This window comes from Amblyomma americanum, chromosome 10 (assembly GCF_052857255.1).
Source record: "Amblyomma americanum isolate KBUSLIRL-KWMA chromosome 10, ASM5285725v1, whole genome shotgun sequence".
Classification (NCBI taxonomy): Eukaryota; Metazoa; Arthropoda; class Arachnida; order Ixodida; family Ixodidae; genus Amblyomma; species Amblyomma americanum.
The window spans coordinates 145,577,458-145,721,636 of record NC_135506.1 but is presented as its reverse complement, the minus strand read 5'-3'; positions in this window follow the sequence as shown (position 1 = coordinate 145,721,636).

Below are 144,179 nucleotides of genomic sequence, written 5' to 3'. Positions count from 1 at the left end.
AACTGCGCATTAGCTCATACGGAACACCACGTATACCATACAATGGAGAGAGGCGGGCTAGTTGGTGGCTAGTATTATAATGCATCTTGTAACCGCGCAAAATGACAGGGGACGAGGAAGAAATGAACAGGACCGAGTGCGTAATATCTGTAGCTGCATTCTATCGGAGGGCTCATCTTGGATTTTTGACAAATTTCCTTCTGCTACTTAGCAACTGCGCATTAGCTCATAAGCCACACCATGTATACCATACAATAGAGAGAGGCGGGCTAGTTGGTTGCTTGCAGTAGAATGCATCTTGTAACCGCGCAAAATAGAGAGGGGACGAGGAAGATATGAACAGGACCGAGTGCGGAATATCTGTAGCTGTATTCTATCGGAGGACACATCTTGGATTTTTGCAAAATTGCCTTCTGCTAATCAGAAACTTCGCATTAGCTCATAAACCACACCACGTATACCATACAGTAGAGGCGGGCTAGTTGGTGGCTAGTAGTAGAATGCATCTTGTAACCGCGCAAAAAAGACAGGGGACGATAAAGAAATGAACAGGACCGAGTGCGGAATATCTGTAGCTGCATTCTATCGGAGGACACATCTTGGAATTTTGCCAAATTGTCTTCTGCTAATCAGAAACTGCGCATTAGCTCATAAGCCACACCACGAATACCATATAATAGAGAGAGGCAGGCTAGTTGATGGCTAGTAGTCGAGTGCATCTTGTAGCCGCGCAAAAAGACAGGGGACGAGGAAGAAATGATCAGTAAAGAGCGCGGAATTTCTGTAGCTGCATTCTGTCGGCGGACACATATTGGATTTTTGCCAAGTTGCTTTCTGCTACCTAGTAACTGCGCATTAGCTCATAAGCCACACCACGTATACCATTCAATAGAGAGAGGCGGGCTAGTTGGTGGCTAGTAGTAGAATCCATCTTGTAACCGCGCAAAAAAGACAGGGGACGAGGAAGAAATGAACAGGACCGAGTGCGTAATATCTGTAGCTGCATTCTATCCGAGGACACAGCTTGGATTTTTGCCAAATTGCCTTCTGCTACTTAGTAACTGCGCATTAGCTCATACGCCACACCACGTATACCATACAATAGAGAGAGACGGGCTAGTTGGTGGCTAGTAGTAGAATGCATCTTGTAACCGCGCAAAAAAGACACGTGACGAGGAAGAAATGAGTAGGACCAAGTGCGGAATATCTGTTGCTGCATCCTATCTGAGGACACATCTTGCATTTTTGCCAAATTGCTTCCTGCTACCTAGTAACTGCGCATTAGCTCATACGCCACACCACGTATCTCATACAATAGAGAGATGCGGGCTAGTTGGTGGCTAGTAGCAGAATGCATCTTGTAACCACGCAAAAAAGACAGGGGATGAGAAAGAAATGAACAGGACCGAGTGCGGAATATCTGTAGCTGCATTCTATCGGAGGACACATCTTGGATTTTTGCCAAATTGCCTTCTGCTAATCAGTAACTGCGCATTAGCTAATAAGCCACACCACGTATACCATACAATAGAGAGAGGCGGGCTAGTTGGTGGCTTGTAGTAGAATGCATCTTGTAACCACGCCAAAAAGACAGGGCACGAGGAAGAAATGAGCAGGACAGTGTGCGGAATTTCAGTAGCTGCATTCTATCAGAGGACACATCTTGGATTTTTGCCAAATTGCCTTCTGCTAATCAGAAAGTGAGCATTAGCTCATAAGCCACACCACGAATACCATATAATAGAGAGAGGCGGGCTAGTTGGTGGCTAGGAATGGAATGCATCTTGTAACCGCGCAAAAAGACAGGGGACGAGAAAGAAATGAACAGGACCGAGTGCGGAATATCCGTAGCAGCATTCTATCGGAGGACACATCTTGGATTTTTGCGAAATTTCCTTCTGAACTGCGCATTAGCTAATAAGCCACACCACGTATACCATATAATAGAGAGAGGCAGGCTAGTTGATGGCTAGTAGTCGAGTGCATCTTGTAGCCGCGCAAAAAAACAGGGGACGAGAAAGAAACGATCAGGAAATAGCGCGGTATTTCTGTAGCTGCATTCTTTCGGAGGACACATATTGGATTTTTGCCAAGTTGCTTTCTGCTACCTAGTAACTGCGCATTAGCTCATAAGCCACACCACGTATACCATTCAATAGAGAGAGGCGGGCTAGTTGGTGGCTTGTAGTAGAATAAATCTTGTAACCGCGCAGAAAAGACAGGGGACGAGGAAGGAATGAACAGGACCGAGTGCGGTTATCTGTAGCTGCATTGTATCGGAGGACACATCTTCGATTTTTGATATATTGCCTTCTACTAATCAGAAACTGCGCATTAGCTCATAAGCATCACCACGAATACCATATAATAGAGAGAAGCGGGGCTTGTTGGTGGCTTGTAGTGGAATGCATCTTGAAACTGCGCAAAAAAGACAGGGGACGAGGAAGGAATGAACAGGACCGAGTGCGGAATATCTGTAGCGGCATTCTATCGGAGGACACATCTTGGATTTTTGCCAAATTGCCTTTAGCTACTTACTAACTGCGCATTAGTTCATACGCCACACCACGTATACCATACAATAGAGAGATGCGGGCTAGTTGGTGGCTTGTAGTAGAATGCATCTTGTTACCGCGCAAAATGACAGGGGACGAGGAAGAAATGAACAGGACCGAGTGCGGAATATCTGTAGCTGCATTCTATCGGGCGACACATCTTGGTTTTTTGCCAAATTGCCTTCTGCTAATCAGAAACTGCGCATTAGCTCATAAACCACACCACGTATACCATACAATAGAGCGTGGCGGGCTAGATGGTGGCTTGTAGTAGAATAAATCTTGTAACTGCGCAGAAAAGACAGGGGACGAGGAAGGAATGAACAGGACCGAGTGCGGTTATCTGTAGCTGCATTCTATCGAAGGACACATCTTGGATTTTTGCCAAATTGCCTTCTGCTAATCAAAAACTGCGCATTAGCTCATAAGCCACACCACGAATACCATACAATAGAGAGATGCGGGCTAGTTGGTGGCTTGTAGTAGAATGCATTTTTTTAACCGCGCAAAAAAGACAGGGGACGAGGAAGAAATGAACAGGACCGAGTGCGGAATATCTGTAGCTGCATTCTATCGGAGGACACATCCTGGAATTTTGCCAATTTGTCTTCTGCTAATCAGAAACCTGCGCATTAGCTCATAAGCCACACCACGTATACCATATAATAGAGAGAGGCGGGCTTGTTGGTGGCTAGTAGTAGAATGCATCTTTTAGCCGCGCAAAAAAGACAGGGGACGAGGAAGAAATGAACAGGACAGAGCGCGGAATTTCAGTAGCTGCATTCTATCGGAGGACACATCATAGATTTTTGACAAATTGCTTTCTGCTACTTACAAACTGCGCATTATCTCAAACGCCACACGACGTATAACATACAATAGAGAGAGGCGGGCTAGTTGTTGGCTAGTAATAGAATGTATCTTGTAACCGCTCAAAAAGACAGGGGACGAGGCAGAAATGAACAGGACCGAGTGCGGAATATCCGTAGCTGCATTCTATCGGAGGACACATCTTGGATTGTTGCGAAATTGCCTTCTGCTAATCAGTAACTGCGCATTAGCTAATAAGCCACACCACGTATACCATACAATAGAGAGAGGCGGGCTAGTTGGTGGCTACTAGTAGAATGCATCTTGTAACCGCGCAAAAAAGACAGGGGATGAGGAAGAAATGAACAGGGCCGAGTGCGGAATATCTGTAGCTGCATTCTATCGGAGGACACATCTTGGATTTTTGCCAAATTCTCTTCTGCTACTTAGTAACTGCGCATTAGCTCATACGCCACACCACGTATACCATACAATAGAGAGTGGCGGTCTAGTTGGTGGCTAGTAGTAGAATGCATCTTGTAACCACGCAAAAAAGACAGGGGACGAGGAAGAAATCAACAGGACCGAGTGCGTAATATCTGTAGCTGCATTCTATCGGAGGACACATCTTCGATTTTTGCCAAATTGCCTTCTGCTACTTAGTAACTGCGCAGTAGCTCATACGCTACACCACGTATACCATACAATAGAGAGAGGCGGGCTAGTTGGTGGCTAGTAGTAGAATGTATCTTGTAACCGCGCTAAAAAGACAGGGGACGAGGAAGAAATGAACAGGACCGAGTGCGGAATATCTGTAGCTGCATTCTATCGGAGGGCTCATCTTGGATTTTTGACAAATTTCCTTCTGCTACTTAGTAACTGCGCATTAGCTCATAAGCCACACCACGTATACCATACAATAGAGAGAGGCGGGCTAGTTGGTTGCTTGTAGTAGAATTCATCTTGTAACCGGGCAAAATAGAGAGGGGACGAGGAAGATATTGTCACCGGCGAAAATACAGAGAACAAAGCTGTTCACTCGGGCGAGGTTTGCCAACACCGCCGCGCTCGTTCTGGACAAAGAAGACGTTCGGCCACGCGCTCGGGAACACAGTTCGACCTCCAGGTGGCGCCGGCAGAAAGTCAGCAGCATGGCATTGCCCCTCCCATCTAAGAGGCATCGACTCGATGCCGCTCGCGAGGGGAAGAAAAAAAAAGGCGAAAGGTAATGGCGGGGTTGGGTCCGGGGCTAACGGGAATAAAACGGCTTCATTCGCGCCACGTGGACGACCTCGGGCGTCGGGTGTCGAGAGGACCGGGCAGTTCCTTGAGGGAGCACCTCGTAGGTCACCGCGCTGAGGCGGCGTAACACCTGGTACGGACCAAAGTAACGGCGAAGAAGCTTCTCGGAGCGTCCTCGCAAACGGATTGGGCTCCACACCCAGACTTGGTCACCGGGTGTGTAAACCCGGGTGTGTGTAAAGGTTGTAACGCTCGGCGTCGCGTTGTTGTTGGCACCGGATTCGCTGTCGAGCAACTTGGCGAGCAACTTCGGCGTCACGGACAAATTGGTCGGCATCGACGACAGAAGAGGGAGTAGGATCCGGAAGAAGCATGGCGTCCAGCATGGTCAAGGCTTCGCGACCGTGCACCAAATGGAAAGGAGTGAAGCGCGTCGTTTCGTGAAGCGCAGTGTTGTACGCGAACGTTATGTAAGGAAGTATCCGGTCCCAGTTCGCGTGGTCATCGTCGACATACAAGTTCAAGTTCAAGTTCAAGTTTATTTTCCTTTCTTACAAAGGAGGAGCCGGGACTAAAAGCTGTGGTAACAGCTTGACTGAAGGTCCCGACTCCTTGAGACAGTGGCAGTACAGAAGGAAGGCGAGGGTCACATCATTTACATCAATTAGTAATGTCATGGGTATCCGATGCAGATCCACATTTACGCGAAGCGCGAACACACATGCAAAACGAAAGTCGCAATACACACATGTACTCAAAGCAAATGTTTTACATCACTAAAATATACAAAAAAAGAAGAAAAAAATCATGTCTGCTTCTTTCACAGATTGAAATTGTTTCGGCAGTAGTCACGGATATTGTGTTTTGAATTTCTGGTAATATCAAAATTGTCATGGATTAGTTTGTTTAGCAAGAGGGGAAGGTTGTAACTTAAGGACTGGTTCATAGAGTAAGTTCTTGGTGTTGGAGTGATCCAAGTTTCTTTGTATCTAGTGTTACGGCAGCTGTTATTTTCTCTCAGTTGTCCAAGTACAATAAAGGGATTGTCACGTTGTTGCGAAGAGTATTTATAGCATAATAGAAGCCTGTAAAAGTATAACGCAAAGATTGGAAGGATATCATATTTTATAAAGATATTTCTTGTGGGGAAAAGGAATGGCACATTTGCTATGGATCGGACGGCTTTTTTCTGCAGCAAATGCAATCTATGAAGATTTGTTACCCCTGTTGTTCCCCAAACCAAGCTGCAGTATTGGATATGACTTAGTACTAACGCGTTGTAGAGCAACATCTTTACCCTTACTGGAAAAATATGTCCAAAGCGACCAAGTATACCTAGAGCTGTGGAAACTTTCGAACAAATGTGTTTGATGTGCGCATTCCAAGTTAGGTTGTGAGAAAAGATAATTCCCAGTGTTTTTACAGAAGTCACAAGCTCTATTGGTTGGCTGTTTAAGGCTATTTTGAGAGGCCTAGATATTTTCTTTCCCTTAGGGAGGTATAACAGAATTTGTGTTTTTGACGGATTTATGCGCAAGGAGTTTGCATCTGCCCATGAGTGCAGTTTATTAAGGGCTTCGCTTGTTTTGCTTTCAACCTCGGCCTCGGAAATACCTGTGACAAAAAAAGTTGTGTCATCTGCAAATGACACAACCTGAACATTACTAGCGCTGTAGACGGTGTCATTTATATAAACTAAAAATAGCAAAGGCCCAAGAATGCTTCCTTGGGGCACTCCGCATGTTATATGGAGGGTAGGAGAGGATGCTGTGTTTATATCTACATATTGGGTTCTGTGAGATAAGTAAGATTGTAATAGGGTTAGCGCTAGGCCCCGCACACCATACCTTTCCAATTTAAAAAGAAGAATATCATGATTTATGAGGTCAAAGGCCTTAGTAAAATCGATGTAAATACCCATGGTGAGCTTGTTTTCTCTGAATGCCTTAATTATAATTTCTTTTTGAGTTAGAAGTGCTGTCTCTGTAGATCTTTTCTTCCTGAATCCATGTTGAAAATCTAGAAATAAGCGATTTTTGTCAAAATAAGAAGTCACTCTGTGATGTATTATTTTCTCAATGCCCTTGGAAAACACAGGCAGTATAGAAATCGGTCGGTAGTTTGTGAATAGGTTCTTATCACCTTTTTTTAAAAATGGGTATCACTCGAGCAATTTGCATTCCTGTAGGGAAAACCCCAGTAGAGAGAATCAAATTATAAATATAGGTAATAATCGCGCACAGTATGTCAAGTACATATTTTACGGGCAATATCTGGAAGCCATTTACGTCCAGCGTTTTACTATTCTTCAAGTTATTGATGGAAGAGAAAACCTCAGCTGTTTCAGTCGGGGCCAAGAACAGCGAACTTATCCTATCGTTTCCTCGCACGTACTGAGCGTAGTCTCTAATGGTACTCCCATCGAGTTCATTATCTTTCGTTTGCTGAATAAAAAAGTGATTGAAAGCATCTGCCAATGGAACACCGGAGAGCTCTTTTTCCCCATGCCTGAAGGTGCCAAGTGTAAGCGTGGGAGTACCGGGACGCACCAAAGAGTTCAACTTGCGCCAGGCAATTGTCTTGTTAAGCCGCTCAGTCAGTCCGTTGGTTTGCGGATGGTACGCTGTTGTCTTTCGATGACTGGTGCCACTGAGTCGAAGTACCTCGTTCGTAAGTGCCGACGTAAACGGGGTTCTCCTGTCAGTTAATACGACCGTTGGAGCTCCGTGACGAAGCACAATGTTATGAATGAAAAAACTTGCGACTTCGGCGGCGGTACCACGGGGAAGAGCCTTGGTCTCACAGTAGCGGCTGAGATAGTCAGTGGCAACAGCAATGTACCGGTTACCCATGGAAGACGCCGGAAACGGACCGAGTAAGTCCATGCCGACCTGTTGAAATGGGAGGCGCGGGGGATCGATAGGCTGCAGGAGCCCGGCTGGTGTAGTCGGTGGCGTCTTCCGGCGCTGACATTCTCGGCAGGTTTGGATGTAACGGCGGACAACCGCAGCAAGCTTGGGCCAGTAGTACTTGGTGCGTATGCGCGCCAACGTGCGGGAAAACCCGAGATGGCCCGAAGAAAGGTCGTCGTGGCACGCGCGCAGAACTTCGTCACGAAGCGCAGCTGGCACTGCAAGTAGATAGACAGTGTCCGTTGGGCCGTAGTTCTTTTTGTAGAGTACCCCATCGCGCAAGCAAAACGATGACAGTCCGCGCTTGAAGAGCCGAGGTGGAGATGGGGCGATTCCTTCAAGGTATTCTATGGGGGGCAGCAGGTCAGAATCGGCCCTTTGTTGTTGGGCAAGGGTGGACGTGGTGAGAGCACCAAGAAAAGCGGAATCGTCGTTGGACTCGTCAGTGGGGCACAGGATTGGGGCGCGGGATAGACAGTCAGCATCGCTGTGTTTCTGGCCAGACTTGTGCTCGATGGTGACATCAAATTCTTGTAACCGAAGACTCCATCGAGCAAGCCGCCCCGAGGGATCCTTCAGGTTCGCCAACCAACAGAGTGAATGGTGGTCGCTCACGACCCGAAACGGGCGGCCATACTAGTACGGACGAAATTTCGTAACGGCCCACACCACAGCTAGACATTCCTTTTCCGTTGTGGAATAATTGACTTCTGAACGGGACAAAGTGCGACTGGCGTAAGCAGTCACGCGTTCTAGACCATCCTGCCGCTGAACAAGGACCGCGCCGAGGCCAACGTTACTAGCATCAGTGTGCAGTTCAGTGTCGGCCTCTTCGTCGAAGTGGCCAAGTACAGGCGTACACTGCAGACGGGACTTGAGTTCTGTGAAGACGCTGTCCTAGTCTTGGCCCCAGATGAAGGGTTCAGAATCCTTCGTCAGGCGGGTCAAAGGCTCTGCTAGCCGGGAGAAATTGGGAACAAACCGGCGATAGTACGCGCAGAGGCCCAAGAAACGACGCAGGCTCCGTTTGTCTGTTGGCTTAGGGAAGGCAGCTACGGCGGCCGTCTTTTCGGGATCTGGACTAACACCTCGTGCGCTGACAATGTGACCAAGAAACTTCAGCTCTTGAAATGCAAAGTGACATTTCTCTGGCTTGAGAGAGAGACCAGCGGAACGTATGGCCTCGAAAACAGCACGCAAGCGTTTCAGGTGCTCATCAAACGTGTCAGAGAAGATCACGACATCGTCAAGATATACGAGGCATGTCTGCCACTTCAGACCGGACAGCACGGTGTCCATCATTCGTTGGAACGTAGCAGGGGCCGAGCACAAGCCAAAAGGGAGTACCTTAAACTTGTATAAACCGTCTGGCGTAATAAAGGCGGTCTTCTCTCGGTCGCGTTCGTCGACCTCTATTTGCCAATACCCACTGCGGAGGTCAAGGGATGAAAAGAAGGTGGTATGGCGCAGGCGGTCTAGGGAATCATCAATGCGGGGCAGAGGGTACACATCTTTTTTCGTGACGGTATTCAGGCGCCTGTAATCGACGCAGAACCTGAGGGTGCCATCTTTCTTCGTGACGAGAACAACAGGCGATGCCCAGGGGCTCGTGGAAGGTTGGATGACGTCGTCCTGGAGCATCTGTGTAACTTGGCGGCGGATGGCATCGCGTTCTTTGGAAGACACGCGATAAGGGCGCTGGCAAATTGGTCTTTGGTCGTCAGCAACGACAATTCGATGCTTGGTAAGCGGCGTCTGTCGGACCTTGGAAGTTTCCGCAAAACAGTCGCGGAAGGAATAGATTAGGCTTTGCACGCAGTTTTTCTGACTGGCCGAGAGGTGCGGATTCACGTCAGTCGGAATGGCTGTAGCTGTCGCGTCGGCGAGGTCTGACGTGGTGGATAAAGAGCACTGCCTCGTACACTCTCCAAGCTCGTCAAAATAAGCGACGACTTCTGACTTCGTCAAATGTTGCGGTTCACGAGTAAAGTTCGTGAATAAGATTTTGGTACGACCATTGGCAAGGTCTACTAGGCCTCGGGCGACACAAACTTGCCGAGCGAGTAGCAGGGACATGTTCGCTTCAGCAATGCCAAGAGCGCCGGTGCTGTCAGTACACTCGACTGTGACGAACTTGCTGGCTCCCGCCGAGGGGACGTGCCTCTGAACTGACCGGAGGTTGAGGGCCGACTGGGCGTAGCAAAGCGCCTCGGGGATGGCGATCGCGACTGTCGCCGCTGTGAGGTCGGGGGCGGCACTTGAGAGTTCAGGTACTCCTCTATGTCCCGCGGTCTTTCACCATAGCGCGGTCGAGGCGCGTCCGGTGGGAATCCTCTCAGACCCATCCGCCAGTACGGGCAATTCCGCAGAACATGGCCGGGCTCCCCGCAGTGGTAGCAGAGCGGACGATCGTTGGACGTTCGCCACACGTACGCTTTGCGGAATGGGGGGCACGGGTCCTGCTGCTGCTCGATGGGACGCACGTAACGATGGGGTGGTGGTTGTTCGGCAACGGGGCGAAACGCTTGCGGCGCCGAGGCAGGTCGGCGCAGGGCATCGCTGTAGGACATTACGTGCGGCTCCGAAAGGGGTGCTGGGGGTGACTGCACCGCTCGTCGGATTTCGTCACGGAGAACATCGCCTGTCGAAGGTACGCTTTCTGACGGAGCACTCAAGTGGAGGAGTCGCAGTTCTTCGCGGACAATGCTCCGCACAAGCGCTCGCAGCGCCTCATCCCCGAGGCCTGGCAAGGACGTGCAGTACTGAGCGGCCGCTACATTTGCCTGACGGCCGTATTGGGCACTCCGTTCCTGCAAGGAACGTTCTATGGTCGTCGCTTCCTTGGCAAAGGCGGCGACAGTTCTCGGAGGGTCGCGCATGATGCCAGCGAACAGCTGCTCCTTTACCGCACGCATAAGGTGCCTCACCTTTGTAGCTTCGGGCATGGCTGGGTAGGCCCGATTGAAGAGGCGGGTCATGTCCTCAATAAACATGGCCACGCTCTCGTTGGACTGCTGTGACCTGGAGCGAAGGGCAAGTTCAGCATTCTCCTTTCGCTCGCTCGAACTGAACATGGCGAGCACCTCGCGGCGAAAAGCTGCCCAGTTAGAGAAGGACGCCTCGTGGTTCTCGAACCACGTTTTCGCCGAGTCTTGCAGTGCGAAGTACACGTTCAGCAGCTTTCGCTCGTCGTCCCATTGGTTGAACGCGGCCACACGGTCAAAACCGGTCAACCAATCTTCTACATCCTCGAACCGGTCGCCGTGGAAGGATGGTGGCGACCGAGGTGCAAGAAAGACGAACGGCGGGGCACTGCCGAAGGACTGACCTGTCTGGCTGCCAGTGGCGGAAGTCATGGCCCGAGCAGGAATCGTGAGTGGCTCAAATTCGGGTTGCAGGCCTCGCAGGCGACGGCTCGCTTTGTGGACAGGTGTGGCGTCTGCTCGTCGGGGAGAAGCGTCAGGGCTATCGTCCCGGTCAGCGTACATGGGATGATACCCAGCACGGCTCCACCAAAAATGTCACCGGCGAAAATACAGAGAACAAAGCTGTTCATTCGGGCGAGGTTTGCCAACACCGCCGCGCTCGTTCTGGACAAAGAAGACGTTCGGCCACGCGCTCGGGAACACAGTTCGACCTCCAGGTGGCGCCGGCAGAAAGTCAGCAGCGTGGCAATATGAACAGGACCGAGTGCGGAATATCTGTAGCTGCATTCTATCGGAGGACACATCTTGGAATTTTGCCAAATTGTCTTCTGCTAATCAGAAAACAGCGCATTAGCTCATAAGCCACACCACGAATACCATATAAAAGAGAGAGGCAGGCTAGTTGATGGCTAGTAGTCGAGTGCATCTTGTAGCCGCGCAAAAAAGACAGGGGACGAGGAAGAAATGATCAGGACCGAGTGCGGAATATCTGTAGCTGCATTCTATCGGAGGACTCATCTTGGATTTTTGCCAAATTGCCTTCTGCTACTTAGTAACTGCGCGTTAGCTCGTAAGCCACACCACGTATACATACAATAGAGAGAGGCGGGCTAGTTGGTGGCTAGTAGTAGAATGCATCTTGTAACCGCGCAAAAAAGACAGGGGACGAGGAAGAAATGAACAGGACCGAGTGCGTAATATCTGTAGCTGCATTCTATCCGAGGACACAGCTAGGATTTTTGCCAAATTGCCTTCTGCTACTTAGTAACTGCGCATTAGCTCATACGCCACACCACGTATACCATACAATAGAGAGAGACGGGCTAGTTGGTGGCTAGTAGTAGAATGCATCTTGTAACCGCGGAAAAAAGACAGGGGACGAGGAAGATAAGAACAGGACCGAGTGCGGAATATCTGTAGCTGCATTCTATCGGAGGACACGTCTTGGATTTTTGCCAAATTGCCCTCTGCTAATCAGAAACTGCGCATTAGCTCATAAACCACACCACGTATACCATACAACAGAGGCGGGTTAGTTGGTGGCTAGTAGTAGAATGCATCTTGTAACCGCGCAAAAAAGACACGTGACGAGGAAGAAATGAGTAGGACCAAGTGCGGAATATCTGTTGCTGCATTCTATCGGAGGACACATCTTGCATTTTTGCGAAATTGCTTTCTGCTACCTAGTAACTGCGCATTAGCTCATACGCCACACCACGTATCCCATACAATAGAGAGAGGCAGACTAGTTGATGGCTAGTAGTCGAGTGCATCTTGTAGCCGTGCAAAAAAGACAGGGAACGAGGAAGAAATGATTAGGACAGAGCGCGGAATTTCTGTAGCTGCATTGTATCGGAGGACACATATTGGAATTTTGCCAAGTTGCTTTCTGCTGAATAGTAACTGCGCATTAGCTCATAAGCCACACCACGTGTACCATTCAATAGAGAGAGGCGGGCTAGATGGTGGCTTGTAGTAGAATAAATCCTGTAACTGCGCAGAAAAGACAGGGGACGAGGAAGGAATGAACAGGACCGAGTGCGGTTATCTGTAGCTGCAATCTATCGGAGGACACATCTTCGATATTTGCTAAATTGCCTTCTACTAAACAGAAACTGCGCATTAGCTCATAAGCCACACCACGAATACCATATAATACAGAGAGCCGGGCTAGTTGGTGGCTTGTAGTGGAATGCATCTTGTAACCACGCAAAAAGACAGGGGACGAGGAAGGAATGAACAGGACCGAGTGCGGAATATCTGTAGCTGCATTCTATCGGAGGACACATCTTGGATTTTTGCAAATTACCTTTAGCTACTTACTAACTGCGCATTAGCTCCTACGCCACACCACGTATACCATACAATAGAGAGAGGCGGGCTAGTTGGTGGCTAGTAGTAGAATGCATCTTGTAACCGCGCAAAATGACAGGGGACGAGGAAGAAATGAACAGGACCGAGTGCGGAATATCTGTAGCTGCATTCTATCGGGCGACACATCTTGGTTTTTTGCCAAATTGCCTTCTGCTATTCAGAAACTGCGCACTAGCTCATAAACGACACCACGTACACCATACAATAGAGCGTGGCAGGCTAGTTGGTGGCTAGTAGTAGAATGCATCTTGTAACCGCGCAAAAAAGACAGGGGACGAGAAAGAAATGAACAGGACCGAGTGCGTAATATCTGTAGCTGCATTCTATCGGAGGACACATCTTGGATTTTTGCCAATTTGCCTTCTGCTACTTAGTAACTGCGCATAAGCTCATACGCCACACCACGTATAGCATACAATAAAGAGAGGCGGGTTAGTTGGTGGCTAGTAGTAGGATGCATCTTGTAACCGCGCAAAAAAGACAGGGGATGAGGAAGAAATGAGTAGGACAGAGTGCGGAATATCTGCAGCTGCATTCTATCGGAGGGCTCATCTTGGATTTTTGACAAATTTCCTTCTGCTACTTAGTAACTGCGCATTAGCTCATAAGCCACACCACGTATACCATACACTAGAGAGACGCGGGCTAGTTGGTTTCTTGTAGTAGAATGCATCTTGTAACCGCGCAAAATAGAGAGGGGACGAGGAAGATATGAACAGTACCGAGTGCGGAATATCTGTAGCTGTATTCTATCGGAGGACACATCTTGGATTTTTGCAAAATTGCCTTCTGCTAATCAGAAACTTCGCATTAGCTCATAAACCACACCACGTATACCATACAGTAGAGGCGGGCTAGTTGGTGGCTAGTAGTAGAATGCATCTTGTAACCGCGCAAAAAAGACAGTAGACGAGGAAGAAATGAGCAGCACCAAGTGCGGAATATCTGTAGCTGCATTCTATCGGAGGACACATCCTGGAATTTTGCCAAATTGTCTTCTGCTAATCAGAAACCTGCGCATTTGCTCATAAGCCACACCACGAATACCATATAAAAGAGAGAGGCAATCTAGTTGATGGCTAGTAGTCGAGTGCATCTTGTAGCCGCGCAAAAATGACAGGGGACGAGGAAGAAATGATCAGGACAGAGCGCGGAATTTCTGTAGCTGCATTCTATCGGAGGACACATATTGGATTTTTGCCAAGTTGCTTTCTGCTACCTAGTAACTGCGCATTAGCTCATAAGCCACACCACGTATACCATTCAATAGAGAGAGGCGGGCTAGATGGTGGCTTGTAGTAGAATAAATATTGTAACTGCGCAGAAAAGACAGGGGACGAGGAAGGAATGAACAGGACCGAGTGCGGTTATCTGTAGCTGCATTCTATCGGAGGACACATCTTCGATTTTTGCTAAATTGCCTTCTACTAAACAGAAACTGCGCATTAGCTCATAAGCCACACCACGAATACCATATAAAAGAGAGAGGCAATCTAGTTGATGGCTAGTAGTCGAGTGCATCTTGTATCCGCGCAAAAAAGACAGGGGACGAGGAAGAAATGATCAGGGCAGAGCGCGGAATTTCTGTAGCTGCATTCTATCGGAGGACACATCTTGGATTTTTGCAAATTACCTTTAGCTGCTTACTAACTGCGCATTAGCTCATACGCCACACCACGTATACCATACAATGGAGAGAGTCGGGCTAGTTGGTGGCTAGTAGTAGAATGCATCTTGTAACCGCGCAAAATGACAGGGGACGAGGAAGAAATGAACAGGACCGAGTGCGTAATATCTGTAGCTGCATTCTATCGGAGGACACATCTTGGATTTTTGCCAAATTGCCTTCTGCTACTTAGTAACTGCGCATTAGCTCATACGCCACACCACGAATACCATAAAATAGAGTAAGGCGGGCTAGTTGGTTGCTTGTAGTAGAATGCATCTTGTAACCGCGCAAAATAGAGAGGGGACGAGGAAGATATGAACAGGACCGAGTGCGGAATATCTGTAGCTGTATTCTATCGGAGGACACATCTTTGGATTTTTGCAAATTTGCCTTCTGCTAATCAGAAACTTCGCATTAGCTCATAAACCACACCACGTATACCATACAGTAGAGGCGGGCTAGTTGGTGGCTAGTAGTAGAATGCATCTTGTAACCGCGCAAAAAAGACAGTAGACGAGGAAGAAATGAACAGGACCAAGTGCGGAATATCTGTAGCTGCTTTCTATCGGAGGGCACATCTTGGATTGTTGCGAAATTGCCTTCTGCTAATCAGTAACTGCGCATTAGGTAATAAGCCACACCGCGTATACCATACAATAGAGAGAGGCGGGCTAGTTGGTGGCTACTAGTAGAATGCATCTTGTAACTGCGCAAAAAAGACAGGGGATGAGGAAGAAATGAACAGGACCGAGTGCGGAATATCTGTAGCTGCATTCTATCGGAGGACACGTATTGGATTTTTGCCAAATTCTCTTCTGCTACTTAGTAACTGCGCATTAGCTCATACGCCACACCACGTATACCATACAATAGAGAGTGGCGGTCTAGTTGGTGGCTAGTAGTAGAATGCATCTTGTAACCACGCAAAAAAGACAGGGGACGAGGAAGAAATCAACAGGACCGAGTGCGTAATATCTGTAGCTGCATCCTATCGGAGGACACATCTTCGATTTTTGCCAAATTGCCTTCTGCTACTTAGTAACTGCGCATTAGCTCATACGCTACACCACGTATACCATACAATAGAGAGAGGCGGGCTAGTTGGTGGCTAGTAGTAGAATGTATCTTGTAACCGCGCTAAAAAGACAGGGGACGAGGAAGAAATGAACAGGACCGAGTGCGGAATATCTGTAGCTGCATTCTATCGGAGGGCTCATCTTGGATTTTTGACAAATTGCCTTCTGCTACTTAGTAACTGCGCATTAGCTCATAAGCCACACCACGTATACCATACAATAGAGAGAGGCGGGCTAGTTGGTTGCTTGTAGTAGAATTCATCTTGTAACCGGGCAAAATAGAGAGGGGACGAGGAAGAAATGATCAGGACAGAGCGCGGAATTTCTGTAGCTGCATTCTATCGGAGGACACATATTGGATTTTTGCCAAGTTGCTTTCTGCTACCTAGTAGCTGCGCATTAACTCATAAGCCACACCACGTATACCATTCAATAGAGAGAGGCGGGCTAGTTGGTGGCTTGTAGTAGAATAAATCTTGTAACTGCGCAAAAAAGACAGGGCACGAGGAAGAAATGAACAGGACCGAGTGCGGAATATCTGTAGCTGCATTCTATCGGAGGACTCATCTTGGATTTTTGCCAAATTGCCTTCTGCTACTTAGTAACTGCGCGTTAGCTCGTAAGCCACACCACGTATACATACAATAGAGAGAGGCGGGCTAGTTGGTGGCTAGTAGTAGAATGCATCTTGTAACCGCGCAAAAAAGACAGGGACGAGGAAGAAATGAACAGGACCGAGTGCGTAATATCTGTAGCTGCATTCTATCCGAGGACACAGCTAGGATTTTTGCCAAATTGCCTTCTGCTACTTAGTAACTGCGCATTAGCTCATACGCCACACCACGAATACCATACAATAGAGTAAGGCGGGCTAGTTGGTTGCTTGTAGTAGAATGCATCTTGTAACCGCGCAAAATAGAGAGGGGACGAGGAAGATATGAACAGGACCGAGTGCGTAATATCTGTAGCTGCATTCTATCGGAGGACACATCTTCGATTTTTGCTAAATTGCCTTCTACTAAACAGAAACTGCGCATTAGCTCATAAGCCACACCACGAATACCATATAAAAGAGAGAGGCAATCTAGTTGATGGCTAGTAGTCGAGTGCATCTTGTAGCCGCGCAAAAATGACAGGGGACGAGGAAGAAATGATCAGGACAGAGCGCGGAATTTCTGTAGCTGCATTCTATCGGAGGACACATATTGGATTTTTGCCAAGTTGCTTTCTGCTACCTAGTAACTGCGCATTAGCTCATAAGCCACACCACGTATACCATTCAATAGAGAGAGGCGGGCTAGATGGTGGCTTGTAGTAGAATAAATATTGTAACTGCGCAGAAAAGACAGGGGACGAGGAAGGAATGAACAGGACCGAGTGCGGTTATCTGTAGCTGCATTCTATCGGAGGACACATCTTCGATTTTTGCTAAATTGCCTTCTACTAAACAGAAACTGCGCATTAGCTCATAAGCCACACCACGAATACCATATAAAAGAGAGAGGCAATCTAGTTGATGGCTAGTAGTCGAGTGCATCTTGTATCCGCGCAAAAAAGACAGGGGACGAGGAAGAAATGATCAGGGCAGAGCGCGGAATTTCTGTAGCTGCATTCTATCGGAGGACACATCTTGGATTTTTGCAAATTACCTTTAGCTGCTTACTAACTGCGCATTAGCTCATACGCCACACCACGTATACCATACAATGGAGAGAGTCGGGCTAGTTGGTGGCTAGTAGTAGAATGCATCTTGTAACCGCGCAAAATGACAGGGGACGAGGAAGAAATGAACAGGACCGAGTGCGTAATATCTGTAGCTGCATTCTATCGGAGGACACATCTTGGATTTTTGCCAAATTGCCTTCTGCTACTTAGTAACTGCGCATTAGCTCATACGCCACACCACGAATACCATAAAATAGAGTAAGGCGGGCTAGTTGGTTGCTTGTAGTAGAATGCATCTTGTAACCGCGCAAAATAGAGAGGGGACGAGGAAGATATGAACAGGACCGAGTGCGGAATATCTGTAGCTGTATTCTATCGGAGGACACATCTTTGGATTTTTGCAAATTTGCCTTCTGCTAATCAGAAACTTCGCATTAGCTCATAAACCACACCACGTATACCATACAGTAGAGGCGGGCTAGTTGGTGGCTAGTAGTAGAATGCATCTTGTAACCGCGCAAAAAAGACTGTAGACGAGGAAGAAATGAACAGGACCAAGTGCGGAATATCTGTAGCTGCTTTCTATCGGAGGGCACATCTTGGATTGTTGCGAAATTGCCTTCTGCTAATCAGTAACTGCGCATTAGGTAATAAGCCACACCGCGTATACCATACAATAGAGAGAGGCGGGCTAGTTGGTGGCTACTAGTAGAATGCATCTTGTAACTGCGCAAAAAAGACAGGGGATGAGGAAGAAATGAACAGGACCGAGTGCGGAATATCTGTAGCTGCATTCTATCAGAGGACACGTATTGGATTTTTGCCAAATTCTCTTCTGCTACTTAGTAACTGCGCATTAGCTCATACGCCACACCACGTATACCATACAATAGAGAGTGGCGGTCTAGTTGGTGGCTAGTAGTAGAATGCATCTTGTAACCACGCAAAAAAGACAGGGGACGAGGAAGAAATCAACAGGACCGAGTGCGTAATATCTGTAGCTGCATCCTATCGGAGGACACATCTTCGATTTTTGCCAAATTGCCTTCTGCTACTTAGTAACTGCGCATTAGCTCATACGCTACACCACGTATACCATACAATAGAGAGAGGCGGGCTAGTTGGTGGCTAGTAGTAGAATGTATCTTGTAACCGCGCTAAAAAGACAGGGGACGAGGAAGAAATGAACAGGACCGAGTGCGGAATATCTGTAGCTGCATTCTATCGGAGGGCTCATCTTGGATTTTTGACAAATTGCCTTCTGCTACTTAGTAACTGCGCATTAGCTCATAAGCCACACCACGTATACCATACAATAGACAGAGGCGGGCTAGTTGGTTGCTTGTAGTAGAATTCATCTTGTAACCGGGCAAAATAGAGAGGGGACGAGGAAGAAATGATCAGGACAGAGCGCGGAATTTCTGTAGCTGCATTCTATCGGAGGACACATATTGGATTTTTGCCAAGTTGCTTTCTGCTACCTAGTAGCTGCGCATTAACTCATAAGCCACACCACGTATACCATTCAATAGAGAGAGGCGGGCTAGTTGGTGGCTTGTAGTAGAATAAATCTTGTAACTGCGCAAAAAAGACAGGGCACGAGGAAGAAATGAACAGGACCGAGTGCGGAATATCTGTAGCTGCATTCTATCGGAGGACTCATCTTGGATTTTTGCCAAATTGCCTTCTGCTACTTAGTAACTGCGCGTTAGCTCGTAAGCCACACCACGTATACATACAATAGAGAGAGGCGGGCTAGTTGGTGGCTAGTAGTAGAATGCATCTTGTAACCGCGCAAAAAAGACAGGGACGAGGAAGAAATGAACAGGACCGAGTGCGTAATATCTGTAGCTGCATTCTATCCGAGGACACAGCTAGGATTTTTGCCAAATTGCCTTCTGCTACTTAGTAACTGCGCATTAGCTCATACGCCACACCACGTATACCATACAATAGAGAGAGACGGGCTAGTTGGTGGCTAGTAGTAGAATGCATCTTGTAACCGCGCAAAAAAGACAGGGGACGAGGAAGAAATGAACAGGACCGAGTGCGGAATATCTGCAGCTGCATTCTATCGGAGGGCTCATCTTGGATTTTTGCCAAATTGCATTCTGCTACTTAGTAACGGCGCATTAGCTCATAAGCCACACCACGTATACCATACAATAGAGAGAGGTGGGCTAGTTTGTTGCTTGTAGTAGAATTCATCTTGTAACCTCGCAAAATAGAGAGGGGACGAGGAAGATAACAACAGGACCGAGTGCGGAATATCTGTAGCTGCATTCTATCGGAGGACACGTCTTGGATTTTTGCCAAATTGCCTTCTGCTAATCAGAAACTGCGCATTAGCTCATAAACCACACCACGTTTACCATACAATAGAGGCGGGTTAGTTGGTGGTTAGTAGTAGAATGCATCTTGTAACCGCGCAAAAAAGACAGGTGACGAGGACGAAATGAGTAGGACCAAGTGCGGAATATCTGTTGCTGCATTCTATCGGAGGACACATCTTGCATTTTTGACAAATTGCTTTCTGCTACCTAGTAACTGCGCATTAGCTCATACGCCACACCACGTATCCCATACAATAGAGAGAGGCAGGCTAGTTGATGGCTAGTAGTCGAGTGCATCTTGTAGCCGCGCAAAAAAGACAGGGGACGAGGAAGAAATGATCAGGACAGAGCGCGGAATTTCAGTAGCTGCATTCTATCGGAGGACACATATTGGATTTTTGCCAAGTTGCTTTCTGCTACCTAGTAACTGCGCATTAGCTCATAAGCCACACCACGTATACCATTCAATAGAGAGAGGCGGGCTAGATGGTGGCTTCTAGTAGAATAAATCTTGTAACTGCGCAGAAAAGACAGGGGACGAGGAAGGAATGAACAGGACCGAGTGCGGTTATCTGTACCTGCAATCTATCGGAGGACACATCTTCGATATTTGCTAAATTGCCTTCTACTAAACAGGAACTGCGCATTAGCTCATAAGCCACACCACGAATACCATATAATAGAGAGAGCCGGGCTAGTTGGTGGCTTGAAGTGGAATGCATCTTGTAACCACGCAAAATGACAGGGGACGAGGAAGAAATGAACAGGACCGAGTGCGGAATATCTGTAGCTGCATTCTATCGGGCGACACATATTGGTTTTTTGCCAAATTGCCTTCTGCTAATCAGAAACTGCGCATTAGCTCATAAACCACACCACGTACACCATACAATAGAGCGTGGCAGGCTAGTTGGTGGCTAGTAGTAGAATGCATCTTGTAACCGCGCAAAAAAGACAGGGGACGAGGAAGAAATGAACAGGACCGAGAGCGTAATATCTGTAGCTGCATTCTATCGGAGGACACATCTTGGATTTTTGCCAAATTGCCTTCTGCTACTTAGTAACTGCGCATTAGCTCATACGCCACACCACGTATACCATACAATAAAGAGAGGCGGGTTAGTTGGTGGCTAGTAGTAGAATGCATCTTTCAACCGCGCAAAAAAGACAGGGGATGAGGAAGAAATGAGTAAGACAGAGTGCGGAATATCTGCAGCTGCATTCTATCGGAGGGCTCATCTTGGATTTTTGACAAATTTCCTTCTGCTACTTAGTAACTGCGCATTAGCTCATAAGCCACACCACGTATACCATACACTAGAGAGACGCGGGCTACTTGGTTTCTTGTAGTAGAATGCATCTTGTAACCGCGCAAAATAGAGAGGGGACGAGGAAGATATGAACAGGACCGAGTGCGGAATATCTGTAGCTGTATTCTATCGGAGGACACATCTTGGATTTTTGCAAAATTGCCTTCTGCTAATCAGAAACTTCGCATTAGCTCATAAACCACACCACGTATACCATACAGTAGAGGCGGGCTAGTTGGTGGCTAGTAGTAGAATGCATCTTGTAACCGCGCAAAAAAGACAGTAGACGAGGAAGAAATGAGCAGCACCAAGTGCGGAATATCTGTAGCTGCATTCTATCGGAGGACACATCTTCGATTTTTGCTAAATTGCCTTCTACAAAACTGAAACTGCGCATTAGCTCATAAGTCACACCACGAATAACATATAAAAGAGAGAGGCAATCTAGTTGATGGCTAGTAGTCGAGTGCATCTTGTAGCCGCGCAAAACAGACAGGGGACGAGGAAGAAATGATCAGGGCAGAGCGCGGAATTTCTGTAGCTGCATTCTATCGGAGGACACATCTTGGATATTTGCAAATTACCTTTAGCTGCTTACTAACTGCGCATTAGCTCATACGCCACACCACGTATACCATACAATGGAGAGAGGCGGGCTAGTTGGTGGCTAGTAGTAGAATGCATCTTGTAACCGCGCAAAATGACAGGGGACGAGGAAGAAATGAACAGGACCGAGTGCGTAATATCTGTAGCTGCATTCTATCGGAGGACACATCTTGGATTTTTGCAAAATTGCCTTCTGCTAATCAGAAACTTCGCATTAGCTCATAAACCACACCACGTATACCATACAGTAGAGGCGGGCTAGTTGGTGGCTAGTAGTAGAATGCATCTTGTAACCGCGCAAAAAAGACAGTAGACGATTAAGAAATGAACAGGACCAAGTGCGGAATATCTGTAGCTGCTTTCTATCGGAGGACACATCTTGGATTGTTGCGAAATTGCCTTCTGCTAATCAGTAACTGCGCATTAGGTAATAAGCCACACCGCGTATACCATACAATAGAGAGAGGCGGGCTAGTTGGTGGCTACTAGTAGAATGCATCTTGTAACTGCGCAAAAAAGACAGGGGATAAGGAAGAAATGAACAGGACCGAGTGCGGAATATCTGTAGCTGCATTCTATCGGAGGACACGTATTGGATTTTTGCCAAATTCTCTTCTGCTACTTAGTAACTGCGCATTAGCTCATACGCCACACCACGTATACCATACAATAGAGAGTGGCGGTCTAGTTGGTGGCTAGTAGTAGAATGCATCTTGTAACCACGCAAAAAAGACAGGGGACGAGGAAGAAATCAACAGGACCGAGTGCGTAATATCTGTAGCTGCATTCTATCGGAGGACACATCTTCGATTTTTGCCAAATTGCCTTCTGCTACTTAGTAACTGCGCATTAGCTCATACGCTACACCACGTATACCATACAATAGAGAGAGGCGGGCTAGTTGGTGGCTAGTAGTAGAATGTATCTTGTAACCGCGCTAAAAAGACAGGGGACGAGGAAGAAATGAACAGGACCGAGTGCGGAATATCTGTAGCTGCATTCTATCGGAGGGCTCATCTTGGATTTTTGACAAATTGCCTTCTGCTACTTAGTAACTGCGCATTAGCTCATAAGCCACACCACGTATACCATACAATAGAGAGAGGCGGGCTAGTTGGTTGCTTGTAGTAGAATTCATCTTGTAACCGGGCAAAATAGAGAGGGGACGAGGAAGATATGAACAGGACCGAGTGCGGAATATCTGTAGCTGCATTCTATCGGAGGACACATCTTGGAATTTTGCCAAATTGTCTTCTGCTAATCAGAAAACTGCGCATTAGCTCATAAGCCACACCACGAATACCTTATAAAAGAGAGAGGCAGGCTAGTTGATGGCTAGTAGTCGAGTGCATCTTGTAGCCGCGCAAAAAAGACAGGGGACGAGGAAGAAATGATCAGGACAGAGCGCGGAATTTCTGTAGCTGCATTCTATCGGAGGACACATATTGGATTTTTGCCAAGTTGCTTTCTGCTACCTAGTAGCTGCGCATTAACTCATAAGCCACACCACGTATACCATTCAATAGAGAGAGGCGGGCTAGTTGGTGGCTTGTAGTAGAATAAATCTTGTAACTGCGCAAAAAAGACAGGGCACGAGGAAGAAATGAACAGGACCGAGTGCGGAATATCTGTAGCTGCATTCTATCGGAGGACTCATCTTGGATTTTTTCCAAATTGCCTTCTGCTACTTAGTAACTGCGCGTTAGCTCGTAAGCCACACCACGTATACATACAATAGAGAGTGCCGGTCTAGTTGGTGGCTAGTAGTAGAATGCATCTTGTAACCACGCAAAAAAGACAGGGGACGAGGAAGAAATCAACAGGACCGAGTGCGTAATATCTGTAGCTGCATTCTATCGGAGGACACATCTTCGATTTTTGCTGAATTGCCTTCTACTAAACAGAAACTGCGCATTAGCTCATAAGCCACACCACGAATACCATATAAAAGAGAGAGGCAGGCTAGTTGATGGCTAGTAGTCGAGTGCATCTTGTAGCCGCGCAAAAAAGACAGGGGACGAGGAAGATAAGAACAGGACCGAGTGCGGAATATCTGTAGCTGCATTCTATCGGAGGACACGTCTTGGATTTTTGCCAAATTGCCCTCTGCTAATCAGAAACTGCGCATTAGCTCATAAACCACACCACGTATACCATACAACAGAGGCGGGTTAGTTGGTGGCTAGTAGTAGAATGCATCTTGTAACCGCGCAAAAAAGACACGTGACGAGGAAGAAATGAGTAGGACCAAGTGCGGAATATCTGTTGCTGCATTCTATCGGAGGACACATCTTGCATTTTTGCGAAATTGCTTTCTGCTACCTAGTAACTGCGCATTAGCTCATACGCCACACCACGTATCCCATACAATAGAGAGAGGCAGGCTAGTTGATGGCTAGTAGTCGAGTGCATCTTGTAGCCGTGCAAAAAAGACAGGGAACGAGGAAGAAATGATCAGGACAGAGCGCGGAATTTCTGTAGCTGCATTGTATCGGAGGACACATATTGGATTTTTGCCAAGTTGCTTTCTGCTGCCTAGTAACTGCGCATTAGCTCATAAGCCACACCACGTGTACCATTCAATAGAGAGAGGCGGGCTAGATGGTGGCTTGTAGTAGAATAAATCCTGTAACTGCGCAGAAAAGACAGGGGACGAGGAAGGAATGAACAGGACCGAGTGCGGTTATCTGTAGCTGCAATCTATCGGAGGACACATCTTCGATATTTGCTAAATTGCCTTCTACTGAACAGAAACTGCGCATTAGCTCATAAGCCACACCACGAATACCATATAATATAGAGAGCCGGGCTAGTTGGTGGCTTGTAGTGGAATGCATCTTGTAACCATGCAAAAAGACAGGGGACGAGGAAGGAATGAACAGGACCGAGTTCGGAATATCTGTAGCTGCATTCTATCGGAGGACACATCTTGGATTTTTGCAAATTACCTTTAGCTACTTACTAACTGCGCATTAGCTCCTACGCCACACCACGTATACCATACAATAGAGAGAGGCGGGCTAGTTGGTGGCTAGTAGTAGAATGCATCTTGTAACCGCGCAAAATGACAGGGGACGAGGAAGAAATGAACAGGACCGAGTGCGGAATATCTGTAGCTGCATTCTATCGGGCGACACATCTTGGTTTTTTGCCAAATTGCCTTCTGCTATTCAGAAACTGCGCACTAGCTCATAAACGACACCACGTACACCATACAATAGAGCGTGGCAGGCTAGTTGGTGGCTAGTAGTAGAATGCATCTTGTAACCGCGCAAAAAAGACAGGGGACGAGAAAGAAATGAACAGGACCGAGTGCGTAATATCTGTAGCTGCATTCTATCGGAGGACACATCTTGGATTTTTGCCAATTTGCCTTCTGCTACTTAGTAACTGCGCATTAGCTCATACGCCACACCACGTATAGCATACAATAAAGAGAGGCGGGTTAGTTGGTGGCTAGTAGTAGAATGCATCTTGTAACCGCGCAAAAAAGACAGGGGATGAGGAAGAAATGAGTAGGACAGAGTGCGGAATATCTGCAGCTGCATTCTATCGGAGGGCTCATCTTGGATTTTTGACAAATTTCCTTCTGCTACTTAGTAACTGCGCATTAGCTCATAAGCCACACCACGTATACCATACACTAGAGAGACGCGGGCTAGTTGGTTTCTTGTAGTAGAATGCATCTTGTAACCGCGCAAAATAGAGAGGGGACGAGGAAGATATGAACAGTACCGAGTGCGGAATATCTGTAGCTGTATTCTATCGGAGGACACATCTTGGATTTTTGCAAAATTGCCTTCTGCTAATCAGAAACTTCGCATTAGCTCATAAACCACACCACGTATACCATACAGTAGAGGCGGGCTAGTTGGTGGCTAGTAGTAGAATGCATCTTGTAACCGCGCAAAAAAGACAGTAGACGAGGAAGAAATGAGCAGCACCAAGTGCGGAATATCTGTAGCTGCATTCTATCGGAGGACACATCCTGGAATTTTGCCAAATTGTCTTCTGCTAATCAGAAACCTGCGCATTTGCTCATAAGCCACACCACGAATACCATATAAAAGAGAGAGGCAATCTAGTTGATGGCTAGTAGTCGAGTGCATCTTGTAGCCGCGCAAAAATGACAGGGGACGAGGAAGAAATGATCAGGACAGAGCGCGGAATTTCTGTAGCTGCATTCTATCGGAGGACACATATTGGATTTTTGCCAAGTTGCTTTCTGCTACCTAGTAACTGCGCATTAGCTCATAAGCCACACCACGTATACCATTCAATAGAGAGAGGCGGGCTAGATGGTGGCTTGTAGTAGAATAAATATTGTAACTGCGCAGAAAAGACAGGGGACGAGGAAGGAATGAACAGGACCGAGTGCGGTTATCTGTAGCTGCATTCTATCGGAGGACACATCTTCGATTTTTGCTAAATTGCCTTCTACTAAACAGAAACTGCGCATTAGCTCATAAGCCACACCACGAATACCATATAAAAGAGAGAGGCAATCTAGTTGATGGCTAGTAGTCGAGTGCATCTTGTATCCGCGCAAAAAAGACAGGGGACGAGGAAGAAATGATCAGGGCAGAGCGCGGAATTTCTGTAGCTGCATTCTATCGGAGGACACATCTTGGATTTTTGCAAATTACCTTTAGCTGCTTACTAACTGCGCATTAGCTCATACGCCACACCACGTATACCATACAATGGAGAGAGTCGGGCTAGTTGGTGGCTAGTAGTAGAATGCATCTTGTAACCGCGCAAAATGACAGGGGACGAGGAAGAAATGAACAGGACCGAGTGCGTAATATCTGTAGCTGCATTCTATCGGAGGACACATCTTGGATTTTTGCCAAATTGCCTTCTGCTACTTAGTAACTGCGCATTAGCTCATACGCCACACCACGAATACCATAAAATAGAGTAAGGCGGGCTAGTTGGTTGCTTGTAGTAGAATGCATCTTGTAACCGCGCAAAATAGAGAGGGGACGAGGAAGATATGAACAGGACCGAGTGCGGAATATCTGTAGCTGTATTCTATCGGAGGACACATCTTTGGATTTTTGCAAAATTGCCTTCTGCTAATCAGAAACTTCGCATTAGCTCATAAACCACACCACGTATACCATACAGTAGAGGCGGGCTAGTTGGTGGCTAGTAGTAGAATGCATCTTGTAACCGCGCAAAAAAGACTGTAGACGAGGAAGAAATGAACAGGACCAAGTGCGGAATATCTGTAGCTGCTTTCTATCGGAGGACACATCTTGGATTGTTGCGAAATTGCCTTCTGCTAATCAGTAACTGCGCATTAGATAATAAGCCACACCGCGTATACCATACAATAGAGAGAGGCGGGCTAGTTGGTGGCTACTAGTAGAATGCATCTTGTAACTGCGCAAAAAAGACAGGGGATGAGGAAGAAATGAACAGGACCGAGTGCGGAATATCTGTAGCTGCATTCTATCGGAGGACACGTATTGGATTTTTGCCAAATTCTCTTCTGCTACTTAGTAACTGCGCATTAGCTCATACGCCACACCACGTATACCATACAATAGAGAGTGGCGGTCTAGTTGGTGGCTAGTAGTAGAATGCATCTTGTAACCACGCAAAAAAGACAGGGGACGAGGAAGAAATCAACAGGACCGAGTGCGTAATATCTGTAGCTGCATCCTATCGGAGGACACATCTTCGATTTTTGCCAAATTGCCTTCTGCTACTTAGTAACTGCGCATTAGCTCATACGCTACACCACGTATACCATACAATAGAGAGAGGCGGGCTAGTTGGTGGCTAGTAGTAGAATGTATCTTGTAACCGCGCTAAAAAGACAGGGGACGAGGAAGAAATGAACAGGACCGAGTGCGGAATATCTGTAGCTGCATTCTATCGGAGGGCTCATCTTGGATTTTTGACAAATTGCCTTCTGCTACTTAGTAACTGCGCATTAGCTCATAAGCCACACCACGTATACCATACAATAGAGAGAGGCGGGCTAGTTGGTTGCTTGTAGTAGAATTCATCTTGTAACCGGGCAAAATAGAGAGGGGACGAGGAAGAAATGATCAGGACAGAGCGCGGAATTTCTGTAGCTGCATTCTATCGGAGGACACATATTGGATTTTTGCCAAGTTGCTTTCTGCTACCTAGTAGCTGCGCATTAACTCATAAGCCACACCACGTATACCATTCAATAGAGAGAGGCGGGCTAGTTGGTGGCTTGTAGTAGAATAAATCTTGTAACTGCGCAAAAAAGACAGGGCACGAGGAAGAAATGAACAGGACCGAGTGCGGAATATCTGTAGCTGCATTCTATCGGAGGACTCATCTTGGATTTTTGCCAAATTGCCTTCTGCTACTTAGTAACTGCGCGTTAGCTCGTAAGCCACACCACGTATACATACAATAGAGAGAGGCGGGCTAGTTGGTGGCTAGTAGTAGAATGCATCTTGTAACCGCGCAAAAAAGACAGGGACGAGGAAGAAATGAACAGGACCGAGTGCGTAATATCTGTAGCTGCATTCTATCCGAGGACACAGCTAGGATTTTTGCCAAATTGCCTTCTGCTACTTAGTAACTGCGCATTAGCTCATACGCCACACCACGAATACCATACAATAGAGTAAGGCGGGCTAGTTGGTTGCTTGTAGTAGAATGCATCTTGTAACCGCGCAAAATAGAGAGGGGACGAGGAAGATATGAACAGGACCGAGTGCGTAATATCTGTAGCTGCATTCTATCGGAGGACACATCTTCGATTTTTGCTAAATTGCCTTCTACTAAACAGAAACTGCGCATTAGCTCATAAGCCACACCACGAATACCATATAAAAGAGAGAGGCAATCTAGTTGATGGCTAGTAGTCGAGTGCATCTTGTAGCCGCGCAAAAATGACAGGGGACGAGGAAGAAATGATCAGGACAGAGCGCGGAATTTCTGTAGCTGCATTCTATCGGAGGACACATATTGGATTTTTGCCAAGTTGCTTTCTGCTACCTAGTAACTGCGCATTAGCTCATAAGCCACACCACGTATACCATTCAATAGAGAGAGGCGGGCTAGATGGTGGCTTGTAGTAGAATAAATATTGTAACTGCGCAGAAAAGACAGGGGACGAGGAAGGAATGAACAGGACCGAGTGCGGTTATCTGTAGCTGCATTCTATCGGAGGACACATCTTCGATTTTTGCTAAATTGCCTTCTACTAAACAGAAACTGCGCATTAGCTCATAAGCCACACCACGAATACCATATAAAAGAGAGAGGCAATCTAGTTGATGGCTAGTAGTCGAGTGCATCTTGTATCCGCGCAAAAAAGACAGGGGACGAGGAAGAAATGATCAGGGCAGAGCGCGGAATTTCTGTAGCTGCATTCTATCGGAGGACACATCTTGGAGTTTTGCAAATTACCTTTAGCTGCTTACTAACTGCGCATTAGCTCATACGCCACACCACGTATACCATACAATGGAGAGAGTCGGGCTAGTTGGTGGCTAGTAGTAGAATGCATCTTGTAACCGCGCAAAATGACAGGGGACGAGGAAGAAATGAACAGGACCGAGTGCGTAATATCTGTAGCTGCATTCTATCGGAGGACACATCTTGGATTTTTGCCAAATTGCCTTCTGCTACTTAGTAACTGCGCATTAGCTCATACGCCACACCACGAATACCATAAAATAGAGTAAGGCGGGCTAGTTGGTTGCTTGTAGTAGAATGCATCTTGTAACCGCGCAAAATAGAGAGGGGACGAGGAAGATATGAACAGGACCGAGTGCGGAATATCTGTAGCTGTATTCTATCGGAGGACACATCTTTGGATTTTTGCAAATTTGCCTTCTGCTAATCAGAAACTTCGCATTAGCTCATAAACCACACCACGTATACCATACAGTAGAGGCGGGCTAGTTGGTGGCTAGTAGTAGAATGCATCTTGTAACCGCGCAAAAAAGACTGTAGACGAGGAAGAAATGAACAGGACCAAGTGCGGAATATCTGTAGCTGCTTTCTATCGGAGGGCACATCTTGGATTGTTGCGAAATTGCCTTCTGCTAATCAGTAACTGCGCATTAGGTAATAAGCCACACCGCGTATACCATACAATAGAGAGAGGCGGGCTAGTTGGTGGCTACTAGTAGAATGCATCTTGTAACTGCGCAAAAAAGACAGGGGATGAGGAAGAAATGAACAGGACCGAGTGCGGAATATCTGTAGCTGCATTCTATCGGAGGACACGTATTGGATTTTTGCCAAATTCTCTTCTGCTACTTAGTAACTGCGCATTAGCTCATACGCCACACCACGTATACCATACAATAGAGAGTGGCGGTCTAGTTGGTGGCTAGTAGTAGAATGCATCTTGTAACCACGCAAAAAAGACAGGGGACGAGGAAGAAATCAACAGGACCGAGTGCGTAATATCTGTAGCTGCATCCTATCGGAGGACACATCTTCGATTTTTGCCAAATTGCCTTCTGCTACTTAGTAACTGCGCATTAGCTCATACGCTACACCACGTATACCATACAATAGAGAGAGGCGGGCTAGTTGGTGGCTAGTAGTAGAATGTATCTTGTAACCGCGCTAAAAAGACAGGGGACGAGGAAGAAATGAACAGGACCGAGTGCGGAATATCTGTAGCTGCATTCTATCGGAGGGCTCATCTTGGATTTTTGACAAATTGCCTTCTGCTACTTAGTAACTGCGCATTAGCTCATAAGCCACACCACGTATACCATACAATAGAGAGAGGCGGGCTAGTTGGTTGCTTGTAGTAGAATTCATCTTGTAACCGGGCAAAATAGAGAGGGGACGAGGAAGAAATGATCAGGACAGAGCGCGGAATTTCTGTAGCTGCATTCTATCGGAGGACACATATTGGATTTTTGCCAAGTTGCTTTCTGCTACCTAGTAGCTGCGCATTAACTCATAAGCCACACCACGTATACCATTCAATAGAGAGAGGCGGGCTAGTTGGTGGCTTGTAGTAGAATAAATCTTGTAACTGCGCAAAAAAGACAGGGCACGAGGAAGAAATGAACAGGACCGAGTGCGGAATATCTGTAGCTGCATTCTATCGGAGGACTCATCTTGGATTTTTGCCAAATTGCCTTCTGCTACTTAGTAACTGCGCGTTAGCTCGTAAGCCACACCACGTATACATACAATAGAGAGAGGCGGGCTAGTTGGTGGCTAGTAGTAGAATGCATCTTGTAACCGCGCAAAAAAGACAGGGACGAGGAAGAAATGAACAGGACCGAGTGCGTAATATCTGTAGCTGCATTCTATCCGAGGACACAGCTAGGATTTTTGCCAAATTGCCTTCTGCTACTTAGTAACTGCGCATTAGCTCATACGCCACACCACGTATACCATACAATAGAGAGAGACGGGCTAGTTGGTGGCTAGTAGTAGAATGCATCTTGTAACCGCGCAAAAAAGACAGGGGACGAGGAAGAAATGAACAGGACCGAGTGCGGAATATCTGCAGCTGCATTCTATCGGAGGGCTCATCTTGGATTTTTGCCAAATTGCATTCTGCTACTTAGTAACGGCGCATTAGCTCATAAGCCACACCACGTATACCATACAATAGAGAGAGGTGGGCTAGTTTGTTGCTTGTAGTAGAATTCATCTTGTAACCTCGCAAAATAGAGAGGGGACGAGGAAGATAACAACAGGACCGAGTGCGGAATATCTGTAGCTGCATTCTATCGGAGGACACGTCTTGGATTTTTGCCAAATTGCCTTCTGCTAATCAGAAACTGCGCATTAGCTCATAAACCACACCACGTTTACCATACAATAGAGGCGGGTTAGTTGGTGGTTAGTAGTAGAATGCATCTTGTAACCGCGCAAAAAAGACAGGTGACGAGGACGAAATGAGTAGGACCAAGTGCGGAATATCTGTTGCTGCATTCTATCGGAGGACACATCTTGCATTTTTGACAAATTGCTTTCTGCTACCTAGTAACTGCGCATTAGCTCATACGCCACACCACGTATCCCATACAATAGAGAGAGGCAGGCTAGTTGATGGCTAGTAGTCGAGTGCATCTTGTAGCCGCGCAAAAAAGACAGGGGACGAGGAAGAAATGATCAGGACAGAGCGCGGAATTTCAGTAGCTGCATTCTATCGGAGGACACATATTGGATTTTTGCCAAGTTGCTTTCTGCTACCTAGTAACTGCGCATTAGCTCATAAGCCACACCACGTATACCATTCAATAGAGAGAGGCGGGCTAGATGGTGGCTTCTAGTAGAATAAATCTTGTAACTGCGCAGAAAAGACAGGGGACGAGGAAGGAATGAACAGGACCGAGTGCGGTTATCTGTACCTGCAATCTATCGGAGGACACATCTTCGATATTTGCTAAATTGCCTTCTACTAAACAGGAACTGCGCATTAGCTCATAAGCCACACCACGAATACCATATAATAGAGAGAGCCGGGCTAGTTGGTGGCTTGAAGTGGAATGCATCTTGTAACCACGCAAAATGACAGGGGACGAGGAAGAAATGAACAGGACCGAGTGCGGAATATCTGTAGCTGCATTCTATCGGGCGACACATATTGGTTTTTTGCCAAATTGCCTTCTGCTAATCAGAAACTGCGCATTAGCTCATAAACCACACCACGTACACCATACAATAGAGCGTGGCAGGCTAGTTGGTGGCTAGTAGTAGAATGCATCTTGTAACCGCGCAAAAAAGACAGGGGACGAGGAAGAAATGAACAGGACCGAGAGCGTAATATCTGTAGCTGCATTCTATCGGAGGACACATCTTGGATTTTTGCCAAATTGCCTTCTGCTACTTAGTAACTGCGCATTAGCTCATACGCCACACCACGTATACCATACAATAAAGAGAGGCGGGTTAGTTGGTGGCTAGTAGTAGAATGCATCTTTTAACCGCGCAAAAAAGACAGGGGATGAGGAAGAAATGAGTAAGACAGAGTGCGGAATATCTGCAGCTGCATTCTATCGGAGGGCTCATCTTGGATTTTTGACAAATTTCCTTCTGCTACTTAGTAACTGCGCATTAGCTCATAAGCCACACCACGTATACCATACACTAGAGAGACGCGGGCTACTTGGTTTCTTGTAGTAGAATGCATCTTGTAACCGCGCAAAATAGAGAGGGGACGAGGAAGATATGAACAGGACCGAGTGCGGAATATCTGTAGCTGTATTCTATCGGAGGACACATCTTGGATTTTTGCAAAATTGCCTTCTGCTAATCAGAAACTTCGCATTAGCTCATAAACCACACCACGTATACCATACAGTAGAGGCGGGCTAGTTGGTGGCTAGTAGTAGAATGCATCTTGTAACCGCGCAAAAAAGACAGTAGACGAGGAAGAAATGAGCAGCACCAAGTGCGGAATATCTGTAGCTGCATTCTATCGGAGGACACATCTTCGATTTTTGCTAAATTGCCTTCTACAAAACTGAAACTGCGCATTAGCTCATAAGCCACACCACGAATAACATATAAAAGAGAGAGGCAATCTAGTTGATGGCTAGTAGTCGAGTGCATCTTGTAGCCGCGCAAAACAGACAGGGGACGAGGAAGAAATGATCAGGGCAGAGCGCGGAATTTCTGTAGCTGCATTCTATCGGAGGACACATCTTGGATATTTGCAAATTACCTTTAGCTGCTTACTAACTGCGCATTAGCTCATACGCCACACCACGTATACCATACAATGGAGAGAGGCGGGCTAGTTGGTGGCTAGTAGTAGAATGCATCTTGTAACCGCGCAAAATGACAGGGGACGAGGAAGAAATGAACAGGACCGAGTGCGTAATATCTGTAGCTGCATTCTATCGGAGGACACATCTTGGATTTTTGCAAAATTGCCTTCTGCTAATCAGAAACTTCGCATTAGCTCATAAACCACACCACGTATACCATACAGTAGAGGCGGGCTAGTTGGTGGCTAGTAGTAGAATGCATCTTGTAACCGCGCAAAAAAGACAGTAGACGATTAAGAAATGAACAGGACCAAGTGCGGAATATCTGTAGCTGCTTTCTATCGGAGGACACATCTTGGATTGTTGCGAAATTGCCTTCTGCTAATCAGTAACTGCGCATTAGGTAATAAGCCACACCGCGTATACCATACAATAGAGAGAGGCGGGCTAGTTGGTGGCTACTAGTAGAATGCATCTTGTAACTGCGCAAAAAAGACAGGGGATAAGGAAGAAATGAACAGGACCGAGTGCGGAATATCTGTAGCTGCATTCTATCGGAGGACACGTATTGGATTTTTGCCAAATTCTCTTCTGCTACTTAGTAACTGCGCATTAGCTCATACGCCACACCACGTATACCATACAATAGAGAGTGGCGGTCTAGTTGGTGGCTAGTAGTAGAATGCATCTTGTAACCACGCAAAAAAGACAGGGGACGAGGAAGAAATCAACAGGACCGAGTGCGTAATATCTGTAGCTGCATTCTATCGGAGGACACATCTTCGATTTTTGCCAAATTGCCTTCTGCTACTTAGTAACTGCGCATTAGCTCATACGCTACACCACGTATACCATACAATAGAGAGAGGCGGGCTAGTTGGTGGCTAGTAGTAGAATGTATCTTGTAACCGCGCTAAAAAGACAGGGGACGAGGAAGAAATGAACAGGACCGAGTGCGGAATATCTGTAGCTGCATTCTATCGGAGGGCTCATCTTGGATTTTTGACAAATTGCCTTCTGCTACTTAGTAACTGCGCATTAGCTCATAAGCCACACCACGTATACCATACAATAGAGAGAGGCGGGCTAGTTGGTTGCTTGTAGTAGAATTCATCTTGTAACCGGGCAAAATAGAGAGGGGACGAGGAAGATATGAACAGGACCGAGTGCGGAATATCTGTAGCTGCATTCTATCGGAGGACACATCTTGGAATTTTGCCAAATTGTCTTCTGCTAATCAGAAAACTGCGCATTAGCTCATAAGCCACACCACGAATACCTTATAAAAGAGAGAGGCAGGCTAGTTGATGGCTAGTAGTCGAGTGCATCTTGTAGCCGCGCAAAAAAGACAGGGGACGAGGAAGAAATGATCAGGACAGAGCGCGGAATTTCTGTAGCTGCATTCTATCGGAGGACACATATTGGATTTTTGCCAAGTTGCTTTCTGCTACCTAGTAGCTGCGCATTAACTCATAAGCCACACCACGTATACCATTCAATAGAGAGAGGCGGGCTAGTTGGTGGCTTGTAGTAGAATAAATCTTGTAACTGCGTGAAAAAGACAGGGCACGAGGAAGAAATGAACAGGACCGAGTGCGGAATATCTGTAGCTGCATTCTATCGGAGGACTCATCTTGGATTTTTTCCAAATTGCCTTCTGCTACTTAGTAACTGCGCGTTAGCTCGTAAGCCACACCACGTATACATACAATAGAGAGTGCCGGTCTAGTTGGTGGCTAGTAGTAGAATGCATCTTGTAACCACGCAAAAAAGACAGGGGACGAGGAAGAAATCAACAGGACCGAGTGCGTAATATCTGTAGCTGCATTCTATCGGAGGACACATCTTCGATTTTTGCTGAATTGCCTTCTACTAAACAGAAACTGCGCATTAGCTCATAAGCCACACCACGAATACCATATAAAAGAGAGAGGCAGGCTAGTTGATGGCTAGTAGTCGAGTGCATCTTGTAGCCGCGCAAAAAAGACAGGGGACGAGGAAGATAAGAACAGGACCGAGTGCGGAATATCTGTAGCTGCATTCTATCGGAGGACACGTCTTGGATTTTTGCCAAATTGCCCTCTGCTAATCAGAAACTGCGCATTAGCTCATAAACCACACCACGTATACCATACAACAGAGGCGGGTTAGTTGGTGGCTAGTAGTAGAATGCATCTTGTAACCGCGCAAAAAAGACACGTGACGAGGAAGAAATGAGTAGGACCAAGTGCGGAATATCTGTTGCTGCATTCTATCGGAGGACACATCTTGCATTTTTGCGAAATTGCTTTCTGCTACCTAGTAACTGCGCATTAGCTCATACGCCACACCACGTATCCCATACAATAGAGAGAGGCAGGCTAGTTGATGGCTAGTAGTCGAGTGCATCCTGTAGCCGTGCAAAAAAGACAGGGAACGAGGAAGAAATGATCAGGACAGAGCGCGGAATTTCTGTAGCTGCATTGTATCGGAGGACACGTATTGGATTTTTGCCAAGTTGCTTTCTGCTGCCTAGTAACTGCGCATTAGCTCATAAGCCACACCACGTGTACCATTCAATAGAGAGAGGCGGGCTAGATGGTGGCTTGTAGTAGAATAAATCCTGTAACTGCGCAGAAAAGACAGGGGACGAGGAAGGAATGAACAGGACCGAGTGCGGTTATCTGTAGCTGCAATCTATCGGAGGACACATCTTCGATATTTGCTAAATTGCCTTCTACTGAACAGAAACTGCGCATTAGCTCATAAGCCACACCACGAATACCATATAATATAGAGAGCCGGGCTAGTTGGTGGCTTGTAGTGGAATGCATCTTGTAACCATGCAAAAAGACAGGGGACGAGGAAGGAATGAACAGGACCGAGTTCGGAATATCTGTAGCTGCATTCTATCGGAGGACACATCTTGGATTTTTGCAAATTACCTTTAGCTACTTACTAACTGCGCATTAGCTCCTACGCCACACCACGTATACCATACAATAGAGAGAGGCGGGCTAGTTGGTGGCTAGTAGTAGAATGCATCTTGTAACCGCGCAAAATGACAGGGGACGAGGAAGAAATGAACAGGACCGAGTGCGGAATATCTGTAGCTGCATTCTATCGGGCGACACATCTTGGTTTTTTGCCAAATTGCCTTCTGCTATTCAGAAACTGCGCACTAGCTCATAAACGACACCACGTACACCATACAATAGAGCGTGGCAGGCTAGTTGGTGGCTAGTAGTAGAATGCATCTTGTAACCGCGCAAAAAAGACAGGGGACGAGAAAGAAATGAACAGGACCGAGTGCGTAATATCTGTAGCTGCATTCTATCGGAGGACACATCTTGGATTTTTGCCAATTTGCCTTCTGCTACTTAGTAACTGCGCATTAGCTCATACGCCACACCACGTATAGCATACAATAAAGAGAGGCGGGTTAGTTGGTGGCTAGTAGTAGAATGCATCTTGTAACCGCGCAAAAAAGACAGGGGATGAGGAAGAAATGAGTAGGACAGAGTGCGGAATATCTGCAGCTGCATTCTATCGGAGGGCTCATCTTGGATTTTTGACAAATTTCCTTCTGCTACTTAGTAACTGCGCATTAGCTCATAAGCCACACCACGTATACCATACACTAGAGAGACGCGGGCTAGTTGGTTTCTTGTAGTAGAATGCATCTTGTAACCGCGCAAAATAGAGAGGGGACGAGGAAGATATGAACAGTACCGAGTGCGGAATATCTGTAGCTGTATTCTATCGGAGGACACATCTTGGATTTTTGCAAAATTGCCTTCTGCTAATCAGAAACTTCGAATTAGCTCATAAACCACACCACGTATACCATACAGTAGAGGCGGGCTAGTTGGTGGCTAGTAGTAGAATGCATCTTGTAACCGCGCAAAAAAGACAGGAGAGAAGGAAGAAATGAGCAGCACCAAGTGCGGAATATCTGTAGCTGCATTCTATCGGAGGACACATCCTGGAATTTTGCCAAATTGTCTTCTGCTAATCAGAAACCTGCGCATTTGCTCATAAGCCACACCACGAATACCATATAAAAGAGAGAGGCAATCTAGTTGATGGCTAGTAGTCGAGTGCATCTTGTAGCCGCGCAAAAATGACAGGGGACGAGGAAGAAATGATCAGGACAGAGCGCGGAATTTCTGTAGCTGCATTCTATCGGAGGACACATATTGGATTTTTGCCAAGTTGCTTTCTGCTACCTAGTAACTGCGCATTAGCTCATTAGCCACACCACGTATACCATTCAATAGAGAGAGGCGGGCTAGATGGTGGCTTGTAGTAGAAAAAATATTGTAACTGCGCAGAAAAGACAGGGGACGAGGAAGGAATGAACAGGACCGAGTGCGGTTATCTGTAGCTGCATTCTATCGGAGGACACATCTTCGATTTTTGCTAAATTGCCTTCTACTAAACAGAAACTGCGCATTAGCTCATAAGCCACACCACGAATACCATATAAAAGAGAGAGGCAATCTAGTTGATGGCTAGTAGTCGAGTGCATCTTGTATCCGCGCAAAAAAGACAGGGGACGAGGAAGAAATGATCAGGGCAGAGCGCGGAATTTCTGTAGCTGCATTCTATCGGAGGACACATCTTGGATTTTTGCAAATTACCTTTAGCTGCTTACTAACTGCGCATTAGCTCATACGCCACACCACGTATACCATACAATGGAGAGAGTCGGGCTAGTTGGTGGCTAGTAGTAGAATGCATCTTGTAACCGCGCAAAATGACAGGGGACGAGGAAGAAATGAACAGGACCGAGTGCGTAATATCTGTAGCTGCATTCTATCGGAGGACACATCTTGGATTTTTGCCAAATTGCCTTCTGCTACTTAGTAACTGCGCATTAGCTCATACGCCACACCACGAATACCATAAAATAGAGTAAGGCGGGCTAGTTGGTTGCTTGTAGTAGAATGCATCTTGTAACCGCGCAAAATAGAGAGGGGACGAGGAAGATATGAACAGGACCGATTGCGGAAAATCTGTAGCTGTATTCTATCGGAGGACACATCTTGGATTTTTGCAAAATTGCCTTCTGCTAATCAGAAACTTCGCATTAGCTCATAAACCACACCACGTATACCATACAGTAGAGGCGGGCTAGTTGGTGGCTAGTAGTAGAATGCATCTTGTAACCGCGCAAAAAAGACTGTAGACGAGGAAGAAATGAACAGGACCAAGTGCGGAATATCTGTAGCTGCTTTCTATCGGAGGACACATCTTGGATTGTTGCGAAATTCTCTTCTGCTACTTAGTAACTGCGCATTAGCTCATACGCCACACCACGTATACCATACAATAGAGAGTGGCGGTCTAGTTGGTGGCTAGTAGTAGAATGCATCTTGTAACCACGCAAAAAAGACAGGGGACGAGGAAGAAATCAACAGGACCGAGTGCGTAATATCTGTAGCTGCATCCTATCGGAGGACACATCTTCGATTTTTGCCAAATTGCCTTCTGCTACTTATAACTGCGCATTAGCTCATACGCTACACCACGTATACCATACAATACAGAGAGGCGGGCTAGTTGGTGGCTAGTAGTAGAATTTATCTTGTAACCGCGCTAAAAAGACAGGGGACGAGGAAGAAATGAACAGGACCGAGTGCGGAATATCTGTAGCTGCATTCTATCGGAGGGCTCATCTTGGATTTTTGACAAATTGCCTTCTGCTACTTAGTAACTGCGCATTAGCTCATAAGCCACACCACGTATACCATACAATAGAGAGAGGCGGGCTAGTTGGTTGCTTGTAGTAGAATTCATCTTGTAACCGGGCAAAATAGAGAGGGGACGAGGAAGAAATGATCAGGACCGAGCGCGGAATTTCTGTAGCTGCATTCTATCGGAGGACACATATTGGATTTTTGCCAAGTTGCTTTCTGCTACCTAGTAGCTGCGCATTAACTCATAAGCCACACCACGTATACCATTCAATAGAGAGAGGCGGGCTAGTTGGTGGCTTGTAGTAGAATAAATCTTGTAACTGCGCAAAAAAGACAGGGCACGAGGAAGAAATGAACAGGACCGAGTGCGGAATATCTGTAGCTGCATTCTATCGGAGGACTCATCTTGGATTTTTGCCAAATTGCCTTCTGCTACTTAGTAACTGCGCGTTAGCTCGTAAGCCACACCACGTATACATACAATAGAGAGAGGCGGGCTAGTTGGTGGCTAGTAGTAGAATGCATCTTGTAACCGCGCAAAAAAGACAGGGACGAGGAAGAAATGAACAGGACCGTGTGCGTAATATCTGTAGCTGCATACTATCGAAAGACACATCTTGTATTTTTGCCACATTGCCTTCTGCTACTTAGTAACTGCGCATTAGCTCATACGACACACCACGTATACCATACAATAGAGAGAGGCGGGCCAGTTGGTGGCTAGTAGTAGAATGCATCTTGTAACCGCGCAAAAAAGACCGGGGACGGGGAAGATATGAACAGTACCGTGTGCGGAATATCTGTAGGTGCATTCTTTGGGAGGACACGTCTTGGATTTTTGCCAAATTGCCTTCTGCTACTTAGTAACTGCGCATTACCTCATAAGCCTCACCACGTATACCATACAATAGAGAGAGGCGGGCTAGTTGGTGGCTTGTAGTAGAATAAATCTTGTCACCGCGCAAAAAAGACAGGGGACGAGGAAGGAATGAACAGGACCGAGTGCGGTTATCTGTAGCTGCAATCTATCGGAGGACACATCTTCGATATTTGCTAAATTGCCTTCTACTAAACAGGAACTGCGCATTAGCTCATAAGCCACACCACGAATACCATATAATAGAGAGAGCCGGGCTAGTTGGTGGCTTGTAGTGGAATGCATCTTGTAACCACGCAAAATGACAGGGGACGAGGAAGAAATGAACAGGACCGAGTGCGGAATATCTGTAGCTGCATTCTATCGGGCGACACATATTGGTTTTTTGCCAAATTGCCTTCTGCTAATCAGAAACTGCGCATTAGCTCATAAACCATACCACGTACACCATACAATAGAGCGTGGCAGGCTAGTTGGTGGCTAGTAGTAGAATGCATCTTGTAACCGCGCAAAAAAGACAGGGGATGAGGAAGAAATGAGTAAGACAGAGTGCGGAATATCTGCAGCTGCATTCTATCGGAGGGCTCATCTTGGGTTTTTGACAAATTTCCTTCTGCTACTTAGTAACTGCGCATTAGCTCATAAGCCACACCACGTATACCATACACTAGAGAGACGCGGGCTAGTTGGTTTCTTGTAGTAGAATGCATCTTGTAACCGCGCAAAATAGAGAGGGGACGAGGAAGATATGAACAGGACCGAGTGCGGAATATCTGTAGCTGTATTCTATCGGAGGACACATCTTGGATTTTTGCAAAATTGCCTTCTGCTAATCAGAAACTTCGCATTAGCTCATAAACCACACCACGTATACCATACAGTAGAGGCGGGCTAGTTGGTGGCTAGTAGTAGAATGCATCTTGTAACCGCGCAAAAAAGACAGTAGACGAGGAAGAAATGAGCAGCACCAAGTGCGGAATATCTGTAGCTGCATTCTATCGGAGGACACATCTTCGATTTTTGCTAAATTGCCTTCTACTAAACAGAAACTGCGCATTAGCTCATAAGCCACACCACGAATACCATATAAAAGAGAGAGGCAATCTAGTTGATGGCTAGTAGTCGACTGCATCTTGTAGCCGCGCAAAAAAGACAGGGGACGAGGAAGAAATGATCAGGGCAGAGCGCGGAATTTCTGTAGCTGCATTCTATCGGAGGACACATCTTGGATTTTTGCAAATTACCTTTAGCTGCTTACTAACTGCGCATTAGCTCATACGCCACACCACGTATACCATACAATGGAGAGAGGCGGGCTAGTTGGTGGCTAGTAGTAGAATGCATCTTGTAACCGCGCAAAATGACAGGGGACGAGGAAGAAATGAACAGGACCGAGTGCGTAATATCTGTAGCTGCATTCTATCGGAGGACACATCTTGGATTTTTGCCAAATTGCCTTCTGCTACTTAGTAACTGCGCATTAGCTCATACGCCACACCACGAATACCATACAATAGAGTAAGGCGGGCTAGTTGGTTGCTTGTAGTAGAATGCATCTTGTAACCGCGCAAAATAGAGAGGGGACGAGGAAGATATGAACAGGACCGAGTGCGGAATATCTGTAGCTGTATTCTATCGGAGGACACATCTTGGATTTTTGCAAAATTGCCTTCTGCTAATCAGAAACTTCGCATTAGCTCATAAACCACACCACGTATACCATACAGTAGAGGCGGGCTAGTTGGTGGCTAGTAGTAGAATGCATCTTGTAACCGCGCAAAAAAGACAGTAGACGATTAAGAAATGAACAGGACCAAGTGCGGAATATCTGTAGCTGCTTTCTATCGGAGGACACATCTTGGATTGTTGCGAAATTGCCTTCTGCTAATCAGTAACTGCGCATTAGGTAATAAGCCACACCGCGTATACCATACAATAGAGAGAGGCGGGCTAGTTGGTGGCTACTAGTAGAATGCATCTTGTAACTGCGCAAAAAAGACAGGGGATGAGGAAGAAATGAACAGGACCGAGAGCGGAATATCTGTAGCTGCATTCTATCGGAGGACACGTATTGAATTTTTGCCAAATTCTCTTCTGCTACTTAGTAACTGCGCATTAGCTCATACGCCACACCACGTATACCATACAATAGAGAGTGGCGGTCTAGTTGGTGGCTAGTAGTAGAATGCACCTTGTAACCACGCAAAAAAGACAGGGGACGAGGAAGAAATCAACAGGACCGAGTGCGTAATATCTGTAGCTGCATTCTATCGGAGGACACATCTTCGATTTTAGCCAAATTGCCTTCTGCTACTTAGTAACTGCGCATTAGCTCATACGCTACACCACGTCTACCATACAATAGAGAGAGGCGGGCTAGTTGGTGGCTAGTAGTAGAATGTATCTTGTAACCGCGCTAAAAAGACAGGGGACGAGGAAGAAATGAACAGGACCGAGTGCGGAATATCTGTAGCTGCATTCTATCGGAGGGCTCATCTTGGATTTTTGACAAATTGCCTTCTGCTACTTAGTAACTGCGCATTAGCTCATAAGCCACACCACGTATACCATACAATAGAGAGAGGCGGGCTAGTTGGTTGCTTGTAGTAGAATTCATCTTGTAACCGGGCAAAATAGAGAGGGGACGAGGAAGATATGAACAGGACCGAGTGCGGAATATCTGTAGCTGCATTCTATCGGAGGACACATCTTGGAATTTTGCCAAATTGTCTTCTGCTAATCAGAAAACTGCGCATTAGCTCATAAGCCACACCACGAATACCATATAAAAGAGAGAGGCAGGCTAGTTGATGGCTAGTAGTCGAGTGCATCTTGTAGCCGCGCAAAAAAGACAGGGGACGAGGAAGAAATGATCAGGACAGAGCGCGGAATTTCTGTAGCTGCATTCTATCATAGGACACATATTGGATTTTTGCCAAGTTGCTTTCTGCTACCTAGTAGCTGCGCATTAACTCATAAGCCACACCACGTATACCATTCAATAGAGAGAGGCGGGCTAGTTGGTGGCTTGTAGTAGAATAAATCTTGTAACCGCGCAAAATGACAGGGGACGAGGAAGAAATGAACAGGACCGAGTGCGTAATATCTTTAGCTGCATTCTATCGGAGGACACATCTTGGATTTTTGCCAAATTGCCTTCTGCTACTTAGTAACTGCGCATTAGCTCATACGCCACACCACGAATACCATACAATAGAGTAAGGCGGGCTAGTTGGTTGCTTGTAGTAGAATGCATCTTGTAACCGCGCAAAATAGAGAGGGGACGAGGAAGATATGAACACGACCGAGTGCGTAATATCTGTAGCTGCATTCTATCGGAGGACACATCTTCGATTTTTGCTAAATTGCCTTCTACTAAACAGAAACTGCGCATTAGCTCATAAGCCACACCACGAATACCATATAAAAGAGAGAGGCAATCTAGTTGATGGCTAGTAGTCGAGTGCATCTTGTAGCCGCGCAAAAAAGACAGGGGACGAGGAAGAAATGATCAGGGCAGAGCGCGGAATTTCTGTAGCTGCATTCTATCGGAGGACACATCTTGGATTTTTGCAAATTACCTTTAGCTGCTTACTAACTGCGCATTAGCTCATACGCCACACCACGTATACCATACAATGGAGAGAGGCGGGCTAGTTGGTGGCTAGTAGTAGAATGCATCTTGTAACCGCGCAAAATGACAGGGGACGAGGAAGAAATGAACAGGACCGAGTGCGTAATATCTTTAGCTGCATTCTATCGGAGGACACATCTTGGATTTTTGCCAAATTGCCTTCTGCTACTTAGTAACTGCGCATTAGCTCATACGCCACACCACGAATACCATACAATAGAGTAAGGCGGGCTAGTTGGTTGCTTGTAGTAGAATGCATCTTGTAACCGCGCAAAATAGAGAGGGGACGAGGAAGATATGAACAGGACCGAGTGCGGAATATCTGTAGCTGTATTCTATCGGAGGACACATCTTGGATTTTTGCAAAATTGCCTTCTGCTAATCAGAAACTTCGCATTAGCTCATAAACCAAACCACGTATACCATACAGTAGAGGCGGGCTAGTTGGTGGCTAGTAGTAGAATGCATCTTGTAACCGCGCAAAAAAGACAGTAGACGATTAAGAAATGAACAGGACCAAGTGCGGAATATCTGTAGCTGCTTTCTATCGGAGGACACATCTTGGATTGTTGCGAAATTGCCTTCTGCTAATCAGTAACTGCGCATTAGGTAATAAGCCACACCGCGTATACCATACAATAGAGAGAGGCGGGCTAGTTGGTGACTACTAGTAGAATGCATCTTGTAACTGCGCAAAAAAGACAGGGGATGAGGAAGAAATGAACAGGACCGAGTGCGGAATATCTGTAGCTGCATTCTATCGGAGGACACGTATTGGATTTTTGCCAAATTCTCTTCTGCTACTTAGTAACTGCGCATTAGCTCATACGCCACACCACGTATACCATACAATAGAGAGTGGCGGTCTAGTTGGTGGCTAGTAGTAGAATGCATCTTGTAACCACGCAAAAAAGACAGGGGACGAGGAAGAAATCAACAGGACCGAGTGCGTAATATCTGTAGCTGCATTCTATCGGAGGACACATCTTTGATTTTTGCCAAATTGCCTTCTGCTACTTAGTAACTGCGCATTAGCTCATAAGCCACACCACGTATACCATACAATAGAGAGAGGCGGGCTAGTTGGTTGCTTGTAGTAGAATTCATCTTGTAACCGGGCAAAATAGAGAGGGGACGAGGAAGATATGAACAGGACCGAGTGCGGAATATCTGTAGCTGCATTCTATCGGAGGACACATCTTGGAATTTTGCCAAATTGTCTTCTGCTAATCAGAAAACTGCGCATTATCTCATAAGCCACACCACGAATACCATATAAAAGAGAGAGGCAGGCTAGTTGATGGCTAGTAGTCGAGTGCATCTTGTAGCCGCGCAAAAAAGACAGGGGACGAGGAAGAAATGATCAGGACAGAGCGCGGAATTTCTGTAGCTGCATTCTATCGGAGGACACATATTGGATTTTTGCCAAGTTGCTTTCTGCTACCTAGTAGCTGCGCATTAACTCATAAGCCACACCACGTATACCATTCAATAGAGAGAGGCGGGCTAGTTGGTGGCTTGTAGTAGAATAAATCTTGTAACTGCGCAAAAAAGACAGGGCACGAGGAAGAAATGAACAGGACCGAGTGCGGAATATCTGTAGCTGCATTCTATCGGAGGACTCATCTTGGATTTTTGCCAAATTGCCTTCTGCTACTTAGTAACTGGGCGTTAGCTCGTAAGCCACACCACGTATACATACAATAGAGAGAGGCGGGCTAGTTGGTGGCTAGTAGTAGAATGCATCTTGTAACCGCGCAAAAAAGACAGGGACGAGGACGAAATGAACAGGACTGAGTGCGTAATATCTGTAGCTGCATTCTATCCGAGGACACAGCTAGGATTTTTGCCAAATTGCCTTCTGCTACTTAGTAACTGCGCATTAGCTCATACGCCACACCACGTATACCATACAATAGAGAGAGACGGGCTAGTTGGTGGCTAGTAGTAGAATGCATCTTGTAACCGCGCAAAAAAGACAGGGGACGAGGAAGAAATGAACAGGACCGAGTGCGGAATATCTGCAGCTGCATTCTATCGGAGGGCTCATCTTGGATTTCTGCCAAATTGCATTCTGCTACTTAGTAACGGCGCATTAGCTCATAAGCCACACCACGTATACCATACAATAGAGAGAGGTGGGCTAGTTTGTTGCTTGTAGTAGAATTCATCTTGTAACCTCGCAAAATAGAGAGGGGACGAGGAAGATAACAACAGGACCGTGTGCGGAATATCTGTAGCTGCATTCTATCGGAGGACACGTCTTGGATTTTTGCCAAATTGCCTTCTGCTAATCAGAAACTGCGCATTAGCTCATAAACCACACCACGTTTACCATACAATAGAGGCGGGTTAGTTGGTGGCTAGTAGTAGAATGCATCTTGTAACCGCGCAAAAAAGACAGGTGACGAGGACGAAATGAGTAGGACCAAGTGCGGAATATCTGTTGCTGCATTCTATCGGAGGACACATCTTGCATTTTTGCCAAATTGCTTTCTGCTACCTAGTAACTGCGCATTAGCTCATACGCCACACCACGTATCCCATACAATAGAGAGAGGCAGGCTAGTTGATGGCTAGTAGTCGAGTGCATCTTGTTGCCGCGCAAAAAAGACAGGGGACGAGGAAGAAATGATCAGGACAGAGCGCGGAATTTCAGTAGCTGCATTCTATCGGAGGACACATATTGGATTTTTGCCAAGTTGCTTTCTGCTACCTAGTAACTGCGCATTAGCTCATAAGCCACACCACGTATACCATTCAATAGAAAGAGGCGGGCTAGATGGTGGCTTGTAGTAGAATAAATCTTGTAACTGCGCAGAAAAGACAGGGGACGAGGAAGGAATGAACAGGACCGAGTGCGGTTATCTGTAGCTGCAATCTATCGGAGGACACATCTTCGATATTTGCTAAATTGCCTTCTACTAAACAGGAACTGCGCATTAGCTCATAAGCCACACCACGAATACCATATAATAGAGAGAGCCGGGCTAGTTGGTGGCTTGTAGTGGAATGCATCTTGTAACCACGCAAAAAAGACAGGGGACGAGGAAGTAATGAACAGGACCGAGTGCAAAATATCTGTAGCTGCATTCTATCGGAGGACACATCTTGGAATTTTGCAAATTACCTTTAGCTACTTACTAACTGCGCATTAGCTCTTACGCCACACCACGTATACTATACAATAGAGAGAGGCGGGCTAGTTGGTGGCTAGTAGTAGAATGCATCTTGTAACCGCGCAAAAAAGACAGGGGATGAGGAAGAAATGAGTAAGACAGAGTGCGGAATATCTGCAGCTGCATTCTATCGGAGGGCTCATCTTGGATTTTTGACAAATTTTCTTCTGCTACTTAGTAACTGCGCATTAGCTCATAAGCCACACCACGTATACCATACAATAGAGAGACGTGGGCTAGTTGGTTTCTTGTAGTAGAATGCATCTTGTAACCGCGCAAAATAGAGAGGGGACGAGGAAGATATGAACAGGACCGAGTGCGGAATATCTGTAGCTGTATTCTATCGGAGGACACATCTTGGATTTTTGCAAAATTGCCTTTTGCTAATCAGAAACTTCGCATTAGCTCATAAACCACACCACGTATACCATACAGTAGAGGCGGGCTAGTTGGTGGCTAGTAGTAGAATGCATCTTGTAACCGCGCAAAAAAGACAGTAGACGAGGAAGAAATGAACAGCACCAAGTGCGGAATATCTGTAGCTGCATTCTATCGGAGGACACATATTGGATTTTTGCCAAGTTGCTTTCTGCTACCTAGTAACTGCGCATTAGCTCATAAGCCACACTACGAATACCATATAATAGAGAGGGGTAGGCTTGTTGATGGCTAGTAGTCGAGTGCATCTTGTAGCCGCGCAAAAAAGACAGGGGACGAGGAAAATGATCAGGAAATAGCACGGAATTTCTGTAGCTGCATTCTATCGGAGGACACATATTGGATTTTTGCCAAGTTGCTTTCTGCTACCTAGTAACTGCGCATTAGCTCATAAGCCACAGCACGTATACCATTCAATAGAGAGATGCGGGCTATTTGGTGGCTTGTAGTAGAATACATCTTGTAAACGCGCCAAAAAGACAGGGCACGAGGAAGAAATGAGCAGGACCGAGTGCGGAATTTCAGTAGCTGCATTCTATCGGAGGACACATCTTGGATTTTGACAAATTGCCTTCTGCTGATCAGAAACTGAGCATTAGCTCATAAGCCACACCACGAATACCATATAATAGAGAGAGGCGGGCTTGTTGGTGGCTAGTAGTAGAATGCATCTTTTAGCCGCGCAAAAAAGACAGGTGACGAGGAAGAAATGAACAGGACAGAGCGCGGAATTTCAGTAGCTGCATTCTATCGGAAGACACATCTTAGATTTTTGCCAAATTGCTTTCTGCTACTTAGTAACTGCGCATTATCTCAAACGCCACACCCCGTGTAACATACAATAGAGAGAGGCAGGCTAGTTGTCGGCTAGTAATAGAATGCATCTTGTAACCGCGCAAAAAGACAGGGGACGAGGAAGAAATGAACAGGACCAAGTTCGGAATATCCGTAGCTGCATTCTATCGGAGGACACATCTTGGATTGTTGCGAAATTGCCTTCTGCTAATCAGTAACTGCGCATTAGCTAATAAGCCAGATCATGTATACTATACAATAGAGAGAGGCGGGCTAGTTGGTTGCTTGCAGTAGAATTCATCTTGTAACCGGGCAAAATAGAGAGGGGACGAGGAAGATATGAACAGGACCGAGTGCGGAATATGTGTAGCTGTATTCTATCGGAGGACTCATCTTGGAATCTTGCGAAATTGTCTTCTGCTAATCAGAAAACTGCGCATTAGCTCATAAGCCACACCACGAATACCATATAAATTGAGAGAGGCAGGCTAGTTGATGGCTAGTAGTCGAGTGCATCTTGTAGCCGCGCAAAAAAGACATGGGACGAGGAAGAAATGATCAGGACCGAGCGCGGAATTTCTGTAGCTGCATTCTATCGGAGGACACATATTGGATTTTTGCCAAGTTGCTTTCTGCTACCTAGTAGCTGCGCATTAGCTCATAAGCCACACCACGTATACCATTCAATAGAGAAAGGCGGGCTAGTTGGTGGCTTGTAGTAGAATAAATCTTGTAACTGCGCAAAAAAGACAGGGCACGAGGAAGAAATGAACAGGACCGAGTGCGGAATATCTGTAGCTGCATTCTATCGGAGGACTCATCTTGGATTTTTGCCAAATTGCCTTCTGCTACTTAGTAACTGCGCATTAGCTCGTAAGCCACACCACGTATACCATACAATAGAGAGAGGCGGGCTAGTTGGTGGCTAGTAGTAGAATGCGTCTTGTAACCGCGCAAAAAAGACAGGGGACGAGGAAGAAATGAACAGGACCGAGTGCGTAATATCTGTAGCTGCACTCTATCCGAGGACACAGCTTGGATTTTTGCCAAATTGCCTTCTGCTACTTAGTAACTGCGCATTAGCTCATACGCCACACCACATATACCATACAATAGAGAGAGACGGGATAGTTGGTGGCTAGTAGTAGAATGCATCTTGTAACCGCGGAAAAAAGACAGGGGACGAGGAAGAAATGAACAGGACCGAGTGCGGAATCTCTGCAGCTGCATTCTATCCGAGGACACAGCTTGGATTTTTGCCAAATTGCATTCTGCTACTTAGTAACTGCGCATTAGCTCATAAGCCACACCACGTATACCATACAATAGAGAGAGGTGGGCTAGTTGGTTGCTTGTAGTAGAATTCATCTTGTAACCGCGCAAAATAGAGAGGGGACGAGGAAGATAAGAACAGGACCGAGTGCGGAATATCTGTTGCTGCATTCTATCACAGGACACGTCTTGGATTTTTGCCAAATTGCCTTCTGCTAATCAGAAACTGCGCATTAGCTCATAAACCACACCACGTATGCCATACAATAGAGGCGAGTTAGTTGGTGGCTAGTAGTAGAATGCATCTTGTAACCACGCAAAAAAGACAGGGGATGAGAAAGAAATGAACAGGACCGAGTGCGGAATATCTGTAGCTGCATTTTATCGGAGGACACATCTTGGATTTTTGCCAATTTGCTTTCTGCTACTTAGTAACTGTGCATGAGCTCATAAGCCACACCACGAATACCATATAATAGAGAGAAGCGGGGCTTGTTGGTAACTTGTAGTGGAATGCATCTTGAAACTGCGCAAAAAAGACAGTGGACGAGGAAGGAATGAACAGGACCGAGTGCGGAATATGTGTAGCTGCATTCTATCGGAGGACACATCTTGGATTTTTGCCAAATTGCCTTTAGCTACTTACTAACTGCGCATTAGCTCATACGCCACACCACGTATACCATACAATAGAGAGATGCGGGCTAGTTGGTGGCTTGTAGTAGAATGCAACTTGTAACCGCGCCAAAAAGACAGGGCACGAGGAAGAAATGAGCAGGACAGAGTGCTGAATTTCAGTAGCTGCATTCTATCGGGGGACACATCTTGGATTTTTGCCAAATTGCCTTCTGCTAATCAGAAACTGAGCATTAGCTCATAAGCCACACCACGAATACCATATAATAGAGAGAGGCGGGCTAGTTGGTGGCTAGTAGTAGAATGCATCTTGTAACCGCGCAAAAAAGACAGGGGACGAGGAAGAAATGAGCAGGACCGAGTGCGGTTGTCTGTAGCTCCATTCTATCGCAGGACACATCTTCGATTTTTGCTAAATTGCCTTCTACTAAACAGAAACTGCGCATTAGCTCATAAGCCACACCACGAATACCATATAATAGAGAGAGCCGGGCTAGTTGGTGGCTTGTAGTGGAATGCATCTTGTAACCGCGCAAAAAAGACAGGGGACGAGGAAGGAATGAACAGGACCGAGCGCGGAATATCTGTAGCTGCATTCTATCGGATTACACATTTTGGATTTTTGCAAATTACCTTTAGCTACTTAGTAACTGCGCATTAGCTCATACGCCACACCACGTATACCATACAATAGAGAGAGGCGGGCTAGTTGGTGGCTAGTAGTAGAATGAATCTTGTAACCGCGCAAAATGACAGGGGACGAGGAAGAAATGAACAGGACCGAGTGCGGAATATCTGTAGCTGCATTCTATCGGGCGACACATCTTGGTTTTTTGCCAAATTGCCTTCTGCTAATCAGAAACTGCGCATTAGCTCATACGCCACACCACGTATACCATACAATAGAGAGAGGCGGGTTAGTTGGTGGCTAGTAGTAGAATGCATCTTGTAACCGCGCAAAAAAGACAGGGGACGAGGAAGAAATGAGTAGGACAGAGTGCGGAATATCTGTAGCTGCATTCTATCGGAGGGCTCATCTTGGATTTTTGACAAATTTCCTTCTGCTACTTAGTAACTGCGCATTAGCTCATAAGCCACACCACGTATACCATACAATAGAGAGAGGCGGGCTAGTTGGTTGCTTGTAGTAGAATGCATCTTGTAACCGCGCAAAATATAGAGGGGACGAGGAAGATATGAACAGGACCGAGTGCGGAATATCTGTAGCAGTATTCTATCGGAGGACACATCTTGGATTTTTGCAAAATGGCCTTCTGCTAATCAGAAACTGCGCATTAGCTCATAAACCACACCACGTATACCATACAGTAGAGGCGGGCTAGTTGGTGGCTAGTAGTAGAATGCATCTTGTAACCGCGCAAAAAAGACAGTAGACGAGGAAGAAATGATCAGGACCATGTGCGGAATATCTGTAGCTGCATTCTATCGGAGGACACATTGGATTTTTGCCAGGTTGCTTTCTGCTACCTAGTAACTGCGCATTAGCCCATAAGCCACACCACGTATACCATACAATAGAGAGAGGTGGGTTAGTTGGTTGCTTGTAGTAGAATTCATCTTGTAACCGTGAAAAATAGAGAGGGGACGAGGAAGATATGAACAAGACCGAGAGCGGAATATCTGTAGCTGCATTCTATCGAAGGACACGTCTTGGATTTTTGCCAAATTGCCTTCTGCTAATCAGAAACTGCGCATTAGCTCATAAACCGCACCACGTATACCATACAATAGAGGCGGGTTAGTTGGTGGCTAGTAGTAGAATGCATCTTGTAACCGCGCAAAAAAGACACGTGACGAGGAAGAAATGAGTAGGACCAAGTGCTAAATATCTGTTGCTGCATTCTATCGGAGGACACATCTTGCATTTTTGCCAAATTGCTTTCTGCTACCTAGTAACTGCGCATTAGCTCATACGCCACACCACGTATCCCATACAATAGAGAGATGCGGGCTAGTTGGTGGCTAGTAGTAGAATGCATCTTGTAACCACGCAAAAAAGACAGGGGATGAGAAAGAAATGAACAGGACCGAGTGCGGAATATCTGTAGCAGCATTCTATCGGAGGACACGTCTTGGATTTTTGCCAAATTGCCTTCTGCTAATCAGAAACTGCGCATTAGCTCATAAACCACACCACGTATACCATACAATAGAGGAGGGTTAGTTGGTGGCTAGTAGTAGAATGCATCTTGTAACCGCGCAAAAAAGACACGTGACGAGGAAGAAATGAGTAGGACCAAGTGCGGAATATCTGTTGCTGCATTCTATCGGAGGACACATCTTGCATTTTTGCCAAATTGCTTTCTGCTACCTAGTAACTGCGCATTAGCTCATACGCCACACCACGTATCCCATACAATAGAGAGAGGCAGGCTAGTTGATGGCTAGTAGTCGAGTGCATCTTGTAGCCGCGCAAAAAAGACAGGGGACGAGGAAGAAATGATCAGGACAGAGCGCGGAATTTCTGTAGCTGCATTCTATCGGAGGACACATATTGGATTTTTGCCAAGTTGCTTTCTGCTACCTAGTAACTGCGCATTAGCTCATAAGCCACACCACGTATACCATTCAATAGAGAGAGGCGGGCTAGATGGTGGCTTGTAGTAGAATAAATCTTGTAACTGCGCAGAAAAGACAGGGGACGAAGAAGGAATGAACAGGACCGAGTGCGGTTATCTGTAGCTGCAATCTATCGGAGGACACATCTTCGATATTTGCTAAATTGCCTTCTACTAAACAGGAACTGCGCATTAGCTCATAAGCCACACCACGAATACCATATAATAGAGAGAGCCGGGCTAGTTGGTGGCTTGTAGTGGAATGCATCTTGTAACCACGCAAAAAAGACAGGGGACGAGGAAGGAATGAACAGGACCGAGTGCGGAAAATCTGTAGCTGCATTCTATCGGAGGACACATCTTGGAATTTTGCAAATTACCTTTAGCTACTTACTAACTGCGCATTAGCTCTTACGCCACACCACGTATACCATACAATAGAGAGAGGCGGGCTAGTTGGTGGCCAGTAGTAGAATGCATCTTGTAACCGCGCAAGATGACAGGGGACGAGGAAGAAATGAACAGGACCGAGTGCGGAATATCTGTAGCTGCATTCTATCGGGCGACACATCTTGGTTTTTTGCCAAATTGCCTTCTGCTAATCAGAAACTGCGCATTAGCTCATAAACCACACCACGTACACCATACAATAGAGCGTGGCAGGCTAGTTGGTGGCTAGTAGTAGAATGCATCTTGTAACCGCGCAAAAAAGACAGGGGACGAGGAAGAAATGAACAGGACCGAGTGCGTAATATCTGTAGCTGCATTCTATCGGAGGACACATCTTGGATTTTTGCCAAATTGCCTTCTGCTACTTAGTAACTGCGCATTAGCTCATACGCCACACCACGTATACCATACAATAAAGAGAGGCGGGTTAGTTGGTAGCTAGTAGTAGAATGCATCTTGTAACCGCGCAAAAAAGACAGGGGATGAGGAAGAAATGAGTAAGACAGAGTGCGGAATATCTGCAGCTGCATTCTATCGGAGGGCTCATCTTGGGTTTTTGACAAATTTTCTTCTGCTACTTAGTAACTGCGCATTAGCTCATAAGCCACGCCACGTATACCATACAATAGAGAGACGCGGGCTAGTTCGTTTCTTGTAGTAGAATGCATCTTGTAACCGCGCAAAATAGAGAGGGGACGAGGAAGATATGAACAGGACCGAGTGTGTAATATCTGTAGCTGTATTCTATCGGAGGACACATCTTGGATTTTTGCAAAATTGCCTTCTGCTAATCAGAAACTTCGCATTAGCTCATAAACCACACCACGTATACCATACAGTAGAGGCGGGCTAGTTGGTGGCTAGTAGTAGAGTGCATCTTGTAACCGCGCAAAAAAGACAGTAGACGAGGAAGAAATGAACAGCACCAAGTGCGGAATATCTGTAGCTGCATTCTATCGGAGGACACATATTGGATTTTTGCCAAGTTGCTTTCTGCTACCTAGTAACTGCGCATTAGCTCATAAGCCACACCACGAATACCATATAATAGAGAGAGGCAGGCTAGTTGATGCCTTGTAGTAGAATACATCTTGTAACCGCGCCAAAAAGACAGGGCACGAGGAAGAAATGAGCAGGACAGAGTGCGGAATTTCAGTAGCTGCATTCTATCGGAGGACACATCTTGGATTTTTGCCAAATTGCCTTGTGCTGATCAGAAACTGAGCATTAGCTCATAAGCCACACCACGAATACCATATAATAGAGAGAGGCGGGCTTGTTGGTGGCTAGTAGTAGAATGCATCTTTTAGCCGCGCAAAAAAGACAGGTGACGAGGAAGAAATGAACAGGACAGAGCGCGGAATTTCAGTAGCTGCATTCTATCGGAAGACACATCTTAGATTTTTGCCAAATTGCTTTCTGCTACTTAGTAACTGCGCATTAGCTCATAAGCCACACCACGTATACCGTACAATAGAGAGAGGCAGGCTAGTTGGTTGCTTGTAGTAGAATTCATCTTGTAACCGGGCAAAATAGAGAGGGGACGAGAAAGATATGAACAGGACCGAGTGCGGAATATCTGTAGCTGCATTCATTCAGAGGACACATCTTGGAATTTTGCCAAATTGTCTTCTGCTAATCAGAAAACTGCGCATTAGCTCATAAGCCACACCACGTATACCATATAAAAGAGAGAGGCAGGCTAGTTGATGGCTAGTAGTCGAGTGCATCTTGTAGCCGCGCAAAAAAGACATGGGACGAGGAAGAAATGATCAGGACAGAGCGCGGAATTTCTGTAGCTGCATTCTATCGGAGGACACATATTGGATTTTTGCCAAGATGCTTTCTGCTACATAGTGCCTGCGCATTAGCTCATAAGCCACACCACGTATACCATTGAATAGAGAGAGGCGGGCTAGTTGGTGGCTTGTAGTAGAATAAATCTTGTAACTGCGCAAAAAAGACAGGGCACGAGGAAGAAATGAACAGGACCGAGTGCGGAATATCTGTAGCTGCATTCTATCGGAGGACTCATCTTGGATTTTTGCCAAATTGCCTTCTGCTACTTAATACCTGCGCATTAGCTCATACGCCACACCACATATACCATACAATAGAGAGAGACGGGCTAGTTGGTGGCTAGTAGTAGAATGCATCTTGTAACCGCGGAAAAAAGACAAGAGACGAGGAAGAAATGAACAGGACCGAGTGCGGAATATCTGCAGCTGCATTCTATCCGAGGGCTCATCTTGGATTTTTGCCAAATTGCATTCTGCTACTTAGTAACTGCGCATTAGCTCATAAGCCACACCACGTATACCATACAATAGAGAGAGGTGGGCTAGTTGGTTGCTTGTAGTAGAATTGATCTTGTAACCGCGCAAAAAAGACAGGGGATGAGAAAGAAATGAACAGGACCGAGTGCGGAATATCTGTAGCAGCATTCTATCGGAGGACACGTCTTGGATTTTTGCCAAATTGCCTTCTGCTAATCAGAAACTGCGCATTAGCTCATAAACCACACCACGTATACCATACAATAGAGGAGGGTTAGTTGGTGGCTAGTAGTAGAATGCATCTTGTAACCGCGCAAAAAAGACACGTGACGAGGAAGAAATGAGTAGGACCAAGTGCGGAATATCTGTTGCTGCATTCTATCGGAGGACACATCTTGCATTTTTGCCAAATTGCTTTCTGCTACCTAGTAACTGCGCATTAGCTCATACGCCACACCACGTATCCCATACAATAGAGAGAGGCAGGCTAGTTGATGGCTAGTAGTCGAGTGCATCTTGTAGCCGCGCAAAAAAGACAGGGGACGAGGAAGAAATGATCAGGACAGAGCGCGGAATTTCTGTAGCTGCATTCTATCGGAGGACACATATTGGATTTTTGCCAAGTTGCTTTCTGCTACCTAGTAACTGCGCATTAGCTCATAAGCCACACCACGTATACCATTCAATAGAGAGAGGCGGGCTAGATGGTGGCTTGTAGTAGAATAAATCTTGTAACTGCGCAGAAAAGACAGGGGACGAAGAAGGAATGAACAGGACCGAGTGCGGTTATCTGTAGCTGCAATCTATCGGAGGACACATCTTCGATATTTGCTAAATTGCCTTCTACTAAACAGGAACTGCGCATTAGCTCATAAGCCACACCACGAATACCATATAATAGAGAGAGCCGGGCTAGTTGGTGGCTTGTAGTGGAATGCATCTTGTAACCACGCAAAAAAGACAGGGGACGAGGAAGGAATGAACAGGACCGAGTGCGGAAAATCTGTAGCTGCATTCTATCGGAGGACACATCTTGGAATTTTGCAAATTACCTTTAGCTACTTACTAACTGCGCATTAGCTCTTACGCCACACCACGTATACCATACAATAGAGAGAGGCGGGCTAGTTGGTGGCCAGTAGTAGAATGCATCTTGTAACCGCGCAAGATGACAGGGGACGAGGAAGAAATGAACAGGACCGAGTGCGGAATATCTGTAGCTGCATTCTATCGGGCGACACATCTTGGTTTTTTGCCAAATTGCCTTCTGCTAATCAGAAACTGCGCATTAGCTCATAAACCACACCACGTACACCATACAATAGAGCGTGGCAGGCTAGTTGGTGGCTAGTAGTAGAATGCATCTTGTAACCGCGCAAAAAAGACAGGGGACGAGGAAGAAATGAACAGGACCGAGTGCGTAATATCTGTAGCTGCATTCTATCGGAGGACACATCTTGGATTTTTGCCAAATTGCCTTCTGCTACTTAGTAACTGCGCATTAGCTCATACGCCACACCACGTATACCATACAATAAAGAGAGGCGGGTTAGTTGGTAGCTAGTAGTAGAATGCATCTTGTAACCGCGCAAAAAAGACAGGGGATGAGGAAGAAATGAGTAAGACAGAGTGCGGAATATCTGCAGCTGCATTCTATCGGAGGGCTCATCTTGGGTTTTTGACAAATTTTCTTCTGCTACTTAGTAACTGCGCATTAGCTCATAAGCCACGCCACGTATACCATACAATAGAGAGACGCGGGCTAGTTCGTTTCTTGTAGTAGAATGCATCTTGTAACCGCGCAAAATAGAGAGGGGACGAGGAAGATATGAACAGGACCGAGTGTGTAATATCTGTAGCTGTATTCTATCGGAGGACACATCTTGGATTTTTGCAAAATTGCCTTCTGCTAATCAGAAACTTCGCATTAGCTCATAAACCACACCACGTATACCATACAGTAGAGGCGGGCTAGTTGGTGGCTAGTAGTAGAGTGCATCTTGTAACCGCGCAAAAAAGACAGTAGACGAGGAAGAAATGAACAGCACCAAGTGCGGAATATCTGTAGCTGCATTCTATCGGAGGACACATATTGGATTTTTGCCAAGTTGCTTTCTGCTACCTAGTAACTGCGCATTAGCTCATAAGCCACACCACGAATACCATATAATAGAGAGAGGCAGGCTAGTTGATGGCTTGTAGTAGAATACATCTTGTAACCGCGCCAAAAAGACAGGGCACGAGGAAGAAATGAGCAGGACAGAGTGCGGAATTTCAGTAGCTGCATTCTATCGGAGGACACATCTTGGATTTTTGCCAAATTGCCTTGTGCTGATCAGAAACTGAGCATTAGCTCATAAGCCACACCACGAATACCATATAATAGAGAGAGGCGGGCTTGTTGGTGGCTAGTAGTAGAATGCATCTTTTAGCCGCGCAAAAAAGACAGGTGACGAGGAAGAAATGAACAGGACAGAGCGCGGAATTTCAGTAGCTGCATTCTATCGGAAGACACATCTTAGATTTTTGCCAAATTGCTTTCTGCTACTTAGTAACTGCGCATTAGCTCATAAGCCACACCACGTATACCGTACAATAGAGAGAGGCAGGCTAGTTGGTTGCTTGTAGTAGAATTCATCTTGTAACCGGGCAAAATAGAGAGGGGACGAGAAAGATATGAACAGGACCGAGTGCGGAATATCTGTAGCTGCATTCATTCAGAGGACACATCTTGGAATTTTGCCAAATTGTCTTCTGCTAATCAGAAAACTGCGCATTAGCTCATAAGCCACACCACGTATACCATATAAAAGAGAGAGGCAGGCTAGTTGATGGCTAGTAGTCGAGTGCATCTTGTAGCCGCGCAAAAAAGACATGGGACGAGGAAGAAATGATCAGGACAGAGCGCGGAATTTCTGTAGCTGCATTCTATCGGAGGACACATATTGGATTTTTGCCAAGTTGCTTTCTGCTACATAGTGCCTGCGCATTAGCTCATAAGCCACACCACGTATACCATTGAATAGAGAGAGGCGGGCTAGTTGGTGGCTTGTAGTAGAATAAATCTTGTAACTGCGCAAAAAAGACAGGGCACGAGGAAGAAATGAACAGGACCGAGTGCGGAATATCTGTAGCTGCATTCTATCGGAGGACTCATCTTGGATTTTTGCCAAATTGCCTTCTGCTACTTAATACCTGCGCATTAGCTCATACGCCACACCACATATACCATACAATAGAGAGAGACGGGCTAGTTGGTGGCTAGTAGTAGAATGCATCTTGTAACCGCGGAAAAAAGACAAGAGACGAGGAAGAAATGAACAGGACCGAGTGCGGAATATCTGCAGCTGCATTCTATCCGAGGGCTCATCTTGGATTTTTGCCAAATTGCATTCTGCTACTTAGTAACTGCGCATTAGCTCATAAGCCACACCACGTATACCATACAATAGAGAGAGGTGGGCTAGTTGGTTGCTTGTAGTAGAATTCATCTTGTAACCGCGCAAAAAAGACAGGGGATGAGAAAGAAATGAACAGGACCGAGTGCGGAATATCTGTAGCTGCATTCTATCGGGCGACACATCTTGGTTTTTTGCCAAATTGCCTTCTGCTAATCAGAAACTGCGCATTAGCTCATAAACCACACCACGTACACCATACAATAGAGCGTGGCAGGCTAGTTGGTGGCTAGTAGTAGAATGCATCTTGTAACCGCGCAAAAAAGACAGGGGACGAGGAAGAAATGAACAGGACCGAGTGCGTAATATCTGTAGCTGCATTCTATCGGAGGACACATCTTGGATTTTTGCCAAATTGCCTTCTGCTACTTAGTAACTGCGCATTAGCTCATACGCCACACGACGTATACGATACAATAAAGAGAGGCGGGTTAGTTGGTGGCTAGTAGTAGAATGCATCTTGTAACCGCGCAAAAAAGACAGGGGATGAGGAAGAAATGAGTAAGACAGAGTGCGGAATATCTGCAGCTGCATTCTATCGGAGGGCTCATCTTGGGTTTTTGACAAATTTTCTTCTGCTACTTTGTAACTGCGCATTAGCTCATAAGCCACGCCACGTATACCATACAATAGAGAGACGCGGGCTAGTTGGTTTCTTGTAGTAGAATGCATCTTGTAACCGCGCAAAATAGAGAGGGGACGAGGAAGATATGAACAGGACCGAGTGTGGAATATCTGTAGCTGTATTCTATCGGAGGACACATCTTGGATTTTTGCAAAATTGCCTTCTGCTAATCAGAAACTTCGCATTAGCTCATAAACCACACCACGTATACCATACAGTAGAGGCGGGCTAGTTGGTGGCTAGTAGTAGAGTGCATCTTGTAACCGCTCAAAAAAGACAGTAGACGAGGAAGAAATGAACAGCACCAAGTGCGGAATATCTGTAGCTGCATTCTATCGGAGGACACATATTGGATTTTTGCCAAGTTGCTTTCTGCTACCTAGTAAATGCGCATTAGCTCATAAGCCACACCACGAATACCATATAATAGAGAGAGGCAGGCTAGTTGATGGCTAGTAGTCGAGTGCATCTTGTAGCCGCGCAAAAAAGACAGGGGACGAGGAACAAATGATCAGGAAATAGCGCGGAATTTCTGTAGCTGCAGTCTATCGGAGGACACATATTGGATTTTTGCCAAGTTGCTTTCTGCTACCTAGTAACTGCGCATTAGCTCATAAGCCACACCACGTATACCATTCAATAGAGAGAGGCGGGCTAGTTGGTGGCTTGTAGTAGAATACATCTTGTAAGCGCGCCAAAAAGACAGGGCACGAGGAAGAAATGAGCAGGACAGAGTGCGGAATTTCAGTAGCTGCATTCTATCGGAGGACACATCTTGGATTTTTGCCAAATTGCCTTGTGCTGATCAGAAACTGAGCATTAGCTCATAAGCCACACCACGAATACCATATAATAGAGAGAGGCGGGCTTGTTGGTGGCTAGTAGTAGAATGCATCTTTTAGCCGCGCAAAAAAGACAGGTGACGAGGAAGAAATGAACAGGACAGAGCGCGGAATTTCAGTAGCTGCATTCTATCGGAAGACACATCTTAGATTTTTGCCAAATTGCTTTCTGCTACTTAGTAACTGCGCATTAGCTCATAAGCCACACCACGTATACCGTACAATAGAGAGAGGCAGGCTAGTTGGTTGCTTGTAGTAGAATTCATCTTGTAACCGGGCAAAATAGAGAGGGGACGAGAAAGATATGAACAGGACCGAGTGCGGAATATCTGTAGCTGCATTCATTCAGAGGACACATCTTGGAATTTTGCCAAATTGTCTTCTGCTAATCAGAAAACTGCGCATTAGCTCATAAGCCACACCACGTATACCATATAAAAGAGAGAGGCAGGCTAGTTGATGGCTAGTAGTCGAGTGCATCTTGTAGCCGCGCAAAAAAGACATGGGACGAGGAAGAAATGATCAGGACAGAGCGCGGAATTTCTGTAGCTGCATTCTATCGGAGGACACATATTGGATTTTTGCCAAGTTGCTTTCTGCTACATAGTGCCTGCGCATTAGCTCATAAGCCACACCACGTATACCATTCAATAGAGAGAGGCGGGCTAGTTGGTGGCTTGTAGTAGAATAAATCTTGTAACTGCGCAAAAAAGGCAGGGCACGAGGAAGAAATAAACAGGACCGAGTGCGGAATATCTGTAGCTGCATTCTATCGGAGGACTCATCTTGGATTTTTGCCAAATTGCCTTCTGCTACTTAATAACTGCGCATTAGCTCATACGCCACACCACATATACCATACAATAGAGAGAGACGGGCTAGTTGGTGGCTATTAGTAGAATGCATCTTGTAACCGCGGAAAAAAGACAGGAGATGAGGAAGAAATGAACAGGACCGAGTGCGGAATATCTGCAGCTGCATTCTATCGGAGGGCTCATCTTGGATTTTTGCCAAATTGCATTCTGCTACTTAGTAACTGCGCATTAGCTCATAAGCCACACCACGAATACCATATAATAGAGAGAAGCGGGGCTTGTTGGTGGCTTGTAGTGGAATGCATCTTGAAACTGCGCAACAAAGACAGGGGACGAGGAAGGAATGAACAGGACCGAGTGCGGAATATGTGTAGCTGCATTCTATCGGAGGACACATCTTGGATTTTTGCCAAATTGCCTTTTGCTACTTACTAACTGCGCATTAGCTCAGACGCCACACCACGTATACCATACAATAGAGAGATGCGGGCTAGTTGGTGGCTTGTAGTAGAATGCAACTTGTAACCGCGCCAAAAAGACAGGGCACGAGGAAGAAATGAGCAGGACAGAGTGCGGAATTTCAGTAGCTGCATTCTATCGGGCGACACATCTTGGTTTTTTGCCAAATTGCCTTCTGCTAATCAGAAACTGCGCATTAGCTCATAAACCACACCACGTACACCATACAATAGAGCGTGGCAGGCTAGTTGGTGGCTAGTAGTAGAATGCATCTTGTAACCGCGCAAAAAAGACAGGGGATGAGGAAGAAATGAGTAGGACAGAGTGCGGAATATCTGCAGCTGCATTCTATCGGAGGGCTCATCATGGATTTTTGACAAATTTCCTTCTGCTACTTAGTAACTGCGCATTAGCTCATAAGCCACACCACGTATACCATACAATAGAGAGACGCGGGCTAGTTGGTTTCTTGTAGTAGAATGCATCTTGTAACCGCGCAAAATAGAGAGGGGACGAGGAAGATATGAACAGGACCGAGTGCGGAATATCTGTAGCTGTATTCTATCGGAGGACACATCTTGGAGTTTTGCAAAATTGCCTTCTGCTAATCAGAAACTTCGCATTAGCTCATAAACCACACCACGTATACCATACAGTAGACGCGGGCTAGTTGGTTTCTTGTAGTAGAATGCATCTTTTAACCGCGCAAAATAGAGAGGGGACGAGGAAGATATGAACAGCACCAATTGCGGAATATCTGTAGCTGCATTCTATCGGAGGACACATATTGGATTTTTCCCAAGTTGCTTTCTGCTACCTAGTAACTGCGCATTAGCTCATAAGCCACACCACGAATACCATATAATAGAGAGGGGTAGGCTAGTTGATGGCTAGTAGTCGAGTGCATCTTGTAGCCGCGCAAAAAAGACAGGGGACGAGGAACAAATGATCAGGAAATAGCGCGGAATTTCTGTAGCTGCATTCTATCGGAGGACACATATTGGATTTTTGCCAAGTCGCTTTCTGCTACCTAGTAACTGCGCATTAGCTCATAAGCCACACCACGTATACCATTCAATAGAGAGAGGCGGGCTAGTTGGTGGCTTGTAGTAGAATACATCTTGTAACCGCGCCAAAAAGACAGGGCACGAGGAAGAAATGAGCAGGACCGAGTGCGGAATTTCAGTAGCTGCATTCTATCGGAGGACACATCTTGGATTTTGACAAATTGCCTTCTGCTGATCAGAAACTGAGCATTAGCTCATAAGCCACACCACGAATACCATATAATAGAGAGAGGCGGGCTTGTTGGTGGCTAGTAGTAGAATGCATCTTTTAGCCGCGCAAAAAAGACAGGTGACGAGGAAGAAATCAACAGGACAGAGCGCGGAATTTCAGTAGCTGCATTCTATCGGAAGACACATCTTAGATTTTTGCCAAATTGCTTTCTGCTACTTAGTAACTGCGCATTATCTCAAACGCCACACCACGTGTAACATACAATAGAGAGAGGCAGGCTAGTTGTCGGCTAGTAATAGAATGCATCTTGTAACCGCGCAAAAAGACAGGGGACGAGGAAGAAATGAACAGGACCGAGTGCGGAATATCTGTAGCTGCATTCTATCAGAGGACACATCTTCGATTTTTGCCAAATTGCCTTCTGCTACTTAGTAACTGCGCATTAGCTGATACGCTACACCACGTATACCATACAATAGAGAGAGGCGGGCTAGTTGGTTGCTTGTAGTAGAATTCACCATGTAACCGGGCAAAATAGAGAGGGGACGAGGAAGATATGAACAGGACCGAGTGCGGAATGTGTGTAGCTGCATTCTATCGGAGGACACATCTTGGAATTTTGCCAAATTGTCTTCTGCTAATCAGAAAACTGCGCATTAGCTCATAAGCCACACCACGAATACCATATAAAAGAGAGAGGCAGGCTAGTTGATGGCTAGTAGTCGAGTGCATCTTGTAGCCGCGCAAAAAAGACAGGGGACGAGGAACAATTGATCAGGAAATAGCGCGGAATTTCTGTAGCTGCATTTATCGGAGGACACATATTGGATTTTTGCCAAGTTGCTTTCTGCTACCTAGTAACTGCGCATTAGCTCATAAGCCACACCACGTATACCATTCAATAGAGAGAGGCGGGCTAGTTGGTGGCTTGTAGTAGAATACATCTTGTAACCGCGCCAAAAAGACAGGGCACGAGGAAGAAATGAGCAGGACCGAGCGCGGAATTTCATTAGCTGCATTCTATCGGAGGACACATCTTGGATTTTGACAAATTGCCTTCTGCTGATCAGAAACTGAGCATTAGCTCATAAGCCACACCACGAATACCATATAATAGAGAGAGGCGGGCTTGTTGGTGGCTAGTAGTAGAATGCATCTTTTAGCCGCGCAAAAAAGACAGGTGACGAGGAAGAAATCAACAGGACAGAGCGCGGAATTTCAGTAGCTGCATTCTATCGGAAGACACATCTTAGATTTTTGCCAAATTGCTTTCTGCTACTTAGTAACTGCGCATTATCTCAAACGCCACACCACGTGTAACATACAATAGAGAGAGGCAGGCTAGTTGTCGGCTAGTAATAGAATGCATCTTGTAACCGCGCAAAAAGACAGGGGACGAGGAAGAAATGAACAGGACCGAGTGCGGAATATCTGTAGCTGCATTCTATCAGAGGACACATCTTCGATTTTTGCCAAATTGCCTTCTGCTACTTAGTAACTGCGCATTAGCTGATACGCTACACCACGTATACCATACAATAGAGAGAGGCGGGCTAGTTGGTTGCTTGTAGTAGAATTCATCATGTAACCGGGCAAAATAGAGAGGGGACGAGGAAGATATGAACAGGACCGAGTGCGGAATGTGTGTAGCTGCATTCTATCGGAGGACACATCTTGGAATTTTGCCAAATTGTCTTCTGCTAATCAGAAAACTGCGCATTAGCTCATAAGCCACACCACGAATACCATATAAAAGAGAGAGGCAGGCTAGTTGATGGCTAGTAGTCGAGTGCATCTTGTAGCCGCGCAAAAAAGACAGGGGACGAGGAACAATTGATCAGGAAATAGCGCGGAATTTCTGTAGCTGCATTTATCGGAGGACACATATTGGATTTTTGCCAAGTTGCTTTCTGCTACCTAGTAACTGCGCATTAGCTCATAAGCCACACCACGTATACCATTCAATAGAGAGAGGCGGGCTAGTTGGTGGCTTGTAGTAGAATACATCTTGTAACCGCGCCAAAAAGACAGGGCACGAGGAAGAAATGAGCAGGACCGAGCGCGGAATTTCATTAGCTGCATTCTAACGGAGGACACATCTTGGATTTTGACAAATTGCCTTCTGCTGATCAGAAACTGAGCATTAGCTCATAAGCCACACCACGAATACCATATAATAGAGAGAGGCGGGCTTGTTGGTGGCTAGTAGTAGAATGCGTCTTGTAACCGCGCAAAAAAGACAGGGGACGAGGAAGAAATGAACAGGACCGAGTGCGTAATATCTGTAGCTGCATTCTATCCGAGGACACAGCTTGGATTTTTGCCAAATTGCCTTCTGCTACTTAGTAACTGCGCATTAGCTCATACGCCACACCACATATACCATACAATATAGAGAGACGGGCTAGTTGGTGGCTAGTAGTAGAATGCATCTTGTAACCGCGGAAAAAAGACAGGAGACGAGGAAGAAATGAACAGGACCGAGTGCGGAATATCTGCAGCTGCATTCTATCGGAGGGCTCATCTTGGATTTTTGCCAAATTGCATTCTGCTACTTAGTAACTGCGCATTAGCTCATAAGCCACACCACGTATTCCATACAATAAAGAGAGGTGGGCTAGTTGGTTGCTTGTAGTAGAATTCATCTTGTAACCGCGCAAAAAAGACAGGGGATGAGAAAGAAATGAACAGGACTGAGTGCGGAATATCTGAGCTGCATTTTATCGGAGGACACATCTTGGATTTTTGCCAATTTGCTTTCTGCTACTTAGTAACTGCGCATTAGCTCATAAGCCACACCACGAATACCATATAATAGAGAGAAGCGGGGCTTGTTGGTGGCTTGTAGTGGAATGCATCTTGAAACTGCGCAAAAAAGACAGGGGACGAGGAAGGAATGAACAGGACCGAGTGCGGAATATGTGTAGCTGCATTCTATCGGAGGTCACATCTTGGATTTTTGCCAAATTGCCTTTTGCTACTTACTAACTGCGCATTAGCTCAGACGCCACACCACGTATACCATACAATACAGAGATGCGGGCTAGTTGGTTGCTTGTAGTAGAATTCATCATGTAACCGGGCAAAATAGAGAGGGGACGAGGAAGATATGAACAGGACCGAGTGCGGAATATGTGTAGCTGCATTCTATCGGAGGATACATCTTGGAATTTTGCCAAATTGTCTTCTGCTAATCAGAAAACTGCGCATTAGCTCATAAGCCACACCACGAATACCATATAAAAGAGAGAGGCAGGCCAGTTGATGGCTAGTAGTCGAGTGCATCTTGTAGCCGCGCAAAAAAGACATGGGACGAGGAAGAAATGATCAGGACCGAGCGCGGAATTTCTGTAGCTGCATTCTATCAGAGGACACATCTTGGATTTTTGCAAAATTGCCTTCTGCTACTTAGTAACTGCGCATTAGCTCGTAAGCCACACCACGTATACCATACAATAGAGAGAGGCGGGCTAGTTGGTGGCTAGTAGTAGAATGCGTCTTGTAGCCGCGCAAAAAAGACAGGGGACGAGGAAGAAATGAACAGGACCGAGTGCGTAATATCTGTAGCTGCATTCTATCCGAGGACACAGCTTGGATTTTTGCCAAATTGCCTTCTGCTACTTAGTAACTGCGCATTAGCTCATACGCCACACCACATATACCATACAATAGAGAGAGACGGGCTAGTTGGTGGCTAGTAGTAGAATGCATCTTGTAACCGCGGAAAAAAGACAGGGGACGAGGAAGAAATGATCAGGACCGAGTGCGGAATATCTGCAGCTGCATTCTATCCGAGGACACAGCTTGGATTTTCGCCAAATTGCATTCTGCTACTTAGTAACTGCGCATTAGCTCATAAGCCACACCACGTATACCATAAAATAGAGAGAGGTGGGCTAGTTGGTTGCTTGTAGTAGAATTCTTCTTGTTACCGCGCAAAATAGAGAGGGGACGAGGAAGATAAGAACAGGACCGAGTGCGGAATATTTGTTGCTGCATTCTATCGGAGGACACGTCTTGGATTTTTGCCAAATTGCCTTCTGCTAATCAGAAACTGCGCATTAGCTCATAAACCACACCACGTATACCATACAATAGAGGCGGGTTAGTTGGTGGCTAGTAGTAGAAGGCATCTTGTAACCGCGCAAAAAAGACACGTGACGTGGAAGAAATGAGTAGGACCAAGTGCGGAATATCTGTTGCTGCATTCTATCGGAGGACACATCTTGCATTTTTGCCAAATTGCTTTTGCATACCTAGTAACTGCGCATTAGCTCATACGCCACAACACGTATCCCATACAATAGAGAGATGCGGGCTAGTTGGTGGCTAGTAGTAGAATGCATCTTGTAACCACGCAAAAAAGACAGGGGATGAGAAAGAAATGAACAGGACCGAGTGCGGAATATCTGTAGCTACATTTTATCGGAGGACACATCTTGGATTTTTGCCAATTTGCTTTCTGCTACTTAGTAACTGCGCATGAGCTCATAAGCCACACCACGAATACCATATAATAGAGAGAAGCGGGGCTTGTTGGTGGCTTGTAGTGGAATGCATCTTGAAACTGCGCAAAAAAGACAGGGGACGAGGAAGGAATGAACAGGACCGAGTGCGGAATATATGTAGCTGCATTCTATCGGAGGACACATCTTGGATTTTTGCCAAATTGCCTTTTGCTACTTACTAACTGCGCATTAGCTCAGACGCCACACCACGTATACCATACAATACAGAGATGCGGGCTAGTTGGTGGCTTGTAGTAGAATGCAACTTGTAACCGCGCCAAAAAGACAGGGCACGAGGAAGAAATGAGCAGGACCGAGTGCGGAATATCTGCAGCTGCATTCTATCCGAGGACACAGCTTGGGTTTTTGCCAAATTGCATTCTGCTACTTAGTAACTGCGCATTAGCTCATACGCTACACCACGTATACCATACAATAGAGAGAGGCGGGCTAGTTGGTTGCTTGTAGTAGAATTCATCATGTAACCGGGCAAAATAGAGAGGGGACGAGGAAGATATGAACAGGACCGAGTGCGGAATATGTGTAGCTGCATTCTATCGGAGGACACATCTTGGAATTTTGCCAAATTGTCTTCTGCTAATCAGAAAACTGCGCATTAGCTCATAAGCCACACCACGAATACCATATAAAAGAGAGAGGCAGGCTAGTTGATGGCTAGTAGTCGAGTGCATCTTGTAGCCGCGCAAAAAAGACATGGGACGAGGAAGAAATGATCAGGACCGAGCGCGGAATTTCTGTAGCTGCATTCTATCGGAGGACACATATTGGAGTTTTGCCAAGTTGCTTTCTGCTACCTAGTAGCTGCGCATTAGCTCATAAGCCACACCAAGTATACCATACAATAGAGAGATGCGGGCTAGTTGGTGGCTAGTAGTAGAATGCATCTTGTAACCACGCAAAAAAGACAGGGGATGAGAAAGAAATGAACAGGGCCGAGTGCGGAATATCTGTAGCTACATTTTATCGGAGGACACATCTTGGATTTTTGCCAATTTGCTTTCTGCTACTTAGTAACTGCGCATGAGCTCATAAGCCACACCACGAATACCATATAATAGAGAGAAGCGGGGCTTGTTGGTGGCTTGTAGTGGAATGCATCTTGAAACTGCGCAAAAAAGACAGGGGACGAGGAAGGAATGAACAGGACCGAGTGCGGAATATGTGTAGCTGCATTCTATCGGAGGACACATCTTGGATTTTTGCCAAATTGCCTTTAGCTACTTACTAACTGCGCATTAGCTCATACGCCACACCACGTATACCATACAATAGAGAGATGCGGGCTAGTTGGTGGCTTGTAGTAGAATGCATCTTGTAACCGCGCCAAAAAGACAGGGCACGAGGAAGAAATGAGCAGGACAGAGTGCGGAATTTCAGTAGCTGCATTCTATCGGAGGACACATCTTGGATTTTTGCCAAATTGCCTTCTGCTAATCAGAAACTGAGCATTAGCTCATAAGCCACACCACGAATACCATATAATAGAGAGAGGCGGGCTAGTTGGTGGCTAGTAGTCGAGTGCATCTTGTAGCCGCGCAAAAAAGACAGGGGACGAGGAACAATTGATCAGGAAATAGCGCGGAATTTCTGTAGCTGCATTCTATCGGAGGACACATATTGGATTTTTGCCAAGTTGCTTTCTGCTACCTAGTAACTGCGCATTAGCTCATAAGCCACACCACGTATACCATTCAATAGAGAGAGGCGGGCTAGTTGGTGGCTTGTTGTAGAATACATCTTGTAACCGCGCCAAAAAGACAGGGCACGAGGAAGAAATGAGCAGGACCGAGCGCGGAATTTCATTAGCTGCATTCTATCGGAGGACACATCTTGGATTTTGACAAATTGCCTTCTGCTGATCAGAAACTGAGCATTAGCTCATAAGCCACACCACGAATACCATATAATAGAGAGAGGCGGGCTTGTTGGTGGCTAGTAGTAGAATGCGTCTTGTAACCGCGCAAAAAAGACAGGGGACGAGGAAGAAATGAACAGGACCGAGTGCGTAATATCTGTAGCTGCATTCTATCCGAGGACACAGCTTGGATTTTTGCCAAATTGCCTTCTGCTACTTAGTAACTGCGCATTAGCTCATACGCCACACCACATATACCATACAATAGAGAGAGACGGGCTAGTTGGTGGCTAGTAGTAGAATGCATCTTGTAACCGCGGAAAAAAGACAGGAGACGAGGAAGAAATGAACAGGACCGAGTGCGGAATATCTGCAGCTGCATTCTATCGGAGGGCTCATCTTGGATTTTTGCCAAATTGCATTCTGCTACTTAGTAACTGCGCATTAGCTCATAAGCCACACCACGTATACCATACAATAGAGAGAGGTGGGCTAGTTGGTTGCTTGTAGTAGAATGCATCTTGTAACCGCGGAAAAAAGACAGGAGACGAGGAAGAAATGAACAGGACCGAGTGCGGAATATCTGCAGCTGCATTCTATCGGAGGGCTCATCTTGGATTTTTGCCAAATTGCATTCTGCTACTTAGTAACTGCGCATTAGCTCATAAGCCACACCACGAATACCATATAATAGAGAGAAGCGGGGCTTGTTGGTGGCTTGTAGTGGAATGCATCTTGAAACTGCGCAAAAAAGACAGGGGACGAGGAAGGAATGAACAGGACCGAGTGCGGAATATGTGTAGCTGCATTCTATCGGAGGACACATCTTGGATTTTTGCCAAATTATCTTTTGCTACTTACTAACTGCGCATTAGCTCAGACGCCACACCACGTATACCATACAATACAGAGATGCGGGCTAGTTGGTGGCTTGTAGTAGAATGCAACTTGTAACCGCGCCAAAAAGACAGGGCACGAGGAAGAAATGAGCAGGACAGAGTGCGGAATTTCAGTAGCTGCATTCTATCGGGCGACACATCTTGGTTTTTTGCCAAATTGCCTTCTGCTAATCAGAAACTGCGCATTAGCTCATAAACCACACCACGTACACCATACAATAGAGCGTGGCAGGCTAGTTGGTGGCTAGTAGTAGAATGCATCTTGTAACCGCGCAAAAAAGACAGGGGATGAGGAAGAAATGAGTAGGACAGAGTGCGGAATATCTGCAGCTGCATTCTATCGGAGGGCTCATCTTGGATTTTTGACAAATTTCCTTCTGCTACTTAGTAACTGCGCATTAGCTCATAAGCCACACCACGTATACCATACAATAGAGAGACGCGGGCTAGCTGGTTTCTTGTAGTAGAATGCATCTTGTAACCGCGCAAAATAGAGAGGGGACGAGGAAGATATGAACAGGACCGAGTGCGGAATATCTGTAGCTGTATTCTATCGGAGGACACATCTTGGAGTTTTGCAAAATTGCCTTCTGCTAATCAGAAACTTTGCATTAGCTCATAAACCACACCACGTATACCATACAGTAGAGGCGGGCTAGTTGGTGGCTAGTAATAGAATGCATCTTGTAACCGCGCAAAAAAGACAGTAGACGAGGAAGAAATGAACAGAACCAAGTGCGGAATATCTGTAGCTGCATTCTATCGGAGGACACATATTGGATTTTTGCCAAGTTGCTTTCTGCTACCTAGTAACTGCGCATTAGCTCATAAGCCACACCACGAATACCATATAATAGAGAGGGGTAGGCTAGTTGATGGCTAGTAGTCGAGTGCATCTTGTAGCCGCGCAAAAAAGACAGGGGACGAGGAACAAATGATCAGGAAATAGCGCGGAATTTCTGTAGCTGCATTCTATCGGAGGACACATATTGGATTTTTGCCAAGTTGCTTTCTGCTACCTAGTAACTGCGCATTAGCTAATAAGCCACACCACGTATACCATTCAATAGAGAGAGGCGGGCTAGTTGGTGGCTTGTAGTAGAATACATCTTGTAACTGCGCCAAAAAGACAGGGCACGAGGAAGAAATGAGCAGGACCGAGTGCGGAATTTCAGTAGCTGCATTCTATCGGAGGACACATCTTGGATTTTGACAAATTGCCTTCTGCTGATCAGAAACTGAGCATTAGCTCATAAGCCACACCACGAATACCATATAATAGAGAGAGGCGGGCTTGTTGGTGGCTAGTAGTAGAATGCATCTTTTAGCCGCGCAAAAAAGACAGTTGACGAGGAAGAAATGAACAGGACAGAGCGCGGAATTTCAGTAGCTGCATTCTATCGGAAGACACATCTTAGATTTTTGCCAAATTGCTTTCTGCTACTTAGTAACTGCGCATTATCTCAAACGCCACACCACGTGTAACATACAATAGAGAGAGGCAGGCTAGTTGTCGGCTAGGAATAGAATGCATCTTGTAACCGCGCAAAAAGACAGGGGACGAGGAAGAAATGAACAGGACCAAGTGCGGAATATCCGTAGCTGCATTCTATCGGAGGACACATCTTGGATTGTTGCGAAATTGCCTTCTGCTAATCAGTAACTGCGCATTAGCTAATAAGCCACACCACGTATACCATACAATAGAGAGAGGCGGGCTAGTTGGTGGCTAGTAGTAGAATGCATCTTGTAACCGCGCAAAAAAGACAGGGGATGAGGAAGAAATGAACAGGACCGAGTGCAGAATATCTGTAGCTGCATTCTATCAGAGGACACATCTTCGATTTTTGCCAAATTGCCTTCTGCTACTTAGTAACTGCGCATTAGCTCATACGCTACACCACGTATACCATACAATACAGAGAGGCGGGCTAGTTGGTTGCTTGTAGTAGAATGCGTCTTGTAACCACGCAAAAAAGACAGGGGACGAGGAAGAAATGAACAGGACCGAGTGCGGAATATGTGTAGCTGCATTCTATCGGAGGACACATCTTGGAATTTTGCCAAATTGTCTTCTGCTAATCAGAAAACTGCGCATTAGCTCATAAGCCACACCACGAATACCATATAAAAGAGAGAGGCAGGCTAGTTGATGGCTAGTAGTCGAGTGCATCTTGTAGCCGCGCAAAAAAGACATGGGACGAGGAAGAAATGATCAGGACCGAGCGCGGAATTTCTGTAGCTGCATTCTATCGGAGGACACATATTGGATTTTTGCCAAGTTGCTTTCTGCTACCTAGTAGCTGCGCATTAGCTCATAAGCCACACCACGTATACCATTCAATAGAGAGAGGCGGGCTAGTTGGTGGCTTGTAGTAGAATAAATCTTGTAACTGCGCAAAAAAGACAGGGCACGAGGAAGAAATGAACAGGACCGAGTGCGGAATATCTGTAGCTGCATTCTATCGGTGGACTTATCTTGGATTTTTGCCAAATTGCCTTCTGCTACTTAGTAACTGCGCATTAGCTCGTAAGCCACACCACGTATACCATACAATAGAGAGACGCGGGCTAGTTGGTGGCTAGTAGTAAAATGCGTCTTGTAACCGCGCAAAAAAGACAGGGGACGAGGAAGAAATGAACAGGACTGAGTGCGTAATATCTGTAGCTGCATTCTATCCGAGGACACAGCTTGGATTTTTGCCAAATTGCCTTCTGCTACTTAGTAACTGCGCATTAGCTCATACGCCACACCACATATACCATACAATAGAGAGAGACGGGCTAGTTGGTGGCTAGTAGTAGAATGCATCTTGTAACCGCGGAAAAAAGACAGGGGACGAGGAAGAAATGAACAGGACCGAGTGCGGAATATCTGCAGCTGCATTCTATCCGAGGACACAGCTTGGATTTTTGCCAAATTGCATTCTGCTACTTAGTAACTGCGCATTAGCTCATAAGCCACACCACGTATACCATACAATAGAGAGAGGTGGGCTAGTTGGTTGCTTGTAGTAGAATTCATCTTGTAACCGCGCAAAATAGAGAGGGGACGAGGAAGATAAGAACAGGACCGAGTGCGGAATATCTGTTGCTGCATTCTATCGGAGGACACGTCTTGGATTTTTGCCAAATTGCCTTCTGCTAATCAGAAACTGCGCATTAGCTCATAAGCCACACCACGTATACCATACAATAGAGGCGGGTTAGTTGGTGGCTAGTAGTAGAATGCATCTTGTAACCGCGGAAAAAAGACAGGAGACGAGGAAGAAATGAACAGGACCGAGTGCGGAATATCTGCAGCTGCATTCTATCGGAGGGCTCATCTTGGATTTTTGCCAAATTGCATTCTGCTACTTAGTAACTGCGCATTAGCTCATAAGCCACACCACGTATACCATACAATAGAGAGAGGTGGGCTAGTTGGTTGCTTGTAGTAGAATTAATTTTGTAACCGCGCAAAAAAGACAGGGGATGAGAAAGAAATGAACAGGACTGAGTGCGGAATATCTGTAACTGCATTTTATCGGAGGACACATCTTGGATTTTTGCCAATTTGCTTTCTGCTACTTAGTAACTGCGCATTAGCTCATAAGCCACACCACGAATACCATATAATAGAGAGGGGTAGGCTAGTTGATGGCTAGTAGTCGAGTGCATCTTGTAGCCGCGCAAAAAAGACAGGGGACGAGGAACAAATGATCAGGAAATAGCGCGGAATTTCTGTAGCTGCATTCTATCGGAGGACACATATTGGATTTTTGCCAAGTTGCTTTCTGCTACCTAGTAACTGCGCATTAGCTAATAAGCCACACCACGTATACCATTCAATAGAGAGAGGCGGGCTAGTTGGTGGCTTGTAGTAGAATACATCTTGTAACTGCGCCAAAAAGACAGGGCACGAGGAAGAAATGAGCAGGACCGAGTGCGGAATTTCAGTAGCTGCATTCTATCGGAGGACACATCTTGGATTTTGACAAATTGCCTTCTGCTGATCAGAAACTGAGCATTAGCTCATAAGCCACACCACGAATACCATATAATAGAGAGAGGCGGGCTTGTTGGTGGCTAGTAGTAGAATGCATCTTTTAGCCGCGCAAAAAAGACAGTTGACGAGGAAGAAATGAACAGGACAGAGCGCGGAATTTCAGTAGCTGCATTCTATCGGAAGACACATCTTAGATTTTTGCCAAATTGCTTTCTGCTACTTAGTAACTGCGCATTATCTCAAACGCCACACCACGTGTAACATACAATAGAGAGAGGCAGGCTAGTTGTCGGCTAGTAATAGAATGCATCTTGTAACCGCGCAAAAAGACAGGGGACGAGGAAGAAATGAACAGGACCAAGTGCGGAATATCCGTAGCTGCATTCTATCGGAGGACACATCTTGGATTGTTGCGAAATTGCCTTCTGCTAATCAGTAACTGCGCATTAGCTAATAAGCCACACCACGTATACCATACAATAGAGAGAGGCGGGCTAGTTGGTGGCTAGTAGTAGAATGCATCTTGTAACCGCGCAAAAAAGACAGGGGATGAGGAAGAAATGAACAGGACCGAGTGCGGAATATCTGTAGCTGCATTCTATCAGAGGACACATCTTCGATTTTTGCCAAATTGCCTTCTGCTACTTAGTAACTGCGCATTAGCTCATACGCTACACCACGTATACCATACAATACAGAGAGGCGGGCTAGTTGGTTGCTTGTAGTAGAATGCGTCTTGTAACCACGCAAAAAAGACAGGGGACGAGGAAGAAATGAACAGGACCGAGTGCGGAATATGTGTAGCTGCATTCTATCGGAGGACACATCTTGGAATTTTGCCAAATTGTCTTCTGCTAATCAGAAAACTGCGCATTAGCTCATAAGCCACACCACGAATACCATATAAAAGAGAGAGGCAGGCTAGTTGATGGCTAGTAGTCGAGTGCATCTTGTAGCCGCGCAAAAAAGACATGGGACGAGGAAGAAATGATCAGGACCGAGCGCGGAATTTCTGTAGCTGCATTCTATCGGAGGACACATATTGGATTTTTGCCAAGTTGCTTTCTGCTACCTAGTAGCTGCGCATTAGCTCATAAGCCACACCACGTATACCATTCAATAGAGAGAGGCGGGCTAGTTGGTGGCTTGTAGTAGAATAAATCTTGTAACTGCGCAAAAAAGACAGGGCACGAGGAAGAAATGAACAGGACCGAGTGCGGAATATCTGTAGCTGCATTCTATCGGTGGACTTATCTTGGATTTTTGCCAAATTGCCTTCTGCTACTTAGTAACTGCGCATTAGCTCGTAAGCCACACCACGTATACCATACAATAGAGAGACGCGGGCTAGTTGGTGGCTAGTAGTAAAATGCGTCTTGTAACCGCGCAAAAAAGACAGGGGACGAGGAAGAAATGAACAGGACTGAGTGCGTAATATCTGTAGCTGCATTCTATCCGAGGACACAGCTTGGATTTTTGCCAAATTGCCTTCTGCTACTTAGTAACTGCGCATTAGCTCATACGCCACACCACATATACCATACAATAGAGAGAGACGGGCTAGTTGGTGGCTAGTAGTAGAATGCATCTTGTAACCGCGGAAAAAAGACAGGGGACGAGGAAGAAATGAACAGGACCGAGTGCGGAATATCTGCAGCTGCATTCTATCCGAGGACACAGCTTGGATTTTTGCCAAATTGCATTCTGCTACTTAGTAACTGCGCATTAGCTCATAAGCCACACCACGTATACCATACAATAGAGAGAGGTGGGCTAGTTGGTTGCTTGTAGTAGAATTCATCTTGTAACCGCGCAAAATAGAGAGGGGACGAGGAAGATAAGAACAGGACCGAGTGCGGAATATCTGTTGCTGCATTCTATCGGAGGACACGTCTTGGATTTTTGCCAAATTGCCTTCTGCTAATCAGAAACTGCGCATTAGCTCATAAGCCACACCACGTATACCATACAATAGAGGCGGGTTAGTTGGTGGCTAGTAGTAGAATGCATCTTGTAACCGCGGAAAAAAGACAGGAGACGAGGAAGAAATGAACAGGACCGAGTGCGGAATATCTGCAGCTGCATTCTATCGGAGGGCTCATCTTGGATTTTTGCCAAATTGCATTCTGCTACTTAGTAACTGCGCATTAGCTCATAAGCCACACCACGTATACCATACAATAGAGAGAGGTGGGCTAGTTGGTTGCTTGTAGTAGAATTAATTTTGTAACCGCGCAAAAAAGACAGGGGATGAGAAAGAAATGAACAGGACTGAGTGCGGAATATCTGTAACTGCATTTTATCGGAGGACACATCTTGGATTTTTGCCAATTTGCTTTCTGCTACTTAGTAACTGCGCATTAGCTCATAAGCCACACCACGAATACCATATAATAGAGAGGGGTAGGCTAGTTGATGGCTAGTAGTCGAGTGCATCTTGTAGCCGCGCAAAAAAGACAGGGGACGAGGAACAAATGATCAGGAAATAGCGCGGAATTTCTGTAGCTGCATTCTATCGGAGGACACATATTGGATTTTTGCCAAGTTGCTTTCTGCTACCTAGTAACTGCGCATTAGCTAATAAGCCACACCACGTATACCATTCAATAGAGAGAGGCGGGCTAGTTGGTGGCTTGTAGTAGAATACATCTTGTAACTGCGCCAAAAAGACAGGGCACGAGGAAGAAATGAGCAGGACCGAGTGCGGAATTTCAGTAGCTGCATTCTATCGGAGGACACATCTTGGATTTTGACAAATTGCCTTCTGCTGATCAGAAACTGAGCATTAGCTCATAAGCCACACCACGAATACCATATAATAGAGAGAGGCGGGCTTGTTGGTGGCTAGTAGTAGAATGCATCTTTTAGCCGCGCAAAAAAGACAGTTGACGAGGAAGAAATGAACAGGACAGAGCGCGGAATTTCAGTAGCTGCATTCTATCGGAAGACACATCTTAGATTTTTGCCAAATTGCTTTCTGCTACTTAGTAACTGCGCATTATCTCAAACGCCACACCACGTGTAACATACAATAGAGAGAGGCAGGCTAGTTGTCGGCTAGTAATAGAATGCATCTTGTAACCGCGCAAAAAGACAGGGGACGAGGAAGAAATGAACAGGACCAAGTGCGGAATATCCGTAGCTGCATTCTATCGGAGGACACATCTTGGATTGTTGCGAAATTGCCTTCTGCTAATCAGTAACTGCGCATTAGCTAATAAGCCACACCACGTATACCATACAATAGAGAGAGGCGGGCTAGTTGGTGGCTAGTAGTAGAATGCATCTTGTAACCGCGCAAAAAAGACAGGGGATGAGGAAGAAATGAACAGGACCGAGTGCGGAATATCTGTAGCTGCATTCTATCAGAGGACACATCTTCGATTTTTGCCAAATTGCCTTCTGCTACTTAGTAACTGCGCATTAGCTCATACGCTACACCACGTATACCATACAATACAGAGAGGCGGGCTAGTTGGTTGCTTGTAGTAGAATGCGTCTTGTAACCACGCAAAAAAGACAGGGGACGAGGAAGAAATGAACAGGACCGAGTGCGGAATATGTGTAGCTGCATTCTATCGGAGGACACATCTTGGAATTTTGCCAAATTGTCTTCTGCTAATCAGAAAACTGCGCATTAGCTCATAAGCCACACCACGAATACCATATAAAAGAGAGAGGCAGGCTAGTTGATGGCTAGTAGTCGAGTGCATCTTGTAGCCGCGCAAAAAAGACATGGGACGAGGAAGAAATGATCAGGACCGAGCGCGGAATTTCTGTAGCTGCATTCTATCGGAGGACACATATTGGATTTTTGCCAAGTTGCTTTCTGCTACCTAGTAGCTGCGCATTAGCTCATAAGCCACACCACGTATACCATTCAATAGAGAGAGGCGGGCTAGTTGGTGGCTTGTAGTAGAATAAATCTTGTAACTGCGCAAAAAAGACAGGGCACGAGGAAGAAATGAACAGGACCGAGTGCGGAATATCTGTAGCTGCATTCTATCGGTGGACTTATCTTGGATTTTTGCCAAATTGCCTTCTGCTACTTAGTAACTGCGCATTAGCTCGTAAGCCACACCACGTATACCATACAATAGAGAGACACGGGCTAGTTGGTGGCTAGTAGTAAAATGCGTCTTGTAACCGCGCAAAAAAGACAGGGGACGAGGAAGAAATGAACAGGACCGAGTGCGTAATATCTGTAGCTGCATTCTATCCGAGGACACAGCTTGGATTTTTGCCAAATTGCCTTCTGCTACTTAGTAACTGCGCATTAGCTCATACGCCACACCACATATACCATACAATAGAGAGAGACGGGCTAGTTGGTGGCTAGTAGTAGAATGCATCTTGTAACCGCGGAAAAAAGACAGGGGACGAGGAAGAAATGAACAGGACCGAGTGCGGAATATCTGCAGCTGCATTCTATCCGAGGACACAGCTTGGATTTTTGCCAAATTGCATTCTGCTACTTAGTAACTGCGCATTAGCTCATAAGCCACACCACGTATACCATACAATAGAGAGAGGTGGGCTAGTTGGTTGCTTGTAGTAGAATTCATCTTGTAACCGCGCAAAATAGAGAGGGGACGAGGAAGATAAGAACAGGACCGAGTGCGGAATATCTGTTGCTGCATTCTATCGGAGGACACGTCTTGGATTTTTGCCAAATTGCCTTCTGCTAATCAGAAACTGCGCATTAGCTCATAAGCCACACCACGTATACCATACAATAGAGGCGGGTTAGTTGGTGGCTAGTAGTAGAATGCATCTTGTAACCGCGGAAAAAAGACAGGAGACGAGGAAGAAATGAACAGGACCGAGTGCGGAATATCTGCAGCTGCATTCTATCGGAGGGCTCATCTTGGATTTTTGCCAAATTGCATTCTGCTACTTAGTAACTGCGCATTAGCTCATAAGCCACACCACGTATACCATACAATAGAGAGAGGTGGGCTAGTTGGTTGCTTGTAGTAGAATTAATTTTGTAACCGCGCAAAAAAGACAGGGGATGGGAAAGAAATGAACAGGACTGAGTGCGGAATATCTGTAGCTGCATTTTATCGGAGGACACATCTTGGATTTTTGCCAATTTGCTTTCTGCTACTTAGTAACTGCGCATTAGCTCATAAGCCACACCACGAATACCATATAATAGAGAGAAGCGGGGCTTGTTGGTGGCTTGTAGTAGAATGCATCTTGTAACCGCGGAAAAAAGACAGGGGACGAGGAAGAAATGAACAGGACCGAGTGCGGAATATCTGCAGCTGCATTCTATCCGAGGACACAGCTTGGATTTTTGCCAAATTGCATTCTGCTGCTTAGTAACTGCGCATTAGCTCATAAGCCACACCACGTATACCATACAATAGAGAGAGGTGGGCTAGTTGGTTGCTTGTAGTAGAATTCATCTTGTAACCGCGCAAAAAAGACACGTGACGTGGAAGAAATGAGTAGGACCAAGTGCGGAATATCTGTTGCTGCATTCTATCGGAGGACACATCTTGGATTTTTGCCAATTTGCTTTCTGCTACTTAGTAACTGCGCATGAGCTCATAAGCCACACCACGAATACCATATAATAGAGAGAAGCGGGGCTTGTTGGTGGCTTGTAGTGGAATGCATCTTGAAACTGCGCAAAAAAGACAGGGGACGAGGAAGGAATGAACAGGACCGAGTGCGGAATATGTGTAGCTGCATTCTATCGGAGGACCTATCTTGGATTTTTGCCAAATTGCCTTTAGCTACTTACTAACTGCGCATTAGCTCATACGCCACACCACGTATACCATACAATAGAGAGATGCGGGCTAGTTGGTGACTTGTAGTAGAATGCAACTTGTAACCGCGCCAAAAAGACAGGGCACGAGGAAGAAATGAGCAGGACAGAGTGCGGAATTTCAGTAGCTGCATTTTATCGGGCGACACATCTTGGTTTTTTGCCAAATTGCCTTCTGCTAATCAGAAACTGCGCATTAGCTCATAAACCACACCACGTACACCATACAATAGAGCGTGGCAGGCTAGTTGGTGGCTAGTAGTAGAATGCATCTTGTAACCGCGCAAAAAAGACAGGGGATGAGGAAGAAATGAGTAGGACAGAGTGCGGAATATCTGCAGCTGCATTCTATCGGAGGGCTCATCTTGGATTTTTGACAAATTTCCTTCTGCTACTTAGTAACTGCGCATTAGCTCATAAGCCACACCACGTATACCATACAATAGAGAGACGCGGGCTAGCTGGTTTCTTGTAGTAGAATGCATCTTGTAACCGCGCAAAATAGAGAGGGGACGAGGAAGATATGAACAGGACCGAGTGCGGAATATCTGTAGCTGTATTCTATCGGAGGACACATCTTGGAGTTTTGCAAAATTGCCTTCTGCTAATCAGAAACTTCGCATTAGCTCATAAACCACACCACGTATACCATACAGTAGAGGCGGGCTAGTTGGTGGCTAGTAATAGAATGCATCTTGTAACCGCGCAAAAAAGACAGTAGACGAGGGAGAAATGAACAGCACCAAGTGCGGAATATCTGTAGCTGCATTCTATCGGAGGACACATATTGGATTTTTGCCAAGTTGCTTTCTGCTACCTAGTAACTGCGCATTAGCTCATAAGCCACACCACGAATACCATATAATAGAGAGGGGTAGGATAGTTGATGGCTAGTAGTCGAGTGCATCTTGTAGCCGCGCAAAAAAGACAGGGGACGAGGAACAAATGATCAGGAAATAGCGCGGAATTTCTGTAGCTGCATTCTATCGGAGGACACATATTGGATTTTTGCCAAGTTGCTTTCTGCTACCTAGTAACTGCGCATTAGCTCATAAGCCACACCACGTATACCATTCAATAGAGAGAGGCGGGCTAGTTGGTGGCTTGTAGTAGAATGCATCTTGTAACCGCGCAAAAAAGACAGGGGATGAGGAAGAAATGAACAGGACCGAGTGCGGAATATCTGTAGCTGCATTCTATCAGAGGACACATCTTCAATTTTTGCCAAATTGCCTTCTACTACTTAGTAACTGCGCATTAGCTCATACGCTACACCACGTATACCATACAATAGAGAGAGGCGGGCTAGTTGGTTGCTTGTAGTAGAATGCGTCTTGTAACCGCGCAAAAAAGACAGGGGACGAGGAAGAAATGAACAGGACCGAGTGCGGAATATGTGTAGCTGCATTCTATCGGAGGACACATCTTGGAATTTTGCCAAATTGTCTTCTGCTAATCAGAAAACTGCGCATTAGCTCATAAGCCACACCACGAATACCATATAAAAGAGAGAGGCAGGCTAGTTGATGGCTAGTAGTCGAGTGCATCTTGTAGCCGCGCAAAAAAGACATGGGACGAGGAAGAAATGATCAGGACCGAGCGCGGAATTTCTGTAGCTGCATTCTATCGGAGGACACATATTGGATTTTTGCCAAGTTGCTTTCTGCTACCTAGTAACTGCGCATTAGCTCGTAAGCCACACCACGTCTACCATACAATAGAGAGACGCGGGCTAGTTGGTGGCTAGTAGTAGAATGCGTCTTGTAACCGCGCAAAAAAGACAGGGGACGAGGAAGAAATGAACAGGACCGAGTGCGTAATATCTGTAGCTGCATTCTATCCGAGGACACAGCTTGGATTTTTGCCAAATTGCCTTCTGCTACTTAGTAACTGCGCATTAGCTCATACGCCACACCACATATACCATACAATAGAGAGAGACGGGCTAGTTGGTGGCTAGTAGTAGAATGCATCTTGTAACCGCGGAAAAAAGACAGGGGACGAGGAAGAAATGAACAGGACAGAGTGCGGAATATCTGCAGCTCCATTCTATCCGAGGACACAGCTTGGATTTTTGCCAAATTGCATTCTGCTACTTAGTAACTGCGCATTAGCTCATAAGCCACACCACGTATACCATACAATAGAGAGAGGTGGGCTAGTTGGTTGCTTGTAGTAGAATTCATCTTGTAACCGCGCAAAATAGAGAGGGGACGAGGAAGATAAGAACAGGACCGAGTGCGGAATATCTGTTGCTGCATTCTATCGGAGGACACGTCTTGGATTTTTGCCAAATTGCCTTCTGCTAATCAGAAACTGCGCATTAGCTCATAAACCACACCACGTATACCATACAATAGAGGCGGGTTAGTTGGTGGCTAGTAGTAGAATGCATCTTGTAACCGCGCAAAAAAGACACGTGACGTGGAAGAAATGAGTAGGACCAAGTGCGGAATATCTGTTGCTGCATTCTATCGGAGGACACATCTTGCATTTTTGCCAAATTGCTTCCTGCTACCTAGTAACTGCGCATTAGCTCATACGCCACAACTCGTATCCCATACAATAGAGAGATGCGGGCTAGTTGGTGGCTAGTAGTAGAATGCATCTTGTAACCACGCAAAAAGACAGGGGATGAGAAAGAAATGAACAGCACCGAGTGCGGAATATCTGTAGCTACATTTTATCAGAGGACGCATCTTGGATCTTTGCCAATTTGCTTTCTGCTACTTAGTAACTGCGCATGAGCTCATAAGCCACACCACGAATACCATATAATAGAGAGATGCGGGGCTTGTTGGTGGCTTGTAGTGGAATGCATCTTGCAACTGCGCAAAAAAGACAGGGGACGAGGAAGGAATGAACAGGACCGAGTGCGGAATATGTGTAGCTGCATTCTATCGGAGGACACATCTTGGATTTTTGCCAAATTGCCTTTAGCTACTTACTAACTGCTCATTAGCTCATACGCCACACCACGTATACCATACAATAGAGTGATGCGGGCTAGTTGGTGGCTTGTAGTAGAATGCACCTTGTAACCGCGCCAAAAAGACAGGGCACGAGGAAGAAATGACCAGGACAGAGTGCGGAATTTCAGTACCTGCATTCTATCGGAGGACACATCTTGGATTTTTGCCAAATTGCCTTCTGCTAATCAGAAACTGAGCCTTAGCTCATAAGCCACACCACGAATACCATATAATAGAGAGAGGCGGGCTAGTTGGTGGCTAGTAGTCCAGTGCAACTTGTAGCCGCGCAAAAAAGACAGGGGACGAGGAACAATTGATCAGGAAATAGCGCGGAATTTCTGTAGCTGCATTCTATCGGAGGACACATATTGGATTTTTGCCAAGTTGCTTTCTGCTACCTAGTAACTGCGCATTAGCTCATAAGCCACACCACGTATACCATTCAATAGAGAGAGGCGGGCTAGTTGGTGGCTTGTAGTAGAATACATCTTGTAACCGCGCCAAAAGGACAGGGCACGAGGAAGAAATGAGCAGGACCGAGTGCGGAATTTCATTAGCTGCATTCTATCGGAGGACACATCTTGGATTTTGACAAATTGCCTTCTGCTGATCAGAAACTGAGCATTAGCTCATAAGCCACACCACGAATACCATATAATAGAGAGAGGCGGGCTTGTTGGTGGCTAGTAGTAGAATGCATCTTTTAGCCGCGCAAAAAAGACAGGTGACGAGGAAGAAATGAACAGGACAGAGCGCGGAATTTCAGTAGCTGCATTCTATCGGAAGACACATCTTGGATTTTTGCCAAATTGCTTTCTGCTACTTAGTAACTGCGCATTATCTCAAACGCCACACCACGTATCCCATACAATAGAGAGATGCGGGCTAGTTGGTGGCTAGTAGTAGAATGCATCTTGTAACCACGCAAAAAAGACAGGGGATGAGAAAGAAATGAACAGGACCGAGTGCGGAATATCTGTAGCTGCATTTTATCTGAGGACACATCTTGGATTTTTGCCAATTTGCTTTCTGCTACTTAGTAACTGCGCATGAGCTCATAAGGCACACCACGAATACCATATAATAGAGAGAAGCGGGGCTTGTTGGTGGCTTGTAGTGGAATGCATCTTGAAACTGCGCAAAAAAGACAGGGGACGAGGAAGGAATGAACAGGACCGAGTGCGGAATATGTGTAGCTGCATTCTATCGGTATACACATCTTGGATTTTTGCCAAATTGCCTTTAGCTACTTACTAACTGCGCATTAGCTCATACGCCACACCACGTATACCATACAATAGAGAGATGCGGGCTAGTTGGTGGCTTGTAGCAGAATGCAACTTGTAACCGCGCCAAAAAGACAGGGCACGAGGAAGAAATGAGCAGGACAGAGTGCGGAATTTCAGTAGCTGCATTCTATCCGAGGACACATCTTGGATTTTTGCCAAATTACCTTCTGCTAATCAGAAACTGAGCATTAGCTCATAAGCCACACCGCGAATACCAGATAATAGAGAGAGGCGGGCTAGTTGGTGGCTAGTAGTAGAATGCATCTTTTAGCCGCGCAAAAAAGACAGGTGACGAGGAAGAAATGAACAGGACAGAGCGCGGAATTTCAGTAGCTGCATTCTATCGGAAGACACATCTTGGATTTTTGCCAAATTGCTTTCTGCTACTTAGTAACTGCGCATTATCTCAAACGCCACACCACGTGTAACATACAATAGAGAGAGGCAGGCTAGTTGTCGGCTAGTAATAGAATGCATCTTGTAACCGCGCAAAAAGACAGGGGACGAGGAAGAAATGAACAGGACCAAGTGCGGAATATCCGTAGCTGCATTCTATCGGAGGACACATCTCGGATTGTTGCGAAATTGCCTTCTGCTAATCAGTAACTGCGCATTAGCTAATAAGCCACACCACGTATACCATATAAAAGAGAGAGGCAGGCTAGTTGATGGCTAGTAGTCGAGTGCATCTTGTAGCCGCGCAAAAAAGACATGGGACGAGGAAGAAATGATCAGGACCGAGCGCGGAATTTCTGTAGCTGCATTCTATCGGAGGACACATATTGGATTTTTGCCAAGTTGCTTTCTGCTACCTAGTAACTGCGCATTAGCTCGTAAGCCACACCACGTCTACCATACAATAGAGAGACGCGGGCTAGTTGGTGGCTAGTAGTAGAATGCGTCTTGTAACCGCGCAAAAAAGACAGGGGACGAGGAAGAAATGAACAGGACCGAGTGCGTAATATCTGTAGCTGCATTCTATCCGAGGACACAGCTTGGATTTTTGCCAAATTGCCTTCTGCTACTTAGTAACTGCGCATTAGCTCATACGCCACACCACATATACCATACAATAGAGAGAGACGGGCTAGTTGGTGGCTAGTAGTAGAATGCATCTTGTAACCGCGCAAAAAAGACAGGGGATGAGGAAGAAATGAACAGGACCGTGTGCGGAATATCTGTAGCTGCATTCTATCAGAGGACAAATCTTCGATTTTTGCCAAATTGCCTTCTGCTACTTATTAACTGCGCATTAGCTCATACGCAACACCACGTATACCATACAATAGAGAGAGGCGGGCTAGTTGGTGGCTAGTAGTAGAATGCATCTTGTAACCGCGCTAAAAAGACAGGGGACGAGGAAGAAATGAACAGGACCGAGTGCGGAATATCTGTAGCTGCATTCTATCGGAGGGCTCACCTTGGATTTTTGACAAATTGCCTTCTGCTACTTAGTAACTGCGCATTAGCTCATAAGCCACACCACGTATACCATACAATAGAGAGAGGCGGGCTAGTTGGTTGCCTGTAGTAGAATTCATCTTGTAACCGGGCAAAATAGAGAGGGGACGAGGAAGATATGAACAGGACCGAGTGCGGAATATGTGTAGCTGCATTCTATCGGAGGACACATCTTGGAATTTTGCCAAATTGTCTTCTGCTAATAAGAAAACTGCGCATTAGCTCATAAGCCACACCACGAATACCATATAAAAGAGAGAGGCAGGCTAGTTGATGGCTAGTAGTCGAGTGCATCTTGTAGCCGCGCAAAAAAGACATGGGACGAGGAAGAAATGATCAGGACCGAGCGCGGAATTTCTGTAGCTGCAATCTATCGGAGGACACATATTGGAATTTTGCCAAGTTGCTTTCTGCTACCTAGTAGCTGCGCATTAGCTCATAAGCCACACCACGTATACCATTCAATAGAGAGAGGCGGGCTAGTTGGTGGCTTGTAGTAGAATAAATCTTGTAACTGCGCAAAAAAGACAGGGCACGAGGAGGAAATGAACAGGACCGAGTGCGGAATATCTGTAGCTGCATTCTATCGGAGGACTCATCTTGGATTTTTGCCAAATTGCCTTCTGCTACTTAGTAAATGCGCATTAGCTCGTACGCCACACCACGTATATCATACAATAGAGAGAGCCGGGCTAGTTGGTTGCTTGTAGTAGAATTCATCTTGTAACCGCGCAAAATAGAGAGGGGACGAGGAAGATAAGAACAGGACCGAGTGCGGAATATCTGTTGCTGCATTCTATCGGAGGACACGTCTTGGATTTTTGCCAAATTGCCTTCTGCTAATCAGAAACTGCGCATTAGCTCATAAACCACACCACGTATACCATACAATAGAGGCGGGTTAGTTGGTGGCTAGTAGTAGAATGCATCTTGTAACCGCGCAAAAAAGACACGTGACGTGGAAGAAATGAGTAGGACCAAGTGCGGAATATCTGTTGCTGCATTCTATCGGAGGACACATCTTGCATTTTTGCCAAATTGCTTTCTGCTACCTAGTAACTGCGCATTAGCTCATACGCCACAACACGTATCCCATACAATAGAGAGATGCGGGCTAGTTGGTGGCTAGTAGTAGAATGCATCTTGTAACCACGCAAAAAAGACAGGGGATGAGAAAGAAATGAACAGGACCGAGTGCGGAATATCTGTAGCTGCATTTTATCTGAGGACACATCTTGGATTTTTGCCAATTTGCTTTCTGCTACTTAGTAACTGCGCATGAGCTCATAAGGCACACCACGAATACCATATAATAGAGAGAAGCGGGGCTTGTTGGTGGCTTGTAGTGGAATGCATCTTGAAACTGCGCAAAAAAGACAGGGGACGAGGAAGGAATGAACAGGACCGAGTGCGGAATATGTGTAGCTGCATTCTATCGGTATACACATCTTGGATTTTTGCCAAATTGCCTTTAGCTACTTACTAACTGCGCATTAGCTCATACGCCACACCACGTATACCATACAATAGAGAGATGCGGGCTAGTTGGTGGCTTGTAGCAGAATGCAACTTGTAACCGCGCCAAAAAGACAGGGCACGAGGAAGAAATGAGCAGGACAGAGTGCGGAATTTCAGTAGCTGCATTCTATCCGAGGACACATCTTGGATTTTTGCCAAATTACCTTCTGCTAATCAGAAACTGAGCATTAGCTCATAAGCCACACCGCGAATACCAGATAATAGAGAGAGGCGGGCTAGTTGGTGGCTAGTAGTAGAATGCATCTTTTAGCCGCGCAAAAAAGACAGGGGACGAGGTAGAAATGAACAGGACAGAGCGCGGAATATCTGTAGCAGCATTCTATCGGAGGACTCATCTTGGAGTTTTGCCAAATTGCCTTCTGCTACATAGTAACTGCGCATTAGCTCATACGCCACACCACGTATACCATACAATAGAGAGAGGTGGGCTAGTTGGTGGCTAGCAGTAGAATGCATCTTGTAACCGCGCAAAAAAGACAAGGGACGAGGAAGAAATGAGCAGGACCGAGTGCGGTTGTCTGTAGCTCCATTCTATCGCAGGACACATCTTCGATTTTTGCTAAATTGCCTTCTACTAAACAGAAACTGCGCATTAGCTCATAAGCCACACCACGATTACCATATAATAGAGAGAGCCGGGCTAGTTGGTGGCTTGTAGTGGAATGCATCTTGTAACCGCGCAAAAAAGACAGGGGATGAGGAAGAAATGAGTAGGACAGAGTGCGGAATATCTGCAGCTGCATTCTATCGGAGGGCTCATCTTGGATTTTTGACAAATTTCCTTCTGCTACTTAGTAACTGCGCATTAGCTCATAAGCCACACCACGTATACCATACAATAGAGAGACGCGGGCTAGCTGGTTTCTTGTAGTAGAATGCATCTTGTAACCGCGCAAAATAGAGTGGGGACGAGGAAGATATGAACAGGACCGAGTGCGGAATATCTGTAGCTGTATTCTATCGGAGGACACATCTTGGAGTTTTGCAAAATTGCCTTCTGCTAATCAGAAACTTCGCATTAGCTCATAAACCACACCACGTATACCATACAGTAGAGGCGGCCTAGTTGGTGGCTAGTAATAGAATGCATCTTGTAACCGCGCAAAAAAGACAGTAGACGAGGAAGAAATGAACAGCACCAAGTGCGGAATATCTGTAGCTGCATTCTATCGGAGGACACATATTGGATTTTTGCCAAGTTGCTTTCTGCTACCTAGTAACTGCGCATTAGCTCATAAGCCACACCACGAATACCATATAATAGAGAGGGGTAGGCTAGTTGATGGCTAGCAGTCGAGTGCATCTTGTAGCCGCGCAAAAAAGACAGGGGACGAGGAACAAATATCAGGAAATAGCGCGGAATTTCTGTAGCTGCATTCTATCGGAGGACACATATTGGATTTTTGCCAAGTTGCTTTCTGCTACCTAGTAACTGCGCATTAGCTCATAAGCCACACCACGTATACCATTCAATAGAGAGCGGCTGGCTAGTTGGTGGCTTGTAGTAGAATACATCTTGTAACCGCGCCAAAAAGACAGGGCACGAGGAAGAAATGAGCAGGACCGAGTGCGGAATTTCAGTCGCTGCATTCTATCGGAGGACACATCTTGGATTTTGACAAATTGCCTTCTGCTGATCAGAAAGTGAGCATTAGCTCATAAGCCACACCACGAATACCATATAATAGAGAGAGGCGGGCTTGTTGGTGGCTAGTAGTAGAATGCATCTTTTAGCCGCGCAAAAAAGACAGGTGACGAAGAAGAAATGAACAGGACAGAGCGCGGGATTTCAGTAGCTGCATTCTATCGGAAGACACATCTTAGATTTTTGCCAAATTGCTTTCTGCTACTTAGTAACTGCGCATTATCTCAAACGCCACACCACGTGTAACATACAATAGAGAGAGGCAGGCTAGTTGTCGGCTAGTAATAGAGTGCATCTTGTAACCGCGCAAAAAGACAGGGGACGAGGAAGAAATGAACAGGACCAAGTGCGGAATATCCGTAGCTGCATTCTATCGGAGGACACATCTTGGATTGTTGCGAAATTGCCTTCTGCTAATCAGTAACTGCGCATTAGCTAATAAGCCACACCACGTATACCATACAATAGAGAGAGGCGGGCTAGTTGGTTGCTTGTAGTAGAATGCGTCTTGTAACCGCGCAAAAAAGACAGCGGACGAGGAAGAAATGAACAGGACCGAGTGCGGAATATGTGTAGCTGCATTCTATCGGAGGACACATCTTGGAATTTTGCCAAATTGTCTTCTGCTAATCAGAAAACTGCGCATTAGCTCATAAGCCACACCACGAATACCATATAAAAGAGAGAGGCAGGCTAGTTGATGGCTAGTAGTCGAGTGCATCTTGTAGCCGCGCAAAAAAGACATGGGACGAGGAAGAAATGATCAGGACCGAGCGCGGAATTTCTGTAGCTGCATTCTATCCGAGGACACAGCTTGGATTTTTGCCAAAGTGCCTTCTGCTACTTAGTAACTGCGCATTAGCTCATACGCCACACCACATATACCATACAATAGAGAGAGACGGGCTAGTTGGTGGCTAGTAGTAGAATGCATCTTGTAACCGCGGAAAAAAGACAGGGGACGAGGAAGAAATGAACAGGACCGAGTGCGGAATATCAGCAGCTGCATTCTATCCGAGGACACAGCTTGAATTTTTGCCAAATTGCATTCTGCTACTTAGTAACTGCGCATTAGCTCATAAGCCACACCACGTATACCATACAATAGGGAGAGGTGGGCTAGTTGGTTGCTTGTAGTAGAATTCATCTTGTAACCGCGCAAAATAGAGAGGGGACGAGGAAGATAAGAACAGGACCGAGTGCGGAATATCTGTTGCTGCATTCTATCGGAGGACACGTCTTGGAGTTTGGCCAAATTGCCTTCTGGTAATCAGAAACTGCGCATTAGCTCATAAACCACACCACGTATACCATACAATACAGGCGGGTTAGTTGGTGGCTAGTAGTAGAATGCATCTTGTAACCGCGCAAAAAAGACACGTGACGTGGAAGAAATGAGTAGGACCAAGTGCGGAATATCTGTTGCTGCATTCTATCGGAGGACACATCTTGCATTTTTGCCAAATTGCTTTCTGCTACCTAGTAACTGCGCATTAGCTCATACGCCACAACACGTATCCCATACAATAGAGAGATGCGGACTAGTTGGTGGCTAGTAGTAGAATGCATCTTGTAACCACGCAAAAAAGACAGGGGATGAGAAAGAAATGAACAGGACCGAGTGCGGAATATCTGTAGCTACATTTTATCGGAGGACACATCTTGGATTTTTGCCAATTTGCTTTCTGCTACTTAGTACCTGCGCATGAGCTCATTAGCCACACCACGAATACCATATAATAGAGAGAAGCGGGGCTTGTTGGTGGCTTGTAGTGGAATGCATCTTGAAACTGCGCAAAAAAGACAGGGGACGAGGAAGAAATGAACAGGACCGAGTGCGGAATATGTGTAGCTGCATTCTATCGGAGGACACATCTTGGATTTTTGCCAAATTGCCTTTAGCTACTTACTAACTGCGCATTAGCTCATACGCCACACCACGTATACCATACAATAGAGAGATGCGGGCTAGTTGGTGGCTTGTAGTAGAATGCAACTTGTAACCGCGCCAAAAAGACAGGGCACGAGGAAGAAATGAGCAGGACAGAGTGCGGAATTTCAGTAGCTGCATTCTATCGGAGGACACATCTTGGATTTTTGCCAAATTGCCTTCTGCTAATCAGAAACTGAGCCTTAGCTCATAAGCCACACCACGAATACCATATAATAGAGAGAGGCGGGCTAGTTGGTGGCTAGTAGTCGAGTGCATCTTGTAGTTGCGCAAAAAAGACAGGGGACGAGGAACAATTGATCAGGAAATAGCGCGGAATTTCTGTAGCTGCATTCTATCGGAGGACACATATTAGATTTTTGCCAAGTTGCTTTCTGCTACCTAGTAACTGCGCATTAGCTCATAAGCCACACCACGTATACCATTCAATAGAGAGAGGCGGGCTAGTTGGTGGCTTGTAGTAGAATACATCTTGTAACCGCGCCAAAAAGACAGGGCACGAGGAAGAAATGAGCAGGACCGAGTGCGGAATTTCATTAGCTGCATTCTATCGGAGGACACATCTTGGATTTTGACAAATTGCCTTCTGCTGATCAGAAACTGAGCATTAGCTCATAAGCCACACCACGAATACCATATAATAGAGAGAGGCGGGCTTGTTGGTGGCTAGTAGTAGAATGCATCTTTTAGCCGCGCAAAAAAGACAGGTGACGAGGAAGAAATGAACAGGACAGAGCGCGGAATTTCAGTAGCTGCATTCTTTCGGAAGACACATCTTGGATTTTTGCCAAATTGCTTTCTGCTACTTAGTAACTGCGCATTATCTCAAACGCCACACCACGTGTAACATACAATAGAGAGAGGCAGGCTAGTTGTCGGCTAGTAATAGAATGCATCTTGTAACCGCGCAAAAAGACAGGGGACGAGGAAGAAATGAACAGGACCAAGTGCGGAATATCCGTAGCTGCATTCTATCGGAGGACACATCTCGGATTGTTGCGAAATTGCCTTCTGCTAATCAGTAACTGCGCATTAGCTAATAAGCCACACCACGTATACCATACAACAGAGAGAGGCGGGCTAGTTGGTGGCTAGTAGTAGAATGCATCTTGTAACCGCGCAAAAAAGACAGGGGATGAGGAAGAAATGAACAGGACCGTGTGCGGAATATCTGTAGCTGCATTCTATCAGAGGACACATCTTCGATTTTTGCCAAATTGCCTTCTGCTACTTAGTAACTGCGCATTAGCTCATACACAACACCACGTATACCATACAATAGAGAGAGGCGGGCTAGGTGGTTGCTTGTAGTAGAATTCATCTTGTAACCGGGCAAAATAGAGAGGGGACGAGGAAGATATGAGCAGGACCGAGTGCGGAATATGTGTAGCTGCATTCTATCGGAGGACACATCTTGGAATTTTGCCAAATTGTCTTCTGCTAATAAGAAAACTGCGCATTAGCTCATAAGCCACACCACGAATACCATATAAATGAGAGAGGCAGGCTAGTTGATGGCTAGTAGTCGAGTGCATCTTGTAGCCGCGTAAAAAAGACATGGGACGAGGAAGAAATGATCAGGACCGAGCGCGGAATTTCTGTAGCTGCATTCTATCAGAGGACACATATTGGATTTTTGCCAAGTTGCTTTCTGCTACCTAGTAGCTGCGCATTAGCTCATAAGCCACACCACGTATACCATTCAATAGAGAGAGGCGGGCTAGTTGGTGGCTTGTAGTAGAATAAATCTTGTAACTGCGCAAAAAAGACAGGGCACGAGGAAGAAATGAACAGGACCGAGTGCGGAATATCTGTAGCTGCATTCTATCGGAGGACTCATCTTGGATTTTTGCCAAATTTCCTTCTGCTACTTAGTAACTGCGCATTAGCTCCTAAGCCACACCTCGTATACCATACAATAGAGAGAGGCGGGCTAGTTGGTGGCTAGTAGTAGAATGCGTCTTGTAGCCGCGCAAAAAACACAGGGGACGAGGAAGAAATGAACAGGACCGAGTGCGGAATATCTGCAGCTGCATTCTATCCGAGGACACAGTTTGGATTTTTGCCAAATTGCATTCTGCTACTTAGTAACTGCGCATTAGCTCATAAGCCACACCACGTATACCATACAATAGAGAGAGGTGGGCTAGTTGGTTGCTTGTAGTAGAATTCATCTTGTAACCGCGCAAAATAGAGAGGGGACGAGGAAGATAAGAACAGGACCGAGTGCGGAATATCTGTTGCTGCATTCTATCGGAGGACACGTCTTGGAGTTTTGCCAAATTGCCTTCTGCTAATCAGAAACTGCGCATTAGCTCATAAACCACACCACGTATACCATACAATAGAGGCGGGTTAGTTGGTGGCTAGTAGTAGAATGCATCTTGTAACCGCGCAAAAAAGACACGTGACGTGGAAGAAATGAGTAGGACCAAGTGCGGAATATCTGTTGCTGCATTCTATCGGAGGACACATCTTGCATTTTTGCCAAATTGCTTTCTGCTACCTAGTAACTGCGCATTAGCTCATACGCCACAACACGTATCCCATACAATAGAGAGATGCGGGCTAGTTGGTGGCTAGTATTAGAATGCATCTTGTAACCACGCAAAAAAGACAGGAGATGAGAAAGAAATGAACAGGACCGAGTGCGGAATATCTGTAGCTGCATTCTATCGGAGGACACATCTTGGATTATTGCCAAATTGCCTTCTGCTAATCAGAAACTGAGCCTTAGCTCATAAGCCACACCACGAATACCATATAATAGAGAGAGGCGGGCTAGTTGGTGGCTAGTAGTCGAGTGCATCTTGTAGCCGCGCAAAAAAGACAGGGGACGAGGAACAATTGATCAGGAAATAGCGCGGAATTTCTGTAGCTGCATTCTATCGGAGGACACATATTGGATTTTTGCCAAGTTGCTTTCTGCTACCTAGTAACTGCGCATTAGCTCATAAGCCACACCACGTATACCATTCAATAGAGAGAGGCGGGCTAGTTGGTGGCTTGTAGTAGAATACATCTTGTAACCGCGCCAAAAAGACAGGGCACGAGGAAGAAATGAGCAGGACCGTGTGCGGAATTTCATTAGCTGCATTCTATCGGAGGACACATCTTGGATTTTGACAAATTGATTACTGCTGATCAGAAACTGAGCATTAGCTCATAAGCCACACCACGAATACCATATAATAGAGAGAGGCGGGCTTGTTGGTGGCTAGTAGTAGAATGCATCTTTTAGCCGCGCAAAAAAGACAGGTGACGAGGAAGAAATGAACAGGACAGAGCGCGGAATTTCAGTAGCTGCATTCTATCGGAAGACACATCTTAGATTTTTGCCAAATTGCTTTCTGCTACTTAGTAACTGCGCATTATCTCAAACGCCACACCACGTGTAACATACAATAGAGAGAGGCAGGCTAGTTGTCGGCTAGTAATAGAATTCATCTTGTAACCGCGCAAAAAGACAGGGGAAGAGGAAGAAATGAACAGGAACAAGTGCGGAATATCCGTAGCTGCATTCTATCGGAGGACACATCTCGGATTGTTGCGAAATTGCCTTCTGCTAATCAGTAACTGCGCATTAGCTAATAAGCCACACCACGTATACCATACAATAGAGAGAGGCGGGCTAGTTGGTGGCTAGTAGTAGAATGCATCTTGTAACCGCGCAAAAAAGACAGGGGATGAGGTAGAAATGAACAGGACCGTGTGCGGAATATCTGTAGCTGCATTCTATCAGAGGACACATCTTCGATTTTTGCCAAATTGCCTTCTGCTACTTAGTAACTGCGCATTAGCTCATACGCAACACCACGTATACCATACAATAGAGAGAGGCGGGCTAGTTGGTTGCTTGTAGTAGAATTCATCTTGTAACCGGGCAAAATAGAGAGGGGACGAGGAAGATATGAACAGGACCGAGTGCGGAATATGTGTAGCTGCATTCTATCGGAGGACACATCTTGGAATTTTGCCAAATTGTCTTCTGCTAATAAGAAAACTGCGCATTAGCTCATAAGCCACACCACGAATACCATATAAAAGAGAGAGGCAGGCTAGTTGATGGCTAGTAGTCGAGTGCATCTTGTAGCCGCGCAAAAAAGACATGGGACGAGGAAGAAATGATCAGGACCGAGCGCGGAATTTCTGTAGCTGCATTCTATCGGAGGACACATATTGGATTTTTGCCAAGTTGCTTTCTGCTACCTAGTAGCTGCGCATTAGCTCATAAGCCACACCACGTATACCATTCAATAGAGAGAGGCGGGCTAGTTGGTGGCTAGTAGTAGAATGTGTCTTGTAACCGCGCAAAAAAGACAGGGGACGAGGAAGAAATGAACAGGACCGAGTGCGTAATATCTGTAGCTGCATTCTATCCAAGGACACAGCTTGGATTTTTGCCAAATTGCCTTCTGCTACTTAGTAACTGCGCACTAGCTCATACGCCACACCACGTATACCATACAATAGAGAGAGCCGGGCTAATTGGTGGCTAGTAGTAGAATGCATCTTGTAACCGCGGAAAAAAGACAGGGGACGAGGAAGAAATGAACAGGACCGAGTGCGTAATATCTGCAGCTGCATTCTATCCGAGGACACAGCTTGGATTTTTGCCAAATTGCATTCTGCTACTTAGTAACTGCGCATTAGCTCATAAGCCACACCACGTATACCATACAATAGAGAGATGTGGGCTAGTTGGTTGCTTGTAGTAGAATTCATCTTGTAACCGCGCAAAATAGAGAGGGGACGAGGAAGATAAGAACAGGACCGAGTGCGGAATATCTGTTGCTGCATTCTATCGGAGGACACGTCTTGGATTTTTGCCAAATTGCCTTCTGCTAATCAGAAACTGCGCATTAGCTCATAAACCACACCACGTATACCATACAATAGAGGCGGTTTAGTTGGTGGCTAGTAGTAGAATGCATCTTGTAACCGGGCAAAAAAGACACGTGACGTGGAAGAAATGAGTAGGACCAAGTGCGGAATATCTGTTGCTGCATTCTATCGGAGGACACATCTTGCATTTTTGCCAAATTGCTTTCTGCTACCTAGTAACTGCGCATTAGCTCATACGCCACAACACGTATCCCATACAATAGAGAGATGCGGGCTAGTTGGTGGCTAGTAGTAGAATGCATCTTGTAACCACGCAAAAAAGACAGGGGATGAGAAAGAAATGAACAGGACCGAGTGCGGAATATCTGTAGCTGCATTTTATCGGAGGACACATCTTGGATTTTTGCCAATTTGCTTTCTGCTACTTAGTAACTGCGCATGAGCTCATAAGCCACACCCCGAATACCATATAATAGAGAGAAGCGGGGCTTGTTGGTGGCTTGTAGTGGAATGCATCTTGAAACTGCGCAAAAAAGACAGGGGACGAGGAAGGAATGAACAGGACCGAGTGCGGAATATGTGTAGCTGCATTCTATCGGAGGACACATCTTGGATTTTTGCCAAATTGCCTTTAGCTACTTACTAACTGCGCATTAGCTCATACGCCACACCACGTATACCATACAATAGAGAGATGCGGGCTAGTTGGTGGCTTATAGTAGAATGCAACTTGTAACCGCGCCAAAAAGACAGGGCACGAGGAAGAAATGAGCAGGACAGAGTGCGGAATTTCAGTAGCTGCATTCTATCAGAGGACACATCTTGGATTTTTGCCAAATTGCCTTCTGCTAATCAGAAACTGAGCATTAGCTCATAAGCCACACCGCGAATACCAGATAATAGAGAGAGGCGGGCTAGTTGGTGGCTAGTAGTAGAATGCATCTTTTAGCCGCGCAAAAAAGACAGGGGACGAGGCAGAAATGAACAGGACAGAGCGCGGAATATCTGTAGCTGCATTCTATCGGAGGACTCATCTTGGAGTTTTGCCAAATTGCCTTCTGCTACTTAGTAACTGCGCATTAGCTCATACGCCACACCACGTATACCATACAATAGAGAGAGGTGGGCTAGTTGGTGGCTAGCAGTAGAATGCATCTTGTAACCGCGCAAAAAAGACAGGGGACGAGGAAGAAATGAGCAGGACCGAGTGCGGTTGTCTGTAGCTCCATTCTATCGCAGGACACATCTTCGATTTTTGCTAAATTGCCTTCTACTAAACAGAAACTGCGCATTAGCTCATAAGCCACACCACGAATACCATATAATAGAGAGAGCCGGGCTAGTTGGTGGCTTGTAGTGGAATGCATCTTGTAACCGCGCAAAAAAGACAGGGGACGAATAGGGAATGAACAGGACCGAGCGCGGAATATCTGTAGCTGCATTCTATCGGATTACACATTTTGGATTTTTGCAAATTACCTTTAGCTACTTACTAACTGCGCATTAGCTCATACGCCACACTACGTATACCATACAATAGAGAGAGGCGGGCTAGTTGGTGGCTAGTAGTAGAATGCATCTTGTAACGGCGCAAAATGACAGGGGACGAGGAAGAAATGAACAGGACCGAGTGCGGAATATCTGTAGCTGCATTCTATCGGGCGACACATCTTGGTTTTTTGCCAAATTGCCTTCTGCTAATCAGAAACTGCGCATTAGCTCATACGCCACACCACGTATACCATACAATAGAGAGAGGCGGGTTAGTTGGTGGCTAGTAGTAGAATGCATCTTGTAACCGCGCAAAAAAGACAGGGGACGAGGAAGAAATGAGTAGGACAGAGTTTGGAATATCTGTAGCTGCATTTTATTGGTGGGCTCATCTTGGATTTTTCACAAATTTCCTTCTGCTACTTAGTAACTGCGCATTAGCTCATAAGCCACACCACGTATACCATACAATAGAGAGAGGCGGGCTAGTTGGTGGCTAGTAGTAGAATGCATCTTGTAACCGCGCAAAAAAGACAGGGGATGAGGAAGAAATGAACAGGACCGTGTGCGGAATATCTGTAGCTGCATTCTATCAGAGGACACATCTTCGATTTTTGCCAAATTGCCTTCTGCTACTTAGTAACTGCGCATTAGCTCATACGCAACACCACGTATACCATACAATAGAGAGAGGCGGGCTAGTTGGCTGCTTGTAGTAGAATTCATCTTGTAACCGGGCAAAATAGAGAGGGGACGAGGAAGATATGAACAGGACCGAGTGCGGAATATGTGTAGCTGCATTCTATCGGAGGACACATCTTGGAATTTTGCCAAATTGTCTTCTGCTAATAAGAAAACTGCGCATTAGCTCATAAGCCACACCACGAATACCATATAAAAGAGAGAGGCAGGCTAGTTGATGGCTAGTAGTCGAGTGCATCTTGTAGCCGCGCAAAAAAGACATGGGACGAGGAAGAAATGATCAGGACCGAGCGCGGAATTTCTGTAGCTGCATTCTATCGGAGGACACATATTGGATTTTTGCCAAGTTGCTTTCTGCTACCTAGTAGCTGCGCATTAGCTCATAAGCCACACCACGTATACCTTTCAATAGAGAGAGGCGGGCTAGTTGGTGGCTAGTAGTAGAATGTGTCTTGTAACCGCGCAAAAAAGACAGGGGACGAGGAAGAAATGAGTAGGACCAAGTGCTAAATATCTGTTGCTGCATTCTATCGGTGGACACATCTTGCATTTTTGCCAAATTGCTTTCTGCTACCTAGTAACTGCGCTTTAGCTCATACGCCACACCACGTATCCCATACAATAGAGAGATGCGGGCTAGTTGGTGGCTAGTAGTAGAATGCATCTTGTATCCACGCAAAAAAGACAGGGGATTAGAAAGAAATGAACAGGACCGAGTGCGGAATATCTGTAGCTGCATTCTATCGGAGGACACGTCTTGGATTTTTGCCAATTAGCCTTCTATTATTTAGTAACTACGCATTAGCTCATAAGCCACACCACGAATACCATATAATAGAGAGAAGCGGGGCTTGTTGGTGGCTTGTAGTGGAATGCATCCTGCAACCGCGCCAAAAAGACAGGGCACGAGGAAGAAATGAGCGGGACAGAGTGCGGAATTTCAGTAGCTGCATTCTATCGGAGGACACATCTTGGATTTTTACCAACTTGCCTTCTGCTGATCAGAAACTGAGCATTAGCTCATAAGCCACACCACGAATACCATATAATAGAGAGAGGCGGGCTAGTTGGTGGCTAGTAGTAGAATGCATCTTTTAGCCGCGCAAAAAAGACAGGGGACGAGGAAGAAATGAACAGGACAGAGCGCGGAATTTCAGTAGCGGCATTCTATCGGAGGACACATCTTAGATTTTTGCCAAAATGCTTTCTGCTACTTAGTAACTGCGCATTATCTCAAACGCCACACCACGTATAACATACAATAGTGAGAGGCGGGCTAGTTGTTGGCTAGTAATGGAATGCATCTTGTAACCGCGCAAAAAGACAGGGGACGAGGAAGAAATGAACAGGACCGAGTGCGGAATATCCGTAACTGCATTCTATCGGAGGACACATCTTGGATTTTTGCGAAATTGCCTTCTGAACTGCGCATTAGCTCATAAGCCACACCACGAATACCATACAATAGAGAGAGGTGGGCTAGTTGGTGGCTAGTAGTAAAATGCATCTTGTAACCACGCAAAAAAAGACAGGGGACGAGGAAGAAATGAACAGGACCGAGTGCGGAATATCTGTAGCTGCATTCTATCGGAGGACTCATCTTGGTGTTTTGCCAAATTGCCTTCTGCTACTTAGTAACTGCGCATTAGCTCATACGCCACACCACGTATACCATACAATAGAGAGAGGTGGGCTAGTTGGTGGCTAGTAGTAGAATGCATCTTGTAACCGATAAAAAAAGACAGGGGACAAGGAAGAAATGAGCAGGACCGAGTGCGGAATATCTGTAGCTGCATTCTATCGGAGGACACATCTTGGAATTTTGCCAAATCGTCTTCTGCTAATCAGAAAACTGCGCATTAGCTCATAAGCCACACCACGAATACCATATAAAAGAGAGAGGCAGGCTAGTTGATGGCTAGTAGTCGAGTGCCTCTTGTAGCCGCGCAAAAAAGACAGGGGACGAGGAAGAAATGATCAGGACAGAGCGCGGAATTTCTGTAGCTGCATTCTATCGGAGGACACACATTGGATTTTTGCCAAGTTGCTTTCTGCTACCTAGTAACTGCGCATTAGCTCATAAGCCACACCACGTATACCATTCAATAGAGAGTGGCGGGCTAGTTGGTTTCTTGTAGTAGAATAAATCTTGTGACTGCGCAGAAAAGACAGGGGACGAGGAAGGAATGAACAGGACCGAGTGCGGTTGTCTGTAGCTCCATTCTATCGGAGGACACATCTTCGATTTTTGCTAAATTGCCTTCTACTAAACAGAAACTGCGAATTAGCTCATAAGCCACACCACGAATACCATATAATAGAGAGAGCCGGGCTAGTTGGTGGCTTGTAGTGGAATGCATCTTGTAACCGCGCAAAAAAGACAGGGGACGAGGAAGGAATGAACAGGACCGAGCGCGGAATATCTGTAGCTGCATTCTATCGGATTACACATTTTGGATTTTTGAAAATTACCTTTAGCTACTTACTAACTGCGCATTAGCTCATACGCCACACCACGTATACCATACAATAGAGAGAGGCGGGCTAGTTGGTGGCTAGTAGTAGAATGCATCTTGTAACCGCGCAAAATGACAGGGGAGGAGGAAGAAATGAACAGGACCGAGTGCGGAATATCTGTAGCTGCATTCTATCTGGCGACACATCTTGGTTTTTTGCAAAATTGCCTTCTGCTAATCAGAAACTGCGCATTAGCTCATAAACCACACCACGTATACCATACAATAGAGCGTGGCGGGCTGGTTGGTGGCTAGTAGTAGAATGCATCTTGTAACGGCGCAAAAAAGACAGGGGACGAGGACGAAATGAACAGGACCGAGTGCGTTTTATCTGTAGCTGCATTCTATCGAAGGAAACATCTTGGATTTTTGCCAAAATGCCTTCTGCTACTTAGTAACTGCGCATTAGCTCATAAACCCCACCACGTATACCATACAATAGAGGCGGGCTAGTTGGTGGCTAGTAGTAGACTGCATCTTGTAACCGCGCAAAAAAGACAGTAGACGAGGAAGAAATGAACAGGACCAAGTGCGGAATATCTGTAGCTGCATTCTATCGAAGGACACATCTTGGAATTTTGCCAAATTGTCTTCTGCTAATCAGAAACTGCGCATTAGCTCATAAGCCACACCACGAATACCATATAATAGAGAGAGGCGGGCTAGTTGGTGGCTTGTAGTAAAATGCATCTTGTAACCGCGCAAAAAAAGACAGGGGACGAGGAAGAAATGAACAGGACCGAGTGCGGAATATCTGTAGCTGCATTCTATCGGAGGACTCATCTTGGAGTTTTGCCAAATTGCCTTCTGCTACTTAGTAACTGCGCATTAGCTCATACGCCACACCACGTATACCATACAATAGAGAGAGGTGGGCTAGTTGGTGGCTAGTAGTAGAATGCATCTTGTAACCGCGCAAAAAAGACAGGGGACGAGGAAGAAATGAGCAGGACCGAGTGCGGAATATCTGTAGCTGCATTCTATCGGAGGACACATCTTGGAATTTTGCCAAATTGTCTTCTGCTAATCAGAAAACTGCGCATTAGCTCATAAGCCACACCATGAATACCATATAAAAGAGAAAGGCAGGCTAGTTGATGGCTAGTAGTCGAGTGCATCTTGTAGCCGCGCAAAAAAGACAGGGGACGAGGAAAAAATGATCAGGACAGAGCGCGGAATTTCTGTAGCTGCATTCTATCGGAGGACACATATTGGATTTTCGCCATGTTGCTTTCTGCTACCTAGTAACTGCACATTAGCTCATAAGCCACACCACGTATACCATTCAATAGAGAGTGGCGGGCTAGTTGGCGGCTTGTAGTAGAATAATTCTTGTGACTGCGCAGAAAAGACAGGGGACGAGGAAGGAATGAACAGGACCGAGTGCGGTTGTCTGTAGCGCCATTCTATCGGAGGACACATCTTCGATTTTTGCTAAATTGCCTTCTACTAAACAGAAACTGCGAATTAGCTCATAAGCCACACCACGAATACCATATAATAGAGAGAGCCGGGCTAGTTGGTGGCTTGTAGTGGAATGCATCTTGTAACCGCGCAAAAAAGACAGGGGACGAGGAAGGAATGAACAGGACCGAGTGCGGAATATCTGTAGCTGCATTCTATCGGATTACACATTTTAGATTTTTGAAAATTACCTTTAGCTACTTACTAACTGCGCATTAGCTCATACGCCACACCACGTATACCATACAATAGAGAGAGGCGGGCTAGTTGGTGGCTAGTAGTAGAATGCATCTTGTAACCGCGCAAAATGACAGGGGAGGAGGAAGAAATGAACAGGACCGAGTGCGGAATATCTGTAGCTGCATTCTATCTGGCGACACATCTTGGTTTTTTGCCAAATTGCCTTCTGCTAATCTGAAACTGCGCATTAGCTCATAAACCACACCACGTATACCATACAATAGAGCGTGGCGGGCTAGTTGGTGGCTAGTAGTAGAATGCATCTTGTAACCGCGCAAAAAAGACAGGGGACGAGGAAGAAATGAACAGAACCGAGTGCGTAATATCTGTAGCTGCATTCTATCGGAGGACACATCTTGGATTTTTGCCAAAATGCCTTCTGCTACTTAGTAACTGCGCATTAGCTCATAAACCCCACCACGTATACCATACAATAGAGGCGGGCTAGTTTGTGGCTAGTAGTAGACTGCATCTTGTAACCGCGCAAAAAAGACAGTAGACGAGGAAGAAATGAACAGGACCAAGTGCGGAATATCTGTAGCTGCATTCTATCGGAGGACACATCTTGGATTTTTGCCAAATTACCTTCTGCTACTTAGTAACTGCGCATTAGCTCATAAGCCACACCACGAATACCATACAATAGAGAGAGGTGGGCTAGTTGGTGGCTAGTAGTAAAATGCATCTTGTAACCGCGCAAAAAAAGACAGGGGACGAGGAAGAAATGAACAGGACCGAGTGCGGAATATCTGTAGCTGCATTCTATCGGAGGACTCATCTTGGAGTTTTGCCAAATTGCCTTCTGCTACTTAGTAACTGCGCATTAGCTCATACGCCACACCACGTATACCATACAATAGAGAGAGGTGGGCTAGTTGGTGGCTAGTAGTAGAATGCATCTTGTAACCGCGCAAAAAAGACAGGGGACGAGGAAGAAATGAGCAGGACCGAGTGCGGAATATCTGTAGCTGCATTCTATCGGAGGACACATCTTGGAATTTTGCCAAATTGTCTTCTGCTAATCAGAAAACTGCGCATTAGCTCATAAGCCACACCATGAATACCATATAAAAGAGAGAGGCAGGCTAGTTGATGGCTAGTAGTCGAGTGCATCTTGTAGCCGCGCAAAAAAGACAGGGGACGAGGAAAAAATGATCAGGACAGAGCGCGGAATTTCTGTAGCTGCATTCTATCGGAGGACACATATTGGATTTTCGCCAAGTTGCTTTCTGCTACCTAGTAACTGCACATTAGCTCATAAGCCACACCACGTATACCATTCAATAGAGAGTGGCGGGCTAGTTGGTGGCTTGTAGTAGAATAATTCTTGTGACTGCGCAGAAAAGACAGGGGACGAGGAAGGAATGAACAGGACCGAGTGCGGTTGTCTGTAGCGCCATTCTATCGGAGGACACATCTTCGATTTTTGCTAAATTGCCTTCTACTAAACAGAAACTGCGAATTAGCTCATAAGCCACACCACGAATACCATATAATAGAGAGAGCCGGGCTAGTTGGTGGCTTGTAGTGGAATGCATCTTGTAACCGCGCAAAAAAGACAGGGGACGAGGAAGGAATGAACAGGACCGAGTGCGGAATATCTGTAGCTGCATTCTATCGGATTACACATTTTGGATTTTTGAAAATTACCTTTAGCTACTTACTAACTGCGCATTAGCTCATACGCCACACCACGTATACCATACAATAGAGAGAGGCGGGCTAGTTGGTGGCTAGTAGTAGAATGCATCTTGTAACCGCGCAAAATGACAGGGGAGGAGGAAGAAATGAACAGGACCGAGTGCGGAATATCTGTAGCTGCATTCTATCTGGCGACACATCTTGGTTTTTTGCCAAATTGCCTTCTGCTAATCAGAAACTGCGCATTAGCTCATAAACCACACCACGTATACCATACAATAGAGCGTGGCGGGCTAGTTGGTGGCTAGTAGTAGAATGCATCTTGTAACCGCGCAAAAAAGACAGGGGACGAGGAAGAAATGAACAGGACCGAGTGCGTAATATCTGTAGCTGCATTCTATCGGAGGACACATCTTGGATTTTTGCCAAAATGCCTTCTGCTACTTAGTAACTGCGCATTAGCTCATAAACCCCACCACGTATACCATACAATAGAGGCGGGCTAGTTGGTGGCCAGTAGTAGACGGCATCTTGTAACCGCGCAAAAAAGACAGTAGACGAGGAAGAAATGAACAGGACCATGTGCGGAATATCTGTAGCTGCATTCTATCGAAGGACACATCTTGGAATTTTGCCAAATTGTCTTCTGCTAATCAGAAACTGCGCATTATCTCATAAGCCACACCACGAATACCATATAATAGAGAGAAGCAGGCTAGTTGATGGCTAGTAGTCGAGTGCATCTTGTAGCCGCGCAAAGAGGACAGGGGACGAGGAAGAAATGATCAGGAAAGAGCGTGGAATTTCTGTAGCTGCATTCTATCTGAGGACACATATTGGATTTTTGCCAAGTTGCTTTCTGCTACCTAGTAACTACGCATTAGCTCATAAGCCACACCACATATACCATTCAATAGAGAGAGGTGGGCTATTTGGTGGCTTGTAGTAGAATAAATCTTGTAACCGCGCAGAAAAGACAGGTGACGAGGAAGGAATGAACAGGACCGAGTGCGGTTATCTGTAGCTGCATTGTATCGGAGGACACATCTTCGATTTTTGCTAAATTGCCTTCTACTAATCAGAAACTGCGCATTAGCTCATAAGCCACACCACGAATACCATATAATAGAGAGAGGCGGGATAGTTGGTGGCTAGTAGTAGAATGCATCTTGTAACCACACAAAAAAGACAGTAGACGAGGAAGAAATGAACAGTACCAAGTGCGGAATATCTGTAGCCGCATTCTATCGGAGGACACATCTTGGATTTTTGCCAAATTGCCTTCTTCCTCTTAGTAACTGCACACTAACTCATAAGCCACACCACGTAAACCATACAATAGAGAGAGGCGGGCTAGTTGGTGGCTAGTAGTAGAATGCATCTTGTAACCGCGCAAAAAAGACAGGGGACGAGAAAGAAATGAACAGGACCGAGTGCGGAATATCTGTAGCTGCATTCTATCGGAGGGCTCATCTTGGATTTTTGCCAAATTGCCTTCTGCTAATCAGAAACTGCGCATTAGCTCATAAACCACACCACGTATACCATACAATAGAGGCGGGTTAGTTGGTGGCTAGTAGTAGAACGCATCTTGTAACCGCGCAAAAAAGACACGTGACGAGGAAGAAATGAGTAGGACCAAGTGCGGAATATCTGTTGCTGCATTCTATCGGAGGACACATCTTGCATTTTTGCCAAATTGCTTTCTGCTACCTAGTAACTGCGGATTAGCTCATACGCAACACCACGTATCCCATACAATAGAGAGATGCGGGCTAGTTGGTGGCTAGTAGTAGAATGCATCTTGTAACCACGCAAAAAAGACAGGGGATGAGGAAGAAATGAACAGGACCGAGTGCGGAATATCTGTAGCTGCATTCAATCGGAGGACACATCTTGGATTTTTGCCAAATTCCCTTCTGCTACTTAGTAACTGCGCATTAGCTCATACGCTACACCACGTATACCATACAATAGAGAGAGGCGGGCTAGTTGGTGGCTAGTAGTAGAATGCATCTTGTAACCGCGCTAAAAAGACAGGGGACGAGGAAGAAATGAACAGGACCGAGTGCGGAATATCTGTAGCTGCATTCTATCGGAGGGCTCATCTTGGATTTTTGACAAATTGCCTTCTGCTACTTAGTAACTGCGCATTAGCTCATAAGCCACACCACGTATACCTTACAATAGAGAGAGGCGGGCTAGTTGGATGCTTGTAGTAGAATTCATCTTGTAACCGGCCAAAATAGAGAGGGGACGAGGAAGATATGAACAGGACCGAGTGCGGAATATATGTAGCTGTATTCTAACGGAGGACACCTTGGATTTTTGCAAAATTGCCTTCTGCTAATCAGAAACTGCGCATTAGCTCTTAAACCACAACACGTATACCATACAATAGAGGCGGGCTAGTTGGTGGCTAGTAGTAGAATGCATCTTGTAACCGCGCAAAAAGGACAGTAGACGAGAAAAAATGAACAGGACCAAGTGCGGAATATCTGTAGCTGCATTCTATCGGAGGACACATCTTAGATTTTTGCCAAATTGCCTTCTTCCACTTAGTAACTGCGCATTAGCTCATAAGCCGCACCACGTAAACCATACAATAGAGAGAGGCGGGCTAGTTGGTGGCTTGTAGTAGAATACATCTTGTAACCGCGCAAAAAAGACAGGGGACGAGGAAGGAATGAACAGGACCGAGTGCGGTTATCTGTAGCTGCATTCTATCGGAGGACACATCTTCGATTTTTGCTATATTGCCTTCTACTAATCAGAAACTGCGCATTAGCTCATAAGCCACACCACGAATACCATATAATACAGAGAGCCGGGCTAGTTGGTGGCTTGTAGTGGAATGCATCTTGTAACCGCGCAAAAAAGACAGGGGACGAGGAAGGAGTGAACAGGCCGAGTGCGGAATATCTGTAGCTGCATTCTATCGGAGGACACATCTTGGATTTTTGCAAATTACCTTTAGCTACTTACTAACTGCGCATTAGCTCATACGCCACACCACGTATACCATACAATAGAGAGAGGCGGGCTAGTTGGTGGGTTGTGGTAGAATGCATCTTGTAACTGCGCGAAATGACAGGGGACGAGGAAGATATGAACAGGACCGAGTGCGGAATATCTGTAGCTGTATTCTATCGGAGGACACATCTTGGATTTTTGCAAAATTGCCTTCTTGTAATCAGAAACTCCGCATTAGCTCATAAACCACACCACGTATACAATACAATAGAGGCGGGCTAGTTGGTGGCTAGTAGTAGAATGCATCTTGTAACCGCGCAAAAAAGACACTAGACGAGGAAGAAATGAACAGGACCAAGTGCGGAATATCTGTAGCTGCATTCTATCGGAGGACACATCTTGGAATTTTGCCAAATTGTCTTCTGCTAATCAGAAACTGCGCATTAGCTCATAAGCCACACCACGAATACCATATAATAGAGAGAGGCAGGCTAGTTGATGGCTAGTAGTCGAGTGCATCTTGTAGCCGCGCAAAAATGACAGGGGACGAGGAAGAAATGATCAGGAAAGAGCGCGGAATTTCTGTAGCTGCATTCTATCGGAGGACACATATTGGATTTTTGCCAAGTTGCTTTCTGCTACCTAGTAACTGCGCATTAGCTCATAAGCCACACCATGTATACCATTTAATAGAGAGAGGTGGGATAGTTGGTGGCTTGTAGTAGAATAAATCTTGTAACTGCGCAGAAAAGACAGGGGACGAGGAAGGAATGAACAGGACCGAGTGCGGTTATCTGTAGCTGCATTGTATCGGAGGGCACGTCTTCGAATTTTGCTAAATTGCCTTCTACTAATCAGAAACTGCGCATTAGCTCATAAGCCACACCACGAATACCATATAATAGAGAGAGGCGGGCTAATTGGTGGCTTTTAGTGGAATGCATCTTGTAACCGCGCAAAAAAGACAGGGGACGAGGAAGGAATGAACAGGACCGAGTGCGGAATATCAGTAGCTGCATTCTATCGGAGGACACATCTTGGATTTTTGCCAAATTGCCTTTAGCTACTTACTAACTGCGCATTAGCTCATACGCACACCACGTATACCATACAATAGAGAGAGGCGGGCTAGTTGGTGGGTTGTAGTAGAATTCTTCTTGTAACCGCGCGGAAAAGACAGGGGACGAGGAAGAAATGAACAGGACCGAGTGCGGAATATCTGTAGCTGCATTCTATCGGGAGACACATCTTGGATTTTTGCCAAATTGCCTTCTGCTAATCAGAAACTGCGCATTAGCTCATAAACCACACCACGTATACCATACAATGGAGGCGGGTTAGTTGGTGGCTAGTAGTAGAATGCATCTTGTAACCGAACAAAAAAGACAGTAGACGAGGAAGAAATGAACAGGACCAAGTGCGGAATATCTGTAGCTGCATTCTATCGGAGGACACATCTTGGATTTTTGCCAAATTGCCTTCTTCCACTTAGTAACTGCGCATTAGCTCATAAGCCTCACCACGTAAACCATACAATAGAGAGGTGGGCTAGTTGGTGGCTTGTAGTAGAATACATCTTGTAAACGCACAAAAAAGACAGGGGACGAGGAAGAAATGAACAGGACCGAGTGCGGAATATCTGTAGCTGCATTCAATCGGAAGACACATCTTGGAATTTTGCCAAATTGTCTTCTGCTAATCAGAAACAGCGCATTAGCTAATACTCGACACCACGTATACCACACAATAGAGGGAGGTGGGCTATTTGGTGGCTAGTAGTTGAGTGCATCTTGTAACCGTGAAAAAAAGACAGGGGACGAGGAAGAAATGAACAGGACCGAGTGCAGAATATCTGTAGCTGCATTCTATCGGAGGACTCATCTCGGATTTTTGCCAAATTGCCTTCTGCTACTTAGTAACTGCGCATTAACTCATAAACCACACCACGTATACCATAGAATAGAGGCGGGTTAGTTGGTGGCTAGTAGTAGGATGCATCTTTTAACCGCGCAAAAAAGACAGTAGACGAGGAAGAAATGAACAGGACAGAGCGCGGAATTTCTGTAGCTGCATTCTATCGGAGGACACATCTTGGATTTTTGCCAAATTGCTTTCTGCTACCTTGTGACTGCGCATTTGATCATACGCCACACCACGTATACTATACATTAGAGAGAGGCGGGCTAGATGGTGGCTAGTAGTAGAATGCATCGTGTAACAACGCGAAAAAGACAGGAATCGAGGTATAAATGAACAGGACCGTGTGCGGAATATCTGTAGCTGCATTCTATAGGAGGACACATCTTAGATTTTTGCCAAATTGCTTTCTGCTACTTAGTAACTGCGCATTATCTCAAACGCCACACCACGTATAACATACAATAGAGAGAGGCGGGCCAGTTGTTGGCTAGTAATAGAATGCATCTTGTAAAAGCGCAAAAAGACAGGGGACGAGGAAGAAATGAACAGGACCGAGTGCGGAATATCTGTAGCTGCATTCTATCGGAGGACAAATCTTGGATTTTTGCCAAATTGCCTTCTGCTAATCAGTAACTGCGCATTAGCTAATAAGCCACACCACGTATACCATACAAAAGAGAGAGGCGGGCTAGTTGGTGGCTAGTAGTAGAATATATCTTGTAACCGCGCAAAAAAGACAGGGGATGAAGAAGAAATGAACAGGGCCGAGTGCGGAATATCTGTAGCTGCATTCTATCGGAGGACACATCTTGGATTTTTGCCAAATTCCCTTCTGCTACTTAGTAACTGCGCATTAGCTCATACGCCACACCACGTATACCATACAATAGAGAGAGGCGAACTAGTTGGTGGCTAGTAGTAGATTGCATCTTGTAACCGCGCAGAAAAGACAGGGGACGAGGAAGAACTGAACAAGACCGAGTGCAGAATATCTGTAGCTGCATTCTATCGGAGGACAAATCTTGGATTTTTGCAAAATTGTCTTCTGCTACTTAGTAACTGCGCATTAGCTCATAAACCACACCACGTATACCATATAATAGAGGCGGGTTAGTTGGTGGCTAGTAGTATAATGCATCTTGTAACAGCGCAAAAAAGACAGTAGACGAGGAAGAAATGAACTGGACCAAGTGCGCAATATCTGTTGCTGCATTCTATCGGAGGACACATCTTGGATTTTTGCCAAATTGCATTCTTCCACTTAGTAACTGCGCATTAGCTTATAAGCCACACCACGTAAACCATACAATAGAGAGAGGCGGGCTAGTTGGTGGCTTGTAGTAGAATACATCTTGTAAGCGCGCAAAAATGACAGGGAACGAGGAAGAAATGAACAGGACCGAGTGCGGAATATCTGTAGCTGCATTCAATCGGAAGACACATCTTGGAATTTTGCCAAATTGTCTTCTGCTAATCAGAAACTGCGCATTAGCTCATAAGCCACACCACGAATACCATATAATAGAGAGAGGCAGGCTAGTTGATGGCTAGTAGTCGAGTGCATCTTGTAGCCGCGCAAAAAGGACAGGGGACGAGGAAGAAATGATCAGGAAAGAGCGTGGAATTTCTGTAGCTGCATTCTATCTGAGGACACATATTGGATTTTTGCCAAGTTGCTTTCTGCTACCTAGTAACTACGCATTAGCTCATAAGCCACACCACATATACCATTCAATAGAGAGAGGTGGGCTATTTGGTGGCTTGTAGTAGAATAAATCTTGTAACCGCGCAGAAAAGACAGGTGACGAGGAAGGAATGAACAGGACCGAGTGCGGTTATCTGTAGCTGCATTGTATCGGAGGACACATCTTCGATTTTTGCTAAATTGCCTTCTACTAATCAGAAACTGCGCATTAGCTCATAAGCCACACCACGAATACCATATAATAGAGAGAGGCGGGCTAGTTGGTGGCTTGTAGTGGAATGCATCTCGTAACCGCGCAAAAAAGACAGGGGACGAGGAAGGAATGAACAGGACCGAGTGCGGAATATCTGTAGCTGCATTCTATCGGAGGACACATGTTGTATTTTTGCCAAATTGCCTTCTGCTAATCAGAAACTGCGCATTAGCTCATAAACCGCACCACGTATACCATACAATAGAGGCGGGTTAGTTGGTGGCTAGTAGTAGAATGCATCTTGTAACCACACAAAAAAGACAGTAGACGAGGAAGAAATGAACAGTACCAAGTGCGGAATATCTGTAGCCGCATTCTATCGGAGGACACATCTTTGATTTTTGCCAAATTGCCTTCTTCCTCTTAGTAACTGCACACTAACTCATAAGCCACACCACGAAACCATACAATAGAGAGAGGCGGGCTAGTTGGTGGCTAGTAGTAGAATGCATCTTGTAACCGCGCAAAAAAGACAGGGGACGAGAAAGAAATGAACACAACCAAGTGCGGAATATCTGTAGCTGCATTCTATCGGAGGGCTCATCTTGGATTTTTGCCAAATTGCCTTCTGCTAATCAGAAACTGCGCATTAGCTCATAAGCCACACCACGTATACCATACAATAGAGGCGGGTTAGTTGGTGGCTAGTAGTAGAACGCATCTTGTAACCGCGCAAAAAAGACACGTGACGAGGAAGAAATGAGTAGGACCAAGTGCGGAATATCTGTTGCTGCATTCTATCGGAGGACACATCTTGCATTTTTGCCAAATTGCTTTCTGCTACCTAGTAACTGCGGATTAGCTCATACGCAACACCACGTATCCCATACAATAGAGAGATGCGGGCTAGTTGGTGGCTAGTAGTAGAATGCATCTTGTAACCACGCAAAAAAGACAGGGGATGAGGAAGAAATGAACAGGACCGAGTGCGGAATATCTGTAGCTGCATTCAATCGGAGGACACATCTTGGATTTTTGCCAAATTCCCTTCTGCTACTTAGTAACTGCGCATTAGCTCATACGCCACACCACGTATACCATACAATAGAGAGTGGCGGGCTAGTTGGTTACTAGTAGTAGAATGCATCTTGTAACCGCGCAAAAAAGACACGTGACGTGGAAGAAATGAGTAGGACCAAGTGCGGAATATCTGTTGCTGCATTCTATCGGAGGACACGTCTTGGAGTTTGGCCAAATTGCCTTCTGGTAATCAGAAACTGCGCATTAGCTCATAAACCACACCACGTATACCATACAATACAGGCGGGTTAGTTGGTGGCTAGTAGTAGAATGCATCTTGTAACCGCGCAAAAAAGACACGTGACGTGGAAGAAATGAGTAGGACCAAGTGCGGAATATCTGTTGCTGCATTCTATCGGAGGACACATCTTGCATTTTTGCCAAATTGCTTTCTGCTACCTAGTAACTGCGCATTAGCTCATACGCCACAACACGTATCCCATACAATAGAGAGATGCGGACTAGTTGGTGGCTAGTAGTAGAATGCATCTTGTAACCACGCAAAAAAGACAGGGGATGAGAAAGAAATGAACAGGACCGAGTGCGGAATATCTGTAGCTACATTTTATCGGAGGACACATCTTGGATTTTTGCCAATTTGCTTTCTGCTACTTAGTACCTGCGCATGAGCTCATTAGCCACACCACGAATACCATATAATAGAGAGAAGCGGGGCTTGTTGGTGGCTTGTAGTGGAATGCATCTTGAAACTGCGCAAAAAAGACAGGGGACGAGGAAGAAATGAACAGGACCGAGTGCGGAATATGTGTAGCTGCATTCTATCGGAGGACACATCTTGGATTTTTGCCAAATTGCCTTTAGCTACTTACTAACTGCGCATTAGCTCATACGCCACACCACGTATACCATACAATAGAGAGATGCGGGCTAGTTGGTGGCTTGTAGTAGAATGCAACTTGTAACCGCGCCAAAAAGACAGGGCACGAGGAAGAAATGAGCAGGACAGAGTGCGGAATTTCAGTAGCTGCATTCTATCGGAGGACACATCTTGGATTTTTGCCAAATTGCCTTCTGCTAATCAGAAACTGAGCCTTAGCTCATAAGCCACACCACGAATACCATATAATAGAGAGAGGCGGGCTAGTTGGTGGCTAGTAGTCGAGTGCATCTTGTAGTTGCGCAAAAAAGACAGGGGACGAGGAACAATTGATCAGGAAATAGCGCGGAATTTCTGTAGCTGCATTCTATCGGAGGACACATATTAGATTTTTGCCAAGTTGCTTTCTGCTACCTAGTAACTGGGCATTAGCTCATAAGCCACACCACGTATACCATTCAATAGAGAGAGGCGGGCTAGTTGGTGGCTTGTAGTAGAATACATCTTGTAACCGCGCCAAAAAGACAGGGCACGAGGAAGAAATGAGCAGGACCGAGTGCGGAATTTCATTAGCTGCATTCTATCGGAGGACACATCTTGGATTTTGACAAATTGCCTTCTGCTGATCAGAAACTGAGCATTAGCTCATAAGCCACACCACGAATACCATATAATAGAGAGAGGCGGGCTTGTTGGTGGCTAGTAGTAGAATGCATCTTTTAGCCGCGCAAAAAAGACAGGTGACGAGGAAGAAATGAACAGGACAGAGCGCGGAATTTCAGTAGCTGCATTCTTTCGGAAGACACATCTTGGATTTTTGCCAAATTGCTTTCTGCTACTTAGTAACTGCGCATTATCTCAAACGCCACACCACGTGTAACATACAATAGAGAGAGGCAGGCTAGTTGTCGGCTAGTAATAGAATGCATCTTGTAACCGCGCAAAAAGACAGGGGACGAGGAAGAAATGAACAGGACCAAGTGCGGAATATCCGTAGCTGCATTCTATCGGAGGACACATCTCGGATTGTTGCGAAATTGCCTTCTGCTAATCAGTAACTGCGCATTAGCTAATAAGCCACACCACGTATACCATACAACAGAGAGAGGCGGGCTAGTTGGTGGCTAGTAGTAGAATGCATCTTGTAACCGCGCAAAAAAGACAGGGGATGAGGAAGAAATGAACAGGACCGTGTGCGGAATATCTGTAGCTGCATTCTATCAGAGGACACATCTTCGATTTTTGCCAAATTGCCTTCTGCTACTTAGTAACTGCGCATTAGCTCATACACAACACCACGTATACCATACAATAGAGAGAGGCGGGCTAGGTGGTTGCTTGTAGTAGAATTCATCTTGTAACCGGGCAAAATAGAGAGGGGACGAGGAAGATATGAGCAGGACCGAGTGCGGAATATGTGTAGCTGCATTCTATCGGAGGACACATCTTGGAATTTTGCCAAATTGTCTTCTGCTAATAAGAAAACTGCGCATTAGCTCATAAGCCACACCACGAATACCATATAAATGAGAGAGGCAGGCTAGTTGATGGCTAGTAGTCGAGTGCATCTTGTAGCCGCGTAAAAAAGACATGGGACGAGGAAGAAATGATCAGGACCGAGCGCGGAATTTCTGTAGCTGCATTCTATCAGAGGACACATATTGGATTTTTGCCAAGTTGCTTTCTGCTACCTAGTAGCTGCGCATTAGCTCATAAGCCACACCACGTATACCATTCAATAGAGAGAGGCGGGCTAGTTGGTGGCTTGTAGTAGAATAAATCTTGTAACTGCGCAAAAAAGACAGGGCACGAGGAAGAAATGAACAGGACCGAGTGCGGAATATCTGTAGCTGCATTCTATCGGAGGACTCATCTTGGATTTTTGCCAAATTTCCTTCTGCTACTTAGTAACTGCGCATTAGCTCCTAAGCCACACCTCGTATACCATACAATAGAGAGAGGCGGGCTAGTTGGTGGCTAGTAGTAGAATGCGTCTTGTAGCCGCGCAAAAAACACAGGGGACGAGGAAGAAATGAACAGGACCGAGTGCGGAATATCTGCAGCTGCATTCTATCCGAGGACACAGCTTGGATTTTTGCCAAATTGCATTCTGCTACTTAGTAACTGCGCATTAGCTCATAAGCCACACCACGTATACCATACAATAGAGAGAGGTGGGCTAGTTGGTTGCTTGTAGTAGAATTCATCTTGTAGCCGCGCAAAAAAGACAGGGGACGAGGAACAATTGATCAGGAAATAGCGCGGAATTTCTGTAGCTGCATTCTATCGGAGGACACATATTGGATTTTTGCCAAGTTGCTTTCTGCTACCTAGTAACTGCGCATTAGCTCATAAGCCACACCACGTATACCATTCAATAGAGAGAGGCGGGCTAGTTGGTGGCTTGTAGTAGAATACATCTTGTAACCGCGCCAAAAAGACAGGGCACGAGGAAGAAATGAGCAGGACCGTGTGCGGAATTTCATTAGCTGCATTCTATCGGAGGACACATCTTGGATTTTGACAAATTGCCTACTGCTGATCAGAAACTGAGCATTAGCTCATAAGCCACACCACGAATACCATATAATAGAGAGATGCGGGCTTGTTGGTGGCTAGTAGTAGAATGCATCTTTTAGCCGCGCAAAAAAGACAGTTGACGAGGAAGAAATGAACAGGACAGAGCGCGGAATTTCAGTAGCTGCATTCTATCGGAAGACACATCTTAGATTTTTGCCGAATTGCTTTCTGCTACTTAGTAACTGCGCATTATCTCAAACGCCACACCACGTGTAACATACAATAGAGAGAGGCAGGCTAGTTGTCGGCTAGTATTAGAATTCATCTTGTAACCGCGCAAAAAGACAGGGGAAGAGGAAGAAATGAACAGGAACAAGTGCGGAATATCCGTAGCTGCATTCTATCGGAGGACACATCTCGGATTGTTGCGAAATTGCCTTCTGCTAATCAGTAACTGCGCATTAGCTAATAAGCCACACCACGTATACCATACAATAGAGAGAGGCGGGCTAGTTGGTGGCTAGTAGTAGAATGCATCTTGTAACCGCGCAAAAAAGACAGGGGATGAGGAAGAAATGAACAGGACCGTGTGCGGAATATCTGTAGCTGCATTCTATCAGAGGACACATCTTCGATTTTTGCCAAATTGCCTTCTGCTACTTAGTAACTGCGCATTAGCTCATACGCAACACCACGTATACCATACAATAGAGAGAGGCGGGCTAGTTGGTTGCTTGTAGTAGAATTCATCTTGTAACCGGGCAAAATAGAGAGGGGACGAGGAAGATATGAACAGGACCGAGTGCGGAATATGTGTAGCTGCATTCTATCGTAGGACACATCTTGGAATTTTGCCAAATTGTCTTCTGCTAATAAGAAAACTGCACATTAGCTCATAAGCCACACCACGAATACCATATAAAAGAGAGAGGCAGGCTAGTTGATGGCTAGTAGTCGAGTGCATCTTGTAGCCGCGCAAAAAAGACATGGGACGAGGAAGAAATGATCAGGACCGAGCGCGGAATTTCTGTAGCTGCATTCTATCGGAGGACACATATTGGATTTTTGCCAAGTTGCTTTCTGCTACCTAGTAGCTGCGCATTAGCTCATAAGCCACACCACGTATACCATTCAATAGAGAGAGGCGGGCTAGTTGGTGGCTAGTAGTAGAATGTGTCTTGTAACCGCGCAAAAAAGACAGGGGACGAGGAAGAAATGAACAGGACCGAGTGCGTAATATCTGTAGCTGCATTCTATCCAAGGACACAGCTTGGATTTTTGCCAAATTGCCTTCTGCTACTTAGTAACTGCGCACTAGCTCATACGCCACACCACGTATACCATACAATAGAGAGAGCCGGGCTAATTGGTGGCTAGTAGTAGAATGCATCTTGTAACCGCGGAAAAAAGACAGGGGACGAGGAAGAAATGAACAGGACCGAGTGCGTAATATCTGCAGCTGCATTCTATCCGAGGACACAGCTTGGATTTTTGCCAAATTGCATTCTGCTACTTAGTAACTGCGCATTAGCTCATAAGCCACACCACGTATACCATACAATAGAGAGATGTGGGCTAGTTGGTTGCTTGTAGTAGAATTCATCTTGTAACCGCGCAAAATAGAGAGGGGACGAGGAAGATAAGAACAGGACCGAGTGCGGAATATCTGTTGCTGCATTCTATCGGAGGACACGTCTTGGATTTTTGCCAAATTGCCTTCTGCTAATCAGAAACTGCGCATTAGCTCATAAACCACACCACGTATACCATACAATAGAGGCGGTTTAGTTGGTGGCTAGTAGTAGAATGCATCTTGTAACCGGGCAAAAAAGACACGTGACGTGGAAGAAATGAGTAGGACCAAGTGCGGAATATCTGTTGCTGCATTCTATCGGAGGACACATCTTGCATTTTTGCCAAATTGCTTTCTGCTACCTAGTAACTGCGCATTAGCTCATACGCCACAACACGTATCCCATACAATAGAGAGATGCGGGCTAGTTGGTGGCTAGTAGTAGAATGCATCTTGTAACCACGCAAAAAAGACAGGGGATGAGAAAGAAATGAACAGGACCGAGTGCGGAATATCTGTAGCTGCATTTTATCGGAGGACACATCTTGGATTTTTGCCAATTTGCTTTCTGCTACTTAGTAACTGCGCATGAGCTCATAAGCCACACCCCGAATACCATATAATAGAGAGAAGCGGGGCTTGTTGGTGGCTTGTAGTGGAATGCATCTTGAAACTGCGCAAAAAAGACAGGGGACGAGGAAGGAATGAACAGGACCGAGTGCGGAATATGTGTAGCTGCATTCTATCGGAGGACACATCTTGGATTTTTGCCAAATTGCCTTTAGCTACTTACTAACTGCGCATTAGCTCATACGCCACACCACGTATACCATACAATAGAGAGATGCGGGCTAGTTGGTGGCTTATAGTAGAATGCAACTTGTAACCGCGCCAAAAAGACAGGGCACGAGGAAGAAATGAGCAGGACAGAGTGCGGAATTTCAGTAGCTGCATTCTATCAGAGGACACATCTTGGATTTTTGCCAAATTGCCTTCTGCTAATCAGAAACTGAGCATTAGCTCATAAGCCACACCGCGAATACCAGATAATAGAGAGAGGCGGGCTAGTTGGTGGCTAGTAGTAGAATGCATCTTTTAGCCGCGCAAAAAAGACAGGGGACGAGGCAGAAATGAACAGGACAGAGCGCGGTATATATTAGCTGCATTCTATCGGAGGACTCATCTTGGAGTTTTGCCAAATTGCCTTCTGCTACTTAGTAACTGCGCATTAGCTCATACGCCACACCCCGTATACCATACAATAGAGAGAGGTGGGCTAGTTGGTGGCTAGCAGTAGAATGCATCTTGTAACCGCGCAAAAAAGACAGGGGACGAGGAAGAAATGAGCAGGACCGAGTGCGGTTGTCTGTAGCTCCATTCTATCGCAGGACACATCTTCGATTTTTGCTAAATTGCCTTCTACTAAACAGAAACTGCGCATTAGCTCATAAGCCACACCACGAATACCATATAATAGAGAGAGCCGGGCTAGTTGGTGGCTTGTAGTGGAATGCATCTTGTAACCGCGCAAAAAAGACAGGGGACGAATAAGGAATGAACAGGACCGAGCGCGGAATATCTGTAGCTGCATTCTATCGGATTACACATTTTGGATTTTTGCAAATTACCTTTAGCTACTTACTAACTGCGCATTAGCTCATACGCCACACTACGTATACCATACAATAGAGAGAGGCGGGCTAGTTGGTGGCTAGTAGTAGAATGCATCTTGTAACCGCGCAAAATGACAGGGGACGAGGAAGAAATGAACAGGACCGAGTGCGGAATATCTGTAGCTGCATTCTATCGGGCGACACATCTTGGTTTTTTGCCAAATTGCCTTCTGCTAATCAGAAACTGCGCATTAGCTCATACGCCACACCACGTATACCATACAATAGAGAGAGGCGGGTTAGTTGGTGGCTAGTAGTAGAATGCATCTTGTAACCGCGCAAAAAAGACAGGGGACGAGGAAGAAATGAGTAGGACAGAGTTTGGAATATCTGTAGCTGCATTTTATTGGTGGGCTCATCTTGGATTTTTCACAAATTTCCTTCTGCTACTTAGTAACTGCGCATTAGCTCAGAAGCCACACCACGTATACCATACAATAGAGAGAGGCGGGCTAGTTGGTGGCTAGTAGTAGAATGCATCTTGTAACCGCGCAAAAAAGACAGGGGATGAGGAAGAAATGAACAGGACCGTGTGCGGAATATCTGTAGCTGCATTCTATCAGAGGACACATCTTCGATTTTTGCCAAATTGCCTTCTGCTACTTAGTAACTGCGCATTAGCTCATACGCAACACCACGTATACCATACAATAGAGAGAGGCGGGCTAGTTGGTTGCTTGTAGTAGAATTCATCTTGTAACCGGGCAAAATAGAGAGGGGACGAGGAAGATATGAACAGGACCGAGTGCGGAATATGTGTAGCTGCATTCTATCGGAGGACACATCTTGGAATTTTGCCAAATTGTCTTCTGCTAATAAGAAAACTGCGCATTAGCTCATAAGCCACACCACGAATACCATATAAAAGAGAGAGGCAGGCTAGTTGATGGCTAGTAGTCGAGTGCATCTTGTAGCCGCGCAAAAAAGACATGGGACGAGGAAGAAATGATCAGGACCGAGCGCGGAATTTCTGTAGCTGCATTCTATCGGAGGACACATATTGGATTTTTGCCAAGTTGCTTTCTGCTACCTAGTAGCTGCGCATTAGCTCATAAGCCACACCACGTATACCTTTCAATAGAGAGAGGCGGGCTAGTTGGTGGCTAGTAGTAGAATGTGTCTTGTAACCGCGCAAAAAAGACAGGGGACGAGGAAGAAATGAGTAGGACCAAGTGCTAAATATCTGTTGCTGCATTCTATCGGTGGACACATCTTGCATTTTTGCCAAATTGCTTTCTGCTACCTAGTAACTGCGCTTTAGCTCATACGCCACACCACGTATCCCATACAATAGAGAGATGCGGGCTAGTTGGTGGCTAGTAGTAGAATGCATCTTGTATCCACGCAAAAAAGACAGGGGATTAGAAAGAAATGAACAGGACCGAGTGCGGAATATCTGTAGCTGCATTCTATCGGAGGACACGTCTTGGATTTTTGCCAATTAGCCTTCTATTATTTAGTAACTACGCATTAGCTCATAAGCCACACCACGAATACCATATAATAGAGAGAAGCGGGGCTTGTTGGTGGCTTGTAGTGGAATGCATCCTGCAACCGCGCCAAAAAGACAGGGCACGAGGAAGAAATGAGCGGGACAGAGTGCGGAATTTCAGTAGCTGCATTCTATCGGAGGACACATCTTGGATTTTTACCAACTTGCCTTCTGCTGATCAGAAACTGAGCATTAGCTCATAAGCCACACCACGAATACCATATAATAGAGAGAGGCGGGCTAGTTGGTGGCTAGTAGTAGAATGCATCTTTTAGCCGCGCAAAAAAGACAGGGGACGAGGAAGAAATGAACAGGACAGAGCGCGGAATTTCAGTAGCGGCATTCTATCGGAGGACACATCTTAGATTTTTGCCAAAATGCTTTCTGCTACTTAGTAACTGCGCATTATCTCAAACGCCACACCACGTATAACATACAATAGTGAGAGGCGGGCTAGTTGTTGGCTAGTAATGGAATGCATCTTGTAACCGCGCAAAAAGACAGGGGACGAGGAAGAAATGAACAGGACCGAGTGCGGAATATCCGTAACTGCATTCTATCGGAGGACACATCTTGGATTTTTGCGAAATTGCCTTCTGAACTGCGCATTAGCTAATAATCCACACCACGTATACCATACAATAGAGAGAGGCGGGCTGGTTGGTGGCTAGTAGTAGAATGCATCTTGTAACCGCGCAAAAAAGACAGGGGATGAGGAAGAAATGAACAGGACCGAGTGCGGATTATCTGTAGCTGCATTCTATCGAAGGACACATCTTGGATTTTTGCCAAATTGCCTTCTGCTACTTAGTAACTGCGCATTAGCTCATAAGCCACACCACGAATACCATACAATAGAGAGAGGTGGGCTAGTTGGTGGCTAGTAGTAAAATGCATCTTGTAACCGCGCAAAAAAAGACAGGGGACGAGGAAGAAATGAACAGGACCGAGTGCGGAATATCTGTAGCTGCATTCTATCGGAGGACTCATCTTGGTGTTTTGCCAAATTGCCTTCTGCTACTTAGTAACTGCGCATTAGCTCATACGCCACACCACGTATACCATACAATAGAGAGAGGTGGGCTAGTTGGTGGCTAGTAGTAGAATGCATCTTGTAACCGATAAAAAAAGACAGGGGACAAGGAAGAAATGAGCAGGACCGAGTGCGGAATATCTGTAGCTGCATTCTATCGGAGGACACATCTTGGAATTTTGCCAAATCGTCTTCTGCTAATCAGAAAACTGCGCATTAGCTCATAAGCCACACCACGAATACCATATAAAAGAGAGAGGCAGGCTAGTTGATGGCTAGTAGTCGAGTGCCTCTTGTAGCCGCGCAAAAAAGACAGGGGACGAGGAAGAAATGATCAGGACAGAGCGCGGAATTTCTGTAGCTGCATTCTATCGGAGGACACACATTGGATTTTTGCCAAGTTGCTTTCTGCTACCTAGTAACTGCGCATTAGCTCATAAGCCACACCACGTATACCATTCAATAGAGAGTGGCGGGCTAGTTGGTTTCTTGTAGTAGAATAAATCTTGTGACTGCGCAGAAAAGACAGGGGACGAGGAAGGAATGAACAGGACCGAGTGCGGTTGTCTGTAGCTCCATTCTATCGGAGGACACATCTTCGATTTTTGCTAAATTGCCTTCTACTAAACAGAAACTGCGAATTAGCTCATAAGCCACACCACGAATACCATATAATAGAGAGAGCCGGGCTAGTTGGTGGCTTGTAGTGGAATGCATCTTGTAACCGCGCAAAAAAGACAGGGGACGAGGAAGGAATGAACAGGACCGAGCGCGGAATATCTGTAGCTGCATTCTATCGGATTACACATTTTGGATTTTTGAAAATTACCTTTAGCTACTTACTAACTGCGCATTAGCTCATAAGCCACACCACGTATACCATACAATAGAGAGAGGCGGGCTAGTTGGTGGCTAGTAGTAGAATGCATCTTGTAACCGCGCAAAATGACAGGGGAGGAGGAAGAAATGAACAGGACCGAGTGCGGAATATCTGTAGCTGCATTCTATCTGGCGACACATCTTGGTTTTTTGCAAAATTGCCTTCTGCTAATCAGAAACTGCGCATTAGCTCATAAACCACACCACGTATACCATACAATAGAGCGTGGCGGGCTGGTTGGTGGCTAGTAGTAGAATGCATCTTGTAACGGCGCAAAAAAGACAGGGGACGAGGACGAAATGAACAGGACCGAGTGCGTAATATCTGTAGCTGCATTCTATCGAAGGAAACATCTTGGATTTTTGCCAAAATGCCTTCTGCTACTTAGTAACTGCGCATTAGCTCATAAACCCCACCACGTATACCATACAATAGAGGCGGGCTAGTTGGTGGCTAGTAGTAGACTGCATCTTGTAACCGCGCAAAAAAGACAGTAGACGAGGAAGAAATGAACAGGACCAAGTGCGGAATATCTGTAGCTGCATTCTATCGAAGGACACATCTTGGAATTTTGCCAAATTGTCTTCTGCTAATCAGAAACTGCGCATTAGCTCATAAGCCACACCACGAATACCATATAATAGAGAGAGGCGGGCTAGTTGGTGGCTTGTAGTGGAATGCATCTTGTAACCGCGCAAAAAAGACAGGGGACGAGGAAGGAATGAACAGGACCGAGCGCGGAATATCTGTAGCTGCATTCTATCGGATTACACATTTTGGATTTTTGCAAATTACCTTTAGCTACTTACTAACTGCGCATTAGCTCATACGCCACACCACGTATACCATACAATAGAGAGAGGCGGGCTAGTTGGTGGCTAGTAGTAGAATGCATCTTGTAACCGCGCAAAATGACAGGGGACGAGGAAGAAATGAACAGGACCGAGTGCGGAATATCTGTAGCTGCATTCTATCGGGCGACACATCTTGGTTTTTTGCCAAATTGCCTTCTGCTTATCAGAAACTGCGCATTAGCTTATACGCCACACCACGTATACCATACAATAGAGAGAGGCGGGTTTGTTGGTGGCTAGTAGTAGAATGCATCTTGTAACCGCGCAAAAAAGACAGGGGATGAGGAAGAAATGAGTAGGACAGAGTTTGGAAAATCTGTAGCTGCATTTTATTGGAGGTCTCATCTTGGATTTTTGACAAATTTCCTTCTGCTACTTAGTAACTGCGCATTAGCTCATAAGCCACACCACGTATACCATACAATATAGAGAGGCGGGCTAGTTGGATGCTTGTAGTAGAATGCATCTTGTAACCACGCAAAATATAGAGGGGACGAGGAAGATATGAACAGGACCGAGTGCGGAATATCTGTAGCAGTATTCTATCGGAGGACACATCTTTGATTTTTGCAAAATGGCCTTCTGCTAATCAGAAACTGCGCATTAGCTCATAAACCACACCACGTATACCATACAGTAGAGGCGGGCTAGTTGGTGGCTAGTAGTAGAATGCATCTTGTAACCGCGCAAAAAAGACAGTAGACGAGGAAGAAATGAACAGGACCATGTGCGGAATATCTGTAGCTGCATTCTATCGGAGGACACATTGCATTTTTGCCAGGTTGCTTTCTGCTACCTAGTAACTGCGCATTAGCTCATACGCCACACCACGTATCCCATACAATAGAGAGATGCGGGCTAGTTGGTGGCTAGTAGTAGAATAATCTTGTAACCACGCAAAAAAGACAGGGGATGAGAAAGAAATGAACAGGACCGAGTGCGGAATATCTGTAGCTGCATTCTATCGGAGGACACGTCTTGGATTTTTGACAATTAGCCTTCTATTATTTAGTAACTACGCATTAGCTCAAAAGGCACACCACGAATACCATATAATAGAGAGAAGCGGGGCTTGTTGGTGGCTTGTAGTGGAATGCATCCTGTAACCGCGCCAAAAAGACAGGGCACGAGGAAGAAATGAGCGGGACAGAGTGCGGAATTTCAGTAGCTGCATTCTATCGGAGGACACATCTTGGATATTTACGAACTTGCCTTCTGCTGATCAGAAACTGAGCATTAGCTCATAAGCCACACCACGAATACCATATAATAGAGAGAGGCGGGCTAGTTGGTGGCTAGTAGTAGAATGCATCTTTTAGCCGCGCAAAAAAGACAGGGGACGAGGAAGAAATGAACAGGACAGAGCGCGGAATTTCAGTAGCGGCATTCTATCGGAGGACACATCTTAGATTTTTGCCAAATTGCTTTCTGCTACTTAGTAACTGCGCATTATCTCAAACGCCACACCACGTATAACATACAATAGTGAGAGGCGGGCTAGTTGTTGGCTAGTAATGGAATGCATCTTGTAACCGCGCAAAAAGACAGGGGACGAGGAAGAAATGAACAGGACCGAGTGCGGAATATCCGTAACTGCATTCTATCGGAGGTCACATCTTGGATTTTTGCGAAATTGCCTTCTGAACTGCGCATTAGCTAATAATCCACACCACGTATACCATACAATAGAGAGAGGCGGGCTGGTTGGTGGCTTGTAGTAGAATGCATCTTGTAACCGCGCAAAAAAGACAGGGGATGAGGAAGAAATGAACAGGACCGAGTGCGGATTATCTGTAGCTGCATTCTATCGGAGGACACGTCTTGGATTTTTGACAATTAGCCTTCTATTATTTAGTAACTACGCATTAGCTCAAAAGGCACACCACGAATACCATATAATAGAGAGAAGCGGGGCTTGTTGGTGGCTTGTAGTGGAATGCATCCTGTAACCGCGCCAAAAAGACAGGGCACGAGGAAGAAACGAGCGGGACAGAGTGCGGAATTTCAGTAGCTGCATTCTAACGGAGGACACATCTTGGATTTTTACCAACTTGCCTTCTGCTGATCAGAAACTGAGCATTAGCTCATAAGCCACACCACGAATACCATATAATAGAGAGAGGCGGGCTAGTTGGTGGCTAGTAGTAGAATGCATCTTTTAGCCGCGCAAAAAAGACAGGGGACGAGGAAGAAATGAACAGGACAGAGCGCGGAATTTCAGTAGCGGCATTCTATCGGAGGACACATCTTAGAGTTTTGCCAAATTGCTTTCTGCTACTCAGTAACTGCGCATTATCTCAAACGCCACACCACGTATAACATACAATAGTGAGAGGCGGGCTAGTTGTTGGCTAGTAATGGAATGCATCTTGTAACCGCGCAAAAAGACAGGGGACGAGGAAGAAATGAACAGGACCGAGTGCGGAGTATCCGTAACTGCATTCTATCGGAGGACACATCTTGGATTTTTGCGAAATTGCCTTCTGAACTGGGCATTAGCTAATAATCCACACCACGTATACCATACAATAGAGAGAGGCGGGCTGGTTGGTGGCTAGTAGTAGAATGCATCTTGTAACCGCGCAAAAAAGACAGGGGATGAGGAAGAAATGAACAGGACCGAGTGCGGATTATCTGTAGCTGCATTCTATCGAAGGACACATCTTGGATTTTTGCCAAATTGCCTTCTGCTACTTAGTAACTGCGCATTAGCTCATAAGCCACAACACGAATACCATACAATAGAGAGAGGTGGGCTAGTTGGTGGCTAGTAGTAAAATGCATCTTGTAACCGCGCAAAAAAAGACAGGGGACGAGGATGAAATGAATAGGACCGAGTGCGGAATATCTGTAGCTGCATTCTATCGGAGGACTCATCTTGGAGTTTTGCCAAATTGCCTTCTGCTACTTAGTAACTGCGCATTAGCTCATACGCCACACCACGTATACCATACAATAGAGAGAGGTGGGCTAGTTGGTGGCTAGTAGTAGAATGCATCTTGTAACCGCGCAAAAAAGACAGGGGACGAGGAAGAAATGAGCAGGACCGAGTGCGGAATATGTGTAGCTGCATTCTATCGGAGGACACATCTTGGAATTTTGCCAAATTGTCTTCTGCTAATCAGAAAACTGCGCATTAGCTCATAAGCCACACCACGAATACCATATAAAAGAGAGAGGCAGGCTAGTTGATGGCTAGTAGTCGAGTGCATCTTGTAGCCGCGCAAAAAAGACAGGGGACGAGGAAAAAATGATCAGGACAGAGCGCGGAATTTCTGTAGCTGCATTCTATCGGAGGACACATATTGGATTTTTGCCAAGTTGCTTTCTGCTACCTAGTAACTGCGCATTAGCTCATAAGCCACACCACGTATACCATTCAATAGAGAGTGGCGTGCTAGTTGGTGGCTTGAAGTAGAATAAATCTTGTGACTGCGCAGAAAAGACAGGGGACGAGGAAGGAATGAACAGGACCGAGTGCGGTTGTCTGTAGCTCCATTCTATCGGAGGACATATCTTCGATTTTTGCTAATTTGCCTTCTACTAAACAGAAACTGCGAATTAGCTCATAAGCCACACCACGAATACCATATAATAGAGAGAGCCGGGGTAGTTGGTGGCTTGTAGTGGAATGCATCTTGTAACCGCGCAAAAAATACAGGGGACGAGGAAGGAATGAACAGGACCGAGTGCGGAATATCTGTAGTTGCATTCTATCGGATTACACATTTTGGATTTTTGAAAATTACCTTTAGCTACTTACTAACTGCGCATTAGCTCATACGCCACACCACGTATACCATACAATAGAGAGAGGCGGGCTAGTTTGTGGCTAGTAGTAGAATGCATCTTGTAACCGCGCAAAATGACAGGGGAGGAGAAAGAAATGAACAGGACCGAGTGCGGAATATCTGTAGCTGCATTCTATCTGGCGACACATCTTGGTTTTTTGCCAAATTGCCTTCTGCTAATCAGAAACTGCGCATTAGCTCATAAACCACACCACGTATACCATACAATAGAGCGTGGCGGGCTAGTTGGTGGCTAGTAGTAGAATGCATCTTGTAACCGCGCAAAAATGACAGGGGACGAGGAAGAAATGAACAGAACCGAGTGCGTAATATCTGTAGCTGCATTCTATCGGAGGACACATCTTGGATTTTTGCCAAAATGCCTTCTGCTACTTAGTAACTGCGCATTAGCTCATAACCCCACCACGTATACCATACAATAGAGGCGGGCTAGTTGGTGGCTAGTAGTAGACTGCATCTTGTAACCGCGCAAAAAAGACAGTAGACGAGGAAGAAATGAACAGGACCAAGTGCGGAATATCCGTAGCTGCATTCTATCGGAGGACACATCTTGGATTTTTGCCAAATTGCCTTCTGCTACTTAGTAACTGCGCATTAGCTCATAAGCCACACCACGAATACCATACAATAGAGAGAGGTGGGCTAGTTGGTGGCTAGTAGTAAAATGCATCTTGTAACCGCGCAAAAAAAGACAGGGGACGAGGAAGAAATGAACAGGACCGAGTGCGGAATATCTGTAGCTGCATTCTATCGGAGGACTCATCTTGGAGTTTTGCCAAATTGCCTTCTGCTACTTAGTAACTGCGCATTAGCTCATACGCCACACCACGTATACCATACAATAGAGAGAGGTGGGCTAGTTGGTGGCTAGTAGTAGAATGCATCTTGTAACCGCGCAAAAAAGACAGGGGACGAGGAAGAAATGAGCAGGACCGAGTGCGGAATATCGGTAGCTGCATTCTATCGGAGGACACATCTTGGAATTTTGCCAAATTGTCTTCTGCTAATCAGAAAACTGCGCATTAGCTCATAAGCCACACCATGAATACCATATAAAAGAGAAAGGCAGGCTAGTTGATGGCTAGTAGTCGAGTGCATCTTGTAGCCGCGCAAAAAAGACAGGGGACGAGGAAAAAATGATCAGGACAGAGCGCGGAATTTCTGTAGCTGCATTCTATCGGAGGACACATATTGGATTTTCGCCATGTTGCTTTCTGCTACCTAGTAACTGCACATTAGCTCATAAGCCACACCACGTATACCATTCAATAGAGAGTGGCGGGCTAGTTGGCGGCTTGTAGTAGAATAATTCTTGTGACTGCGCAGAAAAGACAGGGGACGAGGAAGGAATGAACAGGACCGAGTGCGGTTGTCTGTAGCGCCATTCTATCGGAGGACACATCTTCGATTTTTGCTAAATTGCCTTCTACTAAACAGAAACTGCGAATTAGCTCATAAGCCACACCACGAATACCATATAATAGAGAGAGCCGGGCTAGTTGGTGGCTTGTAGTGGAATGCATCTTGTAACCGCGCAAAAAAGACAGGGGACGAGGAAGGAATGAACAGGACCGAGTGCGGAATATCTGTAGCTGCATTCTATCGGATTACACATTTTAGATTTTTGAAAATTACCTTTAGCTACTTACTAACTGCGCATTAGCTCATACGCCACACCACGTATACCATACAATAGAGAGAGGCGGGCTAGTTGGTGGCTAGTAGTAGAATGCACCTTGTAACCGCGCAAAATGACAGGGGAGGAGGAAGAAATGAACAGGACCGAGTGCGGAATATCTGTAGCTGCATTCTATCTGGCGACACATCTTGGTTTTTTGCCAAATTGCCTTCTGCTAATCAGAAACTGCGCATTAGCTCATAAACCACACCACGTATACCATACAATAGAGCGTGGCGGGCTAGTTGGTGGCTAGTAGTAGAATGCATCTTGTAACCGCGCAAAAAAGACAGGGGACGAGGAAGAAATGAACAGAACCGAGTGCGTAATATCTGTAGCTGCATTCTATCGGAGGACACATCTTGGATTTTTGCCAAAATGCCTTCTGCTACTTAGTAACTGCGCATTAGCTCATAAACCCCACCACGTATACCATACAATAGAGGCGGGCTAGTTGGTGGCTAGTAGTAGACTGCATCTTGTAACCGCGCAAAAAAGACAGTAGACGAGGAAGAAATGAACAGGACCAAGTGCGGAATATCTGTAGCTGCATTCTATCGGAGGACACATCTTGGATTTTTGCCAAATTGCCTTCTGCTACTTAGTAACTGCGCATTAGCTCATAAGCCACACCACGAATACCATATAATAGAGAGAGGCGGGCTAGTTGGTGGCTTGTAGTGGAATGCATCTTGTAACCGCGCAAAAAAGACAGGGGACGAGGAAGGAATGAACAGGACCGAGCGCGGAATATCTGTAGCTGCATTCTATCGGATTACACATTTTGGATTTTTGCAAATTACCTTTAGCTACTTACTAACTGCGCATTAGCTCATACGCCACACCACGTATACCATACAATAGAGAGAGGCGGGCTAGTTGGTGGCTAGTAGTAGAATGCATCTTGTAACCGCGCAAAATGACAGGGGACGAGGAAGAAATGAACAGGACCGAGTGCGGAATATCTGTAGCTGCATTCTATCGGGCGACACATCTTGGTTTTTGCCAAATTGCCTTCTGCTTATCAGAAACTGCGCATTAGCTTATACGCCACACCACGTATACCATACAATAGAGAGAGGGCGGTTTGTTGGTGGCTAGTAGTAGAATGCATCTTGTAACCGCGCAAAAAAGACAGGGGATGAGAAGAAATGAGTAGGACAGAGTTTGGAAAATCTGTAGCTGCATTTTATTGGAGGTCTCATCTTGGATTTTTGACAAATTTCCTTCTGCTACTTAGTAACTGCGCATTAGCTCATAAGCCACACCACGTATACCATACAATATAGAGAGGCGGGCTAGTTGGATGCTTGTAGTAGAATGCATCTTGTAACCACGCAAAATATAGAGGGGACGAGGAAGATATGAACAGGACCGAGTGCGGAATATCTGTAGCAGTATTCTATCGGAGGACACATCTTTGATTTTTGCAAAATGGCCTTCTGCTAATCAGAAACTGCGCATTAGCTCATAAACCACACCACGTATACCATACAGGTAGAGGCGGGCTAGTTGGTGGCTAGTAGTAGAATGCATCTTGTAACCGCGCAAAAAAGACAGTAGACGAGGAAGAAATGAAACAGGACCATGTGCGGAATATCTGTAGCTGCATTCTATCGGAGGACACATTGCATTTTTGCCAGGTTTGCTTTCTGCTACCTAGTAACTGCGCATTAGCTCATACGCCACACCACGTATCCCATACAATAGAGAGATGCGGGCTAGTTGGTGGCTAGTAGTAGAATAATCTTGTAACCACGCAAAAAAGACAGGGGATGAGAAAGAAATGAACAGGACCGAGTGCGGAATATCTGTAGCTGCATTCTATCGGAGGACACGTCTTGGATTTTTGACAATTAGCCTTCTATTATTTAGTAACTACGCATTAGCTCAAAAGGCACACCACGAATACCATATAATTAGAGAGAAGCGGGGCTTGTTGGTGGTTGTAGTGGAATGCATCCTGTAACCGCGCCAAAAAGACAGGGCACGAGGAAGAAATGAGGCGGGACAGAGTGCGGAATTTCAGTAGCTGCATTCTATCGGAGGACACATCTTGGATATTTACGAACTTGCCTTCTGCTGATCAGAAACTGAGGCATTAGCTCATAAGCCACACCACGAATACCATATAATAGAGAGAGGCGGGCTAGTTGGTGGCTAGTAGTAGAATGCATCTTTTAGCCGCGCAAAAAAGACAGGGGACGAGGAAGAAATGAACAGGACAGAGCGCGGAATTTCAGTAGCGGCATTCTATCGGAGGACACATCTTAGATTTTTGCAAATTGCTTTCTGCTACTTAGTAACTGCGCATTATCTCAAACGCCACACCACGTATAACATACAATAGTGAGAGGCGGGCTAGTTGTTGGCTAGTAATGGAATGCATCTTGTAACCGCGCAAAAAGACAGGGGACGAGGAAGAAATGAACAGGACCGAGTGCGGAATATCCGTAACTGCATTCTATCGGAGGTCACATCTTGGATTTTTGCGAAATTGCCTTCTGAACTGCGCATTAGCTAATAATCCACACCACGTATACCATACAATAGAGAGAGGCGGGCTGGTTGGTGGCTTGTAGTAGAATGCATCTTGTAACCGCGCAAAAAAGACAGGGGATGAGGAAGAAAATGAACAGGACCGAGTGCGGATTATCTGTAGCTGCATTCTATCGGAGGACACGTCTTGGATTTTTGACAATTAGCCTTCTATTATTTAGTAACTACGCATTAGCTCAAAAGGCACACCACGAATACCATATAATAGAGAGAAGCGGGGCTTGTTGGTGGCTTGTAGTGGAATGCATCCTGTAACCGCGCCAAAAGACAGGGCACGAGGAAGAAACGAGCGGGACAGAGTGCGGAATTTCAGTAGCTGCATTCTAACGGAGGGACACATCTTGGATTTTTACCAACTTGCCTTCTGCTGATCAGAAACTGAGCATTAGCTCATAAGCCACACCACGAATACCATATAATAGAGAGAGGCGGGCTAGTTGGTGGCTAGTAGTAGAATGCATCTTTTAGCCGCGCAAAAAAGACAGGGGACGAGGAAGAAATGAACAGGACAGAGCGCGGAATTTCAGTAGCGGCATTCTATCGGAGGACACATCTTAGAGTTTTTTGCCAAATTGCTTTCTGCTACTCAGTAACTGCGCATTATCTCAAACGCCACACCACGTATAACATACAATAGTGAGAGGCGGGCTAGTTGTTGGCTAGTAATGGAATGCATCTTGTAACCGCGCAAAAAGACAGGGGACGAGGAAGAAATGAACAGGACCGAGTGCGGAGTATCCGTAACTGCATTCTATCGGAGGACACATCTTGGATTTTTGCGAAAATTGCCTTCTGAACTGGGCATTAGCTAATAATCCACACCACGTATACCATACAATAGAGAGAGGCGGGCTGGTTGGTGGCTAGTAGTAGAATGCATCTTGTAACCGCGCAAAAAAGACAGGGGATGAGGAAGAAATGAACAGGACCGAGTGCGGATTATCTGTAGCTGCATTCTATCGAAGGACACATCTTGGATTTTTGCCAAATTGCCTTCTGCTACTTAGTAACTGCGCATTAGCTCATAAGCCACAACACGAATACCATACAATAGAGAGAGGTGGGCTAGTTGGTGGCTAGTAGTAAAATGCATCTTGTAACCGCGCAAAAAAGACAGGGACGAGGATGAAATGAATAGGACCGAGTGCGGAATATCTGTAGCTGCATTCTATCGGAGGGACTCATCTTGGAGTTTTGCCAAATTGCCTTCTGCTACTTAGTAACTGCGCATTAGCTCATACGCCACACCACGTATACCATACAATAGAGAGAGGTGGGCTAGTTGGTGGCTAGTAGTAGAATGCATCTTGTAACCGCGCAAAAAAGACAGGGGACGAGGAGAAAATGAGCAGGACCGAGTGCGGAATATGTGTAGCTGCATTCTATCGGAGGACACATCTTGGAATTTTGCCAAATTGTCTTCTGCTAATCAGAAAACTGCGCATTAGCTCATAAGCCACACCACGAATACCATATAAAAGAGAGAGGCAGGCTAGTTGATGGCTAGTAGTCGAGTGCATCTTGTAGCCGCGCAAAAAAGACAGGGGACGAGGAAAAAATGATCAGGACAGAGCGCGGAATTTCTGTAGCTGCATTCTATCGGAGGACACATATTGGATTTTTGCCAAGTTGCTTTCTGCTACCTAGTAACTGCGCATTAGCTCATAAGCCACACCACGTATACCATTCAATAGAGAGTGGCGTGCTAGTTGGTGGCTTGTAGTAGAATAAATCTTGTGACTGCGCAGAAAAGACAGGGGACGAGGAAGGAATGAACAGGACCGAGTGCGGTTGTCTGTAGCTCCATTCTATCGGAGGACATATCTTCGATTTTTGCTAATTTGCCTTCTACTAAACAGAAACTGCGAATTAGCTCATAAGCCACACCACGAATACCATATAATAGAGAGAGCCGGGGTAGTTGGTGGCTTGTAGTGGAATGCATCTTGTAACCGCGCAAAAAATACAGGGGACGAGGAAGGAATGAACAGGACCGAGTGCGGAATATCTGTAGTTGCATTCTATCGGATTACACATTTTGGATTTTTGAAAATTACCTTTAGCTACTTACTAACTGCGCATTAGCTCATACGCCACACCACGTATACCATACAATAGAGAGAGGCGGGCTAGTTTGTGGCTAGTAGTAGAATGCATCTTGTAACCGCGCAAAATGACAGGGGAGGAGAAAGAAATGAACAGGACCGAGTGCGGAATATCTGTAGCTGCATTCTATCTGGCGACACATCTTGGTTTTTTGCCAAATTGCCTTCTGCTAATCAGAAACTGCGCATTAGCTCATAAACCACACCACGTATACCATACAATAGAGCGTGGCGGGCTAGTTGGTGGCTAGTAGTAGAATGCATCTTGTAACCGCGCAAAAATGACAGGGGACGAGGAAGAAATGAACAGAACCGAGTGCGTAATATCTGTAGCTGCATTCTATCGGAGGACACATCTTGGATTTTTGCCAAAATGCCTTCTGCTACTTAGTAACTGCGCATTAGCTCATAACCCCACCACGTATACCATACAATAGAGGCGGGCTAGTTGGTGGCTAGTAGTAGACTGCATCTTGTAACCGCGCAAAAAAGACAGTAGACGAGGAAGAAATGAACAGGACCAAGTGCGGAATATCCGTAGCTGCATTCTATCGGAGGACACATCTTGGATTTTTGCCAAATTGCCTTCTGCTACTTAGTAACTGCGCATTAGCTCATAAGCCACACCACGAATACCATACAATAGAGAGAGGTGGGCTAGTTGGTGGCTAGTAGTAAAATGCATCTTGTAACCGCGCAAAAAAAGACAGGGGACGAGGAAGAAATGAACAGGACCGAGTGCGGAATATCTGTAGCTGCATTCTATCGGAGGACTCATCTTGGAGTTTTGCCAAATTGCCTTCTGCTACTTAGTAACTGCGCATTAGCTCATACGCCACACCACGTATACCATACAATAGAGAGAGGTGGGCTAGTTGGTGGCTAGTAGTAGAATGCATCTTGTAACCGCGCAAAAAAGACAGGGGACGAGGAAGAAATGAGCAGGACCGAGTGCGGAATATCTGTAGCTGCATTCTATCGGAGGACACATCTTGGAATTTTGCCAAATTGTCTTCTGCTAATCAGAAAACTGCGCATTAGCTCATAAGCCACACCATGAATACCATATAAAAGAGAAAGGCAGGCTAGTTGATGGCTAGTAGTCGAGTGCATCTTGTAGCCGCGCAAAAAAGACAGGGGACGAGGAAAAAATGATCAGGACAGAGCGCGGAATTTCTGTAGCTGCATTCTATCGGAGGACACATATTGGATTTTCGCCATGTTGCTTTCTGCTACCTAGTAACTGCACATTAGCTCATAAGCCACACCACGTATACCATTCAATAGAGAGTGGCGGGCTAGTTGGCGGCTTGTAGTAGAATAATTCTTGTGACTGCGCAGAAAAGACAGGGGACGAGGAAGGAATGAACAGGACCGAGTGCGGTTGTCTGTAGCGCCATTCTATCGGAGGACACATCTTCGATTTTTGCTAAATTGCCTTCTACTAAACAGAAACTGCGAATTAGCTCATAAGCCACACCACGAATACCATATAATAGAGAGAGCCGGGCTAGTTGGTGGCTTGTAGTGGAATGCATCTTGTAACCGCGCAAAAAAGACAGGGGACGAGGAAGGAATGAACAGGACCGAGTGCGGAATATCTGTAGCTGCATTCTATCGGATTACACATTTTAGATTTTTGAAAATTACCTTTAGCTACTTACTAACTGCGCATTAGCTCATACGCCACACCACGTATACCATACAATAGAGAGAGGCGGGCTAGTTGGTGGCTAGTAGTAGAATGCACCTTGTAACCGCGCAAAATGACAGGGGAGGAGGAAGAAATGAACAGGACCGAGTGCGGAATATCTGTAGCTGCATTCTATCTGGCGACACATCTTGGTTTTTTGCCAAATTGCCTTCTGCTAATCAGAAACTGCGCATTAGCTCATAAACCACACCACGTATACCATACAATAGAGCGTGGCGGGCTAGTTGGTGGCTAGTAGTAGAATGCATCTTGTAACCGCGCAAAAAAGACAGGGGACGAGGAAGAAATGAACAGAACCGAGTGCGTAATATCTGTAGCTGCATTCTATCGGAGGACACATCTTGGATTTTTGCCAAAATGCCTTCTGCTACTTAGTAACTGCGCATTAGCTCATAAACCCCACCACGTATACCATACAATAGAGGCGGGCTAGTTGGTGGCTAGTAGTAGACTGCATCTTGTAACCGCGCAAAAAAGACAGTAGACGAGGAAGAAATGAACAGGACCAAGTGCGGAATATCTGTAGCTGCATTCTATCGGAGGACACATCTTGGATTTTTGCCAAATTGCCTTCTGCTACTTAGTAACTGCGCATTAGCTCATAAGCCACACCACGAATACCATACAATAGAGAGAGGTGGGCTAGTTGGTGGCTAGTAGTAAAATGCATCTTGTAACCGCGCAAAAAAAGACAGGGGACGAGGAAGAAATGAACAGGACCGAGTGCGGAATATCTGTAGCTGCATTCTATCGGAGGACTCATCTTGGAGTTTTGCCAAATTGCCTTCTGCTACTTAGTAACTGCGCATTAGCTCATACGCCACACCACGTATACCATACAATAGAGAGAGGTGGGCTAGTTGGTGGCTAGTAGTAGAATGCATCTTGTAACCGCGCAAAAAAGACAGGGGACGAGGAAGAAATGAGCAGGACCGAGTGCGGAATATGTGTAGCTGCATTCTATCGGAGGACACATCTTGGAATTTTGCCAAATTGTCTTCTGCTAATCAGAAAACTGCGCATTAGCTCATAAGCCACACCACGAATACCATATAAAAGAGAGAGGCAGGCTAGTTGATGGCTAGTAGTCGAGTGCATCTTGTAGCCGCGCAAAAAAGACAGGGGACGAGGAAAAAATGATCAGGACAGAGCGCGGAATTTCTGTAGCTGCATTCTATCGGAGGACACATATTGGATTTTTGCCAAGTTGCTTTCTGCTACCTAGTAACTGCGCATTAGCTCATAAGCCACACCACGTATACCATTCAATAGAGAGTGGCGTGCTAGTTGGTGGCTTGTAGTAGAATAAATCTTGTGACTGCGCAGAAAAGACAGGGGACGAGGAAGGAATGAACAGGACCGAGTGCGGTTGTCTGTAGCTCCATTCTATCGGAGGACACATCTTCGATTTTTGCTAATTTGCCTTCTACTAAACAGAAACTGCGAATTAGCTCATAAGCCACACCACGAATACCATATAATAGAGAGAGCCGGGGTAGTTGGTGGCTTGTAGTGGAATGCATCTTGTAACCGCGCAAAAAATACAGGGGACGAGGAAGGAATGAACAGGACCGAGTGCGGAATATCTGTAGTTGCATTCTATCGGATTACACATTTTGGATTTTTGAAAATTACCTTTAGCTACTTACTAACTGCGCATTAGCTCATACGCCACACCACGTATACCATACAATAGAGAGAGGCGGGCTAGTTGGTGGCTAGTAGTAGAATGCATCTTGTAACCGCGCAAAATGACAGGGGAGGAGAAAGAAATGAACAGGACCGAGTGCGGAATATCTGTAGCTGCATTCTATCTGGCGACACATCTTGGTTTTTTGCCAAATTGCCTTCTGCTAATCAGAAACTGCGCATTAGCTCATAAACCACACCACGTATACCATACAATAGAGCGTGGCGGGCTAGTTGGTGGCTAGTAGTAGAATGCATCTTGTAACCGCGCAAAAATGACAGGGGACGAGGAAGAAATGAACAGAACCGAGTGCGTAATATCTGTAGCTGCATTCTATCGGAGGACACATCTTGGATTTTTGCCAAAATGCCTTCTGCTACTTAGTAACTGCGCATTAGCTCATAACCCCACCACGTATACCATACAATAGAGGCGGGCTAGTTGGTGGCTAGTAGTAGACTGCATCTTGTAACCGCGCAAAAAAGACAGTAGACGAGGAAGAAATGAACAGGACCAAGTGCGGAATATCCGTAGCTGCATTCTATCGGAGGACACATCTTGGATTTTTGCCAAATTGCCTTCTGCTACTTAGTAACTGCGCATTAGCTCATAAGCCACACCACGAATACCATACAATAGAGAGAGGTGGGCTAGTTGGTGGCTAGTAGTAAAATGCATCTTGTAACCGCGCAAAAAAAGACAGGGGACGAGGAAGAAATGAACAGGACCGAGTGCGGAATATCTGTAGCTGCATTCTATCGGAGGACTCATCTTGGAGTTTTGCCAAATTGCCTTCTGCTACTTAGTAACTGCGCATTAGCTCATACGCCACACCACGTATACCATACAATAGAGAGAGGTGGGCTAGTTGGTGGCTAGTAGTAGAATGCATCTTGTAACCGCGCAAAAAAGACAGGGGACGAGGAAGAAATGAGCAGGACCGAGTGCGGAATATCTGTAGCTGCATTCTATCGGAGGACACATCTTGGAATTTTGCCAAATTGTCTTCTGCTAATCAGAAAACTGCGCATTAGCTCATAAGCCACACCATGAATACCATATAAAAGAGAAAGGCAGGCTAGTTGATGGCTAGTAGTCGAGTGCATCTTGTAGCCGCGCAAAAAAGACAGGGGACGAGGAAAAAATGATCAGGACAGAGCGCGGAATTTCTGTAGCTGCATTCTATCGGAGGACACATATTGGATTTTCGCCATGTTGCTTTCTGCTACCTAGTAACTGCACATTAGCTCATAAGCCACACCACGTATACCATTCAATAGAGAGTGGCGGGCTAGTTGGCGGCTTGTAGTAGAATAATTCTTGTGACTGCGCAGAAAAGACAGGGGACGAGGAAGGAATGAACAGGACCGAGTGCGGTTGTCTGTAGCGCCATTCTATCGGAGGACACATCTTCGATTTTTGCTAAATTGCCTTCTACTAAACAGAAACTGCGAATTAGCTCATAAGCCACACCACGAATACCATATAATAGAGAGAGCCGGGCTAGTTGGTGGCTTGTAGTGGAATGCATCTTGTAACCGCGCAAAAAAGACAGGGGACGAGGAAGGAATGAACAGGACCGAGTGCGGAATATCTGTAGCTGCATTCTATCGGATTACACATTTTAGATTTTTGAAAATTACCTTTAGCTACTTACTAACTGCGCATTAGCTCATACGCCACACCACGTATACCATACAATAGAGAGAGGCGGGCTAGTTGGTGGCTAGTAGTAGAATGCACCTTGTAACCGCGCAAAATGACAGGGGAGGAGGAAGAAATGAACAGGACCGAGTGCGGAATATCTGTAGCTGCATTCTATCTGGCGACACATCTTGGTTTTTTGCCAAATTGCCTTCTGCTAATCAGAAACTGCGCATTAGCTCATAAACCACACCACGTATACCATACAATAGAGCGTGGCGGGCTAGTTGGTGGCTAGTAGTAGAATGCATCTTGTAACCGCGCAAAAAAGACAGGGGACGAGGAAGAAATGAACAGAACCGAGTGCGTAATATCTGTAGCTGCATTCTATCGGAGGACACATCTTGGATTTTTGCCAAAATGCCTTCTGCTACTTAGTAACTGCGCATTAGCTCATAAACCCCACCACGTATACCATACAATAGAGGCGGGCTAGTTGGTGGCTAGTAGTAGACTGCATCTTGTAACCGCGCAAAAAAGACAGTAGACGAGGAAGAAATGAACAGGACCAAGTGCGGAATATCTGTAGCTGCATTCTATCGGAGGACACATCTTGGATTTTTGCCAAATTGCCTTCTGCTACTTAGTAACTGCGCATTAGCTCATAAGCCACACCACGAATACCATACAATAGAGAGAGGTGGGCTAGTTGGTGGCTAGTAGTAAAATGCATCTTGTAACCGCGCAAAAAAAGACAGGGGACGAGGAAGAAATGAACAGGACCGAGTGCGGAATATCTGTAGCTGCATTCTATCGGAGGACTCATCTTGGAGTTTTGCCAAATTGCCTTCTGCTACTTAGTAACTGCGCATTAGCTCATACGCCACACCACGTATACCATACAATAGAGAGAGGTGGGCTAGTTGGTGGCTAGTAGTAGAATGCATCTTGTAACCGCGCAAAAAAGACAGGGGACGAGGAAGAAATGAGCAGGACCGAGTGCGGAATATCTGTAGCTGCATTCTATCGGAGGACACATCTTGGAATTTCGCCAAATTGTCTTCTGCTAATCAGAAAACTGCGCATTAGCTCATAAGCCACACCATGAATACCATATAAAAGAGAAAGGCAGGCTAGTTGATGGCTAGTAGTCGAGTGCATCTTGTAGCCGCGCAAAAAAGACAGGGGACGAGGAAAAAATGATCAGGACAGAGCGCGGAATTTCTGTAGCTGCATTCTATCGGAGGACACATATTGGATTTTCGCCAAGTTGCTTTCTGCTACCTAGTAACTGCACATTAGCTCATAAGCCACACCACGTATACCATTCAATAGAGAGTGGCGGGCTAGTTGGTGGCTTGTAGTAGAATAATTCTTGTGACTGCGCAGAAAAGACAGGGGACGAGGAAGGAATGAACAGGACCGAGTGCGGTTGTCTGTAGCGCCATTCTATCGGAGGACACATCTTCGATTTTTGCTAAATTGCCTTCTACTAAACAGAAACTGCGAATTAGCTCATAAGCCACACCACGAATACCATATAATAGAGAGAGCCGGGCTAGTTGGTGGCTTGTAGTGGAATGCATCTTGTAACCGCGCAAAAAAGACAGGGGACGAGGAAGGAATGAACAGGACCGAGTGCGGAATATCTGTAGCTGCATTCTATCGGATTACACATTTTGGATTTTTGAAAATTACCTTTAGCTACTTACTAACTGCGCATTAGCTCATACGCCACACCACGTATACCATACAATAGAGAGAGGCGGGCTAGTTGGTGGCTAGTAGTAGAATGCATCTTGTAACCGCGCAAAATGACAGGGGAGGAGGAAGAAATGAACAGGACCGAGTGCGGAATATCTGTAGCTGCATTCTATCTGGCGACACATCTTGGTTTTTTGCCAAATTGCCTTCTGCTAATCAGAAACTGCGCATTAGCTCATAAACCACACCACGTATACCATACAATAGAGCGTGGCGGGCTAGTTGGTGGCTAGTAGTAGAATGCATCTTGTAACCGCGCAAAAAAGACAGGGGACGAGGAAGAAATGAACAGGACCGAGTGCGTAATATCTGTAGCTGCATTCTATCGGAGGACACATCTTGGATTTTTGCCAAAATGCCTTCTGCTACTTAGTAACTGCGCATTAGCTCATAAACCCCACCACGTATACCATACAATAGAGGCGGGCTAGTTGGTGGCCAGTAGTAGACGGCATCTTGTAACCGCGCAAAAAAGACAGTAGACGAGGAAGAAATGAACAGGACCATGTGCGGAATATCTGTAGCTGCATTCTATCGAAGGACACATCTTGGAATTTTGCCAAATTGTCTTCTGCTAATCAGAAACTGCGCATTATCTCATAAGCCACACCACGAATACCATATAATAGAGAGAAGCAGGCTAGTTGATGGCTAGTAGTCGAGTGCATCTTGTAGCCGCGCAAAGAGGACAGGGGACGAGGAAGAAATGATCAGGAAAGAGCGTGGAATTTCTGTAGCTGCATTCTATCTGAGGACACATATTGGATTTTTGCCAAGTTGCTTTCTGCTACCTAGTAACTACGCATTAGCTCATAAGCCACACCACATATACCATTCAATAGAGAGAGGTGGGCTATTTGGTGGCTTGTAGTAGAATAAATCTTGTAACCGCGCAGAAAAGACAGGTGACGAGGAAGGAATGAACAGGACCGATTGCGGTTATCTGTAGCTGCATTGTATCGGAGGACACATCTTCGATTTTTGCTAAATTGCCTTCTACTAATCAGAAACTGCGCATTAGCTCATAAGCCACACCACGAATACCATATAATAGAGAGAGGCGGGATAGTTGGTGGCTTGTAGTGGAATGCATCTTGTAACCGCGCAAAAAAGACAGGGGACGAGGAAGGAATGAACAGGACCGAGTGCGGAATATCTGTAGCTGCATTCTATCGGAGGACACATCTTGTATTTTTGCCAAATTGCCTTCTGCTAATCAGAAACTGCGCATTAGCTCATAAACCGCACCACGTATACCATACAATAGAGGCGGGTTAGTTGGTGGCTAGTAGTAGAATGCATCTTGTAACCACACAAAAAAGACAGTAGACGAGGAAGAAATGAACAGTACCAAGTGCGGAATATCTGTAGCCGCATTCTATCGGAGGACACATCTTGGATTTTTGCCAAATTGCCTTCTTCCTCTTAGTAACTGCACACTAACTCATAAGCCACACCACGTATACCATACAATATAGAGAGGCGGGCTAGTTGGATGCTTGTAGTAGAATGCATCTTGTAACCACGCAAAATATAGAGGGGACGAGGAAGATATGAACAGGACCGAGTGCGGAATATCTGTAGCAGTATTCTATCGGAGGACACATCTTTGATTTTTGCAAAATGGCCTTCTGCTAATCAGAAACTGCGCATTAGCTCATAAACCACACCACGTATACCATACAGTAGAGGCGGGCTAGTTGGTGGCTAGTAGTAGAATGCATCTTGTAACCGCGCAAAAAAGACAGTAGACGACGAAGAAATGAACAGGACCATGTGCGGAATATCTGTAGCTGCATTCTATCGGAGGACACATTGCATTTTTGCCAGGTTGCTTTCTGCTACCTAGTAACTGCGCATTAGCTCATACGCCACACCACGTATCCCATACAATAGAGAGATGCGGGCTAGTTGGTGGCTAGTAGTAGAATAATCTTGTAACCACGCAAAAAAGACAGGGGATGAGAAAGAAATGAACAGGACCGAGTGCGGAATATCTGTAGCTGCATTCTATCGGAGGACACGTCTTGGATTTTTGACAATTAGCCTTCTATTATTTAGTAACTACGCATTAGCTCAAAAGGCACACCACGAATACCATATAATAGAGAGAAGCGGGGCTTGTTGGTGGCTTGTAGTGGAATGCATCCTGTAACCGCGCCAAAAAGACAGGGCACGAGGAAGAAATGAGCGGGACAGAGTGCGGAATTTCAGTAGCTGCATTCTATCGGAGGACACATCTTGGATATTTACGAACTTGCCTTCTGCTGATCAGAAACTGAGCATTAGCTCATAAGCCACACCACGAATACCATATAATAGAGAGAGGCGGGCTAGTTGGTGGCTAGTAGTAGAATGCATCTTTTAGCCGCGCAAAAAAGACAGGGGACGAGGAAGAAATGAACAGGACAGAGCGCGGAATTTCAGTAGCGGCATTCTATCGGAGGACACATCTTAGAGTTTTGCCAAATTGCTTTCTGCTACTCAGTAACTGCGCATTATCTCAAACGCCACACCACGTATAACATACAATAGTGAGAGGCGGGCTAGTTGTTGGCTAGTAATGGAATGCATCTTGTAACCGCGCAAAAAGACAGGGGACGAGGAAGAAATGAACAGGACAGAGCGCGGAATTTCAGTAGCGGCATTCTATCGGAGGACACATCTTAGATTTTTGCCAAATTGCTTTCTGCTACTTAGTAACTGCGCATTATCTCAAACGCCACACCACGTATAACATACAATAGTGAGAGGCGGGCTAGTTGTTGGCTAGTAATGGAATGCATCTTGTAACCGCGCAAAAAGACAGGGGACGAGGAAGAAATGAACAGGACCGAGTGCGGAATATCCGTAACTGCATTCTATCGGAGGTCACATCTTGGATTTTTGCGAAATTGCCTTCTGAACTGCGCATTAGCTAATAATCCACACCACGTATACCATACAATAGAGAGAGGCGGGCTGGTTGGTGGCTAGTAGTAGAATGCATCTTGTAACCGCGCAAAAAAGACAGGGGATGAGGAAGAAATGAACAGGACCGAGTGCGGATTATCTGTAGCTGCATTCTATCGGAGGACACGTCTTGGATTTTTGACAATTAGCCTTCTATTATTTAGTAACTACGCATTAGCTCAAAAGGCACACCACGAATACCATATAATAGAGAGAAGCGGGGCTTGTTGGTGGCTTGTAGTGGAATGCATCCTGTAACCGCGCCAAAAAGACAGGGCACGAGGAAGAAACGAGCGGGACAGAGTGCGGAATTTCAGTAGCTGCATTCTAACAGAGGACACATCTTGGATTTTTACCAACTTGCCTTCTGCTGATCAGAAACTGAGCATTAGCTCATAAGCCACACCACGAATACCATATAATAGAGAGAGGCGGGCTAGTTGGTGGCTAGTAGTAGAATGCATCTTTTAGCCGCGCAAAAAAGACAGGGGACGAGGAAGAAATGAACAGGACAGAGCGCGGAATTTCAGTAGCGGCATTCTATCGGAGGACACATCTTAGAGTTTTGCCAAATTGCTTTCTGCTACTCAGTAACTGCGCATTATCTCAAACGCCACACCACGTATAACATACAATAGTGAGAGGCGGGCTAGTTGTTGGCTAGTAATGGAATGCATCTTGTAACCGCGCAAAAAGACAGGGGACGAGGAAGAAATGAACAGGACCGAGTGCGGAGTATCCGTAACTGCATTCTATCGGAGGACACATCTTGGATTTTTGCGAAATTGCCTTCTGAACTGGGCATTAGCTAATAATCCACACCACGTATACCATACAATAGAGAGAGGCGGGCTGGTTGGTGGCTAGTAGTAGAATGCATCTTGTAACCGCGCAAAAAAGACAGGGGATGAGGAAGAAATGAACAGGACCGAGTGCGGATTATCTGTAGCTGCATTCTATCGAAGGACACATCTTGGATTTTTGCCAAATTGCCTTCTGCTACTTAGTAACTGCGCATTAGCTCATAAGCCACAACACGAATACCATACAATAGAGAGAGGTGGGCTAGTTGGTGGCTAGTAGTAAAATGCATCTTGTAACCGCGCAAAAAAAGACAGGGGACGAGGATGAAATGAATAGGACCGAGTGCGGAATATCTGTAGCTGCATTCTATCGGAGGACTCATCTTGGAGTTTTGCCAAATTGCCTTCTGCTACTTAGTAACTGCGCATTAGCTCATACGCCACACCACGTATACCATACAATAGAGAGAGGTGGGCTAGTTGGTGGCTAGTAGTAGAATGCATCTTGTAACCGCGCAAAAAAGACAGGGGACGAGGAAGAAATGAGCAGGACCGAGTGCGGAATATGTGTAGGTGCATTCTATCGGAGGACACATCTTGGAATTTTGCCAAATTGTCTTCTGCTAATCAGAAAACTGCGCATTAGCTCATAAGCCACACCACGAATACCATATAAAAGAGAGAGGCAGGCTAGTTGATGGCTAGTAGTCGAGTGCATCTTGTAGCCGCGCAAAAAAGACAGGGGACGAGGAAAAAATGATCAGGACAGAGCGCGGAATTTCTGTAGCTGCATTCTATCGGAGGACACATATTGGATTTTTGCCAAGTTGCTTTCTGCTACCTAGTAACTGCGCATTAGCTCATAAGCCACACCACGTATACCATTCAATAGAGAGTGGCGTGCTAGTTGGTGGCTTGTAGTAGAATAAATCTTGTGACTGCGCAGAAAAGACAGGGGACGAGGAAGGAATGAACAGGACCGAGTGCGGTTGTCTGTAGCTCCATTCTATCGGAGGACACATCTTCGATTTTTGCTAATTTGCCTTCTACTAAACAGAAACTGCGAATTAGCTCATAAGCCACACCACGAATACCATATAATAGAGAGAGCCGGGGTAGTTGGTGGCTTGTAGTGGAATGCATCTTGTAACCGCGCAAAAAATACAGGGGACGAGGAAGGAATGAACAGGACCGAGTGCGGAATATCTGTAGTTGCATTCTATCGGATTACACATTTTGGATTTTTGAAAATTACCTTTAGCTACTTACTAACTGCGCATTAGCTCATACGCCACACCACGTATACCATACAATAGAGAGAGGCGGGCTAGTTGGTGGCTAGTAGTAGAATGCATCTTGTAACCGCGCAAAATGACAGGGGAGGAGAAAGAAATGAACAGGACCGAGTGCGGAATATCTGTAGCTGCATTCTATCTGGCGACACATCTTGGTTTTTTGCCAAATTGCCTTCTGCTAATCAGAAACT